This window comes from Salvia hispanica, chromosome 3, assembly GCF_023119035.1.
Source record: "Salvia hispanica cultivar TCC Black 2014 chromosome 3, UniMelb_Shisp_WGS_1.0, whole genome shotgun sequence".
In the NCBI taxonomy this organism is placed as follows: Eukaryota; Viridiplantae; Streptophyta; class Magnoliopsida; order Lamiales; family Lamiaceae; genus Salvia; species Salvia hispanica.
The window spans coordinates 23,092,861-23,207,019 of NC_062967.1; the positions used below are offsets into that span (position 1 = coordinate 23,092,861).

A 114,159-nucleotide genomic window follows, 5' to 3' on the forward strand; every position below is an offset into this window, starting at 1 on the left:
AACCGTGCTTTTTCAGACCTACCCCCTGCAACCCTACGAACCTATCGGCGAACGGCTATTTTTCCGGTTAACCGGCGGTTAACCGCCGGTTCCGGTTGCATATTTCTTGAACCGTAACCGAACCGTAAAAACTGTGTAACCGGATTTCGAACCGGAACCGTCGTCCGGTTCCGATTCCGGTTCCGAACCGCCGGTTAACCGGCGGTCCGGTTTGGTTTGGCCATGTCTAGTAAAAAGCCTTAGACTTGTTTATTATATTTCAATAATAAACCATCATATTATATTATTTATTCTCATAAATAGGTAAACAAGTGGACGTGGCGTTTCTCGTATACATGCACAAGCTGACTGTACAAAGGCATGTACGCTTGAAACATCTTTTAGTAAACAAACCCCAACAGTTTCATGGGTCCTCCAAGGCAATGTGTATCACTTTCCACCCTTCAGCTCAAATTCTTGGGGGTTTCTTACACGAGTCTTTATTCATTAAGAGGCAGTTCATTAGCACAAGGTACAATCTGGAATAAGCAAGTAAATTAAGACATTCATTACCAGCTCCGTCTATTAAGACTTTAATTAAGTAGCACAATACATAACTTAGAAAGCATGTACGTATTTCCAGAACTAAGATTTTCTCCCATGGGACTGAAAAGATTGGAAAAATAAATAATCAGTCATTCAATACTGAGACAAGAATTGCAAGCATGCCAAAATTAATATTCTACGTCCAGGTAAGGTAGAAGTTTCTCAGCTGTAGCAGGCTATCAGCACAAAAACTAGATAAAGGTTTAAACGGAACGAGATGACTGTCTAACACATGTGATAAGTCCAAACACTAATTTCAGACCTCAAGTTGTTCACTAAGTAGCCATTTCTATTCTCGATTCAATGTGTTGTTGATCTTGCTGGCGCCGAATTCAACCTTTTGATATACCAACAGATAAGCCCGACTAGTAGTCTAGTACCCATATCAATAAAACATATGAAACCTTAACATTCTAAAAGGAAACATGTTCTACTTCTACAAAAATGAAATAGAAAATTATTATGTGCAACGGTAATAAATGATAAACTGTAACACCTGATCTCATTTATGATCATCCAACAACCAACAATATAATATCAATAGTCATGAGAGTCACAAATCATAATTCAATTTTTTGTACATAATTACATTTACCTGCATTTTATAAAAGAAATTTTTATAGAATTTGAATTAGGATATGTGAATAACCTGTATCCACCAGAGGAAGACAAGTTCCTTCTTTCCAATGGCGGATCCAGGAATTAAAAATGGTGGGGTCGGACAAGAAAACTAATATAAGGAGTAATATTTAAATATATAAAATAGTAATAAAAATACATTGCAAATGAAATATCTCTATTTTATATAAAGCGCGATAATCGACTTCTACGAGTTTTCATGTTTTGAAGCTAACTTAAAGTTATTTTATTGAAAATAGCTATGGATATATCTTTTAGTCGTTGTTCGTGTTCAACATTAGTACTAGAAGAACATACGACGAAAGCGCAAAATCTTTATAAAAGAAATGTATCCATTAACCTAAATGAAAAGTAATTAAAATCAATGATCAAAAGAAAATTTATTAAAGCTAGATAAAAAAATTATCAGTTACTACTCTTACTAGATTAAAATAAAAGTAAAATCTAATAAAACATGATTAAAAAATAATCAATAAACTACTAAAATAAAACTAGAAAGTAATAAATCATGATTAAAAGATGATCATTAAACTAGAAACCGAGATTTCTTATTTATAAATAAAGTTTAAACACTTATATAAAGATAAAATTGTTAAAAGGAAAAGTATTAATTGTATTTTTTAATTAATAAAAAGCCTAAACCTAAGCCCAATACATAAAAAGAAGAAAAGCTGCGCTGCTTGAGTTCATCGGAAAAGCTGCGCTGCTTGAGGTTTGAGGATGAATCGTGGGGCGGAGTTCCGAATGCCGTGGGATCGGGGGCTGTTGGGAGGAGTCTTCCGGCGGTTCTCTGGGGACGGCGGTGGGGTCGGCTGACCCCGCGCGACCCCACCTGCATCCGCCGCTGCTTCTTTCAGACAAGAGTCAGGATCATGTGGACCAGATTTTGTAGTCTGCTTGAATAAAAATTAGTATGCATATTCTCCTTGTGTGCATTGTATTATAATATGAAGGAATTGCTTAAATTTCTTGCACAACTGCTTACCTGCATAATTAGATCAAACTCAGAAACAACTTTAGTAGTATAAGACTTTTTATTCTCACTCGCTATGGCAACCTACATATACAAGATATTAAGGGTTTTTTCCCAAGAGGTTTTTTCTTTTCCTGCATTTGTAGGTGGGATAAACTTTTTTTTTCAGAACAAAATTATGGTAAGAAATTAGATCATTAGAATCCCAAGTTCCCAACTACCTGTGCAAGATGATAATTAATTTGAAAGAAATGAACACTCTCGGAATTTGGATTGTTCAACCGTGCCAACAATTGTACTTGTCTAATTTAATCAGTTTCAAACTAGTTCATTCATGTTTCCTGCAATGTTTCTGTCTTAACCAATTATTTTTGGATCACTTGATATTCCATAACATACTATATAAACTTTTTCTGTAAATATTCCTGAAGTATGAACATTCAAAGCCTATAACTTATACAGTCTGTCACAATTCAATACTAGTTTATCATATAAGAAATTCTATCAAGTGGCATTTCATCTCTGAATATTCTGTCTTTATATAGAAAAATTGACATTCAATCTGAATCATGATGGAGAAAATAGCAGTAATTGAAAAGAGAAACTCAGAAAACTTGATCACAACCATGACAAACAAGAATAAACTAACTATCAATTAGTCAAATTTAATAAACCAAATTACAAGACGCATATCAGGCACAAACAAGAAGGAAACCATTACATGCCTTGACAACACGCTTTCAAATTCGTCTATAGAAACCAAGATTATAGTTAGTTCTGTCAAATCTAACAATTGGAGCAACAACTTTCTCACATCCAGGATCTAAAAATGCAAATCATGTTGCTTAGAGAATGAGTTTAACATGCATTTATCATGAGTGATTTGACAGAAGTACCAACTTGAGCAACCGATTTCCCCTATAAGGTTGAGTAGACAGACACAAGGAAATCCCTCAATTTTTGTGTACATGGACTTTTCAAGATCAGGAACTAACTCAAATATCGTTGAACCTATGCAAATATCGTTGCGATTTTAGATAAAAACTGTCAAAACAACCAAAAAAAAGAAAGAATGTTTGCCATAATGGTCAATCAGCACAGGAAGAAGTCGTCGCACTATAAAACATATGCAAGACATGATGCTAGATCAAAGATGATGTCACACTACAAACAACAGTTTATGAGAATACAATGATTTCTTGCAAGCTACAATCCTAGCTTCCCACATAGAACTATAATCAAATTGAAGTTTTCCCTAATTATCACGTTTTCTCACATTTATGCAACCCTTACATTGCATGATTATTCATTAGAAATTTATAATCACAAAACAACCAAAAACACAAACATTTAAGGAACCTCTTTGATAGCACTGCAACAAACATATAAGGAAAAAAAATATGAGTGTAACCATACACATTATTCGCTTAAATGAAGTAAAAACACAAGTATCTCACTTCAGAAAGTCGTGAGCTTCTCCTCCTGCCATGGTTGGTGCGATTGATGCTGTCGAGGGGGTATAAATAACAAATTTAAGAATCTTTTTTTTTTGGAGAGAAGGTGTGAAAAAATGTGCTCCTACCACCCCTTATTTATAGGACAAAATTTGGCCTACTGTATTCACTACCACACCCAAGCAAGTGGGTGGGTATTAATGGATGCAAATATGTGTCCACATCTGTAGTATCCCTAATCCAATTGTATCAAGTTTTATATTTTATTATATTATATTGTGTTTTATATTATAAAAATAGTAAATTAGTATTAAAATAACGATTCAACTAATTAGATGAAAATTTATATATGTTTACATATATGTATACAAGTATGCTTGTGTACGTGTAGTATGCTCCATTAAGGGTTCATAAAAGACAAGTGTAACGGCATACCTGTGGTGGTAGGAAAGCTGAATTCGCCGCCGTCAATCAGTGTCTTATGGTTATGTGTATGTGGTTGTAGATGTCGAACAATGGTAGGATGGAGGGTAAATCAGGCAAAAAGCTACAAATCAGGTAGTCGGACAAGTAGAGAAAAAATTATACCTGTTTTTGTCTCCGATAGTGGAATGCCTCAGTCGCCGAATCTAATCTTAAATCCAGCAAGATCCGGGATTTTTCTACCGGGTTCACCAAGAAAATCGAGATCTACCAAACGGAGGAGAAGAAGGAAGAAGAAGGCCTTTTATGGGCTTTTATTACTTTTTATGGGTTACCAATCACACCCTATGTATAGACGTTATAGCTTATCTATACTACTTAAAAGTGGCAGTTTGTTGAAATTGCCATAACACCCTTTTTGGAGGGAAAATAAAAGTTGACTGTGTAATTAATTAATTTTTTTCTTTCACAAATGTTGCCATTTTTTGTGAGTGGTTTATGATTGTACTATCTGGACTCTAATTGGACAAAAAATGGTCCAATCAAATGTAATCTTCTTGAAAAAGATTTAAAACACTTTTAAATACTTGCATTAGAATCTGGATTTTGTGGACTGATTTTATTTTATGATATAGTATAATAGGTGAGGTTCTGTTTGGAATCCGGCGACGGCTCCGACGACAGCAAGCGGGTGAGACGGCGAGAGAGATGCAGGAGATGAAGAGGAAGCGGCAGCGACGCTACTGTCCAGTGAGAGACAAAGGTAAAATCCTTAGAACACCAAATGACCAAAACATAAATTTTAAATTAGAACTCTTGAAAACATGAAATAAAATTACAGAAAAATACCTCACTCGGGCGACGCTGGCGTGAATGGAGACGACACGGTTGACGGTGAGTATAGGCGCTGAATGCAGTGGCGACAGTGACGTCAATGAGAGATGAGAAAAGTGAGGGCGGCTGCTGGCCGAGGGAGTCGCCGGAGCTCACCACAACTAGGCTTGCGTGTGAGGGCGGCTGAGCAGCGGCACGACGGGTGACGAAGGTAGCAAGGCTGAGGACGGCGACTGGGCGAGCTATGAAGTGCGGCGGGTAGGGCTGTCAAATCGGGTATCCGTGGATACCCGATCCGAAAATTTTGGATACCCGATCCCGAATTTCCCAATATCTAGTACCCAATACACGATCCAATTTTGATTTTGGATACCCAAATACCCGACTCGGGTATCCAGTCCCGATTTTAATTTCAATTTTGAGGAAAGCTGGGCAGTAGATGGCGGCGGCTGGGCAGTAAAAGAGAGCTCGTTGCGGCTAGCGCTGGGAGAGATGAGGGTCGGTGCTATGAGAGGAGACGGCGCCGGCAGTGGGCGCTGAAGATATCGATTTTCGCTTAGACTGTGTGCACAGAAAAGAATAAAAAGTTTCCTAGGTCCAGCAATCCACTAGATCACAAGGTCTAGGAATTCACTGGTCGTTGGAAAATCTCGGTCGTCGGACACACAGAGCACTTCTTCAAAAACCCTCAACCACTTATACTAAAACTTAGCACAGGGAAGTAGGGATCGATCCCACAGAGATGGATGCGTAATGAACATGCTCAAGGATTTGGAAATTATTTTTGGGTTGGCTGCTGCCACGCATTTTTTTGGGTTGAGGAAATTAAACTAAACTTGGAATTGAGATATGCTACGCTAACAGCTAGATCTAGGCAAAACATAAATCATGCACATAATTTGAAATCGAGAAAATAACTAGATCTAAGAAACTATTCTAAATTACCTAGACCTGGGAAATAAACTGACGGTGGGGACCATGATTGAAAAAGCGAGTACGGATGAAAAGCTGGGAAATCAACTAACTAAAGTACTAACTAACAGCGACATCATCTTCTTCAAATCAAATTTCACAAAAACTCAGAACAGGTGCAAGGCGTAATCGGAAAAACAGAGCAAACTGGAATTAAACAATTTAACGAAGAACAATTATGAACTAAACAGATCTACGGCTACTAGACGAAGTAAAACAGAAAGTAAGCAGAAAACTCAAAATCCATGCACAACTTGAATCCCCTGTTCAGATCCAACCTCGAATGCTAAATCCACTCCGGATCCAAGCATCCGACACAAACTCCAGCCAAAAACATTCCATAACTTCAGATTCAACAAACAACCTCCGATCAACAACAACACCGCAGATCTACAGCCAAATTCCCCAGATCAAGCACCAAAGTGACAAAAACAGAGATTAACATGCAACTTGCAGAAATAAACCTCAAACAAACAGGATCAACGTAGATCAACATGAGATAACACCAATATAACAGAAACTAAAGGAAATGCATAGATAATCAGTAACAGCAACGACCAAATCGACTTCCAAAAGTGAAGTTCGAACGAAATAAAGTGCAAAAGAACCGAAAGTGAATAGATTGTATCTTCGCCCTCACACGGACGGTGTTACGACGGACTTCCTCTGAAGATAAGACCCCTTAAAACCCTAAACTACCCCAGAACTCCCATTTCCCAAGTGTGTGTGTTGTGTGTGAGCTAAGAGCGAAAAAAATTGCATATGTTGTGTGTTGCATGCTCCTCTATTTATAGGCGTTGAAGCGGGGCCCAACGAGGTATAGATAGACTTTGTTGCCCTCAGCTATTGACTCCCTTATTCTAGCATCCTTTTCCTTCAATTATGCTCACTTTTCCTTCATTCCTTCGCTAGTCCGTTTCCTCCAGCATCTCCTGGATCTAGTGATTCTGTCACACACCTGGCTTAAAAACTGTGTTAGACCCAGTAAAATATAGTGCTTTTCACCATATAACCGATGCATGAAATTAGCCTTATCAGGCGCTGACGGTGGGAGGCACAAGCGAGAGAGTAGAAAAGGGGAGGGAGGCGTGTCTGCTGTAACTTAGTAACTACTATTAACCTAATTACTTAAACTTTAAAAATAGAACTAATATAATAGCAATGATTGAAGAAATTTTAATACAAAGCTTAAAGTTTGACTATTTCATATTTGAGTAAGAATATGCAAATTAGAATTAACACACTATTTATTTATTTATTTTTAAAATCGGGTATACCGATCAGATATCGGGTTACCCGATACCCGAAAATCCAAAATTCTCAATACCCGATCCCGATCCGAAACCCGAAAAATCGGGTTTCGGGTATCCAATTATCCAACTTTTTCGGGTTCAGATATCGGGTATCCAATACCTGATATCCATTTTGACAGGCTTAGCGGCGAGTGTTGAGGAAGCAAGTGGGCGGCGAATCATGGCGGTGGACGGCAAGGTGCCGACGAAGTGTTGATGCAAGGAGGCGGAAGGAGTTGGATACCGTTGAGGGAGAAAGAGAATGGAGGCGCATCATTTTGATTTAGGGTTTCATGGATTAGTAGTAATAGTCAGGGTTATACAAATTGGGCTCTAATTTTGGGCTTTTAATGTAGCATAGGTTGAGTAGTATTTAATTAATATTCTTTTTAATTAAATCTAGACTTTGTGTTAAACTATATAATTATTGCTATACTTTAAAGCTAGGTTCTGATTTAGGCTTTAAATTTATGTGCTTTGTATATATTTTTAAAATCAAATTAAATTTGTGTATTAATTCTTGAATATTTTTTATTACTCTTTTGAAATTATTTTTAGATTACTATTCAATCTCAATAATTTATAAATATACATATTTAAATTAGAACCTAGCTTTAATTTTGTTTCATTATGCATATTTTGATAATTAATGAGGAAATAAAAATAGTTAATTGTTTCTAAAGATTATCCGCAAAGATTCTATTTTTAATATTATCTTTAACACATTGTGTGCGTATGTCAAAGTGGTCCACTATTTCATGCTCAAATTCATGACAATTATATATGTCTTATCCCAAACTCATAGATATTATGTATTAATATTATTTTAATTATATTTATACGTATCTCATAGATATTATTAGCAAAAATAAATGACCTCCTTTAGTTTTAAATTTTTAATTGTATACTTCGTATAAATTTATGTGATAACAATTAATACACAAAAATAAAGATAATAAAGGAGGAAGAACACCCCATCCCCACTCTATTATCAAGCTGTACGAAGACACAGAAGAGAGAAACGATATTTGAATTATTTGTTATAGAAACTAATTTTTTATTAGGATAATATATTAATTGATTTTCATAATCCTAGCAATTTATTATTAGTAGTAATATTATTTGATTTATTTTTATTCAAGATAAGCGTTCTTATTGTCTTTCTTTCAATTCTTCAAAAAGAATAAATAATACTCTACAAAATTCATTTGCTTTATTAATTTATTACAACGAATATTGTGATATATGCAACATTCTAACAATTTTAGAAATTTGACTGTCAGGATAAATATAAAATGAATTGTATTTCATGTTTATTTGGATGGAGATAATACTTATCAATTATTCAAATTATTAAATTTTACTGTGCTTTAGTATTTGCTTGTTCATGTTAGCCTATTTCTAAAAGGCATGTTTTTAGTCATGGGCAAATTTATGTTGTATTTTCAAAAGACAAAATTGGTATATTCTATAGTGATGATGTTGATGTTACATTTGATTCTATTGTTATGTTGTTTACTAAAACGTTTTCTATAATGTATTTGAATTTTTCTATTTGATTTAAAGTACTTTAACTTTTTTCAAATTAAATATTGATTTATTCCAACAATTTGTTGTTGCACTTATACTATGGTTGAGACTGGTCGTCTATTGTTTGTTAGAGCCTAGCAGAAAAAATTACGTGCTAAAATGTATAGTGGTTTGACGGAGGTTGTACTGCTAGGTGAGACAGATGGTTCGATGCATGGTAAATGAATTATTCTGCCTTCCAGTTCTGTTGGTATTGCAAGATATATGATCAAGAATTACCAAAATGCGACGACAATTTGTAGATGGATTGGTTATCCAAATTTGTTTATTACATTTACATGTAATCTGAAGTGGCCAAAGATTGTTACTTCCTCCGTTTTTTAAAAATAACAACTATTATCATTTTGGGTCATTCCTTAAAATAGAAATTTTAGAATCTTTCTATTTTAGGACATGAGCCCCACATTTCACTAACTATACTTTCACTACTTTTTCTCTTTCTCTCTCTTACTTTAATAAATTTTCTTTTCTTCTCTCTCACTTTGCCAATTTTTCTCACTTACTTTACCGATTGTGCATTAAAACTCGTGCCATTTTAAATGTTTATATTTTTTTGATACGGAAGGAGTAGATTTCTTGGGGTTAAGGGACTAAAATCAGATGATTGTCAGCTGTAAGATTTTCAAATTATTTGATTTTACTTTTTGTTCTTTACTTATACGTATTTTTAATTTTTTTATTTTATTCTGTATCTGTTTTTTTTAAACTCTTTTTATCCCATACATTGCATGGATATTAACACTACTATTAATAAAAAGAAGAGTTTTTAATGAAATGACAAATGTGCTATCAAAGATCCCTGTAAAGAACAAAATTTATGATTTTGACTTGTCCAAAACATTGGTTTGTGATTTGCTCGATCATATCTGAGATTCAAAATTTTATAAAAAAATACCTCCAATTTGAATTGTCTGGAAATCCGAATCCAAACTATGAAATTCAATTTAATAAGAAATTCTTTAAATTACATAAAATCTATAAAATTCAAAAATCTAATGCCATAAATTCAAAAATTCAATACTAGAAATTTAAAAATTTAATTCTACCAAATATTATTAGATGCATTACCTCTAATCCAATTTAATACTAGAAATCTAGTAAAAATTAATGATCTCAAATATTTATAATTTATGTCATATTCTAATTGATGTTGGTGGGCATATAGATTTTTACAAATATGACCGAAATGAAATTTAGAGCCCATTGAGTTTTTAACATAAATCATAAAATCCCATTACGACAACTGAACGGATTCGGTAAACAGTATATACATATATACGATAAATTTAAAACAGATAGACCGCAATTCCCAATCTCCCTCATAATCTAGGGTTTATTCCTTCCACCAAAAATCCTAATTTCTCCCCAATTCTTCCGCCATGGCTCGGAACGAAGAGAAAGCGCAGTCCATGCTGAATCGTTTCATCACTATGAAAGAGGAGGAGAAGAGGCCGCCTAAGCAGCGCCGCCCTTACCTGGCATCGGAGTGCCGCGATCTGGCGGAGGCCGACAAGTGGCGCCAGCAAATCATGCGCGAAATCGGCCGGAAAGTCGCTGAGATCCAGAACGAAGGCCTTGGAGAGCACCGCATCAGGGACCTGAACGACGAGATCAACAAGCTCATCCGAGAGAAGGTGCATTGGGAGCGGCGCATCGTGGAGCTGGGAGGACATAATTACTCGAGGCACTCCGCCAAGATGACTGATTTGGATGGCAACATTGTCGACGTGCCCAACCCCAGCGGCAGGGGTCCCGGTTATAGGTACTTTGGCGCCGCCAAGAAGCTGCCTGGTGTTCGGGAGTTGTTCGAGAAGCCTCCTGAACTGAGGAAAAGGCGCACAAGGTAATTTGTTTATTGCAGATTCAATTAATATTGAAGTATTGTGAATAAAATTCCTGAATTTTGAACAGATGTAGATATCTCCAGTACTTTAAAGTTAATTCGTATCTTTGAGAGGGAAATTCTTAATGTATGCCAGTTGCTACTTTATGCACACACATTGTAGGATGTTGAGCAATAGAAGAAATATAGGCCTGGATTAGCAAATATAAGTGTTTAGTCTTTATTGATTCTAATTTTCTGAGAAATTGCATTGCTTCTCTGTTGAATAGCTATATTACCAATCCGTTGCCTTTGAATTATGAAAAAAGTTACTTCTGATTATAGGTTTAGATCCTCGAAAGACCTCCTCTATGGTTTTTGGATTTTGAAATGATGTAACCTCACAGAAAGCTCTTTTTATGAACTTCCTTACTTGTCATCACTCATCAGTTAGCGATCCAAGTTGGCTAAGCAAACTTATTTGGAAACACTTACATTGTTTTTCTTAATTAAATGTAAAGTTGCAGATTCCTTGTCACTAATGTTGACTTAGTTTATGTAGGAATGGGAAGTAGGAAAATGACAGTTTAAATGTCTTTGCAATCTGAGTTAAGAGATTGGTGGTATTTAGGCGATAATTGATGGTGATTATTAGGCTTGCACTATTATTGGACATGGCCAATGGAAAGTTTTACTTGCAACGCCGTATTGCTTTTCTCAAATTTGATCTACAATCACTCATTCACTGAATTACTTGTTTTGCTAAAAATCAACAGTATAAATGTCTTTGCAATCTCTACTGTTGTCTAACATACTCTTTTTTTGTAGGTATGATATATACAAAAGGATCGATGCAAGTTATTATGGTTATAGGGATGATGAGGATGGCATTTTAGAGAAACTTGAAGGACCAGCAGAGCAGAATATGAGGGCTGCAGCTGTGGCAGACTGGAAGGAGATGGAGAAGATAAAACAGGAAGCAAGGAGAGCTGTAAAGAGCGGTGAGGTGGTGGAAGTGGGTGTTGTGTCGAAAATCTTGTTTGAGGAGGAAGAGGATGTGGTCGAGGAAGAGAGAATGAAAGAGAGAGAGGAGAAGGAGAAGGAGAGAGAGTTTATTGCTCACGTGCCCCTGCCGGATGAGGAGGAGATAAAAAAGAAAGTACTAGAGAAGAAGAAGCTGGAAATGCTGAGCAAGTATACAAGCAGTGAGTTGCTAGAGGGGCTAAACGAAGCAAAGTCATTGCTTAATATCCAGAAGTAGATGGTATGTTCATCTGCCACCTAACTAGATTTCTCATGTACGTTCTGTTAATTGTTTAAATTAGAAACCAAAAAAGACCACCTACATTATAATACTATCAACTTCTGGTGTCTTGTGTGGTAGGCATATCAAGATAATGGTTAGAAAGATATATTTTGTGGATGATTTGAGATTGGTATTGCATCTTGTTGTTTGATAGGTATAAGATAAAAATGTTGATATCTAGTTATATGTATATGCTTGTCAAGTTTACCCTCTTCATTAAAATATACCTTTACAAATATAACCTTGAAAAAAGTTAAAAACAGTCAATCATCTCATATTCTTTGAGATCCTTTATTTTACATTGAGTTTGCATAATTAAAAAATAGAGAGTGCACCCAAAACAATGTTGTTCTCTCGTTCTGGTTTGATAACGGCAAGCTTTCTCAAAGCATTTCAGAAGAGACTATTCTGTCCCCACAGTAAACAAATCTCCCAATTCCAGAAGAAGCTCACAGAGAAACCTGGAATCTGGTGTGTTGAGCAAGATGCACTTAGTTGTCAGCGATTTTGCAATTTATACTTAGCCCAATTGAACAAATATAAAACCATGCTAACATAAAAACAGTTTTAACAGTTTTAATCACGCACCAAAATAATAAAACAAACTATAAAGTATGCATATAAATTATACTCCAGTAATTGAGTATGTAAATAGTACTACTACATAGTTTTAAAATAAGACTTGCAATATAAATAGCTCATTTTCTAAAGTTTTGATTTTTTGTGAGATAGCACAGGAGAAGTGCATGAACAAATTCATATACTAACCAAAAAGAAGGCAAAGGAGGAACTTGAGGCAGAACTGGACGAGAAAGTAAGACTTTTCAGCAGCTGGACTATATAAGGAGGACAGACATCTCTAGTGGCCGTTCTCGTTCACGCTCAAACTATTTTCCTTCATCCTTGTTCTCGTTCACCCCCTCCTTATTTATCGGTTCTGGATCTGCTACTGCATCCGAGAATCTAAAGTTAGAGGCTTTTGAGGGAGGGAATCGATTATGTTAGCATTTCAGTTTTGGTAAGATATGCAGAATCAGTTTTACTCAAGTCAAGTGCTATTGCCTTGTAAGCGGGTTTGGATCCCTGCTGTGCCTTCAGCCAAAACAGGGGATGCTATTTGATACACCATATTATTTTATTAAAAAGATATTAACATTATAATTAATGAATATATTATTATCTAATAGGGCTGGCTAAATGCATAGTAGGGATCAAAATCCCTTGTAAGCACATGTATTTTAACAACCAAAACTAACCATTGCCACTTAGACAAAACTGTTTTTAAAATTCATCACTAATTGGGAGCGGGGTTATTATTTATGTGTTGCTGTTACAAATAAACACATTTTATTAACAGACTCTAAATCATTCACTTTTGACCAACTTTTGGGTTTGGATACCGATTTCAAAATCATCTGATTAACTAATATTGACTTAAATATGGGAGCCTTATTAATTGAAAATTTGGCCTCATTAGCAAAATTAAACTTAATTAAAAGTTCAATAATTATTTTAAGCGCAAACCGAAATTTTATCAAAGTTTGTTAGTTGACAAGTAAATTTTATCTATCAATGTGAGCCTCAAAGGTTCCATTATTCCAGAGAGAAAATTGATAATGTTAAAATAGTGATGAAAAGTTTGCTAGTGCAGTTAAAGCCTCATAAAAGAAACTGCTATAATAAAAAAATTATTCAACCTAATATTGATGCATAAAATAAGGCAGGTCTCAAAGTGGTACATAGCATGGCACTGAAATGAAAGTTGTATTGCCTAGTCATTCTCTGCTTTCTTACATTAAAAACAATAGGACGTCAATCGATACATTATACGGAGTACTATTTAGTTAAATTTTTTTTTTTCAAAACTGAGCCGTCCTAGTTTTTTCTTAAGTTTTTTTTTAAAATACTGAGGTAAGGCCAAAATTGGTCGTAAACATATGATTATTTTATCTTTTTGGTCATAAACTTTATCTTTTAGATTTTTTGGTCATGCACATATAGAAATTTGATTATTTTGGTCCTGCATCAATAGTTCCGTTAATTTTTTAATAGTCAACACGTTTTGTCCAATTTTTACAAGATTAGAATCTTAATTATAATTATTAAGTCACTAATTATTCCCTAATTCACATTGCTCTCTTTCACTTATACATTCAATTCTCGCACACACAATTATATACAGAGAGAGAGAGAGAGCCAGAGCTGAAGGGTTGCGATGAGTTGTGAATTTCAGTTGAATTTCCGTTACTTGAATCATGTCCAACAATCCAGGCGAAACCCCCTCCGACGATTTCCTCGAGCAGATTTTAGGCTATCAGAACTACACTGCTGGAGCCGATGATACTTTGGTTGGAAATAAAGCTCCTTCTCCCGCGATGATGTGCAGCTCGGCTCGGGCGACGCCTCCTCTCATCTGGTTGGAGTCTCCGGGATGGGAGTCGGCCTCGGAGTTGAAATCGGCGGCGGTTACACCGTTGGAGGCGGCGGCGGCGGGTTTCCGTTGGGGCTGAGCTTGGAGCAGGGGAAGGGAGGGTACAACGACGCCTCGGGTAGCGGGAAGAGGTTCCACCTTGATGATTTTGTTGATTCCCGCGCTGCTGCCATCAAAGGGACTTAATAATCATAATTAAGATTCTAATCTGGTCAAAATTGGGCAAAGCATGTTGACTATTAAAAAATTAATGGAACTATTGACGGAGGACCAAAATGATCAAATTTCCATATGTGTAGGACCCAAAAATCCAAAAGATAAAGTTTAAGACCAAAAAGGTAAAATGACCATATGTTTAGGACTAATTTTGGCCTTAACTCTAAAATATTCAACTACTACTTTTTTCCTTTTTACTTTATTTCACCTAATAACACTTTCAAAAATTTCATGACACTCAAGAATGTGGCCATCTTGAATGGGACAGATGGAGTATCAAATTTAGTTGGTAGTCTTGAATTTTGAGATTTCTACGTCGATGCAATCTTTCCTAAAAAACACACAAACTATAGCGAGATATCCATATAAAAACATCACACTAATGGAGGAAATTTGTAAAATGCTGTCGCAAAATTTGTGACATTGTCACTGGATCACTCTAAAATTTGAGTTTTTTTTTTGGCTGAGTTGGGGAAAAATATACGCATAAAATAAATTTCCTGCGTTTAAGAATATTAATTACGAACATTTTATGGCTATTTTTACTTTTAACTTTTTACCCAACACTTCCATGCACTTTATGTCTTTTGTGTGTATAAATTATAGTACACCATATCACTACAAAAAACTTAGTTTTAAAGAAAAAAAAAATTGAGATATAATTACTTGCGTTGGAAAATTTTAAAAAATAACAACAATTTAGAACGCAAATGAAAACATTTCTAAATTAAGAAAAAATTAACTTAATATTTTGCCGTTTTAGTACGCTTCCATTAACGTCCTATAATTTTAATTGAGACACTAAGAGTGTCCACAATAGAGGCGGAACAGCCACGCCACAGCCACAAAAACTTGTCTGCTCAGTCAGCACAGCCACAAAAAACTCTTCCGCCACACCATCACAAAATAAATTAAGAAAAAAAAAACTACGTTTTTGACCGTCACGGCTGACAATACTGCAATAGGCTGCCGCGGAACCGCCGGGCGACCCCCTCCCCCCTCTGCCCCGTCCACGCCCAGGGGCGGGCGTAGAAATAAACATCGATAGGAGCTGAGATTTCTAATTTTTATTTCAATGTATATTTTTGGACAATTTACATCAAGGGCTTTAATAAAATAATTTACATTAAATACCAATAAATTTTTTGAAAAAATTAATAGAAAAATGTCTCCTCCATTTGGGTCCGCCCATGTCCACGCCGCGTTCTCGGCGCCCTTCCATCACCGCGACGGTCCTATTGTGTGGACACTCTATAACAGTAAGGACATTTTTTAATGTGTTGGTGGTACATAAATTATCAGTTAAAAAAGTTCTTTTAACATTATTTTTCGGTAGTGTGTGTTTGTGTCTGATATTATAATCAATAATCCTCAATGGATATGTACAACATCAGACAGAGACATGATAGTTAAATTTAGGAGACGTTAAATAAAGTAATATTGTGAACGAGAAGGAGATAAGGCAACTTGTAGTACTATATGATAAGCAAATTATAAGAATTTTTGCGAGTAATTAAACAGTCATGATTCTCTAATGGGAATCCGCAGATGCATAAACCACTAACTGTTATTGTTTAAGTATGCCAAAAAAGGAAGTAGAAAGAAACTGGTGGTTAAGGCACACATAAAACCAAATTGCACAGGAATATTTTACGCAATCCCATTAATTGTTTATGAAAGTGTTTTAGGTCGACTTAATTAATTACAACATTAGTTTTGTGTTATTCTTGAAGTGGGATATCATCATCTTCAATTAATCAGTGTGAATATAATGTGGATAACAGTTGTTTGTGTGTTTGTTCCTTCGTCGATTTCCATTAGGATAGTGTGTGGCTCAAAACTAATTACTGATTAATTTTTCCTCCAATAATTGCCTTTTTTTAAAATTTAATTTAATGTAACAGTTAAGCTCCTCTTGACTTGATTCAATTACTAATTAATTATCTGATCTACTGTAGTGGAGAATTGAGAGAATTAATTAAGTTGTGCCCTTTTCGATGTGTTTTGGCCGAGTATAAATATACCCCATCGTTGTTCCGATAATAGAGACATTTCATATTAACATGGTAATTAAAAAATAATGTTTAATATATTAAATAGAAATAATAAAATTAAAAATACAAAGATACTTTCGGAAGATAGAATAAAATAAGAGTGAGAAATCTAAATATCCCAAAAAGGAATCCAACCTTGTTAACACGGAGAAGGGAGTAATTTTAATGAGTTTTTTTTCCCTAATTAGCAGTGATTAGTGAGAGTGTATACTGAATTTTAATTATTTATCCTCCTAACTTTTCCTTCCATTTACCCTTATCAAAATAATGATAAAATAGTCATTCATGGAAAACTTGTGTTTATGCTTACGGTTTTCATTGACATTATGTACTTTAATTTTATTATTTAATAATTTGCTTGTAAATACATTGAAGCTGACCCACAATGATCATAATTTAGTTTATTTTGAGTAAACTAAAAAGAAGTTCGCTTTACATATATATTGATTACCTTATTTAAAGAAAGGTCGCTTATTCACTAATCCTTATCATAGACATAGATATTGGAATTTAAACAGTTGTAGCTACCTCAATTAAGTTGGTGGATGCATTTGCAATCGATATGAGTTGACCAAGTTGGTGGATCGATGCACTTGCCTCTAAAAACTAAGCACGTTTTGTATTCTAGATATATTCATGAATTAAGGACTAATATAGTATATTCAAATTTAAAACTAAGCTAGTTAAGGTCTAAATAAGTATACGAGATAATTTAGTATTGTATACTCTATTTGTCCATAAAATAATATCTATAATGGTCATTTCGGTCTATCTACATAATAATATTTATATTTGTTATTTTTTGCCATTTTGCTAGGTGACACTTTCTACTATCACATTTCAATTACATTGTATTATAAAACTAATAGAACTATATAAATATGAAATCTGCATTTCATTATCATTTTTCACATACTTTCTTTAGTAGTAGTATTTTTTTAAATCGAGGCAAAGTGAAATTTTAAATTGTAGACAGTAGAGAAGCATTAAATACTTATATGAAATTATGAATTCGAGGACCATAAATTTACTCAAAATACTATGGCACTATCGTTAAATTTCAATCATCGTCTATTTACACATAGAGATCTGATTCCCAAATAAAAAAAAGGATTTGAAAATATCATATAAAATCCGGCTCTTTATTCGTAAAAATAACACTCAGAAATACTTCACTCCAAAATCTTATACCTAATTTTCTAAATTAACAAGTAGAATCACTATACTGTTCTTCCCGTGTCACCAAAAAACAAGCTTAATAAAATGCAGTACAACTTTTAATAAAAAGTAGTAGTTGCTAATCGGAGAAAATGTCTAATACTAATGATAACTAATTTATTTTTACAGTCGAATAAAAATAAGCAATATCTACATGGCATAAAAATTATATAAATAAGTATGTGTGCAACAATGATTTAGGCTTGTACAAAATAATAGTAGTAACAAATAATATATTAAACTCACAAATAAAAACAAATTATTACTATAGAATATTAAGAAATTTAATCAAAATAAATTATTACTATAAATCACACATATTATAAATAAGTCATATATTAGAAAAAACAAATAAATTGACATATTATAAATACTACTTAATTTAATTTTTCCACTTGAAATGAGACGTGTTTCGAAATGTCTCACTCAAATTGAATCCAAAGTGACATACCACAAGGTCCAAACCAATATCATTTTGGTCTCAGATAACATATAATTTTATAATTAAACAAAAATGATAGTAGTATATTTTTATAACAAAAATACATGAATCAAAATTATACATAATTTTTTTTATCAATGAATCATCAAAGCGAAATCATTTTTATGTGTTTGACTTGACATTTCAACACTAATTTTATCATATCATCTATATATCATGATTATCATCATATGTGGCTAAACTTTTTCAAGTTATTTTGTCATATTATGTACATCTCATGATTATCATAATATGAGATTAACTTTTTCAAAATATTTCAGTGTGAGAAATTGATCACTAAATAGTTATACTAGTACTACTATATTTTTCCAATATTCAAAGTTATTGGTAAAACCTGATAGCCTCATTATATAAACATTTCAACACGTACATTCAGATTTTCAGTATAAATAAATGATGATACTACACTTTCTAAGCATATCAGTGGTTTTATGAATTCCTATAAATACATCCATCCATTCCTCCATTTCTCACCGACAACATGCAACAGTAGATTTTGATTAACTGTAACATTTCTCTTCCTTTTCCTCTAAATTGAAAATGGAGTCGTTTAAGAAGAAATCATTCAAAATCAGGCACAGTGAGGAAGAGGGTTCGAGCCATGGCCGGACGGAGGAATACATGGTAGAGGATATGAGAGAGCGAGTCCAGTCGTCACGCCGCGGCAGACTTGACTTGGACTTGGACCTGGACTTGGACTTGACTCGCCGGAGGTTCAACCTCATCAATGGCTTGAAAGACCTATCTCAAGGCTGGTTCATCCACCCAGATAACAGGTAACTCATTTCGTTATATAATATACGGTATAACAGTTTCGGTACGTTATACTATACGAGACAATGGGGTGTGGTTGTGTCGGAAATCCATTTGTTTGTCTGAGCTGGTTTACATGCCCCAATTATTATTTACTTGACTTTCACATTTTTGCCCGATGAATACAGCTAGATGCTTATTGATAAGTGCACTGACGTGTGGAGGATATGAATGAAAGATAAGCACATATTTTTCGGGATACGTATACTAATATTAAATCATTTATTTTAATATTGTATAGCTTTATTTTACTATTTTTATCTGATTTCTACTAATTGTCTTTGATTATTTTTGTGACGTGAACCGTATGTTTATTAACTCGTGTCCTTATATACAGTATTATATTGTATAAAAATAAAATCTAAATTTCACTAATTTTTCCAATTTTTTTCTTAAAATTCAAATAATTTTTTAAAACTTACCGGTGGACTATGATGAAATTAATGAATTACTAGTACTAAGTTACTCCCTCTATATATCCATCATTTAAAGAACAATTGTGCCATTTTGATTTGTTCACGAGTTATAGAACTATTTAATTTATTCTAATTTTAGTATGCGGACCATATATATTCTACCAATTTTTTACCCTCATAATTTATATCCTGCAGAACAAAGAAACGTTTCTTAATATTAAATTTGTACTAGGTGTAGTTTATTGTAGATGTATTTGGCTCATATTTAAAACGAGCTGATAGATAATATGTCTACGTTTGGTTATATTTAAATAATACTAGTATGGCCAAAGCCCTTTTTTTTTTTTTTATCGATATTTATAAATATTGTACGTAAGCAAATAAACTTCTAGCATGTCAAGTAACTGGAATTTTTTGTACACGTATCTGTACATATGGACCTCATACAGATCTTTTTAAGTACACAATTTGACCTCTAGAAATGATGCATCAACTACGATGTTCTATAAATATTCCGACCTCTAATAAATGTGAAAAATAGGTTGATCTTTCATTATTCTATATTTTTGATTCAAACATCGAATTAGGAAGTCCCGGAGTACTTTATCCGATAAAGAGAATTGGAAAATAGAACAATTTAATGTCATTTTTTTAATTATTAATTTTTCAAAGGTGGAGATTTATTTTAAAAACTGCAAAAGGTGGATATAGGAAATGGAGTACTTTTTAACCCGTATATAGGATTAGTGAATAGACTTTTTGTGGATTCCACATTTCATCATACATGTAACATGTGCATATAGCGTGTGGTAACAACGGCTTGCAGCGATTAAATATTGCCTCATTATATATTTATCCCACTTAACATAGTATGTTAATCTGGGTATCATATTCATCCTTCTTAACATAGTAAACTGAAAACTCCAAATCAAAAAAGAAAAGCAAATTGAAATTTTTTTTAGAACATGGAACTACAACTTCATTGCATTGATCAGCTTTACCATTATTCAAACAGGAAAATTACATCCGAAAAATTACATTTCTTCGGTGTTCATTTGCTATGTTGGGATCAAATCCAACGACGTTGTTGCCAAAAATGTGTTTTTCTTGAATTTGCAAGGATAAAAAATAAACTTGAAGAACAAGGTAGATATGGCATATTGGCCATCACTCCCATTTCATCGTTTATAGAGATCATAAATGTCTACAACTTTATCTTGTAACCCCTGTCGTTGGCCCTCCATCAAACGATCAAAAAAACAGTTAAGCAGAGTTACTCCAACTGATCAAACATTTCTTCACCACCGAAATATTGATTCATAAAGAAATCATGCAGGTGGTACAAGGCCTGGGAGAAATTTATACTAATATGGGCAATATACTCGTCATTCTTCACACCAATGGAGTTCGGGTTCTTCAGGGGACTACCGGAGAATCTCTTCATTTTGGACATTGTTGGCCAAGTGGCATTCCTCTTCGACATTATCTTGCAATTCTTTGTCGCTTACAGAGACAATCATTCCTACAAAATGATTTACAAGCGTAATCCAATCGCTCTAAGGTACTTATTATAATCTTTTTCCATTGTAGTTCTTATGCTTTCATGCATTGTGTGTTAATTTCTTTTGTTTGGTTTTCCACATGCAGATATATTAAATCTTATTTTTTTCCGGACCTGCTAGCTTGCATGCCTTGGGATATTATCTATAAGGTCTGCCTCTATCTTTTTGTGACATTTATGCGTGTCGTTACCTTCATAGTTGGATAACATGCATATAATATGTACGTCCGATAGGCTTGTGGAAGAAAAGAAGAGGTGAGGTATCTTCTTTGGATCAGGTTGATACGGGCTCGCAGACTTACAGATTTCTTCCAGAGGATGGAAAAAGACATCAGAATCAATTATCTCTTCACGAGAATAGTGAAACTAATCGCTGTTGAACTCTATTGCACGCATACAGCGGCTTGCATCTTCTACTACCTAGCTACTATGATACCTAAAGAAAAAGAAGGTTACACATGGATTGGGAGCTTGAAACTGGGTGACTATAGTTACTCACACTTCAGAGAGATAGATATATGGACGCGTTACACTACTTCAATGTATTTTGCCATTGTCACTATGGCTACTGTAGGTGAGTCCTTTTCACTTTGCACATAAGCATACCAAATGCTCTATCACAATATTTGGTTGCAAATTCAATTTTGCATGAGACTTCGTTATATTCAGCCATAATGAAGAAAATGTTAGGGGAACATGAACAAATTATTAGCCCGTGAGAACTTCAATAACGCTTCAGCTTTTGCTTTCTCCATGTTGACATTACTATATTGTCACTTTCTCATATAATAGGTTCGGAATCTATAGATTTGTTCAATTGATCATATTTGTCTCTCTCTTGTACAGGTTATGGAGATATACACGCCGTGAATCTGAGAGAAATGATATTCGTTATGATCTATGTTTCCTTTGATATGATTCTTGGTGCATATTTGATTGGTAATATGACAGCATTGATTGTGAAAGGATCAAAGACAGTAAGATATAGAGACAAAATGACTGATCTTACCAAATATATGAATAGAAACAGACTTGGAAAGGAATTACGTAATCAAATAAAAGGGCACTTGCGTTTGCAATATGAAAGCAGTTTCACTGATGCTTCTGTTCTACAAGATATCCCAATGTCTATTCGTGCCAAGGTAAGAATCTGCAAACTCTGTACAAAGTATGTATAGCCAGATCATATCACCTTATGTGAGTTGGAAAATTGCAGTGATGCTATTATACCATATGGTTAGAACTGTTATTGTGTGTATGCGCGCATGACTATGAATTTTGGTCATATTGCTGAACTTTTGCAATGTAGACTTGTAGAGTTCCGATTTGTATATTATTAAAGATTGATGATTTGAACTATCTGTTTTGCCTGTGAGCCTGCACTGTTTTGTAAAAATGCTCAATTGAATGGCAATATTGCCTACCCCTTAGTTCAACAAATGTGTTCAATTTCTCATCTTTTGAAGATCAATGCATTATAGTTGGACCCAATCACTTGTTGAAATATAATCCTTGGATGATGCTAGTGTATGTAGCTGTTTTGATCCTCTTTAAATTCTTAACACATATTGATTATGCAGTGGAAAGTTATGTCTTAGGTATGTGCATTTATTTATGCATATTAGTTTAAATTTGTTTCCTCTCTATTTTGGCTGATGTTTCTTATTGTTTAAAGTGTTATGTGTTACAACCATGATATATTTCAGTCCATTGTTTTTATCAAGTTATAACTAATGTGTTAGTTCAATGGATGGAAATGGTCTTTTCAGTGACAATAGTTTATTTCTTGCAGATATCTCAGACTTTGTATCAGTCATATGTAGAAAATATTCCCATTTTCAAAGGTTGCTCCCCAGAATTCAACAATCAAATTGTAAGTCAATCATGTGATCATCAAGTAATTTCATAATCGAATGCTCTATCAGATATACTATTCTCCTACTGCAGGTGGTCTACTTATATGACAACCTGTTCAGTTTTTGATAAACAATGATGTTCTTCATTGTTTTGATAAACGAATATGTTCTGATAACATAATGCAACGATTGTAATTAATGTAGTGTAGAGAGAAAACACTAGAGTTTGTAGTATACTCCATTTAGTAAATTTTCCTTAGCATGTATCCTTGTGACTCGCCTTAAATGATAAATATTCATCATCCACTCTTTGGTTTAGGCTACTAATTGTTTCTAAACATATCTCTTTCTCCAGGTAACTCGAGTCCATGAGGAATTTTTTCTTCCAGGAGAAGTCATAATGGAACAAGGGAGTGTTGTGGATCAACTCTATTTTGTTTGTCACGGTGTCTTGGTATGACATTCCAAGTCATATACTTTTATATTATGTTGCATAAGTTCCTCCGAAACATTCTCTAATGAGCTTTGATGCAAAATCTTTCTAGTTTACATCATATGGATGTATTTTAGCAAATATCCAGGGCTTATATCAAGAAATTCATGCAGCATAACTAGTTATGATTTTTAGGCTGATTTTCGTAAGATATCTTTATTTCCCTTTTAGGATATGAGATTGAACGAAAGGTGCCATATGTTGCAGGAGGAGGTTTTAATAGGGGCTGATGGATTAGAAGAAACCGTGTCACTTTTAGAGTCTAACAGCTCGTTTGGAGAGATTTCCATTCTTTGCAACATACCCCAGCCCTATACTGTACGCGTATGTGAGCTATGCAGACTCCTCCGTATTGATAAACAAGCTTTCTCTAGTATTCTCGAGATATGTTTTCATGATGGGCGGAAAGTCTTGACTAACTTGTTGGAGGTAATTAAACTGTAGAGTTATGCTTGTCTAGTACCATTATGCTTCCTTTCTTCGCAAAATAATCTAATCTTTGTCGTTCTAAAAATAATAAACTTATGATAGGGAAAAGAATCTAATATTCGACTGAAGCAATTGGAGTCGGATATTACATTTCATGTTGGTAAACAAGAGGCTGATCTTGCTTTGAGAGTGAATAGTGCAGCTTTTTACGGTGACTTGTATCAACTTAAAAGTGTAATCCGTTCTGGAGCAGATCCCAACAAAGAAGATTATGATGGAAGGACAGCCCTGGTACGGTTTAAACAATTACATGTTAATGTTTGGTAAAATTATGAATTAAATAACTTGGTAATTCATGTGCACTGCTTTCTTATTCTTCTCTTTCGATTATTTTTCTACATGCTTTCAAAATGGTTATACAATCACCCAGTGAAGCCAATATATAAGATTTTGTTCCTCTCTTTTCTAATCGTCTTGTTTCTATGAGGCATCAAAATATAATTATATAAGAAAAATATAGTTGGATGTGCATTTTTGTGGTCAAGTAATAGTGATGAAATGGTTTACTTTATGCTCAGCATCTTGCTGCATCAAAAGGATACGAAGATATCACTATGTTCCTGATACAAGAACATGTAGATATCAATGCTGAAGGTAAGCTTCAGAATAACTACACCAGGTTTATATTCAAATCACAATTCTGTCATATTACTTACTTTTGTTTTTCTAAACAGATAACTTCGGTAACACTCCCTTGCTCGAAGCCATTAAGAATGGGCACGACAAGGTTGCTTCATTACTTTCTAAAGAAGGGGCCATACTGAAAATCGACAATCCTGGTAGCTACTTGTGCTCAGTGGTTGCAAAAGGAGATTCAGATTTTATGAGAAGGTTGTTGTCCAATGGCATGGATCCCAACTCAAAAGACTATGATCATCGAACCCCTCTTCACGTAGCTGCCTCTCAAGGATTGTATCTAATGGGGAAGTTGCTTGTGGAAGCAGGAGCCAGTGTCTTGACAAAAGATAGGTATACACACTCTTGTTTCCTCTGTTAGTAAAATTAGCCAACTGCTGAAACATCTCACTTGTCTTCCAGATGGGGAAATAGCCCGATAGATGAAGGGAGAATTTGTGGAAACAAAAACATGATCAGACTCCTGGAAGAAGCGAGGACGACCCAATTATTGGATAGCCCCCGTTCCAACGAGGTCACAGGTAGTCATTTGTTATAGGTTAAGAATGTTGGTGAGAATGTGGAAAATTGATTGATTAATATGATTGTTACTATAGCAGAGCAAACACATGCAAAGAAGAAGTGCACTGTCTTTGCATTTCATCCATGGGATCCCAAAGAAGGAAGAAAACATGGGGTTGTGATGTGGGTTCCTCACACCATGGAAGAGCTAATAGAAGCGGTGTCTCACCAGCTGGGGATGCTTGATGCAGAAGCAAAATACATTGTATTATCAGAAGACGGAGGCCAAATTCTTGAGGCCGATATGATAACGGACGGACAGAAATTGTATCTCATCCACCAAAACCCTTGAAGATCGGGAAAAAACTAGAAAATATTGAAAATCTGTGTATTTACATGCAAATAATCCTAAAAGAAATTATCGTTTTCGAGAATCAATGAATGCATTTTGTACATCCTTTTGCTCGATGTTCTAATGAGACCATGTGACTTCTTCAAAAGAATAATTGACCACTCACTTAGATTAAATTTAATCTCCATGTTCTTTGACTACTGTTTACAAGTTTAGGCAGTCATAGACTCATGATCGAGTAAGTGTGTTAGTAATATGTCTTTTTAAGGTTTGAAGCTTAAAATTATGTTAAATGTGGATTTTACATGTTATAAAGCCAAGAGCATCTCCGGTGACGCCCTTTCCACTAGGACTTCCCACAAAAAGTTCCTGCCACGTCATCACTAGGACTTCTCATTCCACTGCCACATCACTAGGACTTCCCCTGCACTAGGACTTCCCACTAGAACTTCCCACAATAAAATTAAATTCACAATTATTCAATTTACGGAATTAAAATTTACGGAATTAAAATGTCGACACGGAATACAGAAAAATTCGAATACTTCATTAAAAAAATAGTACATAATACTTAAAAAAAAACATAATTAAGTTAAAAATTACATAATCATAAAAAGTAGAGAAATGCAACCCTCGGCTCTCACTCCTCCTCGTCGCCCGTGCCGCTGCCGCCTCCGACGTCCCCGCCCCCAATCTTGACGCCATAATCATTAATGGGTGGCATTCCTAAATCGCGCCGACATGCGTCAATCACATCTTTGCACATCCTTTTGTACACAGGATCGTGCGTGCTAAACCACCTATGCATGTTCTGACTCAGGGTCTTCGTTAGCTGCGCGGGGGCGAAACGGTCTAGTTCATCTGGGGCCTCCGATTCAACCTCGAAGGACCCGCTGCGGCTGCCGCTTCCTCTCGCCATCCGCTGCGCAGCCTTTTGCCCCATCGGGCGACGACGACCGCGAGAGTCTGATCGTGGTAGCGGAGACACTTCCTCGGCTTCGGGGAGCTCGTGCGAACCAACATGCTGCTGTACTCACCGGAAGAGTTGATCTTCGTCCGCTTCCATCCCGATCGACACCCGCACAAAATTTTTGCGAATCCCTGACCACGAGAAAGGCCTCCCATTGGTCAAACTCTTTGAACTTCAATTCTTTGTCGGGGTACTGGGACAGGGACCGGTTCTTCACATCATCCTCGGACATGCCGCTGGTTGCCATGCGCAGTTGTTTTGGTAGAGGGCGGCAAAACGACCGAGCTTAGGCCTCAACCGATCCCACTGTTTCCGGCATTGCTCGGAAGTGCGAGGCTTCGCCCCAGCCGGTTTGAGTGTTAGGTAGGCCTCACTAATGCGATGCCACAATCGATCAATATACTGGTTCGCCCCGACATAGGGATCCTCGACTATACCGACCCAGGCCTTCGCAAGCGCGGCGTTTTTCCACACGGTCCAGATCGACCTCTTCTCATCCTCGTCCTCTGCCCCCGTTTGCGAGGAAGAGCTCGGGGCTTTCCAGTTGCCCTTGCCCCTTACCCCTGCCCCTGGCCTTGCCCTTGCCTTTGCCCATGCCCCTTGCAGCAGGCTCCGCCTCATCGGGAGTCTCAAGGATCGGCGATAGCCCCAACTCCTGCCCCAACTCTTCAAAAGAGAAAGTCTCGATGCCGGCGTACTGAGTCTCCGGAACAGTACTAGGGGAATCATCGGCCAACAAATCTATATATGAGCGATAGACAGATTCCCTAGGCGTCCTCGGGCTTCTGTACTGCATCGACCCACCCATCCCCGCCATATTTGGCGTCATACTCCCCATCCCCGCCATATTTGGCGGCATACTCCCCATCCCCGCTGCCCCGGGCATCATCCCACCCACTCCCGCCATATTTGGCGGCATACCGCCCATCCCCGCTACCCCGGGCATCATCCCACCCATCTGACTTATCCAATTGTACATATTGTAGAACATTTGGGGAGTAATCCCCGCCATTTGGGGATTCATCCCCCTATTTGGGGATTCATCCCCGCATTAAAGTTTCCCCCCGTTCCGGCGGGAAACGTGGGTGTGTTTCCTCCGCTCGTGGTGGAGGAGTTCCTATTGTACTCCATTTATAGTAGAAATGAAATTTGTAGATTTTGGTGTGAATGAAATGAAGTTCAACGAGCCGTATTTATAGAGTGTTTTTTATAAAAAAAATAAAAAATAAAAAATAATTAAAACTCGGACGTCCGACCCACGCCACAGTGGCGGACGTCCGGTCGGACATGGGGCGGATATCCGAGCCCATCCGACGGGCGCACGGGAAGGGCATGTCCTACCTTTTTCCTCACTACGACGGACGTCGCGGACGTCCGCCATTGGAGATGCTCTAACTAAAGTATATGACTAAAAGTGTCTGGTATGTGGTATTGGCCACTCCTTGTAATTAAATTCATAGAGTTTTCATTCTAGACCAAGAACTAATATATTGATCAGTTGAATATGTCGAAGTATTTAGGTAAACAGTTCGTTGAAGTGGGAAGTAAAAATTAAACCGAAGTAGAGTAGAATAATGTTATGAGCTATATGAGATTATATAAAAATGGTGTAAAAAAATTTCTCCGATCATACTTCAAACTCAAACCAATTTTTGCATTTTTTTTTATGAAACAATATCAAATATGAGAGTGTGTTATAGCTACCGCAAAAATTTGAGTTTGATATAGATGAATGGGATAAAATTACTTTTTGTTGAGACATACTTAAAAGTGGATTTAAGTTTCATGTAAATAGCTGGAGATGACGTAAATGGTAAACAACTTTTTTTGGAAATACAGATAATGTGTGATGAAGTTAAGGATTATGTATGAATATTTACAAATTATTTGAAGTTAACCCTTTTTGAAAAATAAATAATAGGAGTATATACATCAGACTTGAGAATAAGAGTATGGAGGCTCGTATATTAATTAAATCATGAGGTTTAATTAATTGCATCGATTTATTATAACTTAAATTTCCTTTGAATTAATTATTCCAGAAGTAATAATAAATTCTGTGAATTACTAAAGAAGAAAAGAGCCTGGTTGTTGACTACGTGGATTGTTCTTGAACCAAAACTCCATAACTATGCTTAAATTAAAGGGTAACTGCTTTTAAAGTCACCAACTTTACATGAATTCTGATTTTTTCCACGAATTTTAAAAAGTTCGTGTAATGTCACGAACTTTATAGTCGGTTGCCATTTTCCCATGTCAGGTTTTCCGGTCTGATTCAAACTGTTCGTTTCATATTAAGACAATGTCCAAATTCTTTTATCTTACTATCGTTATCTTCGTCTTTGAAATAGCTTCACGTAGGTACCTTGTACGCCTCAATCGGAACTCGGATGAAGAAGTTATGGCAGATTGTGTGCAGATTGTGAAGCTATTTTTCTACTATGTTACTGTCTATACTTCTTATTCTGAGTGTGAAGAGATGCTGCGGCGCTTGTAGTGGAGAGAAGAAATCTCATTGGGCTGAGAAAATAATCAAATTGGGCTCACAAGATTGGGCTTGGAAATGTTTTAAATTCTTTTGAGTTAATTGTTCAGCCCAAAGGACTGTAATTGATTTTTAAATTCTGAGGCCCAACATATATTATAACATATTTTAAATCCTTAAATTTGTCTTTTGTATTTTCTTGGGTATCCACAGTACTGGACGTAAAATCCGCTTCAAAATCTGCCACAACTCATTCTTTTCCTGTCACGTTAACATTTTTCCAAAATAATGCCCACCTCAAAATCCACCACAACTAATTTCATAATTTTTTATATTTTGTTATTTTAATATAATTATATATTGATGTTATATTAAAATATTTAATCATCAATATATTATTAAAACTAATACTTTTAATAAGGATGAATTAGTCACCAGAAGACATTAAAAAGAGACGTAAAGGACCCCGAAGGATCAAGCTCATCGGATTTGCCATCATCGCTTATTTGTGATGTAAATGGGTATCCACAAAGCACAATTTGTGAAGGACCTCTACGATAAAGTCCAACAGAATATTTTCACCACAAATATATACTCATTTAGTAAATCTTTGCATGTTGTTATAGCTTCAATAAAATTTCAACAAATAGAACTATAGTGTTAAATGGAATTTTAACAACCTCTTTTGGATATAGAACATATTTTTTGTAAATATACTAAACGATGCATGTGAATCTATCTTATACTCACTACGTCTGCCATTAAGAGTCCCGGTCACTTTTGTGCACTCGTTTTATAAAAATGATACTACCTCCGTCCTTCAAAATTTGTCCCACTTTGATCCGACACGGGTTTTAAGAAATGTTATGGAAAATGAGTTGAAAAAGTTAGTGGATTGTGGGTCCTACTTTTATATATTAGTTTTATAATAAAATGTGAGTAGGAATGAGTTAGTGGAATATGAGGTCCACAACCAAAAATGGTAAAAGTGAAATGAGACAAATTTTAGGGGACGGACGGAAATAGAAAAATGAGACAAATTTTCAGGGATGGAGGTAGTAATAAATAGTTAAAGTGAAGAAATGATAAAGTAAGAGAGAGAACAATGTTGAGAAGAGTCTTTCTTAATATTATTCTCTCACTTACTTTATCATTTCTCCACTTTAACTATTTATTATCATTTTTATAAAATGAGTGCACAAAAATGACCAAAACTTCTAACGGCGGACGAATGAGTAACAAATATACTAATCAATCTCATAACTTGTTTTGTGCAGAAACATTAGGTGAACAATCAAAATAACTAAATACATGTATGGGTTTGGAGAATTTGGAGAATAAGATTTGGAGAACACCGTGCATTCATGACAATCAAATAAGATTTATATAAGGAAAAAACAAAGGTCAAAAGTATTATGACCTCTCGTATAATCTATTAACAACATCTCCAATTATTTACACCAAAATCAAACTCATTTTAGTGTAAATGTTAACATCAAATAGTGATTTTTAACTCCAAAAAAATTTACCCTAAACTCAAATTTAAAAGAATATTTCCTATATACTTGCATTTTATAGTAAGTATAGTTTGAAAAAAAATGGTTTAAATTTATTTTAATGGATACCCAAAAATAAGTAATACTAATATTTTACTTAAAAAACCCAAAACGAAATAACCTTTACATAATATTATTGGAGCTCTTTGTCTACTCTATTTGAAATTTATAAAACCATTAGAAATGATGTACGTTCTTAAAAGCTACACAATAATCAATAACACTTTTGAAATCTCCAACACAAAACATTTCATTTGACATTCATCGATTCAAATCCTAATATTTATGTATTAAAAGATTCTATTAAAAATGTAGAAGAATTATACTCCCGTCTAACAAAAATAAAGACATTTTCCTTTGTCCGTCTCGTAGAAATATCTCATTTCTATTCATGGAAAGTTCTCCTCGATGTAAAACGTCTATGTACTCCTATTTGTAATTCGGACTTCACAAACGGACTATAGGAAATTAACTATGGTAAACGAACTATTTTCATTCACTACTTGGAACGTACTTAAAACATATAGGTCGATCACAACGCGTGATAAAAGAGACTAGGCGCGAAGTAAAAATACCGATCGGTCGGTTTTTCAAAAGACATGGGAAATAAAAAGGGAGGCCATTACAAAATTGGGACACAATTTACTAATTTGTAAAGGACCAACATCTTTGGCCCAAGTCCAACCCACATGAATCTTTGGCCTTATAACTCAATATAAAATGGGATTAAAAAGAAGATTTTACCCAACTCAATCACAATTTCTGTGATCACTTTCACCAGTGGAGGAACGGAAATTTCAGTTCTTCATAGATTTGAAGTTCTACTATTTCTTTTCTAGTCGAGTCATTACCTTGATTTATCATGCTTTTTGCAATGGTCATAATATTATTATTATTATTATTATTATTATTATTATTATTATTATTATTATTATTATTATATAAAGCAAAATATCTTTTACTCCATACATTTATAGTTTGTAATCAAAACAAATTCCATTAAAGTTGGAAGGAAAAAGTGAATCATCTAAGACTCTAGCTTTATATATCTATATCTATATAGTGACTTTCTTGTAGGGATGTCAATCGGGCCGACCCATCGGGTTTCGGGCCAACCCTACTCGGGTTGCGGGTCAATCGGGTCCGGGCTTGCCGGGTTGTGATTTCTTTCGGGTTGTAAAAGTTCGGCCCTAACCCTAAAAGCTCGGGTTTCGGGCTAGCCCGACGGGTTAATCGGGTTGCTACCGATAAGGTTAAGGCTCGAACAATCCAATAAATCATGATGAAAATTAGTTATATTTATAAAATATAAAATATTTAATTATGATAAATTTGGTATATATGCTTAAACTCAATCATAAAATACTAATATTTGTGATATTTCGTGAAATTTTAATACATGTTAAAAATTTTAATATTCTTTTAGTGAGATTAATTTATATAACAATTATTATATTAATAAAAATTCAATACATAATTTATATATTTACCATAAAATTGAAAGTTATCTTTTTTTAGTTATCTATGTCATAAAATTAGTCAACGAAGTGTCGAATTATGAGTAAAAAAATGAAAAATGAAAATTTTACCGGGTTACCGGGCCAGCCCATCGGGTTTTCGGGTCTGGCCCTAACGAGTTGCGGGTTAATCGGGTGCGGGCTTATCGGGTTTTATTTTTATCGTCCGACCCTAACCCTACAAATTTAGCGGGCTATTCGGGCCAGCCCACGGGTTGCGGGCTACATTGACATCCCTACTTTCTCGTATAAAATGTTTATCGAAGAAATGTTTTTGATTTATACTGTTTGTCTTTCTCTTGTACAGGTTTTGGAGATATACACCCAGTCAATCCGAAATAGATTATTTCACTGTCATTTGTATATTTGTTAACCTTATTTTTGATATTATTTGGCTGGTAACATTTCAACATTGATCATGAAAAAATCAAAGGCATGAAAAAAATAGTCGATCTTGACAATTTCACGAAAACTAATTACATGGTGAAATAGATCAACACTTTCGTTTGCAATATGAAAGGGACTACACTGATATCGCTCTTCTAAAAGATATCCCAGCCTCTGTTCATGCCAAGGTAAGAATATGGAAATTGGTATATTCAGCCCACTTGATATGACCTTTTGTTGAGAACTTGGAGATATCCATTTTTTATTTTAGACATATACTCATTAATAATTTCTTTGTTCATTGGATGGAAATTGCCTTTTCAATGACAATCATGCTGAACATTGTATCATTGATGGTTGTTATAGTAATGGTTGTTATGTTGATTTATTTTTTTGTTTGACATGAGATTGATCGATAGGTGTCATATCTTGCAGGAGTCTAAAATACTGATAGGAGGAGATAAGGTCACATCTTATGTAATGCCAAACAACTCATTTGGTGAGATTGTAATTTTTTTGCAACATTCCCCGGTCTTGTACTGTATGCGTAAATGAAGTGTAGACTCATGTGCATCGATAAACAGTCGTTCTGCAATATTCTTGAGATCAATGTGCGTGATCGGTTGGAAGTCTTGACAAAGTTGTTGGAAGTAATTAAACTATATAATTATGCATTGTTGGCTTGTGTTTCTTTCTCTTAGCATAAATGAAATATTAACATTTCTTCTAACCATAATATACTTATGATAGAGAAATATATCTGATGATCTAATGCAACATTTGGAGTACCATATAGATAGACAAAAGACTAATATTGTTATGAGATTAAACATTGCATTCTTTAAGGAGGTGTGTATCAACTTAAAATAATTATCAAAGTCTTGAAAAAGAATCAAGATGGAAGCACAACCTGGTATTGTTTAAACAATTACCTATTAATATTTGGTACTGTTAGGCATTCATTTTATGTTTCGTTATATTGTAGTAGTACTTAAATACATTGGTAATTCACGTGTGTACTTCTTTTTTATGCTGTTCTGGTTCGCATTCAATTCAAGTTTCATTCTTTTAAATTGTGTTTTTCTTAACAGATAACCTTGAAGTCACCCCTTGTCGGAAGCCATCAAGAATGGAGACGCTGCCAAAAAGAAGTGCTACGTGTTTAGATATGATCGTCTTTGCTCAGACTATATGAAACGATATGGTACAACGGTATAGTGTACCGAAGTTCAGTACAGTATACCGAAATATCGATATGGTAATGGTACTGATATTGTCCATACCGTAAGTTCGGTATACTTAAACTTTCGACATGGTAACAATATTAAATTCTTTCATACCGATATTTTTGGTATAATATATACCATATCGACCCAACCCTCCTAGATGTACTTGTAAGTCAAATAGACTTGGATACCCATCCAAATAATGTGAATATTTAAACTTTACAGTTTATATTTATTATACAATATATTCCGTGTGAAAGATATATAACGGAAACAAACAACAAATGACTATTTTTACTTTATGTTCAAACTAAACACAAATCTTCAATGTTTTTTTATAACACATTTATCTATTCATCTTTAACATACTCAGTCTACGTGTAATATGAAATGTTACGGCATAATGATGCAATAGAGCTTGAATTCGCATTTGATCTGGTTTTTAAGGTCTTCCCAATAAAAAAAAAATTATCATATTGGAGAATTTATCAAATGTAATTTGTACAGTCTTTTTGCTATGATGTTTTCGATGGAGACCATATAACTGTTTCTATTAAAATAATTGACAACTAGAAACTTACAAACTGAAATGTAATCTCCATGTTCTTACATCACGAGTGAAATTACAATTTAGATTATAAAACTATATTAGGTCATCTCCAATTATTTACATCAAACTCAAATCCATTTTTAGAGTATATGTCACACCAAAAAGTAGTTTTACTTCAACCATTTACACCATCTTTAAGTTTACACCATTTTTGAGTATTTCTTTAACAAAATTTTGGAGTAAACACCATATTTAGTGTTATTCCATTGAAAAACCCAAAAATGAGTTTGAATTTAGTGTATGGTTGGAGAAATTATCTACACCAAAAATGAGTTTTAGTGTACGGTTGGAGATGATCTTACTACTAAAATATTTTATGAATTATTCTTTTATTATTAGTTGATTTCTCCATGTTCTTTCACCACGAGTGAAATTACAATTTAGATTATAAAAATATATTACTAAAATATCATATAAATTATTCTTTCATTATTAATTGATTTTAGAATGAAACATTTCTAATATTGGTTAATTTAATTGTCCCTGCTTAGATAAATAAGACATATCTAGTGGCAGAGCACATGTGGTTGTGGACTTGTCGGGGCTATGACCTCCCAACATTTTGAACATTTACTATATACTCTCCCTGCTCCATTAAAAATAAAATATTTTTCTCTTTTTAGATTATCACATATAAAATAAAACGTTTACTAAAATAAAAACAACACTATCTCTATTTTTTCATCTTATTTTACTCTCACTTTAGTAATTCATAACATAACACTACAAAAAATCTCGTGCCGATTTTTAAATATTTCATATTTAGTGACAGAGGGAGTACTTTTTCCCTTTAAATATAAATAACTTTTTTGGTAGAGAATCCTATGTAGGTTTTTAAGTAAAAAGAGAGAAAAGTAAAGATGATATTGTTTTCATTAAAAAAAAATATACTACTCCATCCGTCCCAACTAAGTTGAATCATTTATTTTTTGACGATAAAACAGAAAATTCAATTACTCTTACTTTATTCCACCACATACTTTATTCTCTCTTTATCTTTCCTACTTTATTCCCCTCTCCTACTTTTCAACATAATATCTTAATCTCTGTGACAAAAGTTTTGACTTAATTTAGTTGGGACGAAAAGAGTATTATTGATGCAAAATGAACGGTGAAACGTATGCGAATGATTAACTGATAGATAAAGAACTCAAACTAATTGAGAACTTCGGAGTATAAAAACTCAATATCAAATTATTATTCAAAGTTTGTCTTTCAAGTTCAACAATGAGGCCTTTATATAGGCAAAAGAAATCCTAAACTTATGGAAAAAAAATAACTAAAAGATAATAAGCAAAAATAACTATAACCAAAAAAGGAACACCTAATTTGGTAGAAGGAAAAACAAATCCTCCTAATATTTTTTTCATCTACTAATTCTATTAACTAGGAAATAAATAAAACCAAATATATACTTCTCTTAGTCTCCAAGACTTATCTTTTATAACTGCATCAATTATTTTCTGTGTTTGAGTATCAACTGGACCATTTTTATATTCTTCTATGTACAACATCTATTTTGGATTTTTACTTTATTTTGGAAGTGAGCTAATAATCTCTCCGTATTATTATTTAGCTTATTTTATGATTAATTGTTATAGTTGTTAGGAGTTGATAAATAACCATAACTTGAATGATGACGAGATCACCAATGCTATAACGGAAATCGGCAAGAAGCCCAAATTCGCAGGAGTAGCTAAAATTCGTGATCTGGATGAATTAGCTAAAGAAGGTATGAAAAAATTTGTTGTCTTTAGAAGTACACTCACCAAAAATTAATTTGAAGAAACTCCCACCAGATCTGAAGTATGTTTATTTAGGGGACGAAGAATCATTTTCCGTGATCATCAACAATGAACCGACCAAGGAACAGGATGAAAATTAATTGGAAGTCTTAGCTGGTACGGAGGGAGTATATCCCAGACACTATAATGGTTCAAGAAAACATAAAGTATGACTCTTGGGTGGTGTTCGGTTTGCTAAATAAAATAATACCAAGATACAATCTAAGATTGAGTTGAGAGATTATTTTAGTCATAGGGGTCAGCTATGGCTAATTATCCTGTGATTATCCATCTAGGATTGAATTGTGGGATTGAATTTCATGAACCAAATACTCTACAAATTTAATCAGTGATACAATCTTGCAAACCGAACACCGTGGTGTATTGATATTACGTTATAGGCCTTGCCTTCACTAGGGGGATAAGGAAGAAAAAAAGATAACATATATATTCTTTTTTGTGTTGAAGTTTCTTATTTATGCAGATAATTAATGGCATGACGAATTCCTTGCTTTCAAGTTATCAACATATTAGTGATTATTAACCAATTTCTCATTTTCTTTTCAGATCCGGTTACTGGCGATTTGTTAGGAGATTGCTTAGGCTCTGTATTTTTTTTAAGAAAATGAATTTGCGCTTCTTGACCGTGACTTATATCATAAGAACTTTTATTCGATCATGTTCTTCTTCGGGGATGGTAGTGTAATTCTTTGGCAAAACAATTACATATTTCATGTAATCATTTCTGCATCATCTACTAATGCCATGTAATATTTATTCCAAATCCTAAACCTCTTGACTTTGTTGGGCTATATGACTTTATTTAGTGGTTAAAAGAAAAAGAAGAAAAACTAGAAAATTGTATCCCTATATTTTGTTTTCCTATTTTTTCTAATTAGAATCTACCCTTAACCAATTATTCACCCTCCATTTAACGACACAATTTGACTCGATACAATTATTAAGAAATTACTCGACTTTATAAAAAAAATTAGTGAAAAAGGTTGGTGAAAGGCGTGTCTCATTTTTATATGAATTAATTTTATAGTGGAATGTGAGGGTGTTGAGTTAGTACAGTATAAGGTCTACCTATTAAAAATGAATAAAAAGAAGTAAATATATCTTTAAATGGCGGATAACTTGAAATGACAAAAGGTATGGCGGATCAATCATATCATATCTACGATTATGCTTTCATAGATTCGATGCGTATTACAAACTAGTAATTTACAAAACTTGATATTATATGCTTTTTTTTCCTTTGTACTTTATTATGTTTAATTTATTATCGATTAATTTTCATTATGGCTATTGTTATGATTTGATGTTATAATTGAAAATATTGTTGTATATAGGCTGTAGTAGAACCCCAAAATAAATCTGGAAGAAACTCAAAAGAATTACCGACGTCGTTTTCTGACGGAGATGACATAAGAAAATTACAGTCGTCAGTAAAAATTAGTGACCTTGAAATTACCGATGTAAAATTTTCGTCGGTAATTCATTAGTAACACTTGTTCACCAGTGGAAGAATAGAAATTACCAACAAATGCTTAAATCAGTATTAATTTCTCTTGATTGCTGTATATATCTCAATCGAAATAAAAAAAAAGGGATTAGAAACACAAAGAGGCGATGTTGTTGATCAAATTAATTAGGCCTATTGACATAGTTGAATCCGAAAGATGAGTCAAAACACTCAACCTTTTTCCTATACACATTCATAGACTTCAACAAGTCCGTTGCCTTCTCCTTTGTTTTGTCAGCACACCCAAGTTGCAGCAGCAGCAACAGCTTCTGAAACCCCCCAACTCCGACCGCCTCCACCAGCCCACCTTCCCCATCCCCTCCCAAACACACCTTCCACAGACTCGCAACGCAAAGCTCGGACGCCACATCCGACACGCGCAGAATCTTCTTCACCAGTATAGGAACCGTCAGCGCGCTTCTTCGCGCGCTCTCCTTCCCTTCCCCGGTCCTGCACATCTCATCCAAGACGGCCAGCGCCTTCTCGCAGACGCTCTTACTTCCATCCACGAGTATTTCAAGCACCAAATCGACCAGCCCTAATCTCACAAACCGCACTGTCACCTTTTCCTGTGACAGCATCATTATGTGGCAAATAATGACTAGACACGCTTGTGTCGCTCCAGGGAAAATCGGTACTTTCATCGCTTGGAACAGCGTCTCCTCAATGCCTTGGATCTCTAGTAATCTATGGACGTCTTCTCTGGAGCTAATCACGAGTTCTCTCATCACCAAAATGGCGTCTCTCCTCGAAGAAAGATCGTCGCCCTTTAAGAACCTCGCCATGCAATGTAGAGAGGTGGCGGATTTCAGATCCGAAACGCCTCCTTCTCCGAGCGGGAAGCTCCATGTCAATGCTGACATGGTCTCCCTCAGCAGATTTAAATTCTCGTGTTTCTCGGTTGAAAAACGAGCGAACGCCTCAGCCAGAGCAGCCCCAATCCCGTTCTTCACGAGGCACCGCCTGTTTCGGTCGCTTTCCTTGGCTAAGTTATTTATTTTTGTAAGCAATTCTTGGCACTTGATATCGTGGCGGCCTCCAGAGGCCGCCACGATTCTCGAGCAAATGTCGGAGACCTCGTAGGAGGTGATGGGAATCCTAGGAGTTGGGATCCTCTCCACTCCGTGAGATTTGTTGTCAATGCACCAATCCTGGATCATTTTTCTCAATGCGTGATTTGGGATTTGATCCGAGTTTCTCAAGACTTGGTTTGTCACGGGGCACGTGGTGTTCCCCGTGTCGAGCCACCTGTCGATGGACTCCCGGTCATATGTTACGCCCGTGGCCAAAGACACCGGGTCCTTCATCAGCTCTAGAGAAATGGGGCATCGGAAATGAGTCGGAATGGCGAGATCACTACCTGAGTTTATCTCTTCCGGTTTGCCGCCTTTTCGCCTCCGCCTCCACAACGAGCTCATGACCACAAACTATATAAACTTTCTAGTGAAATTTAACCAATTTGATGATTTTTTTTTTTTTTATTTGGGGAGAATTTGCTATCATCTAAGCTTCACGTTCTAAGAAAGTAATGCGTGTGTATGTATATATATGTTGTGGGGAAGGGACTAGTAGTGGTCAAAGGTATTGTAAAAATGTTTGAATTAGGGGAAAAGAGAGTTAGGAATTAGGGGAGATTTCAAAATTCGTGGGATTGGCGGAATGTTTAGGGTTGTAGTATTTGAATTGAATGTTTGACTGTTGAATATAAGAAAATGCATGTAAGTCGTTTTTGTTTCATAATCATAATAAAGGGGAAAAGAGAAAATATGTTTAAGAGTTGGCTAAGATTTGAATTGTTGACTAGGTCAGGGTTGTGGACCACACTTTTCTATTTTCTGGTGGAAAAGAGGACTTTAAAAGTTAAATTTATTTAGCTTGACATTTTCAACTATTAAAACGAAAATGTGAATAATTAGAAAAGAGGATGAATACATATTTTAATTAGAATTATTTCTCCCTGGGAAGGACACAAGCCATATAATTGTAGTATGAGTACATTTTAAATATAATTAAGTAATTCTAACAACTTAATTATTGTTACAATCCGACTATTATGCCCGCTAAATTGTAACCAAAGTAGCAAACCATTTCGCTGGTAAAAGTAGTAAGCATCCTGCGTATTTGACCGTTGACCACTAAAGTTGCTTTTCATGTTAAAAATACTCTCTCCTTCGCATAATAGATAGCATATTTGCGAGATGACACGTGATTTTAAGAGATATTGTTTTGTGTGTTAGGTGGAGAGAGAAAATAGTACTACCTCCGTCCCCCAAAATTTGTCACACTTTGACCCGGCACGAATTTTAAGAAATGTAATGGAAAGTGAGTTGAAAAAGTTAGTGGATTGTGGGTCCTACTTTTATAATAAAATGTGAGTAAGAATGAGTTACTCGAATATGAGGTCCACTACCAAAAATGATAAAAGTGAAATGGGACAAATTTTGGGGGAAGGACGGAAATGGAAAAATAGTATAAATTTTTAGGGACGGAGGTAGTATATTTATATCAATGTGATAAGGAGTTTTTTCCGAAAAAGAAAATGTGACATCTTTTATGGGACAAACTAAAAATAAAGCATGATATCTATTATGTGACGGACGTGGTACATGTACGTAAAAGGGTCTCTAGTAAAGACTCTTTACATTATTATTTTTTACATAAGATCACACAACATTTAAACGGTTTGAATGTATAATGCATCTCCAATTAATTAGAGTTCATTCATTATTGATTAATTTTAATTCAGAATTATAAACCTCATTCCGTCCGTACATAAGTCATATCTTTTTAATTTTCAAAGAAAAAATAGTGACTTTTCATTTTTATATTTTTCTCTCTAGTGAGCCACAACTAATTGCTACTCCATTTTTTTTTTCAATTTTGATTCATCAATAAAAGCTAGTCTCCTACTATTTTGGGTAAGTTTTTCTAATGAATATAGTTTATTACCCATTAACATTAATCCAATAACTTTTCTTTCTACTTTCTCTGTCTACTAAAATGAGTGGTTGAAGTATTATTGGTGAAAAGTGAGACCCACCTCATTAGAAAGAGAAATTTACTACTATATAAATAGAGACTAATATTGTAGGATGGTCCAAAATGAAAAAAAAAAAAACTATTAATTCATGGACAGAGGTAATATCTCTTTTTCTACTTTACCAACTTTGTATTAACACTCGTACAGTCTAGTATAAGACTATTGGTTGTGGACTAGGTGAGTATTGGAGTGTATGACTACAAGAAACTTAACTTATAAGGACACAAAATTAGAAATGCAATTACTTATTGTTCGAAAATTTTAAAAATGCCAAGAATTGAGGGTACAAAGAAAAATCTCCCTTAAATTGTTTATACTATTGTTTACTGCGCCTTAACCAGTAGCAGATCCAGGATTTATAAATGGTGGGGCCGAAATATATATTACTAGCTTGGTTCAGGGCGGAAATGACTATTTCTTTCAATTCAGGGTGACGTCGGGACAAACGGAGAGGGGCGGACATGGCAATTTTACGTCCGCCGGTGGCCTTAACCTTTTGTCTTTCTTGCATCTCTTAATTTATTTTGGAATACACAACATACGTACGTGACTATATACATACACCTCCACTACGAAAATAAACAATCTCATTTTGTTTAGGAATCGAGCTGAACAAATATTTATCTAGGAGTATTGTATAAATTTTTTTATTTATATCAAATTTTGATTAAAAATTTTTTATTTAAACATTAATTGTTCTTGAAAAAAATTCGAACTTGATCCGAAAATTAAAGGGATGAGGTCCCACACTCGTGTCCAAATCTATATTCAGTCGCATATTCCTCCATTAAGTAACTTATAGTTAATCGCTGATTCAATTTCTCTCTCTTCATTTGTGCTTGTGTAAATTTGGTTTACTAACACATGATTTGTTAGCTGAGTATATGACAGCCCAGAAATGAAGATATTGGGTCAATTTAAAATGTAAGAAATCTATAGTAGTACTTCATATCAAAGAAATGTATAGATTTGTGCATCAATTTATATATGTTGAACACCATAAATAAATTAAATGTGGTGGCCATGGTATGTGTCCAAATAATTTCTGTTGCGTTAAAGTTCGGTTGTATTTAATTTTATAATCTCGGGTATTGATATGTGTTGCTAGATTAAATACAATGGTTGTGGCTCTATCTGGATGAGCCTATATCAAGTTATCAACACACATAAAACTAAACTATTTATGTACTTATGGCTAAATATAACTCTCTTGGATGATTCAAAAAATTATATCTTTGACTAACTATAGGATCTTCGATAAGTTGCTCAAGTTGCTGAAATTATTTCTCATAAAAGTCTTTCCTAATTCATTCTGCATATGTCCGTACATGTTGTGTATTTGTTATAAAGAAATATATGTGTATGGTAATCGAAGAGAACACGAAAATGGTGTACTATTAAAAAACAAAAAGGGAGAATCCCAGAAAATGCAACCCTGATTTTCTTTATGGAAATGTGATCCGCCGACGGAAGAGGACAAAATCCACTGTGAAAGTACTGAAATTCAAAATTATTATATATAGGTCAGGATTTGCAATTAACAATATTATATATATGTTGATAACCTGAAATGTTGTTATCATCTCTCATACAAAATGCAACCACACACTCTCTTCTGTCTGTTGGATTTTTGAGCTCAATATTTTGGATATTTGTTTCCCTTAGTTTCCTCGAAAACATTTCAAATTCATTCAGATGTCAAGATTAATCTCATGTGCTACAAATGATGAAGAAGCCCCAAGAGAAACAAGGATCATATATATTCACACTACAAATGATGGGATAGAAACTCTTCAAGGTTGTTTCTCATGAATGTAAGTACACCTTAACTAATCATTCTTCTTTATTGGTTAAGGCCTCTTTGATTTAAGAACCATTTTAAGTTGAAGGGATATCCTATGTTTCAATTTCTGTTGCCCTCTCTTAAATGATTTTCTTCATTCATTTTATATTCGCTTCTTTTTTGTAATTGAATTTTTGAAATTGTGGTGGAACACTAGAACTCTTAACATACATATGAGTGATCCAAATGAGGAAAGGAGTGTTATTTTACATATCATCTTATATTCAAACTAAGTTCAATCTCTATGTAACAAATTGATCTTATTTAAAGTGACTAATTAAACTCGTCTTCTTTAAACCAACATATATATATTGGAGACCAAATCCTTGCAGTATTAAACATATAGTGAAAAAGACAATTAAACCTTTAATTTGTCGTTTGCCGTATAATTTGAACACAAACCTTAGCCAGCAAACTTAAACCTTTAATAGTACTATATTTTTTTAAATTATTCAAAGAATTATGTTTGTTTAATGGTGATAAATGATAAATAAGAAAACGACTGCTCACTCAATCAGATTGTATCGGCGGACAGAAGAAGACAGGGAGTGAGCATCACCACAAAACGTCAACAATTATATATAAAAGCAACTCTATGCGGAAAATTAATACCTCCATTATAATTCATTGAATGGTATTGAAAAAGGAAGAAATATTGTGACCACAACACCAAAAGTCAAGTCAATGCTAAAGAACAAAATATCCAATTCCGTATAAATTTTACTACCACTCAATCGCTCATCATAAATCAAAATTTTCAAAAAAGCTAAAATTACAATCTCTTTCACACAATTAATGAATAATGTGAAACATGTGGGAACATTCTACACACTCAAGAATAATTTATTCAAATTGGAAATGGAAAGTTTAATTATTTTAAAAAATCATCAAAGTACTATACTTTATATTGTTAAATAAGCTGCTAAATTGGATTTAAAAAGTTTAAACTTTCCGAAATCACAAAACATCATAAATAAACGGTTAACTGGTAAATCTCTACACATTATTCTGATGTTTAGGGTTAGCTCACTTGTTCCTATTTTACCGTTTTGAAAAACCCTCACTTTTTTTACAAACAGAGATACACACAATTTTCACTTTTACTAAAACAAGACAGAAAAGAGAGAGATAGTAATTGTCAAAGTTATAGGATAATGCCAGAAGTGTACAAGCTGTCCTAGAATCTAGCTTCCCAATCACTAAAAAAAATTAAGCTCATAAATTCAAGGCTTCAAACCCCTCTTTTTTCTTCACCCACCATTACTATTAGTCTGTGCTACCATTCATATATTCTCCACCCAAAAATTAAAGAAGAAGATCAAGGTCTCATGTCATTTGACTTCTCTACATCATCTTCCAACCACGAAAAGGGAGATGGCTCTAAAACGGAGAAGAGATACATTGGAGTAAGAAAGAGGCCATGGGGGAAATACGCAGCCGAAATTAGGGATTCGACAAGGCATGGCGCGAGAGTTTGGCTGGGAACATTCAATACTGCAGAAGAGGCTGCTCTAGCCTATGATCAAGCTGCATTTGCGACGAGAGGCGCCTCGGTCCCACTCAACTTTCCCGTGGAGAGAGTGACGGAATCTCTCGAGAAGATCAAGTATCGCTGCGAGGAGGGCTCGTCTCCTGCAAAAGCGCTGAAGGAGTCTCACAAGCTGATGAACGCAATGACGAAGCAAACTAGTTCGAGTAAGAAGCGTGTTGGAGAAGATGATGTTGTGATTCTTCATGACTTGGGATCTGATTTGTTGGATCAGCTCTTGTCTGAGTATTCAACTACTGATTGAACATAAACACTATTGAATTCTTGTAAGTAAATCTTGATCCTTTTACCTCTTTCTGTTTTTTTTTTTTTTTTTTGGAATATTTTCTGTGCTGCTGCTCTTGTGTTGTTCTTGATTTTGGGTTCTAAAAAACCCTTTATCTCTATCTAATAATCTCCTAGTTTATTAATTCAAAATATGAGTTGGAGTTGAATGAAAGTTCAATTCGAATTTGATACAAATTTCATTTAGACTCAAATTTGTGTAATTGCATTTGCTTGTCCTCCTCTTTGTCTCCATTTTACCCCCTTTAATTTTGCTTTTGGGAGCAAAACCTTATTTAGGTAGGAGATTAAGCATCTATGGCTTGAATAATATGTAACCACTTAAGGAAATCATGTGAAATGCTACTGTTGCTGTAGGAGCTCAGAAACTCAATTTGGTGTTGAAGATTTTGAAGATCTATTCTCAATCAATATATAAGGTTTTGCTGATGTTGACTATACATATTCCACATACATACTAGTACACTAATAGTGTATTAGATGGAATAGTATAATCTTTGTTATTTAGGTTCAATTATGTTTGGATTTGTCAATAAATGTAAGCTCAAATACACAAAGAACTGCATTAACTTGTTATGAATGGCTAAACATGATTTCCCTAAACAGTTCTTATGACATAGAAGTTAGAAAAGAAGATGCACCTTGTTAGTATGAATATCATCTATGAATTGTGTTAAGTTCTAACTGAATATACATCTCATTATCCACCGTACTAAAAGAGGTGTGGCTTTGATACCACTTATAACGACCCCGCTCCACGACACAAACTAAAGTATGCTTAATCTTCAAATACTTATGAGATGGATGCCTAAAAAGAAGATGCACCTTGTACGAGTAGCATCTATTAAATCTGTTAGCTCTTGTCGAAAATGTGTTCTCATGCCTGCATATTCTCATATTTAATCTCTCTCTCTTTTTGGTGTGCTTTGGTTCATTCATGTCTCCGTCCGCTTTAGAAGTAGGAGCCACTGATTGTGTGTGCACCGATGTTCACTTCCTAGGAACTGCTCCTTGTCCATAGAAAATGATCTTAATAACATTAATATTTTATGTTATGCTGCCTCAATGTGCTTTTGCTTGCATACATTGCCGAGCAGCCTCAGTTGCAACTGTGGTTAACACTATGAATGTTTTAACGAGTTTGGATTTAGTTTATTGTATTCGTTGTGCGTATGTGTGTACATACAATATATGTGTTACTTTAACTATTTTGGTTGTGTGTAACACATAATAGTAGATTTTAAACAGTCCTTCCATTTTTTGTTGAAAGCGAGGGTTGAAAAGAGAGAATGAATATGTTTTAAGAAATTACAACATGTACATATAAAGTGTTGGAAATTATGAACTACAGTACCTTTTGACTAATTTTATTGTGGCCGAGAATGAAATGACGTAAAATAAATCTACATATTTCATGCCTTTGAATTGTTTTCACTGTCACAAATTTTGATCTTTCGGTTGCTCTAACCAGTAACCACCATAGCCTTGACAACTAGCTAGTCTTGATCATGGCTCGTATCCTTTGATTGGTTATATATTGCCACACATGGACACACAAAAAGCACGAGAACAAAGCTCAGTTCTCTCCCTCTCATTAATCTTCTAATTACCAGCATAAAACTCAGTTCTAATTTGCTTGTTAAGTTTCAATAATACCAAGTTATGTCAATTTCAGTACATCAAGAACTTATCATTTCATGTAATTCACAAGCTGTTTTATCTTTCTTTTGTATGCATTTCCAAAATTATATGGTGCACATATGACACATTGAAATCATTCAGAGCATCCGCAGCGGTACTCTTATGCAAGAGCACCTGCCGTGCCGCTGGCAGGGCGAAGCTCTGCTCGCCGCTGTGCTCTTGCAAGTGGCACGGCCCTGCTCTTAGCTAAGAGCACCGCCGTGCTAACGGCAAGAGCACGAGCAGCCTACGTGGTATGCTCTGATTGGCCGTTGGTTTATCTTTTTTTTTTTGTTTTTTAATTCAAAAAAATTTAAAAAATTCAGATTTAATAAAAAAAATATTTTCCCACTTCCCAATAAAATATATCCATTTTTTCCACACTTTTAATTTATTTTTTCATTATTTTTATCCCAAAGTTCACACTTTCATCTATAAATACCTTCATTTCAACACAAAAAATCATACTATATCAAACAACTCTCCCAACCTCAATTTTTAGGATTTTAATTATATAATTTTAATTTTTAGGATTTTAATTATGTAATTTTTAAATTTTAGGATTTTAATTATGTAATTTTTAATTTTTTAGTAATTTGTAATGGTATTTCGTGTATTTTTAATACATTTTCTTTATTGTGGAAATGTTTTTATTTAAATTGAATAATAGAATGGTGAGACCCTTGAGCATGCTCTTGCGGAAGAGCATGAATGTGGGTGTTATGCTCTTGCCTAAGAGGAGGGAGTAAAAGTGGGTCTGAGCCCACGTCCGTGCTCTTGCCAAAGAGCACGGATGAGGATGCTCAACCTCTTTTTCTATGAAAATTTACTGGACCACCTTTTTGAACTTAGTACTGTACTTGATATATGTTAAAAGTTAGAATAAAAATCAATGATACAACATATTAGCAAGAACACGGATGGGGATGCTCAACCTCTTTTTCTATGAAAATTTACTGGACCACCTTTTTGAACTTAGTAATGTACTTGATATATGTTAAAAGTTAGAATAAAAATCAATGATACAACATATTGAATTTGAATTTTGTATTAGGGCTAAATCATAAATTATAGACAATAAAGTCAAAGTTCAAAATTACTTACAGAAATAGTTAAGGTTTCAGCCTTAACAAGAAACAAAATTTATAAATATTCAAATGCTACTATAATTGATTTTGCAATCTACAATCTTTGAATGACACGGAGATATTAACTTCGAAGATCCTCACCATATTTAAAAAATAATCCCTATTTGCCCCAAATGTAATAATTTACATTACAAATATTTCAGATTTATGTTGAGCTGAAAAAAAACTTGAGCCTCGATCGTCATGAAACACCTATATATTACCCTAAAATATTTTTTGAAAAAACATGATAAAAACCTATGGCAATTTGCCTCATCTTTATCCCCAAAACATGACGGTCCTTTTAACTGTTGCATCTTTTATCATTTAAAGGAGAACGTATGAAAGAAATGCATGATGATTTAAAGAATTTAGACACTAAATTTGAAGGAGTGGTGGAATTTACAAAATAATTTCTTTAACGAATATAACAATTTTGTTCCACAATAATACACATCGGTTGTTAAATTGTTAATAGTTGGAGAGAGATTTAAAAATAAATTGATTTTGAACATAAATTAAGACAGAAAAGTTTAACACAAAATAAGAGAAATTTAAAAGAGTGCTGAAAAATAAAGAAGGAAATTCTGTAAGGTAAAATTTTGATACAGCAGTTTTCACTCGTACACAGGTTAAAAACAGGAGAGGTGCATCTACAACCGATAGACCAAAGACTTCTCTTTATCAGATTGAACTCACTATAGTATATTACTAGTAGTTGTTAAAATTTGGGGGTACAGTAGTATCCCAAAACTGTATCCGCCACTGCATCCGTTTACCAAAAATAGTGTTTGTATTGGACGACATGACGAGTTTTAACTTAAAATTAGTATAGTAACACAGAGATAGAGAGAAAAAGTGGTTGAAATGAAACTCGCCTAATTAGAAAGAGAAATTTACGATAAATAGATGAGACTAACTTTGTTGGACGATCCAAAATAAAAAAAAAATACTATTAATTCATAGATAGATGTAGTATCTCTTTTCCTAATTAACCAATATTGTATTAATACTCGTGCCGTCTACTATAAGACTATTGGTTGTTGACTAAGAGCACTAACAATAGGGGCGCCGATTGGCGACCCCAGCAGTGTTTATTGGGGTTCGTGGATCGGCGCTCGGCGGGCGTCGCTGATCTTCGAATGGCGCACGATCGGCGGTCCGATCGACGCCTATTGCACGCTGATCGACTGCCAATCGGCGTGATTTTAATTTTTTTTTTAATTTAACCCTATATACACCTCATTTCACTTCATTTTATTCACACCTCTCATTCTCTCGACTACAATTTTCACTCTCTAGTAACAGAATGAATCACGGTACCCTAAACCCTAAACTCTAAACCTAAACACTGACGAATCACAATATCCAAGCACGAAGAACCCAATTCCCCAGCGGCGGGTTTCAGTTTGGAGGCAACAACGTGATAGGATCTGGTTATCCTATCAGCAAAAGAGCACACGTTCGAGTGGAATGTTGGGATGAAAATAATAGTTTGAGAATTTGTGAGTTGGTCGAAAAACAGAGCAAGAAGGAGAAAAATTTTTATTCTTATTCCTCAATGACTCGATCTAAGGGAATTCTATAATTTATAGAATTCCCCCTGCTTGATTCGGACTTACGACTTGGGAAAGAATCAAGAAGAAAACCCAAGAATATTTGACTCTATAAAATAATGATATTTGTAAAGGAAATATCCAAAAATAAAAAATGCAGCAAATCTAATTAATAAGGAATAAAATCTTGGAAGTGGGCTGGACGTTTCCTGCTCCTTGACGAGCTTCGAACTCGTGATTGATTCCCCGTTCTCTGGGCTGCACTTGCTGGCTGATTGCTTACTTCGGTGCGCACGGTTGGACCTTCCTGGCTAAGGTCGAGATCTCTATCAACTCCCCCCTCCAAAGCAACCACCTTGTCCTCAAGGTGCAAATGGGGAAACTCTCGAGCAATCAAAGCTGCTGGTTCCCATGATGGCATCGAGTCCGCATCTGAAGCCCAATGTATTAGCCATTGTTCTTGTGGAACGCCCCCAACTAGAACTGTGCGAGAAGATGAAGCACAGACTGGATCATCCAAGGGGCGGCCCCTGTCATTTGCCGAAGGAAGCACTGAAACCTGGGGCAGATTGGCAGATTCCACAAATGGTTTTAAGAGAGACACATGAAACACATCGTGGATCCGACTAGACATTGGCAATTGTAGTCTATAGGCGACTTTGCCAATCCTCTCAACGATCTGAAAAGGGCCATAGTAACGTTGTCCCAATTTAGCAGCCAATGGTTTCCCAACCGAATGTTGACGATAAGGTTGGAGGCGAAGCCAAACCTTGTCGCCTACCATGAACTCCACGTATTTCTGATGCCGGTTTGCTTGGGTTGTCATGTTTGCCTGGGCTCTCCTAATTCGGGTCTTGAGTGCACTCAAAAATTCCTCCCGCTCCTTAAGCAAATCAAACACCTCCCTGTTATGAGAGGGTCGAGAATAAGTATCGAACAAGTTCGGGGGCTCGCGGCCATAAAGTGCCTCAAAAGGAGAAACACCAATGCTCACGTTGACAGAGCAATTAAGGGCTAGTTCTGCCCAAGGTAGCATCTGAGACCATCGAGTCGAACAATCAAAGGTATACGCTCGCAGATATTGTTCCAACGTCCTATTGGTTACCTCAGATTGGCCGTCAGTTTGCGGATGATACGTTGTAGTGAATTGCAACTTCGTACCACTTAGCGTCATTAATTCCTCCCAAAAGTCACTCATGAAAATAGAATCTCTATTGAAAAGAAGTTTCTTCGGAAAACCATGTAATTTAACCACTGTGTCAATGAATAAACGAGCCACACGAGGAACATGAAACCCCACCTTGAGTGCTCCAAAGTGAGCATACTTAGATAAACGGTCCACCACCACCATGACTATTGTAAAGCCTTGCGAAGGCGGCAACCCAACAATAAAATCCATAGATGCTGCCTCCCACACCATATCCGGAATTGGTAGGGGTTGGATTAACCCATTTGGCTTATCACGAACGTATTTCATCGCTTGACAAGTGACGCATGCCGCTACAAAATTTCGGACGTCGCGCCGCATATCCACCCAATAAAAAGAAACATCGACGCGAGCAAACGTGCGTTTTTCGCCCGGATGCCCCGCCGTAGGAGATTCGTGGCATTCTGACAGAATATCTCTTAGCACAGTTGACTCACGCCCCAAATACAATCTGCGCTTGAAATAGAGCAATCCATCCTGTACCGAAACATGAGCAGGGACTCGCCTGTCCGTAACTGCGCGGTGGAGCTGGATCAATTCAGGCAGCGATACATTTTCGGACCTGATCGTATCGAGAATCGCAGTTGCTGGGCGTGTGAACAAGGCCAACAAGGTCGCTTCGGACGGTCGCGGCTCCTCTGCCTGCCTCGACAACACATCTGCAACTTTGTTGGAAGCTTCTGTCTTATACTCGATGATGAACTTAAATCCCATTAATTTCCACAGATAGAATTGCTGATCTGGAGTTTGGACTATTTGTGACAACAAGTCTTTGAGGCTGTGTTGATCGCTGCGGATGATAAATTTGCGACCGAGAAGATACTGCCGCCATTTTTGGACCGCCTCAACAATTGCGTAGAGTTCTTTGTGGTATGTAGAGGTAAGTCGGCGTTTCGGACCCAATTTTTTGCTAAAATACGCGAGGGGGTGGCCCTCTTGCAGCAAGACGGCGCCAATCCCGACATCGGACGCGTCTGTTTCAACTACAAATGGTACCTCAAAATTTGGAAGCCGGAGCACCGGGGTGGCGCACATAGCAGCTTTCAGCGCCTCGAAACTTTGGGTCGCGCTGGCCGTCCAGACGAAGGCATCTTTTTTCAGCAACTCAGTCAAGGGCGACGCGATGATGGAGTAATTCTGGACGAAACGGCGATAGTAACCTGTGAGCCCCAGAAAGCCACTTAGATGTTTGATCATCGTTGGTACAGGCCAATTAGTCATCGCCTGAATCTTTGTCGGGTCTGCTTTTAACTGTCCTCCGGTAATTATGTGTCCTAGATAATCGATAGTTGTAACGCCGAAGGAGCACTTAGATTGCTTAACAAAGAACACATTGTCGCGTAGGATCCCAAGGACTTGGCGCAGATGCACCAAATGGTCAACGATGCTATCGCTGTAAACCAAAATATCGTCAAAGAAAACGATCACGAATCGTCTCAAGAATGGCTGAAAAATATTATTCATTGCCGCCTGGAAGGTGGAAGGAGCATTTGTCAATCCGAACGGCATGACCAGAAATTCAAAGTGACCGTCGTGGGTTCGAAAAGCTGTTTTGTGGATGTCATCCGCATGCATGTAGATTTGGTGATACCCCGAACGAAGATCTAATTTCAAAAAAATCCAAGCAGTGTGGAGTTCATCAAAAAGTTCATCTGCTGTCGGAATTGGGAAATTATCTGGTCCTGCATACAAATAGGAGTTTCCAAGCAAGCGAAATTGCATTTAAGATGTGCACCGTCACCAACAAAAACACAAAAGGGCGAAATCGGGTGGAGGGAAAGACTTAGCTTTTCGGTGACAGGGGGGCTTGATGAAGTTATGACTACTGTCGCCGTCGATCAGTATCGACACCGTATCGTTGATCTTCCCCTTCATTCGCAAGGATCTTGGTTTAATTTTAGGGCATAGAACATGCACACTCGAGACTGCCCCGGTAATGACCATGGTCGATGCATCGTTCTCTGGATCAGTCTCAATGATCTCATCGTTCTCCAAATCGTCTTCATCATCGGCACCCATGAGAGCGTAGAACTTGGTGCTACAGACGTGTGAACGAGAATATGGCTCTGGGCACCACCAGCAGAGGCCCTTCCGTGTACGCTCCGCTCGTTCCGCGGCTGAAATACGAACCACCGGGTAGTCCCGCGGCTGCTGGCCCTCACGGTTGACCTTTTGGTCTGGGTGATCGCTGCGTGGCACGCCTGTTGTGGGGGTCGCATTCCGAGAGAGTCGATTTGACCAATTCGGTCTGGGCGAATACGTCGGTGACGCTGCTATCTGACACGCAGCCAATTGTTGAGCCAAAGCAAATGCATCCTGGAGCGTAGCGGGCCTTCTGGCCAGGAGTTCTTGCTTGGTCGGGGGTTTAAGCCCTGCGATAAATAGTGATGTCAGCGTGGAGTCTCCCACATTAGTCACCTTTTGGAGCATGGATTCAAATTCAGTTTGATAGGCTTCCACTTTAGAGGTTTGTTTCAAAGTCGCGAGGCGGCCAACATAGTCTTCATAGTGATCGGGATCAAACCTCTTCTTGACCGCTAGCAGAAACACATCCCACGATTTGGTATCGGCGTTGTCCTCCCAATATGTTAACCATTCCTCCGCCGCATCATCGAATAAAAAGGAGGTTAGATAGAGCCGTTCCTGGAGTGGAGTAAAACTATGATTATAATACTTCTGGATCTTGCGAATCCATTTAACAACGTGCTCGCCGTTGAATCGTGGTGGACGAGAAGCCAATTTGGGGTGAGTATCTGGATTAAAATCAATCGGCTTCATTGTCACAGAAGGGGGCAGTGCCCAGCCGCGAGTAGAGAGGGTATGTGCTGCTGGTTCCGGCGGTTGCTGGTTTTCGGCGGCGTTGGCAAGTCTGGTCAAGGACTCGTTGATATTCTTGTTCACCGTTGTCTGCTGGCGAGCAAGGAATTCCTGCTCGTTCTTATGGGTCATCATCTTTTTTTCGTACTTTGCTTGACGGAGCTGCATGTCAAACAACATTTGTCCAATCTCCTGGGTGGTATACTCATGTCTGTTATGGACTTCATCGCCGTCATCACTGTCCGTCGACATGGTAGGGATAGAGGAAGAGTAATCAATGAACGCACCAGATGATAGGATCTGGTTATCCTATCAACAAAAAAGCACATGTTCGAGTGGAATGTTGGGATGAAAACAATAGTTTGAGAGTTTGTGAGTTGGTCGAAAAACAGAGCAAGAAGGAGAAAAAGATTTTATTCTTATTCCTCAATGACTCGATCTCAGGGAATTCTATAATCCCTGCTTGATTCAGACTTACGACTTGGGAAAGAAATAAGAAGAAAACCCAAGAAGATTTGACTCTATAAAATAATAATATTTGTAAAGGAAATATCCAAAAATAAAAGATGCAGCAAATCTAATTAACAAGGAATAAAATCTTGGAAGTGGGCTGGACGTGTCCTGCTCCTTGACGAGCTTCGAACTCGTGATTGATTCCCCTTTCCCTGGGCTGCACTTGCTGGCTGGTTGCTTACTTCGGTGCGCACGGTTGGACCTTCCTGGCTAAGGTCGAGATCCCTATCACAACGGTTCCCAATTCGGCGGCGGCAGCAACAGTAGCGGCTCAGGGTTCCTCAGCGAAGTGTGTGACTACAAAAGAACTTAACCTTACATGGACACAAAATTAGAGATGTAATTACTTGTGTTCGGAGATTTTGAAAATGCCAAAATTAAGGACACAGAAAAATCTCCCTTAAATTGATGAAAATATTGTTTACTTCCCCTTAACTTTTTTTTTTTTTTTGTCTCTTAATTTTAGTTGGAACCTCAAATATGGAGAGTTTTTTAAAATGTTGGTGATGTTTTCAGAAATACAAATTATCATGAAACATTTTTTTGGAGTTTGTTCTATAATTTATTAGGATGCATTAAACAACATACGTATGTACTGGGGAGTGATCAATTGCTAACTCATCATTTAATTGCTAACTACAACTAATTTAAGGCCATAGGATTTTAGAAAACGTGTGGTCTACAATTTGCCACGTGTAATTTTCGTTTTTATTAATAAAATAAAAAAAGATAAAAAAAATACACCAAATTAGGGTTTTAGATGAAAATGTCAATATAGTGTTTTGAAAATATCAACACAATGCTTGGAGAATGTCAACACAATGCTTTAAGAATGTTAACCCATTGCTTATATTGACATTCTACATGTATTATATTGGCATATTTTATATAGTATGTTGACATTTCTGCTTTACGAAAAAATTGAAAAAAATTCGAATTATTTTTCAAATTTTGACGTCGGAACATATGCATGTATGATATCGTTGGAATCCTTATAAAATTATCTTTAATTTGATATATGTTATATGAATTTAACGTTTTGAGATTTCTTTTAAAAGTTAGTTATAACTAAACATGTAGTTAATTGACATTAATACCCCTATTGATATTTTATGGAATTAATCCTATGACTTTATTGACGTTTTTTGTTGATCGTATTGACATTTCGTGGTTGATGATCTATGTCATTAATTTGAATATCTAATGGTTATTATTTAGTTGTAGTTAGCAATTAGGTATTGAGTTAACAATATAACACTCCCTCGTATGTACTTCCACTATAAAAATTGTGACATAAATGGACCAATTAACTCTTGCGCTTGGGATTTATTCGTTTGGGCTAATTAAAGGTGGCCCAAAGAGAATGGCCTATTATTTATCTGGGATACCCAGATGGTTGCCGCGTGACACTCCACGAGAATCATGAATGATATCCGTTGGGTCTAGGATGTGTTTGTTGGGTGTGATAAACTCAACCCTTCACTCCTTTTCGTCTATTATTCACTACATACTTCTCTCTTTCATATAAAGGAAATGAATAATTAATTTCTTGTTAATTTACCTCAGTGGTAATGGTGACTCAAATCTCCTATTTTTAGTAGAATATGAAATGTATTAAGACCATCCCCAAATACTACATCAAACTCAAACCCAATTTTGAATATACGTCACACCAAAAAATAGTTTTACTCAAACCATTTACACCAAATTTAAAATTTACACCATTTTTGAGTTTTTGTCTCACAAATTTTTTTCAGTAACACCATATTTGGTGTTGGTTTACACAACACATGAATTGTTAGTGTTAATTTCATAAAATTGGGATTGCTTTCCTCATACATCCCAGAAACGAAGATATATTGTGTCAATTTAAATTGTAAGAAATTATAGTTTATATCAAAGAAAAGCATAGAATTGTGCATCAATTTATGTTGCATCAAATGTGGCCATGGTCATTGAAAAAGAGGCATATGCCCAAACGACGGAGAGATTAATTTCTGTTGCGTTAAATTTCGGTTGTATTTCATTTTATAATCTCGGTGTATTGATATGTTGCTCGATTAAATACAATGGTTGTACGTGGCTCTATCAACACCTACATAAAACAAAACTTTTTTTGTACTTAATTATGGCTAAATATAACTTTGGTTGATTAAAATAATTCGACGACAAAAATTGATATCCTTGATCGCCTATAGGATTTTCGGTAAGTTGCTGAAATTATTTCTCATATAAGAATTATTTGTATATGTCCGTACGCATTGTGTATTTGCTATAAAGAATTATTTGTATATGGTAATCAAAGAGAACACGAAAATGGTATACTATTAAAAAACGAATGGGAGAATCCTAGAAATGTAGAAAACTATTACTCCTATATTCTAGTATTAAATTATGCAACCGTGATTTTCTTTATAGAAATGTGATCCGCCGACGGAAGAGGACAAAATCCACTGTGAAATTCAAAAGTATTATTTATTGCTGAGGATTTGCAATTTACTAGTTACTAATATTATATATGATGATGATAACCTGAAATGTTGCACCATCTCTCATACAAAATATAGCCACACACTCTCTTCTGTCTGTTCGATTTTTGAGCTCAATATTTGGACATTTCTTCGTAAACATTTCAAATATATTCAGATGTCAAATGATGAAGAAGCCCCAAGAGAAACAAGGACAATATATATATGTGATACACTTATAAGTATTGAAGGGATATCTTATGTTTCAATTTCTGTTTGCCCTCTCCTAACTGATAAGACTATGATGGTATGACCTCCAACATTTATTGGAGACCAACACCCTTGTTTTAGTAAAGTTATTATACATTCAATTTGTTTAGTTTTTATTTTGGTGACTCTGTGAGACTGGAGGGGCCATGAGTGCGATGGCTAACTAGATAAGTTCAATTTGTGGCTGTCGTATATAATTTGAACACAAACCTTAACCATCGTACTTTTTTTTTTTTTTTAAATTAACTCCTATGAGGAGGAAATTACAATTGAGGTCAAGAGGGCTCGAACTCGTCGTCTCATACATTGATGTCTAAGCTCCTTGCCGCTAGGACAAAGGCTCTGGACACCTTAACCATCGTACTTAAACCTTTAGTATTTGTTTTTATTTTCTCTTCACTAAATTTAACTTTAAATTTCTTTTCTCTCTCCATTCTATATAAATTTGCATAGTGTTCATGATATTAATTAGGAAGATGGTAAAATTGTGTGTGTGCATAGGAATTCCACCCCACGTATGGTGATATTTTAGATAGGGGAAGTGGCCGTAGATAGATTTCTTAAAGAAATGAGATTACATGAATTTCATTATCGTAATGAACCTTAATTAGTTCGAGTTGTTTCAGGGTCACTAGATGCTAAAATGACGGGATAATTTTGTAGTACTATATTATTTCCCAACAAATTTTATATGTAAGTATTAAATAAGTACTAGTAGATAATCTAATAGGGTATTATTAATTTACTATTTATTTATATAAAAAATTGTACATGCCCGTTTAATAGTGATAAGTGTTACCCAAGAAAACGACTGCTCATTCAATCAGATTGTATCGGCGGGCAGAAGAAGACAGAGAGTGAGCATCACCACAAAACGTCAAACAATTATACTATATAAAACCATCTATAACCCGAGGGGTGGTCGGTAGCATGAGACTCGTCCATCTTTAACCAAAAGGTCAGTGGATTGATCCCTATCTTTGTGTGTGGAGCATCCTTAAATCATTGAGTCAGTTGTCCCACCCATTGAGTTCCCTACAAATCATAGAAGAAATAGTCATTGGATCCGCGGTGGATACTCTTGATAATTACCAAAAAAAAATAAAAAAAAAATAGGCCTATCTCTATGTGGAAAATGAAAATTAATGCGCTCATATGTATGGTATATTGAATGGTATTGAAAAAGGAAGAAATATTGTGACCACAACCCCAGAAGTCAAGTCAATGCTAGAGAACAAAATATTTAAATCCATACAAATTTTACTACCATTTCATAAATTTTCATCATAACTTCCAAAATTGTAAAATTACGTATCTCTTTCACACAATTAATAAATTGATACTTGTATAACAAAATTATTCTACATATTCAAGACTTATGTCCACGGTTTATTCAACGGGGATTGGTTTAGAAATGGAGAGTTTAATTAATTTAAATAAACATCAAAGTTCTGATTTGTAGGGTTTGCCTATTTTAGCTTATTGAGAAAACCTCACTTGTTGTTTACTAAAACAAGACAGAATATGGAGAGGAAGGAATTGTCAAACTTTTAGGATAAAGCCAGAAGTGTATAAGCTGTCCTAGAATCTAGCTTCCCACTCTTTAAAGAAACTAATCTCATTAATTCAAGGCTTCAAATTAAACCCCTCTTTTTTCTTCACCCACCATTATTATTAGTCTGTGCTATTATTCATACACTCTCCATCCAAAGCTAAAGAAGAAGGAGAAGATCAAGGTCTCATGTCATTTGACTTCTCTACATCATCTTCCAACCACCAAAAGGGAGATTGCTCTAAGCCGGAGAAGAGATACATTGGAGTAAGAAAGAGGCCGTGGGGGAAATACGCCGCGGAAATTAGGGATTCGACAAGGCATGGCGCGAGAGTTTGGCTGGGAACATTCAATACTGCAGAAGAGGCTGCTCTAGCCTATGATCAAGCTGCATTTGCGACGAGAGGCGCCTCGGTCCCACTCAACTTTCCCGTGGAGAGAGTGACGGAATCTCTTGAGAAGATCAAGTATCGACGCGAGGAGGGCTCGTCTCCTGCAAAAGCCCTGAAGGAGTCTCACAAGCTGATGAGCGCAACCACGAAGCAAACTAGTTCGAGTAAGAAGCGTGTTGGAGAAGAGGATGTTGTGATTCTACATGACTTAGGATCTGATTTGTTGGATCAGCTCTTGTCTGAGCATTCAACTACTGATTGAACATAAACACTATTAAGTCTTGTAAGTAAATCTTGATCCTTTTACCTCTTTCTGTTTTTTTGGGGGGGGGGAATATTTTCTGTGCTGCTGCCCTTGTGTTGTTCTTGATTTTGGGTTCTATTAAACCCTTTATCTCTATCTAATAATCTCCTAGTTTATTAATTCAAAATATGAGTTGGAGTTGAATGAAAGTTCAATTCGAATTTGATACAAATTTCATCTGGACTCAAATTTGTGTAATTGCATTTGCTTGTCCCCCACTTTGTCTCCATTTTACCCCCTTTTTATTTTGCTTTGGGAGCAAAACCTTATTTAGGAAGGAGATTAAGCATATATGGCTTGAATAATATATAACCACTTAAGGAAATCATGTGAAATGCTACTGTTGCTGTAGGAGCTCAGAAACTCGATTTGGTGTTGAAGATTTTGAAGATCTATTCTTAATCAATATACAAACTTTTGCTGAGGTTGACTATACATATTCCACATATAAACTCAGTCCATTGATCAGAATTAATCTCGTCTCATAAAAACAGCTTAGTAGTACACTAATAGTATATTAGATGAAATAGTATTATCTTTGTTAGTTAAGTTCAATTCTGTTTGGATTTTTCAATAAAATGTAAGCTCAAATACACAACGAACTGCATTAACTTGTTATGAATGGCTAAACATGATTTCCCTAAACAGTTCTTATGATATAGACGTTATAAAAGAAGATGCACCTTGTTAGTATGAATATTATCTATGAATTGTGTTAAGTTCTAACTGAATATACATCTCATTATCCACCGTACTAAAAGAGGTGTGGCTTTGATACCACTTATAATGACCCCGCTCCACGACCAATGATAGTTCCTCAGACCAACACAGGTCTTTCTAGAGTGTTTTATCTCCACTCACACGCTCCCTAAGAAGTTTCTTAGGGGGTCACCCATCTTAAAACTACACAAACTAAGTATGCTTAATCTTCAAGTTCTTATGAGATGGATGCCTAAAAATAAGATGCATATTGTACGAGTAGCATCTATTAAATCTGTTAGCTCTTGTCGAAAATGCATTCTCATGCCTGCTCTCTTTCTTTTTGGTGTGCTTGTGTTCATTCATGTCTCCGTCCGCTTTATTAGTAGGAGCCGCTGATTGTGTGTGCACCGATGTTCACTTCCTAGGGACTGCTCCTTGTCCATATATGTGCCACTATATGTGAGTATGAATGGTAGAAAATGATCTAATAACATTAATATTTTATGTTGTGCTGCCTCAATGTGCTTTTGCTTGCATACATGCCGAGCAGCCTCAGTAGCAACTGTGGTTGGATTTAGTTTATTGTATTCGTTGTGTGTATTTGTGTACATACAATATATGTGTTACTTTACCTATTTTGGTTGTGTGTAAAACATAATAGTAGATTTTAAACAGTCCTTCCATTTTCGGTTGAAAGCGAGGGTTGAAAAGAGAGAATTAATATGAATGAATTAAGTGTTGGAAATTTGTATGTAGTATGTACTACCTTTTGACTAATTTCATTGTGGCCGAGAATGAAATGATGTAAAATAAATCTACATAATTCATGCGAATAATTGTACTTATATATCATTTTCTTAAATTCAATTTCTGGTTAAGAGAAAATTAATGTACTGTACTAAAGTTATGTGTTATACATGCCTTTGAATTGTTTTCACTGTCACGAATTTTGATCTTTCGGTTGCTCTAACCACCATAGCCTTGACGACTAGCTAGTCTTGATCATGGCTCGTATCCTTCGATTGGCTATATATTGCCACACATGGACACACAAAAAGCAAGAGAACAAAGCTCAGTTTTTTCCCTCTCATTTAATCTTCTAATTACCAGCATAAAGCTCAGTTCTAATTTTCTTGTTCAGTTTCAATAATACCAAGCTATGTCAATTTTAGTACATCAAGAACTTATCATTTCATGTAAATCACAAGCTGTTTTATCTTTCTTTTGTACGCATTTCCAAAATTATATGGTGCACACATTGAAATCATTCAACCTCTTTTGTCTATGAAAATATACTGGACCACTTTTTTGAACTTAGTATTGTACTTGATAAATGTTAAAAATTAGAATTAAAATCAATGAAACAACAGTATTGAATTTGAATTTGAATTTGTATTAGGGATAAATCATAAATCATAGACAATAAAGTCAAAGTTCAAAATTACTTACAAAAATAGTTAAGGGTTCAGCCTTAACAAGAAATTTTTTTTTATAAATATTCAAATGCTACTATATATTGATTCTGCAAGCTACAATCTTTGAATGATATGAACTTTCATACATTACTAACTTCGAAGATTCTCACCATATTTAAAAAATAATCATTATTTGCCCCAAATGTCATAATTTACATTACAAATTAATATTTCAGATTTATGTTGAGCTGAAATGAAACTTGAGACTCGTCATGAAACACCTATATAGTACCCTAAAATATTAAAAAACCGACGATAAAAACCTATGGCAATTTGCCTCATCTTTATCCGATCCCCAAAATTCTTATACTACTATACATATCCATATTTGACATGGGTTTGTTATGTTAGCTAGTATAAGATCAGTGCACACTAAAATTTTAGTTTCAAAACGATGGACCAAAATTATTGCAACATTTCGAAGATGAATTTATCAAGTTCCGGATTGCAATGGAAATACCTCTTTTAATGGAAAACTGTTAGTACTATTAAATCGGGCAATTGTAATTTTCACTGTTGCGCCGACAGATGAAGACAAAACCCCACTGTGAAAGAGGGAATAGATATTATAATTAATTTCCTCTACTTTTAAATAATTGAAAACCCATCTTCGAACAAAAACATTTCCTTACATTTATTTCTCAATCCAGATGTCAAACTCACCCCACACGCTTGAAATGACGATGAAGCCCTTCGAGAGAGAACGACCACACTCCAAAACAACAAATATCCCATTCTCATGTATATACGTGAGCTTTTAACTAATCTGTTTTTGTCCTTCGTTTAGTCACTTGTTTATATATGTTTAAACACATAATTGAACATTTCACTTTTATCTCTTTCTAATTCCATCCTATTTTTAATAGTTATTCATCTTGCATAAAATTGGTTACTAAATACTACTCCCTCCGTCCCACATAATTCGTCCCAGTTTCTCATTTCGGTTTGTCCCACATAATTTGTCCCACTTCACTTTTACCATATTTGGTAGTGTACCTCATGTTCCACTAACTCATTTCTACTCACATTTTATTATAAAACTAAATAAAAGTAGGACTCACATTACACTAACTTTTTCAACTCACTTTTAATTATATTTCTTAAAACCCGTACCCGGTCAAAGTGGTACGGAGGGAGTAACCTTTAATCCCCTAGTTATATGTGATGGTTGGCACATCAAATTTCTTGTTGACTTGTTTTTTTTCTTCATATTCTATTACCACCAATTGATGCAATTCCATCGACGCCAAAAAAACGCTTGGAATAACTTAAACTCGAAATGGGCTTGCGAAATAGGCTGATGAGTCAAACTCATTGCCTTAGCCAAGATGTAATATGGATTTTGTCATATTGACTTCGTTTAAGGGTTCAAATTGCCATATAATTTTATAGGGATTTTTCTTAGTTTACATAATTTCATTTTATTTCATTTCAAGTGCTTAGGGTTTCAAAATCTCATACTCCCTTCGGCCCATAAAAATATAGGCAGATGATATGGCATGGGAATAATAAAATTGGTAAAGTAAGAAAGAGAGGAGAAGGGTCGTTGAAATTAGTGTTAGTGGATAGTGGGACCCACATTATTATTAGTGTTTTGATAGTACTGGTATATGTTGTAAATAACTTGGGTGTATCAAAAAAAAAATTGGATAGTCGAAAATAAAAAAGTGCACATATTTTTATGTGACGGAGGAGTATAAATGATTTCTTTCATTATTTTGCAGGCAATTTTTATCACTTTTAATAAATTTAAATTTAAGAAACTAAGATTTCTCTTAAACTTTTATAGTTTAGTCATTCTTGTGACACGTTTTGCAAATAGTTGGTATCACGGTCCACGTTTATTATCAATGTCGAACTTGGACGTGGTGGCAGTCGTGGTAGGGAACGAGGAGAGTATCTTCTAAACGAAGGCATTCATAGACAACGAGGAGAGTAATAGTAGTAGTTCCTTGTAATTACTCCATGTACATACGATTGGACAACGTTTGGCCACATGGAATAGTAGTTCTTGAAGATCATTGAACTTCAATAATACAGCATTGACTTAAGAACCCAATCAAAAAGCACCCATTTTAATATCGATCGACGTCAATCAGTCAATAGAAATTGTTAATATTTGTAGAGAAAACTGTTGTACGTAATATACTCTGAAATGATAACTCCACGAGACCACGACTGACATAAACATTGTATCAATATTATTGAGATATTATTAGGAGATGCTGATGCCAAACCCTATATTCGGGAAAGATAATTTATACAAGTACTTGTTTCGTAAGAGATGACGTGTGGCATGATGATGCATATTTGATAATTGTAGGAAGCTTAATTCAAGAATGGTGCTCAGCCGACGGATAAAGACAAAAGAGAGGGCCAATGCACGCCTACAAATTTAATTTTTGTCAGATAAAATAATAAATACTCGTCTGTGTAATTGGATTGACCGAGACACTTCTATAACTGAAAATTGAACATTTATTTTAACTTTAAGTAATTGGTTCCATATCAAAGTGACTTTCTTTTCAACATGAAATTTAAAAAATTAATATTTATTAAATTAAATGATGAAAGTATAAATATATAAAAGAATAAAATAGAGAGATAATGAAAGTCAAATAAGAAAATTGATCATTTGTGTAAAACAATCAAAAAAGGAAAATCAAATCACTTGTATAAAGAGTAATATTTAGGGGTCGATTGATGCATCACACCTTATAATCATACCTACATCAATTTCGATACGACATACCTAAAATACCGTTTTACATAAAATACCACCACAATCTTACCGAAAATAGTACTTTTGTACAAAATATTCAAATCAATAAAATTTAAAATTAATAAAACTCAACAATTAAAATCAATAAAAGTCTTAGTTTGCTATTTTTTCCGACATCTATATTCATAGTCAATGGTGTTGGGCCTGTTTTAGTTATATGGAATATATTTTTGTGGAGTTATCTTTTATTTGATTGTTTGTTGTAGAAAGATTTTCGAACTTGCGTGAAGTTTTGTTAGCATTAATTCATAGTTGTGCTTGTCAAACTTGCTTACTTAGTTAAGGTTTATTTTAAAGCTTTGTTTAGTGTTCTTATAGTGTTGTTATATATTGATCGAAATTTTGGAAAGGAAAATTATAAAAAAATATTTTTAGTTCAGCCTTTAACTTGTTCTTTTTGTTTGCATATAATTTCTAGTATATATATGACTCTTCTTGTTCTTTTTAGTTCTTATATTTCTCGGTTAAAGTCAAAATAGTCGATTTTTGTAGGGACTTTAGTTGTATTTCTAGCTTTAATTTTACACGTTTGAATATGGTTCTAGTTGTTTTCGGTTTTTGGTACTCCTTCATTACCAGTGTTCTTAGATTTCCATTTCAGCTTCATTGAGAGTTTGTTTTTCTGCCTTTTTTTTATATATTTGGTATTTCCGAAGCAAATTTGTTTAGGTGTTTTACTTGATAATTTTCTAACATGTTTTGATATTATATAGTGAAATATGTATGGCTTAGTCTGAACTAAACGTGAAACCACGTCATTTAAACGTCATAATTCTTAAATTTGACGTTGAATAAAATGTATCTAATAGGATAAAATATTCCTCATACATGTGTCAGATTTGAAGAATAACTCGCCATAGTAAAATGTTACTACTATACTAATCTTAAATTTTTTATTTTTAAGATCACTTCCAAAGTTTACGATTTTAATAAATATTTAGTTTATTGCAAAATGATCTTTCGTATATTAATTATTCTAGTATAGAAAATTCAGCTACTACATTTTGCAATCAAGTTTTTTGGGTGACACTAAACAGCTTATTTTAGCCTGGAACACTGACATTTTGAATTTTTCAATCTCATAATTGTCCTTAAAAGAATAAAGAATATAACCAAAACTAACTATGCATAGATAAAGCCAAGAAATACAAGTTGTCCAAGAATCTAAATGAAGTCTAACCTCCATCTTTATCTTTCACCCCACCATTTAAAACTTCACACAATTTTCTAGTTTTGAGCTGAATAATGAGATGGAGTCATATTCACATTTCAAAGAACAAAATCTCATATCATTTAAAATCTCACCATCGCAAGAAGCTGAGCCCTCCAACATCAACAATGATAATGTAGAAAAGCGATACATTGGAGTAAGAAAGAGGCCATGGGGCAAATTTGCAGCAGAAATTAGGGATTCCACACGGCATGGAACGAGGGTTTGGCTCGGCACATTCAACACTGCGGAAGAGGCTGCTTTAGCTTATGACCAAGCTGCATTCGCGACGCGAGGCGCCTTAGTTCCACTTAATTTTCCCATAGAGAGAGTGGTGGAATCTCTTGAGAAGATCAAGTTCAGCTGCGAGGAGGGCTCGTCGCCTGCGAAAGCCCTAAAAGAGTCGCACAAGACGACAAAGCAAAGATGCAGTGGAAAGAAACAAGTTGGAGAAGCAGAGTATAGAGTTGTGCTTCATGATTTGGGATCTGATTTGTTGGATCAACTCTTGTCTCAGAGTTGTAATACTAGTTTATCGCCATCAAATGAATACTGATTTTCTTGTGAGTAAATTTATCTTTATCTTTTATTGCTGTGTATTGATTTGCAGTATTCAGTTATTTAAGCCCTATCTTCTGTAAAATGAATAAAGGCATAGTTGCAATTTGATCTTGGAGATGTTTTTGAAGAGTAATATTGGTGTTCTCATTATATATATTTGATATTTTATGCAATATATGCCGACTTTTTTATAGGGGACAACGTATATAACAATGTGTAACAGTCCACATTCCCCTCCATCTCATAAGTAAAAATTTATACATATATGCTTAACCTTCAAAACATAACCATCGAGATCACCATTGTGTAACGTAGTTCCAGCTGCTTGTGTTTATGCACTATGTGTCAAATACATGGCATAATCTTTGTTAATTGGCTGGCCCAGTTGATCTTTGATCTCGGTCCACTCTGCTTAAAGCCCGAACTTACATCATTTGCACCGGTGGCTGCCACACATCGCTCCATGCGGATAACGCCCCGTGACTGTTGGATGGAGAGTGGGAGATGAAGACTCACCCTTATACATCCACTCTCTCCGTCTCTCTCTCTCTCTCACTCTCACTTTCTGTTTTTTTCTCTTTGTGAATATGCTTTCCATTCTATGTAGGTGGACTCTCTTTCTATCTTCGTTTTCTAAGTGATACTTTCCTTTTCGAGTGATTCGTTTGATTCGATGTGTGAGTAATTGACCTTGGAATTTCTTAGTAAAGGTTAAATTCTAGGTTTACTCGCGAGTGTCAGCGCCTAATCAGAACCTTAGTTCTCAAAGTCGATATATAGTAAGATCTGTGAGAGGTTGTGAGTTTCAGAGTTTTTCTTATGAATTTTCCTTCATGGTGTTGTAGTGACTATGTGATTGTGGTAGTTGGTGCAATCCAGGGTTTCAGTGTCTTTCACCTCTTTTCTCGAGATCTTTAGTAAAAGGTGTTTTCGCATGCGGTCTATGTCTGTGCGACATTGAGCCTCCAAATCTCTTATTATCTGAGTTCTACATGTGTTCATCTTCAAAGTTTTCTTGTGCTCATACTATACTAACTTGTGTGTTGCTGTACAAGGGTGTGAAGTACACGGAGTTGGTTTAAGTCTAAGTAGATCTAATAGTTATAGTGTTGTTATATCATGTTTTGTTGTAAGTAATCTGTTATGTGAGAGATAGATCATCTCTAATTATGTGATCAGAAAAAAGGTCTTGGTAATTAGTGGGCCTTGGTGGTGTGATCTCGTATCAATTTCGTTGGATTCTTTCATTATAGTTTACCACGCAAGACCTTAATATATTGGATGTTTTCTTCATCAATTACTCTTTAATTAGTTAGCTCACTGCATGTTAAAAATCTATTAATTCTTGTCGTACATCTACTTAATAATGATCATGTCTCATCTATATAAGTGTGAATAATCCTCTCATTTTATGAGGCTTTTTATAAGGGTGAGTGACTCATTTCTAATATGGTATCAGAAAGAACCCAAGTAGATAATGGATCTCTTTATCTCTTGTCTTGTCTACCTCATGTGTGAAAGTTTGATATTCATTATAGCCCACATGTGTGAGGGTGTTAAAAATCTCTTAAATTTTGTCTCACATCGACTTGATGATTATCCGGTCTCATCTATATAAAGTGTGGATAACCCTCCCCCTTATGAGACCTTTTAAGGGGATAAGTGGTATATTTCTAATATGATATCAGAACGGACCCAAGTCAATTATGAATCTTTTTTACTCTTAGATCTTATCTTGTCTGCTTTACATGTAGAAGTTCGATGTTGGCCCATACATGCGGAAGTGTTTTAAAAATCTCTTAAATTTTGTTCCACATTGATTTGCTAATGATCATGTCTTTATATAAGTGTGGATTTCCTCTCGCGTAAGACCTCTGAGAAGTGAAAGGCTTATTTCTCATACTACATAATACAAACTTTTGTTAAAAAATGAGATACAAAATAACGTGTGTAATACAATCCAAAAGAAGAACAAAAAAAAGGTACAAATAACTGAAATGAATTACAAAACGAAAACTGTAACCGTAAATGTGAATAAATCAAGTCAAAGAGTCATTTTCCCGCAAGACGAGATACGTCTCGGTAGTGCTTTCAGATTGAAGTGTCGTTACCAAATATAAAAAGTCTATGTCTTGTTCATTACAACACCGTAGATAGAATAAGCTTCGACGAACAGGATGAAGGTGATGATAGAGTTTCGACAGAAGACTATGCGTAGATGGAGAGCTTATGATGTAGAGAATGCTTTGGAGATTGTGTTGGTGTGTAGAATGTATGGAGTGACTACCTATTTATAGGTGTAGTTCACTACATTGAAGGTTGTTGGTCAACACATACTTTAAGTCAATGATGATGGTTGGATTGTAACCGCTAAGGTTACATGCCGTTACGGAAGCTGAAGGCTGATCCTGGACGGGGCGTAACTTGACACTCCTCACATTTGGGTTCAATCACAACGTGGACATTGTTACGTGAAAGTCACATTTGCTTCGTCGCATCATGTTGGCGACGCAACTCGCTGACTTGGACTGGTAAGGTGGTCTAAAAGATTAGGCTGGGGCTCGGACGAATCCCAACAACCAGGCCTAAGCAACAGCTTGAAGACCAATTGTCAATATTTAAGTGCACGACACGCGAGTACGGTGCCCAAAAAGCAAAGGGCACGGCCGCGGCACGCGCGTGTTAGTTTTATCGCCCATCTTAGCCCACTGTAATTATATATGTAATAATTTGGCCTGTTAAATATTCTCTACGTCCCATAATAGGTGTCACACTTTCATTTTTAGTTTGTAATCACATTTCATATTTTTTGGAAAAAATTCTCTCTCCATTAATATGAATATACTATTTTCTCTCCTCACTTAACACACAAAACAACATATCCTAAAATCTCGTGTCATTACCCGTGTGTCATCTTTTATGGGACGGAGGGAGTACATGTTCAATTAGGCTCTCCCACCAATGTGGGATAATTAACACTTGTTAATTAATCCTTTGGTTTTTTTCATTGCTTTTTCTGTAGCCCCGTTTCTATAACTAACTTTAATTCATTACTTTTCACTCACTAGGAATCGACTTATTAAAAATAAATATGTCATGATCATCTACTCCGAACGTAGATCGATCCTATATCATTTAATTTCACAAATGAAAGGTTCCGCCATGTCAACGACGCGGTCAATACCCTTTAACTGGACACGATTCCAACAACTACTTTAATAAAACTGATATGCACAAAGCTGAAAAATAATTATGAGGTGTTTCAATTTGCTCTTTAATTAAAAGTTCGAAAAAGTCTCTTAAGAGGCGAATTTATGTATAGTTACAAAATATGGCTAAGACCAAGAAATATCTTAACACTAATGAGACAAAATGGAATATATTTACGATTTAATAAATATTTATCTATGAATGATGATAAAATGAAGATAATTGCCAATAATGATCCACTTCGGAATCAGTCTTGTATTTCACTATTTGCAATCGATTGTAAATAGGAAATAAAATTAAAGTATATGAATAGAGAATAGTTAATGCCTTCTATTTCTGAATTTTATATTTTGTCAAGTTGACTCCATACAATAAATAGTCACCCACCAGCACACAGACAAATAAGCGTAGTACAATTCAGATCAATGCCAACCACAACCAGATGGAGATGTTGGCCCCGCCTGATTATCACGCTGGCCGCCGTCTCGATCTGGTGGCAAAAAGCAGAATCTCAGCCGCAGATTAATCTGCTAAACAAGGGATGCAGCCAGTATAATGCAACCAATGCAGCCGATTTTTTCGACAACCTTAACGCAACCTTCAGCAACCTCAGAGCTCAGCTCTCGGGCGGCGGAGGCAGGCTGTTTGCGACGGCGGAGCAGGCCAGGTCTTCGGACCCGGCCTACGCCATGGCTCAGTGCAGAAACTACATGACGGAAAGGGATTGCCTGGCCTGCTATGACGCCGCCGTCGCGCAGATTCGGAACTGCTCCGCCGCCAATGGCGCTCGGGTTATCTACGATGGCTGTTTCCTCAGGTGATTATTCTTATCTTTTTCCAAACATTTATGAACGTTTTTTCTTATGTGGAATTCAGTGTTGATTTGGGAAGGAAGAAGTGATTTTGCATATCTTTTTGTTATTTGGTTATCAATTACTATCATGTGTATATGATCTGAATAGTTATGTACATATCCTTTGATTCGAACAAATCAGGCTGATTGAAATTTGAAAAGATTAAGAAAAGATATTGAGAATATTTATTTTGTTATCAATTAAATGTGTTCAATACATAGTTTTAGGACATTAAAAGAAGGAAAATTTATGTATAACAATCATATAGAATTCCATATTCTAGGATGTCTATTTTCTTGATATGCGCCCAGATTAATCATGGAGTTTTTCGAATCAAAAAAATATCTACTATCTATCGTATTATATATGCTATACGTTCGACCTAGTAAAGATGAGTAAGCTAATCAAATATAGATTAGGTGACTTTGATATTCCACCCTTCAAGTATAGCATATTAATGGTCGATTTAAGTCATATGAATGGTTTAATAGTATGACATGTAACAAATCATTCTCGAAAATAAAACATACATAGCTCAGGGAATTAGTTTAAATTAATAAAAGGAAAAAAGTATTATAATATTTTTTAGGTTCATGTGTTTTAGAAATTAAAATGAAATATGTAATTTCTTAATACAACTTGGCAGATTAGTGGATTTGTTGGCAAGTCATTTGGTTTCATTTTCATATGAATTTAAAATGTTTACTAAATTAATGGGAGATGACCTACGTTCCGAATATTCCATATGAAAAGGCTCTATCTGAATTATTTTCCAATACATTTTGGTTAAGTGCCAACACCTACAGAGGAAATAATAAATAATACAGTATCCCTACGTTAGAAAACAATAAAATTAAATAAATAGATAAAATATCATACAAAGTCGTAGGATCGTAATACTTCAGGCCGGCACATGGTCATAATCACAAATTTAGAATGTTTGTGTGAATTTCCTTCATTTCTCTGTACTTACTTTATTGAATTAAATAGTCTCATTTTCATACTTGTTTCTTGTTTTCTCTCTTCCATTTCATTCTCTCTTAATATAGTCCCTTATAATTTAATTTTGTATAATACGACGCTGTTTCGGCCTCTATAATGTGGCGGGATTGTGATTATATAAGTAAATCAGATGATCCTAATTAGTTGCAAAATCATTAATTTAATAATTCAATAGTTTGATAATTGGAAGACAGAATTTTAAGTGTACACAGAAACTAGAATTTGGCGAAAAATTAGCCCTCTAGGAATAATAGTATGTAAATGGAAAGTTCGTCTATTTTGACTATTTACTATTGAGTAGCTTGGTTGTTTCCACCTGACTATAAGGTATGAGAGCAACAACTTCTACGATCAAACAACCCTTCCCGGAAACGTCCAAATCTGCGGCAACCGGTCGGCGCCAGAGGCTGCCGTTTTCAGAGCAACAGGAGAGGCATTGCTAGAGGATCTTACACTAGCAACACCTAAAATGAATCCCTTTTATGCAGCAAGCAAGAGGTCCATCGCCAACTTAACTGTTTATGCCGTCGCGCAGTGTGCTCAAACCATCACCCAAGATGGCTGCAGAGATTGCCTAACCGTTGCATACAGAAACGTACAGGCCTGCTTGCCTGATGCAGATGGAAGGGCTGTTGATGCTGCTTGCTTTTTAAGATATTCCGACGCTCCATTTTTCGCTGATAATCAGACGACAAACATTGCGCCCTTTCTAGGATCAAAAGGTAGTTATTACCCCCTCTGTTCCTTGTTAATAGAGGCATTTCTTAATCTGATGCGTTGTGTATTTAGGGAATTCAAACAAGAAGAAGGCGATTATTGGCGGCGCGGTAGGAGGTGGTGGTCTTGTTCTTATCTTGGCTGCCTTCTTTTTATGGTACAAGTTTGCAAGGAAGCCAGAAACTTCCCCAAGAAGTGAGTGCGAATTAGAAAATATGCAAGCAATATATAAGTGCAAATAATGCGAGGTCTTTTGTCGAGTGTCGCAAAAGCAAAACTGTGAGGGCTTTGCGCAAAGCGAACAATATCATACTGATAATGAAATGCAGGTGACATTTTGGGGGCAACGCAACTGCAAGGTCCGAACAGATACAGCTACAAGGATTTGAAAGCGGCAACCAGTAATTTCAGTAAGGAAAATAAGCTCGGGGAAGGCGGTTTTGGAGATGTATACAAGGTAGAAATAAATATGCATATGAGATACGCGATTTTGTGGTTTTGTCGTTGAAACGAAGATGTTGGAACTCATGAGCAGGCGACGTTGAAAAATGGGAACGTTGTAGCAGTGAAGAAACTCAACATAAACTATAGCAGAGCAAAGGCAGATTTCGAGAGTGAAGTAAGGCTTATAAGCAATGTCCATCACCGCAATCTTGTCCGTCTACTAGGATGCTGCAGCAAGGGATCTGATCTTCTTCTCGTCTACGAGTACATGGAGAATGGAAGCCTCGACAGATTCTTATACGGTATGTTTATATACTATAGTTATCGCATTTCTCCAATACGCGCTTAATTGTAGTATCATGTAAACATGAGTGATTGTGCATTAGGCGATAAACGAGGATGTCTGAAATGGAAGCAGCGATTCGACATATTATTTGGCACAGCGAGAGGCCTTGCCTATCTGCACGAGCAGTACCACGTAACCATCATACATCGCGATGTGAAGCCTGGCAACATTCTACTCGACAAAGAGTTTCAAGCCAAAATAGCTGATTTCGGGCTGGCAAGGCTTCTCCCAGAGGATCAGAGCCATGTTAGCACCAAATTTGCTGGCACATTGTAAGCCATGTTAACATTTACAAATGTTGTTTTTCATTGTTACTGAATGGTCAAATTCAGGGGATATACAGCGCCAGAATACGCGGTCCACGGCCATTTATCAGAGAAAGTTGACACCTACAGCTTCGGAGTTGTGATCCTGGAAATGATCAGCGGTAGAAGAAGCAGCGACATGGATGTGGAGGCTGAGACTGGATACCTTCTAGAAGAGGTAAACCAACTCCTAAGCCTAAGCTGTATATAACTGTTGTCCAATCACAATTAGTTTGAGGTCTTTCGGGAGTGACTGCCATAATAGTAAACGCCGTCAATATTTGTGGTTGCAGGCGTGGAGGCTGTACGAGGGCGGGATGCATGAGAAGCTAGCGGACGAGACTTTGGAGGCAGATGACTATAAAGTTGAGGAATTGAAGAAAATGGTGGAAATTGGTTTGATGTGCACGCAGTCGCCAGCGTCTTCAAGGCCAAGCATGTCAGAGATTGTGGCGATGCTTCTAAGCGACGGATCGTTGGAGGGGAAAGTTCCGAACAGGGCAAGTTGGAGCTACGGGAACAGGGTTGGTCTTGGTGGTGAGACGAGTACATCGCGAACAACGGGATCGACTGCCACGAATGCTACTAACTCCTTCACACACTTCACAGGGCGCTAGCAAAATTGTTCAAGGATCATTCTTTGCGGATGTTTTACTTATTTTTAATAGCAAAAGAGTGTTATGATTTCTTTGTTTCCTCAATTTATGTAAAGAATGAACTGAACTTTGTTATTTGCTACTGAACTTTGATAGTATTGTGTTTTTTTCACTTTTCCGATGTTTTAGACTAAAATGCCCCTCGTGCCATGGAGGGTATTTTGGTACATTTTCACATTCCAAATAAGTAACATATCAAATACCTTATTAATCTGTGTTGAGTATTTTTTTTAATTCAAGAACTAAACATTTTTCATAAAAAATGGATTTAACACACCAAATATTATGCGCACGTTCTGATACAACACATTAATACCCTATTGAGAGTTTATAATCATAATAAGAATTTATTTATGATGGGGTATAAAAAATCTACCAGAGGGCACCTCAAATCACTTATAGAAAAATCATGAAATTCAAGAAAAGATAAAAAAAAATAAAAAAAATAAAAAAATAAAAAAAACAGATAGGGCATTAAGGTATTTTTCAGTGAATTCATAATTTTCATATGTACTTGGTTGTTTGTATTACGATTTTTTTTTTAATATTGTTGTTTACTTTTAGAGTTGTTTTTTAGTAACCAAACTTGGCCCACGTTGGATGGACCAAGACACACTACTTTGAGGCTTGTAACTGATTGGGTCTATTAAGCAAGTAAAGAATGTTCGCATCATAAATATTCTCTGCCCTTATTATTTTATTTCTACCAAACACCAATCAAAATATCTGCCAAATTGAAGTACTACATAATAATTTCCATAGTCCAGCCAAAACTGATCATCATAAACTTTATTGAGCAGCTCCCTTCACATTTTATTGATTCACCAAACATGAACCACACACTTCTTAATGCCAAAAATTTTGCTATCTATCACATTTAAAATTTTGCCCCACTAGCTAAGTGTGAGAGAATAAGAATAAAAGTCTGCAAACTTGGTACAGTTGATTAATTTCAAATTTGTTTTATTGGTATTTAATGGAGTCAAAATTAAATTAGGTGGATAGTGCATCCATGGATTTATATTGAATTCAACTGCCAATTGGCAAGCTGCCATAAATTGGGTGGGCCCAGCAATTTTGGTGGGTTTGGGGAACATCATTTCAATATAATTTAATCCGGCACAAGTTATTAGTAGGATGATAAAGAATCCAAGGCCTATCTTGAAACAGGCCAACCAGCTTAGATCTTTTTTGAAACGGGCCAACTAGTCTCGACCTAACATCAAACGGGCCTAACAACTTTAAACAAACTTTTCTGAAAATTATAAGAGCCAACTAAAGAAATAAAATTTGGGAAAAATTCAGTAATCAGCTCAAGATAAATTTGTTTTCATAAATCATAATGCTTTATGAAAATGCGGATGGATTAAAAATAAGCGTTTAAAAAAAACACTAAAAAAATAAAGTAATAGCTAAGGGAATTTTGTATGCACTTAAGCACCTAAATTTGTGTGTGCGAATATATCATCAACGGTTCAAAAAGTGTCTTCTTTGTTGGTGTCTCAATTAAAATTAGTGGATGCAAAAGTCCTAGAAAAACAAAAAATTATGCATCCTAATTTGTACTCCCTCCATCCGCGAATAAGAATCTCATTTTTCCATTTTAGTTCGTCTGCTAATAGGAGTACCAGTTCACTTTTACCATAAATGGTAATAGGATCTCACCTTCCACTAACTCATTTCACTCACATTTCAATTAGTAAAACTTATATATACAAGTGAGACTCATTATTCCACTAACTTCCCCCCTCTCACTTTTCTTAACATTTCTTAAAATCCGTACCGCCAAGACTCCTAATGGCGGACGGAGGGAATATAGTTATTTGTCAAAAAATTTCAATGTAAGTAATTTGTATCTCTATTTTTGTGTCATCAAAGATAAGTTTTTTTAGTGAAATCAATCTTTGAACATAGGGAGTGTGGTCAAGTGGTGTGAAAAACGTCGATCATTAATCAAATGGTTAGGGATCGAATTCTGCCTATAAATCAGCACAACAAATAGTCACTGGGCACGACGAAAAATAAAAATCAATCCGTGAATAATTGTACAATAGGTTTGACGGTTGTCATATGTAAGAAATTTCTGAAACGGTGTATATATGTAAAAGAAAAGGAGAGAAATATAATTAAAATGGACATAAGAATGTATGAAGAAGGTATGGGAGTAAAGGAGACAGCAAATGGGCGCGCTTTAAATGCGGAGTAGACAATACGGGGAGCGACTTTCATTAACCTCATTGTCAGTTTCAACTACGCCAAACATGTGAAACCTCTTTCACTCTATACATACACTTCCTTCATATATCTATCTATCCACAAATCACAAACAATTCACCATTTTGTGCTTATTTTTCTTGATATCACCATTTTGTAACATATATTCACTCTAGATGAAACTGAAACATTTCGTGCATTATTTACACATATATGTGCCAAAAAAAATTATGACATAGTAAATGTGAGTAAATAATGGAAGTATTATTTATATGTATCAATTGGTCACTAAATTTGATCATTTTTATAAGAAATTATGTTTAATATTGGGATGGGTCCCACCGAGAATGAATAATACGAGTACTAACATAAACATATATGGTGCAGTTTCCATCTCTACCTAGGGCAGAGGGATTGGCAATAAATACAACTGCAAAGAAACCACAATTCTATTCTCTCAATAATCATTCTGCCATGATGCCTTGTAATAGACCCCTAGCACCTATACATACCCCCTCCCACACATGGCAATGGGGGTCTCAGTTTCTAACTTTTGTCCTTACAAAAAGTAATAAAGGGAAGAGAGAGCTTTGCTACAAAAAGCTCTTTTATCTCTTTCTCTCTCCTTTATGACTTTTAATTTTTTCTCTCTCCTTCAATCATAAAGCAATCGATTACAAAATGATTTACCATCTCTCTCTCTCTTCTGTTTCTGTCCCTTTACCATTTATTACTCTCTTTTCGAGGAATGGGCCATCTGGGGACTGTATCTCATGTCAACTTCTCATCGTACAACTTTCTTAATTTTTTTTAATTAATCCTAATTATTCACTCTTTTTTTTCCTTACTACTTTGGGTTTTTTTCACTTAATTTATTTCTATGATAATATATACTTTAATTAATCATAGCATGCAAAAATTCCTACTTGAAAGCATACAATTATCAAATTTGAAAGATGTTTATTAGTACTAGCTACTACAATTTTGATATTACTAAATATGAAAATAAATGCGTCATATCACATGGAAAAATTATTAAAATTATGGAATAGCAGTAAGCCTATATATGATATACCCCACCGTTTCCTTCCCATAAGTAAAAACAAGATGTTAGCTATCCTAATATTGCTGATACTTAATTGCGACCAATTAATAGAGGCGCGGTATCCTTGAATTTTTGTTTGAAATAAATAGTCGATTAGATTCAATAGACTTTAAAATGAATAATTTCGTTATTGGTATATCACCTACATGCGTATTGATAGATGTGTTTATGTCACCAAATTCCCATAACCATCTTCTATTGTTGTAAGTATTTGGCATTAATAGCTTGTGAAACAAACTACTCCATTTGATGCAGTCACAGAAGACAAGTCTTGGAGACTAAGAAAAGTATATTTTTGGTTTTATTTATTTCCTAGTTAATAGAATTAGGAGATGGAAAAAATATTAGTTATTTTTGCTTATTATCTTTTTAGTTATTTTCTTTTCATAAGTTTATGATTTCTTAGTTATTTTCTTTCCATAAGTTTAGGATTTTCTTTTGCCTATATAAAGGCTTCATTGTTGATCTTAAAAGACAGACTTTGAATATATAATTTTACATTGAGTTTTTATACTATTAAGTTCTCAATTAGTTGAGTTCTTTTTATCTATCAGTTAATCATTCTCATAATTTCTACGTCATTTTGCATCACCATTATCCCTACATATAAGAGTACGGTTAATCGGTGTGCGTGTGTTGGCTAAGCGGAAAAGTGGTTGATGCCTGCGGCTTTTAAAATTCATCTTCATTTGCCAATTAAAAAAAAAACACAGTTAATCAAGTGTACATGTGTTGGCTCAATTGAGAACCACATTAAAATGAAAATTTTAGAACCAATCAATTTGCATGATACATGAAATTGGTGTAGATTTAATAGCATGAATTAATAATTAGGTTTGAATTAATGATTTTCAATGGTACTATTTTGTTACACTAAAAATAATAAATTATCATAAATTTCAATAATAACATGTTGTAATAATAAATTTTGAAAATAATATGAATCGAAAAAATCAAATATAAATACTTCTGATAAAATAAAATATAACGAAAATAAAAATATATGCGTGTGTTTTAGAAGAAATGATTTGTTGTTATACCAATAATTAATGTTTATTTAAAGTAGGAATATGGTAAACGGTAATATTGCTAAATCAATCAAAATTAAATGCCCCTTTTGATCATCAAATTTTGACCTTCAGATCGTAATTTTTGGTAAATGATCGGCGGGATCTAAGGTATGTAGCTTTTAACGATAACCCTAACCTATGAGTGTAGGGTATTTAAGAACTTTGACTATAACTATTTCCTATTCAAGCTAGCCAAGTTTTTTCTTCGTATTAAATGAACATCACCTATACGTTAAACATTCTAATTCGTTTTAAATTTTTATTTGAAATTAGGATTCATTTTGGGGTGGGGGAGTGGGGATTAAATGAAGGGTGTGGTAGTTGGGATGGAGATGGATGATGTGAGTGGTGTTAATTATAATGTGGGCATGGAAATGCAAAATATTACATATTCTATTTGGGAGAATAAATGAATAAATATATTCAATCGTCAAAATGGATGATTCATTTTACACTGCCTTTTGTTCCTTTCCTTTAAATTCCTTTCATTTGGCCCTACACTGCAACTCTCTTAGTCCATCTGTTTACCCTTCTCCGACATATACACATTTATATGTAGTATAATAAAATCAAATATGAAGATTTAAAAAAAAATTAGACATCAATTTTAGCATCATTATAAATATATTGTCAATAACTAGAGGGGTAAATTTGACCACATAAATTAATTAAGCTTAAAAAGTTGGGATTGTTGACAAGATTTAAGTGACAATTAACTGCGCACTATTCTCTCTATTATTCTCCACAGTGTCTCTTGACTGAATCTTTTCCACTATTGTATATCACTCCCTAAAACAACAATTTGAAACGAAGCACGAATGGGTTTAAATTGTAACCTAATTAAAATTTAATACGAACCTCGTGATTTTCCACAATTCGACCAATATATAATTCAATAATTGTTGATATTAGTATCTCCCTTTCAATATTCAAATTTACATATAACAAAAAAAACTATTAATATTCAAGTTTAGCAGATGAAATGAAATCACGAGAATTGCGCACTAATCATATATTATGTTATTGGTTTTACGTTGGGTATGATGTGGTGAATATTTAATTAATTGGATAAACTGATGTGTTTTTAATGGGTTATGATGATTAATCTTAAATTATACTATGAAGATGTTGTTTCATCAGTAATACTTACTCCCGAAAAATGGTGGCTGGGGAAATTTTTATTGTAATTAATAGAAAAAAAAAAGACTAAGATAGTTTATCTTTAGCTTAAGAGCGATTTCTTATTAGGGGTGGGTAGGTAAGGTATACCTTACCGAAACCACCATACCGTATACCTTACCGTAAATACGGTATGCGAAAAAGTCATACCTTTACCTTACCAAAGTTTTTGGTATACCGAACTTCGGTATACCTTATATTCGGTATGACAAATTTCCATACCGATACCGTACCTCATTTTCGGTATACCGTACCGAAGTTCGGTATACCTTACTTTTGCGGTATACCTGACTTTCAACATCAATTAAAATAGAAAATTAGAGTTTTTAAAATATTATTTATAATTTATAATTTTAAAAATAAATTAAATATAATTTATTCATAATTATATTTATATTTCACAATAGATTTATAATTTAAAAATATATAAAATATATTTTATATACAATTGTGTTTATATTATTGTGGCATATACCTTAATTTACGGTATATACCTTAGTTTACGGTATATACCGAATTTCGGTATGCAGCGGTATACCGCGGTATTTGAAAATTCATATCGTTACCTTACCGCAATCTTTCGGTAAGGTATCATACCATACCGAAAGTCACGGTATACCAAAACAACGGTATTTTCGATATTTTTTCGGTACGATAAGACCGGTTTTTCGGTATTTCGGTATTTTTCCCCAGCCCTATTTCTTATACGTCCATTTTCAACGCATGTAATTGTGTGTATTTTTATGTCTTCAAACGATACTCCATATTAAGTTTTTTTTAGTCACTGATTAACTATTTTAGACATAAAAATGGTGTGTTGGTCAGTAGAGTTGCCAAATTGACTGAATCGGCTGAAGCCTACCATGGGATGGCAACGCCCACCACCAAAGTGCGCTGGACTAAGTTGGGTTGTTATTCAAAAGACACGTACTAAGTCGGATATAGTTTAAGTATTTCAAAACTCCTACTCTTGCTTTCCAATATTGTTTGCTTAGATTGCTTTTATGACAATTCAATTTATTTTCAGTGCAAACTATGTTTGGTAGACTAGAATGCAATTTGTAACATACCTAGTGCGTATTTTTCTTATGTAACAGGCTCCATGAATTTTGAGCTCTATCGGGGTCAGAGTTGGTAATCTTTCAAAAATGTTGAATTTCTTGAGCACTTTCTCAACATAAATTTGATTATGACAAGACAATTAAATCATATTTTCTTATATTTGCATTCCAACAATCCCATCAACTAGCCACATGTCTTGTATATCAAAGTTTCATTTTAACATATTTTTTATTTCGTTATTACTCGGTTATTGCTCTTCATGATTAAGTTGTCGTTAATACAAAGACATATTATAACATACTATTTGTTATTAATGTTCATGACGTGAATAAATTTATCACATTCGTTAATTTAAACTCATTTGATAACTTCACATTCTAATTTAAAGTGATACTATTAACCAATTAACATATCTTTCTCTCTTGTCCAATTTTATACTTCAATTATTCAATATAGTACTACAGTATATAATTGGAAACCCAATTTACCATATGCACTTGGTACCGCTGGAAGTTAAATAATATAGTAATAAATTATAAATATCATTCGCTCCAAATATAACATTTATTGAGAATAATTCTACTGTGTTTATAGTCATATTTGGACGATGAAGGGGGAAATTGGTTAATAAATTTTATCGAGTGTAAATAACTTTGGCTTCTATTCTTCTACGGCATTTATATTTATATATAGTATAAAGTATAAACCACTATTCAAACGTGAGCCGACGATATTAATGTGGTATCAACAACTTACTGTTCCATCTTACAATTATCCCACCTAAAGTAGTTGCTGGTTGCTGAAGGAGTACTATTGCAATAAATAAATTTTGGTCGGAAATACTAAACTACTGTCACAATGTTATAATTATTGTGGGTCTCCAATAATTCTTGAGATACATTTGTGTCCGCATATACTTTTTAGGTACATAAATATTCCGCTTGTTAAAATTGTAATTCAACTACAATTAACGTGTATGTGTCTTTTCAAGAAGACTATTTTATTCTCATTGTTATAAAAACCCAACCAATATATACGATTTAGCGTCCAATTCTTTATGATATTATGCCCTTTATTTTATGAAATATAGTCATGTTAATTAGTTGGTGGGGACTAGGTAGATAACAAGAATAGCACCCAACATTTACAGACTTACAGTGACTTTTTTAGGCATATCACCAACAGAATACTAAATTTCAATCAAATTAATCATAAACAAATGAATTAAATAATAGAATGAAATTTACATAGCTAATATATTTTAAAGTATTGCATCCAAACTAACTAACTAACATGAGTCATATTTTTTTTAGATAGTCTCAAGTAAGTTGAATTATTTTATTATTTAATAAAAATTTAAATATTTAATTAGTCTCTTTTTTTTTTCACCTACTTTTCTCTTTTTTATCTTTTTTACTACCGTCTCTTTACTTTATTTCTCTCTTCTATTTTATTTTGTTTTCTTTTAATCTACTCAACAAAATTTCTTAATATTCATGACCAAAAGTTAGCCCCAACTTAGTTGAGAAGGAAAAAGTATTTAATTACATAAATATATAAAACTTAATTATTTGAAATTAATGACAAAATTAACTTTTGGAATTAAAAAAAATAGAAACTTTAAAACGGAGCTCCGTGAAACAAAAAATAAATAACAAATATAAAAATGGGATATTGGCATCTAATATCACGAAACTTTCAAAAAGTTAGGTTTTTCCCACGAACTTTAAAATTGGCAAATAATATCACGAACTTTACACCGTGTTTGTTTTTCCCCGCGAATGAAAAAATTCCCACAAATAATATTATGATACAGATTTTTTTTCGTAATTTCTCGATAACAATTTTGAAAGCTTCAAGTTTTTCAATATTTGAAGATAGTTTTTCTTGAAGCACACCCTCCAAAATTATTCTTCAATCTATTAAAATAACATGAATTTTTTCATTCGTGGGAAAAAACAAACTCGGGATAAAGTTCATGATATTATTTGTCAATTTTAAAGTTCGTGGGAAAAGCCCAATTTTTTAAAAGTTTTATAATATTAAATGTCAATATCCCTATAAAACATGTTACTAAAAACAAAAATAGAAACTTTCAATCTCCTTGAAGTTATAAGAGACCAGACTAGCTGCCATCGGCCCAAATGGACAAAATGAGGATTAGGGTGATAATTATATATGGATTGTTATCAATTGAGATTTTTTATGCTAATTGAGAAATGAGATGCAATATCAGCCACTTATTTTTATTAAATGAGTGGTGCAGATTTTTTCACATGGAAAATATCTTTAGATTAAATAATTATGAAAGGGCAGAATGGTAATATCATGGTACATTTTATGCAATAAATATTTTTTTTATTTTATTATTTTTTTTTAATTTTTTTTAAAAAAATTTTAATTTTTTATTTTATTTTTCAACTATATATACAATTCATGTAAACTACACATATATAATGTCAACTATGTGTACAATCCATGTCAACCACACACACAATTCATGTCAACTATGTGTATAATCCATGTCAACTACATATACAATTCATGTTAACTACACAATATAATGTCAACTACATGTACAATTCATGTCAAATAGTATTTATTGAATAAAGTTGTTGACATTTGATGTGTAGTTGACATAAATTGTATATGTAGTTGACAAAAAAATGATTTTTTTTTTAAAAAAAAAAGAAAATTTAAAGAAAATTAAAAAAAAAATTTAAAAAATAAAAAAATTAATAAAATTATAATTATGCCCCCGTGTTGACATAAACTACATGTTGTTGACATTTCACAAATATTCTGGATGAGTGGCTGAGATTGCATCTCAATTCTCAATTAGGTTCATAAATCTCAACCTAACAAGACCCTACATTCGATTATATGGAAGAAATATTTTTACGTCTCTTGCACTTTTCTATTTTGATTCGTCTATTTTGAGTAATAACTAAGGTATAAAATTAATATATTAAAGTTAAAATGTTTCCTTATTAATAATCTCTCACTATACTTAAAAATATTAATTTAATTATATTACAAATTCAATTTTAAATTTACGGCTTAAAATAAAAAGTACAAGTAACTTGAAAGGGGGAGTGTTATTTTTGCTAATAATAAGAATATTTTGGTCACTATAAATTAAAACAGAGAGAATTGAACAATCACGTGTACAAATTTTATTAGCTTTAATTTATACACTTACTCTCCCCTAAAAATTAAGTAACTCACTGAACTAAAATTATTTTTATAAAAAATATATCAAACTAAAGGTAATTTATCAACAATCTAATAAAATTTTAATTGTATAACACTTCCTTCGTCTCATTTTAGCAGTCCAAGTTAAGTTGGTGTGAGTTTTAAGAAATATTATGAAAAATTGGTGCAAAGAAAATGAAATGTGAGTCTCATATTTATATAGTACTAGTTTTATAATAAAAATGTGAGTGAAATGAAGTTAGTGGAATGTGAAATGTATTACGGAGTACCATTTATAAAAGATTTTAACTAGGACTCCTGATGTGGGATGAACTAAAATGGGAAATCGAGATTGTTATAGTAAGATGGAGGGAGTATTATATCAAAGGGTGAAAAATGATATTCCCTCCGTCCCAAGGTAGTTGAGTCGTATTTCCTTTTTGTTTATCCTAAGTTAGTTGAGTCATTTCCTTTTTTGATAAAAACTTTATCCCTCTTCTTATTTTTGTCTCTCCATTTTGACCTTTAACAAATCAATTTTCTTAAATCTCATGTCCAAAAAATGCACCAACTATCTTGAAACGAAGGAAATATTATTTTTATGTGATAGCATTACCATATCATTTTATAAACAAAATATATCACTTTAATGCATCAAAAATGTCAGTTCAATCCCTCAAAGATCATTTAATATTCAAAACAACAATGAAACACGTCAACAACACCATATTATTATATAAATGCAGAATATATAATTTTTATACAATGAAAATATCTTTTCTAATCCATCAAAATATCATTTCACGTTCAAAACATAAAACAAACACATCAGCAATACTATATCACTTTATAAAAGTAATATACTCCATTCGTCCTGAAAAAATAGACTAGTTTTACCATTTAGGGCATCTCCTAAAATTACACCAAGTCTAAATATGGAAAGTTTTTTTAAATGTGGACTCCGCAATTCACTAACACTAGTTCCACTATTTTTCCCTCTTTCTCTTACTTTTTTCATCCATTTCTTACTTTATAAATGCACATTAAAACCTGTGGCGTTTATAAGTTTGTTTATTTTTTAGAACGGAGAGAGTATCATTTTTCTGCACCAAAAATATTGTTTAGAATCCCTCAAAATATCATTTTATATTCCAAACAACACAACTACTCCATATCATTTTCATTCGTAATACTCCCTCCATCCCACAAAAGATGTCACACTTGGGAGATGATACGAGATTTTAGAAGGTTTTAATTTGTGTTTTAGGTTGGAAGAGAAACTATAATCTTTATATTGATGTGGTAGAGATTTTTGTCGAAAATAATAATTTGACATTTTTAGTGGGACAAACGAAAACAGAAACTGTGACATCTTTTATAGGACACATGGAGTATATCATTTTCAACTCTGTAAAAATATTTATCACCGTTCAAATTATCAATTCTGATTTAAATAACAACCAAACAACACTCAACTTTTCATAATTTAATGATGTTTTTGGTTGTTGTTTTGAATATGAAATGATATTTTGAGGGATTAGAAATGGTATTTTTGTTGTATATATTTTATTAATAAAATAATAAAATTAGTGTTAGTGGATGGTGGGGTCCATATACTAAAATAGAAAGTTTCTATTTTTAGAAAATGGAAAAAAATGAAAGAGTTTCTATTTTTAGGAAATAGCCGTAGTATATTTTTTGTAAAAAATAATTTGAAATAAAAATTTATGTGAAATTTAAAAAATATAAATTAATTTAGAATGGAGAAATTGATTTCCCTATAAAAATATAAAGGAATAAACATAGATGATATCTTGTATTCAAATGTTAATATTGTCCTTTTCATTTAAAATTAATGGCAAAAAAAGGGATTAATTGTAGCCATTCGATCTCGAGATTATGTAGTCAAGATTAAGTTATTAAGTTATTGTGCAAAACGTGGATTATCATATGATACATCCTACTTGTATACTTTCTCTGTCTCAAGTTACTTGAGTCGTATTCCATTTTGGGTTGTCCCAAGTTACTTGATTCATTTCTCTTTTCGGCCAAAAACAAAACATATAATCACACTTACTTTATTCTTTGTTTTACTTTATCCTTCCTCCTAACTCTTTCTTTATTTTCTCTTCTATTTTATTTAACTCACTAAACATAACTTTTTTAAATCACGTGCCGAAAAGAAACACCTCTAAGTAACATGAGACGAAAGAAGTATATAATACTGAAATTAATGGGTGGGTGGGGGAACCATGAGCTCTCCGACCCTTACATGGCTTCACCACTGCGTGAAAACTGCTAGTTGAAGTGCTAAGGTTTGTAGGCAGTGGCAGATTTAGGGGAAGGGGTGGAAAAGAATGGCCGCTCCCTTCCGACTCTTAAGAGAGTCAAAATATTTCCTACAGTCAAGCTTAATAATAACATAATTATCCCATGTGAATATATAATTATTTTCAACACATGTCATATCAAATTCAAAAGCCTGACGATTAAATTATTAGATTTTAACTAATATTCAATCCTTTGAAATCTCACGTTGTTTTTTTATTTTATAATTGCAATGTTTTTTAAATTTACCTAAGATTGCAAATACATATAAACATTATGCTGTTTTCAACGATATAAATTAATCTTTTTAGAAAAAATACACGAGCTTTAGGGCATCGACAAACACAAGGGGTGTGTCTCATCTTGGGAGGGACGGGATGGAATAGGGACGCGTTGCAAGTGTCTCGTCCCCACGTGTGTCCCTTGGCCAAGTGACGGAGCAAGGGATGTCCCTCCATTCACGGGCCTCTTTTCGGCCAATGGAAGTCACCGTGAAGCCCATTCACGGGCCTACGAGTGGGATTTGTTTCTCCCGATCTTAAAATTATATATTTATAAATAGGTATTTAATTATAAAAATTCATTTTTAAAATAAAAAAATACAAAATGTAAACCTAATTCCATATTGTTTTATGATTATTATATATATTTTTATTTATTGGATTCTTATTTTTTCTTTTTTTGGGCTTTTCCTTTTTCTAAAAACATGGTTATATTATTGTTGTTATATGGATTTAATTTAGTGGTATTTAGATTTAAGATCTAATGTAAACTTCATTTAAATCTTAGTTTAAAAATTTTAATCAAAATTAAATTTTATGTGAATATTTTATTTTTAATGAATCTCGTATTTTAAATAAATTTAGCTTAAAATATCTCCTACAATATCTAGGATTTTTCTTTTAGAATATATTTCTATGTGAAATATGTTTCCTACTGTGATTAGAATCGGGGTTCTCTATTGTGCCTATAAATAGAGGTGCTCCCTCATTGTATTAATTATCTTGAAAATTATATAGTGAAATCTCTGACTTGGTATGGGCCCCAAACGCAGATATACATTACATCGTATCGAACTGGGTAAACAATTTCTTGTGTTCATCTCGTTTATATTTGTGATTGTTTGTGTTTATTACCTAACACAAAAGTAGTTAAAGGTAAGAGTACCAATTAGGTGGGGTACGAACGGAAAATGGAAATTAATGTCAATTAATAGGGGAGTGAGGGAGTATTAGTTTTAAAATAAAATATAAGTAAGATAAGTTAGTGGAATGCACGGTTAATTACTAAAAACAGTTACTAAAAAGTAAATCTTGAAACATTTAATCGTTGAAGTACGAAAAAAAGAAAACTTAGAGAAACAAATGCCCTTATGAGTTTACAAAATATAAATTCAACATCAACAACTATCACGTCGTCTAACTATTATCAAACCCAAAGTAGTTGCTTGTTGCTGAAAGATTACCATTGAATTAAATAATTTATGAATCAATAATGCTAAATCCTAAATCATGCTCGTAGTAATTTTACATTTATTATATGTAACATGTCTGACGATGTGGAAGATACATATTTATGTCTGCATAATAACTTTGGTCGGGTTCATAAAGTTCCAGAATATACAGAATGTTAGTCTTGTAACATGAAACGAATGCTAACTCCTAAAAAAATTGTGAGGTGATATAATAGTGTAACCACAACAATGTAGGCAAAGTATTTATTTCACTTTGGTTGACAAGTGCAGCTGAGAATAAATATAACATTATTCACAATATGCATTGAAAATTAACTCTATCTCTGTATATCTTTTGTCATAACAAGCAACTGTATATGAACATTGTACAAACGGTAATATAAAAGTAATATAGTTTGTATAGAAATTTCACCTTGTTTTAAAAATACAAACGGTAATATAATGATCCCTCCCTCCTTCCCTATTACTTACACTCCATAATCTTTTTTGTCTTTATCAAAATATCTTGTTTCCATTAAAAGTAGTCTATTTTTTTAATTTACTAATCTAAACTTTTTTTAACTCTTTATCATTTATTGTTTATAAAAATAAATAGGGGCATATTAGTAATATTTATTGTATAATTTTGTCTCACAATAATTTATCTTAATCTTTGTGAAAGTTCTATATATATTTACGATGGAGCTATTCTTATCAATCAGAAAAATGCGAGTGGGACTCCTTTCAAATTAGGAAAACATAAAAATACACGAATCTTGTCACATTTTGGGATTTTATCGATTTCTTTTTTAAGGACAAAATGATCCTCTTATCCTCACATACATCCTCAATAATCATCGTATGCCACATAATAATTGAAGGCAATGTAGTTTTCTAAGTTTGTTGTTTTATATATCCAAAATATGTGGGCATCGATTATCGTGCTACATGAGAACATGTATATATGAAAGGAAATTCCCCCATGCAGAAGAAATTGGGAGAGAGAGAAAGTGAAAGGACATAAGATGATGAAAATCACTTTACACAAAGTGGGCACCTTTGCTTTTTAGCAACTATACAAATATTGCTTTCATACATTTGATTCAAATGGAAGAAATAAATACATAAAATTGGTTGTGTACCAAGGGGGTTGCTAACACAACTTGTCATCAACATTTTCAATTTAGTGCCAATAAACTAACGATATTCTTAAATCCCTTTACATCTTTAAAAGAGATAGATAATCAACATTCTTTGTTCTATTCTGATAATTATGCCATAACTAATTAAATGCAATCAATTCATTTCCGTTATAGGGTTTTATTTTTATGAAATTTTCTATTAGACATTTCAAATCTCTCATAGGATTTCTTATCTTCACGTAACCACCTACTAAAGTATATTTTGTTAATTAATGTGTAGACTACATCTGATAACAAATCACACTATTCTTAAATCACAATCTCATATATTCACATTAGAAATTCTTTGAAACTCGTGAAAAGACAAGAAATAATCTTTTCAGAAAACAATACAAATAAGAAAAATCAACGAAAGAACCCCACAAGACAAAAAAAAAGGAAGAGAGAGGGAGGGGAAAAAAGAAGAAGAAGTAGTCATTCTTGGATTTAGGGAATCAATTAAAGAAGATTTTGCTCTTCACAAATCAATGTAAGTTGTACATTTGCCATAAATGTTAGTACGTAGGGTGCATGGAAATTTAAATAGGAGCACAAGTAGGGTCAAACGATAAAGCTATACAATTATATACTAAGAGGGGAACAGCTGGGAGAGACATTAAATGTTGGGATGGACCCATTCAGAATGTTATTTATATAAATTATTAAATTAAATAAGGTTCCCTAAAATTAAGTAATATTGTTATTAGATATGAGTGTGATTATTATATTAGTGATTCAACGAAAGAGTCTAAAGATGGCCAGAATCATAGGAGACTTTCAGTGCCCAATATATTCCCTCAGTTTGTTCATACTTGACCTACATATCGAATGGAACCATTTCATTCAATCATACCTGTCTTTTCCTTTTCTTTTCTTTTTATTTCTTTTTTTGTGATATGATATAATAAAATTATCCTTGTGATTTAGACAATGTTTTTGGGGACCATCAAGAATAGATTCACGTAGTTATTCAATTCATAATAGTGCTACAAACTTTGGATAAAATGAGATATATTTTTTAATTTAGTACTTGATTTTAGTATCACAAATTTAGGTACATGTATGAATTTCCCACGACATCAATTTCAGTTTATTTAAACGACATAATTGTATGTTTTAAGAATAAAAATTTAAAACTATACTCCTTATTCCGTGTTCCATCTCACCCTTCTTTTTAACCAAAGTTTTAAAAACCGGACCGGACCGGCCGGTTCGACCGGTTGAACCGCGAACCGGTGCGTAGTCCGGTCCGGTTTGCACTATAAAACCAGTAGCACATCAAACCGCCATGAACCGCCGGAACCGGCCGGTCGGACCGGTCTGGCCGGGAACCAACATCTCTACCACTCCACCACATGTACTTGAATGAAATATTATGAGCATTAATTATTGTTATACATTAAACCTATAATTTTTTGTCCACACAAATTAATAATTTGTGTTTAATTTTATACTTTTAAATAATTACTATTAGTTGTGATATGATTAATATTAACTATCCATCACTAAATCTTACTTTTATTTGTATAATGTATATAAATAATGGATTTTATCTAAGATTTAACATTGTAGTATATATATTATTAACATAGTTTATTACTCCATATTTACTAAATAATACTCCAAACTTATTAATAATTCATGTTTAATTTATGTATTAACTAATAATACTAATATAGTATATATTTATCCAAATTAACTAAAAATTCATGTTTATTTTTATATATTGTCTATAATATTATTTCACCACATAAATATTTTTAAATTAATATAAATTTTATTTATTTATATATGAAAAATATTGTACTTTTTTAGTTATTCTAATTAATAATTTATGTATTTAGTTATTATTTAAATTTTATCATTCACTTATTTTAAATGCTCTTCATATTTAATTTATATACAAAGTTTAATAGTATATGTTTTTGTTATATATTACTAATTATAATTTATCACTCATTAAATTTAATATACTTTGTATGGATATATTTAATTATATATATTTGCAAGGTAAAACGGTTCGACCAGTGATTGAACCGGTCGGACCGGTTGAACCGTGAACCAGTAGCCTCACCGGTTCACCGGCCGATCCGATTTTTAAAACATTGTCTTTAACAGTACTATATTTATGATTAAAAAAAAATCGTTTAATTAGTTAACATTTAAAATCCGACCTGTAATCTTAGCTCAACTACATTACCATTTTGGTTCATATAGATAATTCGCGTGCCATGACGGTTTAAATTTGGCCAATAATGACTGCATCGGATTAGGCTGAAATTTTGCAAAAATTCATATGCTGCTACCTGTCCTACTCAAGATTGTCCATATTCTTGAGTGTCACGGGATTTTAGGAGGAGTTGTTAGATAGAGTAAGTAGAGAAAAAGGTAGTTAAATATTTTAATGTGGAGAGATGAGCGAAAGATTTATTTTCAAATATAAAAAGTCGACATCTTAAGTGAGACAAACTAAAAAGGAAATATGTACATCTTGAATGAAACGAAGAGAATAATATTTAAGATAAAATTATATTTCATAAGAAATGGAGTACTATCATATTATGGGCATTCATAGTTTTTACAGCTATTATCCCTTTTATTAAAATTAGGATATAGATATTATATATGTATTAAAATATTAAATTAGAGAATTAAAGCGATTGTAGGTCATGTGAAAAATCTTGATCTCACGTGACATCCGTGAATCTAGCTTTTAGCACAAGCTTAATTTAATCAGGTTATAACCCTACATTGGTTGGCTGTCCTGACTTTATTTCATTTCTTTCAAATCATTAACCCTCTCTTTGTTTGTTAGAAAAATATGGTAAAATATACGTGGAAAATATATATTCTTATTTACTTATTCAGACATAATTCTCAACTTTATTGACCATAGCATCATTACTTCAATAATTGTTATAGAAAAGTTGAAAAGCACAAGGAATTAGGTGCACGTGGAATAGCCAATGTCAGACGAAAGTATCTGACTTATTTTTCTCTGCAATAAAATATTAAAAACTTGCCTTATTTTCCTCTAATTTGTTTTGTCCATTAACTACTTCGTTTCAGTAATTCATTTTCATTTTCTTTCGTGTCACAATAATAATAGCTAGTCACAACATATAGTAATAATTACTAGGATGATTATAAAATAATGATAATATAATATTAGTGCGAAAAGGCTAATTTGATTAGCACTTTACAATAGAAAAACAGTTTCGATAGCTAGACTGATAAATTTTTCTTCTAGAGCGTAATTTTTTACAAAAAAAACAAAGTGATATCTGCTTTACTTCTTTTTTTTTATCATCTTGTTGTATAGTAAGTAGTAACAATAGAATTAAGAACTCCTGTGAATTATTGAATCACGAAATTAATACTCTAATTCTTATCTCTCGATCATATATAAGTACATTTGTACAAGCTTATTGAAGGGTTATTCCACGGTGATGTGTATTTAATTTTCTATTCATTTCTCTATAAAAAACAAGCCTATCAAATTTCTTTGATTATTACTATCATATATAAGTATACAAATATTTTTAAATGTAGTGAATAATAAAATATTTAATATATATCATATTAAAAATATTTAAGTTAGTGAATGGTTAATAATTAAATATATGAAATAATTATCATTAAAATTTATTAATGATTTTATACATGAATCAAATAAGTAGAACCTAAATTTACAATTTTACGAGTAGACATCAATTCTATTGTGAGTTTCGAGTTTGTTATAAATTTGTATGAAGTTAAAATTAATTTTTGCATATGATTTTAAGTTGATAAAAAACTAGATACAAAATTCGTATAGTTAGTGAAAATTATGAAATAAGGTTCCTTACCATATAAGAATTGATAGTTGATGTAGACAAAAAAAAATTGATGTTTCTTTATAAGAATAATTAATATTCAAAATATATCTGAAAATATATCATCACACAATAGCTCATAACTTATATATCAGTAAAATGATCAAATTCTATTATGCACCAAAGTAAACTAATTGTAGAGTCCAAAAACCAGTTCAATCGTTGCGCGGTTCACATATTGTAATTTGGTTATTGTTTCTTTTAATTGGCTTATGAATTTTCATTTACAAACATTTCAACGGTTAATACAATATATGTAACCTAAAAAATAAAAAATAAAACCGAAGTGTTAATCGAGCTGTATTTACTATACCAACCTAATCTTGTGAAAATTTCAACAATGGCTCCCAACTTCCTTAATGGAGAACAGCCAATCAATTGTATAATTTATTCTTTTACAGTTCAACAAACTTTTTTATCATAAACTTTTCACTGTTATTGAATAGAAGGATGAAAATTCAAAAAACTGTTCCAGATATTTTAATAATCGGAATGAATGAGGATATTGGTGCATTCATTATTTCTCATTCAATTCGAGTATTCTTATCTACCATGGCGTAAATGCGAAGTTTTTTTCACCATTAATTAGAAATTCTCTCTTCCAATTGGTGGAAACATAATGTTGGATTTATTAAAAAATTAAGGGTGACTATATATGTGTTGGCTTTAATCTCCTACTAAATCAATAGGATGGGCTCACAATAGAATCTTTTACCTTTTTATATACTCCCTCCGTCCCGCTTTTGGAGTCCCGATTGAGTCGGGTACATGTTTTAAGAAAAAAGTGTTTGAGTGTGTAATAAATAAATATTGTAGTGGATGTTGGGACCCACTTTTAATTTAGTGTCCAATAAATAAATGTTATAGTGGATGTTGAGACCCACTTTTAACACTTTTAACACTTTGTAGGCATTTTTTATTAATTTATCTCAACCGGGACTCCTAAAGCGGGACGGAGGGAGTATTATTTAAAACGAGCGCTATCTTATTTAAAATTTTATTTATGAATTACGGTAAAACTTTTAGATGTATTATTACTATTGAGTAGTGATAAAATGCAAAATTATATATTGTACAAACTTCAAACTATGATCTACACCGTTAGAAAATGTCAACATATGATTAAAATACATCAACAGAAAATGTCAATACAGTTTCAACACAACATCAACCGTTGACATTGTGTTGAAATTTTCTATTGATATAATTTTGTCATCTGTTAACATTTTCTAACGGTTCAGATCATAGTTTGAAGTTTGTTCAATATTTAGAGTTTGCATTTGGCTACATCCCTAATACTATTAAATTAATCTCTTTAAATGTATATTGATAGAAATGATAGTGTTTGGATTGTTAAGAGTTTTAATTTTTAGAAACACTTGATAGTTGAAACCTTTAATCGAATATTTGTTTATGGGACTATTCAAGAGAACATGACAACTTTTGATCGAGAGAATAAGATATAAAGAATTTGAGATGAAAACGATAGAATTAAGAACCATAATCTGAAAAATATATTCAATGTTTTTTTTAATACTCGATTATTGTGATGCGAGCAAGAGAGTATGATCAAATAGATATATCACATTCTCATCAATGCACTGTCACATTACAAGAGACCCTCAAGTCCCAAAAGATCCCATATCATTTTCCAATAACATGGTTGAATACGAATTTCACATATGAAGGTCTTTTGGTTGGAATATGAAGTTCACTCCATATTTAAAATACAATTTTATTAATAAGTTTGATATGGGTATATAAATTTGAAGTTCACTCTATAATATATGGAATCTAATTCATCAATAAAATTATAGTATTATCTCTGTAGCAGATAATACAAGTTTTAATGTAAAATTGCTAAATTATATAAGTGAGAGATGTGGAGAAAAAGTAATTGAAGTACTGATAGTGTAAAATATGACTAACCTTATTAGAGAGAAATACTAGTTTTGGATATCAAACTTTATGCACGAGAATGTCTAATCCGTTAATTAAGATTTACAAGATAGTGAAAATGAATTTTAATAAAGTAAGAATGAAATCAAGATTATGATGATTATCGATTAGTATACTGAATGAACCCAAAAGCGAATGAAAAACTTGGGCAAGGATCCCTTGCTGTGCATAGCAGGGGCTGTGCCACAATATGCACATACAACAAATTATTTTATAATAAAATAAATTATATTTTAATATTATAATTTAAAATTAAACTAATGGAATGGGTGTAACACCATCCCTGGCCTGCTATGCTATCAGCTACAGAAAGGGATCCAAATCCGAAAAACTTACCATCTTCCAAACGAGATTTGGTTAAAATAATTGCCCCTATCATTTGTTTCTATACATGATCATGGCCCATCTAATGAAAGTATGATCAAAGGTTTATGAAATGGAAAACGAAAAAAATTGGGTAAAATTTCTGATCCCAATTGATGTCATGGATTATTGATAGTAGTACGAATGAATTTAAAATCAATCCCTAGAAAAATGCACTTCGCACATTTTAGATTCCTAAAGTTGAAAAGTATTATATTCTCTAGAAAAAATAACTAATCACATTTAGCATATTTTGTTTTCCGATTTCACCTCTCAACCATCAAGCACTAGTTACAACATAAAAAAATGTTAAAGAACATTTTTAATTCAATCAAGGACGCTAATTTTTTATATTTTTAAATATACCACCTAAAGCTTCAAAGGCGTCCTTATTGTTGGTGTCCCAACTAAAATTAGAGGACGCAAAAGGAAGCGTCCTAAAAAAACAAAAGATTAAATTAATTTGTCCTTATTTAAGAACACTTTCTTTTGTGTCTTAAATTATTTTTATTTTTAAAATTTTTGTAACACTAGTGACTGCGTCTCAATTTTTAAGTCTCGAAAAGTAAGTTTTTTGTAGTGAAGGGTATTATTGGAAGAAAATAGGTCAAATAGTGAAAAATGGCCTAAATTGTGATTGTGTTTTTTCTAAATATTTGTGGTGATACTTTTCAATTTTAGGGATCTAAATTTGAAGCTCACTATTTGAAATACAATTCTATTGATGAGTTTGATCTAATAAATTTGAATGGAGAAATAAATTTGAAGTTCACTCCATAATATATTGTACCGAATCGCGAAGGGAAATCATAGAAAAACTTTGGATACCAACTTTTGCACGAAAATGTCTAAAATCTGTTAAATAAGATTCATAAGATAGCAAAAAGCGAATTTAAATAAAGAAGAAAAATGAATTTAAGATGCTGACGATTATCTATTAAATACCGGTTGAATACAAGCGAATAAAACACAAACCATCTACCAAACGAGATTTAGTTAAAATTTATGACCCCAACTGGATCGAAACGAATAGATTTTGTCCAGATTTTGAAAATTTAAATATAATTCAAAAAAATATGGATATTGGCATTATATAGTACATATATTATCCATGAACAACATTCTCATAAGGTCTACATTTTCAACAATTTTTTTTGTTTTATTATTTGGTTTAATTTGAATACCATAATATTTATCATTGAAGTATTAATTTTAAAATTATAATAAAAAATAGAGCTTGATCTATTCTTTTATTTTATATTTAAAGTTGCAAAGAAAAAATAAATTGACATTTAATTATATACTATGATTTATAAATTAATGACATCAAATAATAAATATTCTTTCAATATTATTAAAATGAAAATAAATAAATATAATTTTATTATAGACCAAATGGAATAATATAAATATATATACTATATAGCTTGCATTTTCTCTCATAAATAATATTTTGTATCATAAACATAAACCATTATATTGTACATATACCTTTCAGTCCTTAATTGACTAAAAAATATCCTTAGACGTTTTTTTTGGCGCAGCGGTACGTCCGCACAGAAGTAACATATAAAATAAAGTTAATTGAATGAATTTGATCATTCGTAAGAGCATCTTCGGTGGCGCCCTTCCCACTAGGACTTCCCACAAAAACTTCTTGTCACGTCATCACTAGGACTTCCCATTCTACTGCCACATCACTAGGACTTCCCTACACTATGGCTTCCCACTAGGACTTCCCACAATAAAATTAAATTCACAATTATTCAATTTACAGAATTAAAATTTACAGAATTAAAATGTCGACACGGAATACGGAAAAATTCGAATACTTCATTAAAAAAAAATTACATAATATTTAAAAAATATTAGAGAGAGAAACTTGTGGTGTGAATGAAATGAAGTTCAACAAGCCCTATTTATAGAGTTTAAAAAAAAATTAATTTTTTGTCGGACATCCGACCCCACGCCACAGTGGCGGACGTCCGCCCGTTCGTCGGTCGGATATCCGAGCCCATCTGACGGGCGCACGGGACGTCCGTGTCCTACCATTTTCCTCACTACGGCAGACATCCGGTCGGACTTCCGCGACGTCCGCCGTTGGAGATGCTCTGAAACAACTTAAATTTTTTATTCAGTATCATGAGAAAGGAAAATTACAAGTTGTATTAGTTTACAAATTGAAGTATTAGTCCAAAATTCTTAATTTGATGATTGATATACTTAAAATATTTGACACGAGATTACTTTTATTATCAAAAGTGACAATATTGCTAATTAACACTAATTATATGATACGAATTTTTTGTACCATTAACCAGTCAAGTCGATTAATGCTTAATTTCACCATAAATACATAGATGATGGGTCTATTAATTGTCATTTACAAGTGCATCCTATCTATAGATATATGGATTATGGAAATGAACCTATACATAAAGCATTTGTTTGATAGAAAATATAACTCATCTATGTCTGAAATTGTAAGAGAATTACATCCCAATACGGAGAGATAAAATAGCCCCAACAACAAAATTAGAATAACATTATTATTCCCTTCGATTCAGCCTAGGGTTTTGAAAAAATTAAAGAAGCCAAACCATTTGGGGGATTGAGTATATGAGGGTTTCATACATGTGGAGGAAGACATAATAACACCCAAGATGCTAGACAAAGTTGTTGAAAGATTAGAAGGGAATATTTGGGAGTATGAAAAGGGAATTAGAAGGTAATGTGGGTTTTAATTTTTATTGAAGAACATGCTAATGTTAATGCACAACTCATACATAAATATCAAATATATACATATATGCACACACACACACTACCAAACAAACCCTCCTTTGTGGATCTCACTCAAGTCAATCACTCTACTTTCACTCTATCTGCATATGTTTGTGTGCACATTTAATATCCCCCAATAAAAAATTTAAAAAACAGACAAGATTCTCCAATTTTTATTAATATAATTCTGTTCTGTAGATTATTCTATAGTAACATATTATAATGATATCGTAACATTAGAGCAGAATATAAGGTAAGAAATTTGGATGACTACGCTGTGCCTTGTTATTATATAAATTCTACAGAATATTTCGAAAATATATTTATATCGTGAAATATACTAGTACTACTTACTATATAATGAAAGAGTAAAATGAGACATGGCATGACAATTCAAATAACAACAAAAATATGGACTTCGTAATTAATGATTTAAATATGTCTCATACACCCTCAATAAAGTTGAATTATTAGAAATACAATAAAGTATAATTACACCCGTTTCAAAATTGTCAATAAAATTGCAATTATAGATGGCATATACTCCATATCATACTAATTACAATAATGAACCCAAAGCTGAATAAGTGTTCACACAAAGTTACAACAAGACATACCCAAAATAAATGAGGCCGAAACGTAGAAATATTAATTATAGCCAAAGAAGAATACAAAACTATTTATACAAAAAGGTTTTGTCATGATTAGTTCAAGATAATACACGTAGTAATTAGTTAAGTAGAGTAGTAATTAACTGGTCAATTAAAAAAGTCAAGGATGAGTGTTGAAATGTTTTTCTTGAAAGAAAAAAAGTTAATGATATAGGGAAACACAATTTGAATTGTCTGAAATGAAAAGTTAGAGAGAGAGAAGCGAAGAGGGTGGGGGGAAAAGAATCACAGAAGAGGGTTAACTTTCTGTTTCAAGAATTTTAACCCGTCGACTACGGGGAAGGAAATCAAAAAGTGGGCACTATATTTTTCAATTAGGAATTACAATATTCTGGAAAAGTAATTTATAAAATTGTTTTGACTAGAGAGAAATTGGCTAGTTCTGTTGTCATTTTCCAAGATATACTGTCGAGGAATTAAACCATACACCAAATCCCTTCACCACACATCCACCTTTTCCTCCTTTCCCCTTTGCAATTTCCCTTCTCCTCTCTTTCTTTCTGCACCATCTCCATTTTCAAGAACACACTACCTTTTCAAGCATATTTACAACCAGTCTTTTCACAACTTTCCAAAGAATTCAATCCTAAAAAAAAGATTTGGACCTCTTTATTCCCTCTCCCCTTTCTCTTTTATGCTCCTTCTTCCTTTCCCTTGCTCAAGATCTTGATTTGGACGAGTGAGTGAAGACACAGAAAGAAAACCCTTCCTCGAGAACAAAAAAAAAAAGATGCCCTTGTTGGAGGGTCGCTCAAATTCAGCACTTCCTGATCTCTCTCTCAACATCAGCCCACCAAACTGCGAAATCAACTCTAAAAGCTCCTTCACGGAGCTCTCGCTGGGCGGGTTTGGTCACCCGCCCAGCGACGAGCTCCAGAAGGGCGAATACAAATCACAAAACCCTTTTTCAGCCGCGGAATCGGACGAGCTAAGACCGATCAAGGGCATCCCGGTCTATCCGAACCGCCCCTTCCCGTTCCTCGGCCACGACAACAAGGATCCCAAGATGCGCTACTACCAAATGCCTTACCCCTCTCCGCCGCCGCCTTATTTCGTCGCCGATCACCACCACATGCCAATGCTGAATCTCGGCCCCTCCCCGCCGCCGCCCTACCGCGGCGGCGCGTATCTCTACGGCGTCGGCCCTTCCTCGCACGAAGCCCCTCCTTCTTCTCATCATGGAATCATGAGATCGTCGCGGTTCCTCCCCAAATTCCCGGCGAAACGGAGCATGAGAGCGCCGAGAATGAGATGGACAAGCACCCTCCACAGCCGCTTCGTTCATGCAGTGGAGCTCCTCGGCGGCCATGAAAGTAATTCTTCACAATTCGGTTAGAGTATTAATTAATTAATTAATTAAAATGTTTGTTTAATTTTGGAAATTTGAGATTAGGGGCGACGCCGAAGTCGGTGTTGGAGCTGATGGATGTGAAGGATCTCACGCTGGCGCATGTGAAGAGCCATTTACAGGTATGGATAAATTTATGTGTTTGAATTGAATAGAAAAGGAGTGAAATTCGAAGCCAGAAAATTAGCTGTTTGTGTTTATCTTTTTGTGTGGACTCCGTTTATTTCTCCGGCACAGTAGCCGATGAATGGTTGCAGACTGAAATGCAATAAAGAAGTATTGGGGCTGACAACAAAGAGAGAGAGAATGGAAAAGAGACAAACCCAAAAGTCATCATTTTTCAATAATATGGCTGATTACTACTTTATCAAACATCAACCTCGTGATTAATGATGATTTTTCAGACATGGCTCAGAACAAAGTCTTACACTAGTATTACTTCCAGTAGCACTAGGTTTATTTATGATCTTTACATTTCAACACTAGCTACTACTACCTCTAGTAACATTTCCCCCCCTTCATTCTCCCCCAATTATTAATTTAATCCTAATCGTAGTATATAATGCATGCCTAGGACTTGATACATTTGGAATATTGACTTTTGATTAATTTGTTTATGCTATTTCATTAAACTTGTAGATGTATCGAACTATCAAGACCACAGACAAGCCTGCGGCTTCCTCAGGTATGTTTATGTTATGTTATGTTATTTGGAATTGGCATTTTTACATTAGTTTTGACCTTAATTTTTACATCCTGGGAAAATGTGGTGCAAGTAAAAATGTTGGAATTGACTTGTTGTGTTTTGTTTTTTTGTTGAAGGTCAATCAGATGGGTCCGGTGAAGATGATCTGTCAACCGTGGCGAGCGGGGGGGACCGGTCAGGCATAAGGCAGTTCTTGGATCAGAGGGGGGGCGGACCTTCCGGTGGAACTATGCAACAAGAATATGACCTAAACTACCCCTCCACCACTCCTACATTGTGGAGCAATTCTTCAAGGTAAACAAAAACACACACTAAGTATGTATATATGTATGGATATAATAAGAATGCCCACGTACTAAAGAAGATTATGAAATCATGTGAGTATAGTAGTAATAATTAATAAATTCCTTTTCCTTTTTGCATGGTACCTGAACTTCAGAAGTGCATTCTCACGTCCACAATTTCAAAAGCTTTTTTCTAAGAATAAAAAGGGTTCTTGTGGCAGCTTTTGCTTTTGTTTCTTTTTCTTTTTTTAATCTTTTCTTTTGGAAGATTTTCATCTGAGGTTGGATAATGGGCTACTTAGATAAAGTTAATGGAAAAAAGCCAAATTGAGATAAGTGAGAAAGCAACCACTTCCCACATATGCCTTTTCTTTTTCTCCAGGAATAATTTGTTTCTCTTGAATTAGTTTATTAGCGTAATATTCAATTCTTTCAAAGGAACAAAAAACCCTTACTCTTAATTATTCCTTTTCAAAAGGAATTACTTTTCATACATGACCAAAAAATCATGAGTATCTTCTTGACTTAAGTGCTCTCCTTTTCTTAAAGTAGTATAGGTTGGTTTATTTAAGCCTATTTTGATACTATGTGTTTATATGTCTATTCTCTGTCATTTCTTTTGTGCCAAATTATTACTCCTTTTACCAAATAAACCTAGTCTTGTCGAAATCATTAAAACATATGACTATAGAACTCAAATGCAAATGCTTTTCTTCCCCTTTGGCTATTAAAAATGGATGAATAAGACAATGCTTAAATGTCTATGCATCTTTTATAAGAGCTACAATTTGTGTGTGAGCTGCTGTTTTCTGATTTGGGATTATTTTGGACGTTTTCTTGTGTGACAAAATAGTGATGTTGGGAGCTTTTGCAACCTTCTTAATAGTCACAAATCAAACAACAATCATCATCATTTGTTTAACCTTTTTGACTTCTCATTTATACTTTGGTGAATTTGTAGAAAAATAGCATGTGTGCAAAAAATAACAAATATTATATATAGCTGATATTCATAAATAAGTATATTTTGTAACTTTTTCTTATTTCTTTAGTACATGCAAAGCATCTTTAAATTCCAAGATTTTGAATTGTTTTATACTTTTAGTTCCATATTGTTGATTTTCTCATTTCTGAAATTTCAATTGTTTGAATTTGTATAAGTAGTAACCGAGAGGGGTGGTTGCAAAGCAACGGTGCTGATTCACATAGCCTTGTTGGATCGTTGTCCTTCCCGTGATTGTCGTCTTAGCTAAGAGGTAAAGAGACTTTATTTCGAACAAATAATATGTATATAATCATCGTATGTATGAAGCTTAGAACTAATGTGCATTTTTCCATGAAATGACAGGAAAAAATGTGTGCAAAGAGGTAATTGGATTAAAAGATGAATCTGAGCTTCTTCGGTATGGAAATGGGAGCTGTACTGCAGCTAGAGAAAGAGAAAGCATGAGCAAATACAAACATTTCCATTTGAAATTTTGAATTATTGATGGAGGTTCTTCTCTTTGTTGATGGAAAATGAAGGCATGAACATATCTATATCTATATGTATACATACATATTTATATTTATATGTCCATAAAGAGACGTTCCCAATCAAGAAGATGGGCGTGAAGCAGCTGGGAGTATTTTATATTAATTAGTTTTGACATGTTCCTTCTCTTTATTTCTTCGTTTTAGTTTGATTTGGCTACTAATGATTTGCTAATGTAACAATTTAACTTATATTCTGCCATCATATGTTGTAAATGTAACATTGCGATTGCTCGTTTCTCTCATGTTAAAGAGCGTAAAGATGTTAGAGACACTCTAGGATATTTTATTAAAGCCCATAATCTTCAGCCTTTCAAAGCAACTATCAGTATCTCAAGTTACCCTTGATACAAATGAGTAGATTGTTTTGTGTCAATAAAGCACCGATCAATATCTCGGAGAATCGACCGTCAATTCATTAACAAGATGAAGACTGAATGAGGAATTATCGAACTATCATTTATTCGATATGAAATGAAGATCAGTTGGCACACGTCCTAACAAATTAAAGGCACTAAATTCTAAGATTTTCAATGAAGTTCTTGTCAAGTTAATTTTGATGGGTAGTGTCGAATAAAGAATGATAATCGCAAAGAAAAAGAAAGAACAACTTCCTCCGTCCCAACTAAGTTGGGTCGTATTTGTTTTTGGGATGTCTGAACTAAGGAGTCATTTCTTTTATTGACAAAAAACAAAACATCTAATCGCTCTTACTTTATTCCCTCTTCTACTTTACTCTCTCTTATCTCTCGTACTTTTTTCCTCTCTCCTATTTATTTTATCTACATTTATCAATTAACACAATTTGTTAATCTCTGTGCTCTTAGTTGGGATGAAAGGAGTACATCATAAGAAAATGTAGAATTGTACTTCCTCCGTCTCCAATTCGTGTCACGATTTGACTTGGCCCTTGTTTAAGAAATTTAAAGAAAAGAATGGACTGAAAAAGTTAGTGATACGTGTGTATTAATTTTATACATTAGGGTGGCGTTCGGTTGCCATGACTAATTATTATGAGACTATCCATCTAGGATTAAGTTGTGGGATTATTTTAATTGGAGGGGGGAGGCTATGACTAATAATCATGAGACTATCCATCTAGAATTAAGTTGTGGGGGTCAATCTTATGAACCAAACATGATACATATTTAATCATGAGATTTAGTCTTTCCCACTGACATACTTGGATTTTACATGGTTTTAGAGGGTGGTTTTGTATGAATTTAATCATATTTTGTCTATTATTGGGCATGTTTATATCCACTTCTCTATTATGTTGGTATGTTGACCATTTTGTTAAAAATGTGTAGAAAAAGGTACAAAATATGTGGATGTGCAGCCTTGGTTTGAGACAATATTAACTGGAGATTTTGAAGTCCAATCAGCCCCTAATGCATATCATTCTCTACGTCTTCGAAAGAGCTTCGCGTGGGTATCTCGCACGCCTCAACCGGAGTTCGGTAGAAGAAGTTATGGCCGTTATAAGAACACTGCGCGTTCCAGAAAATATCACGCGGCCGGGTGAATTAACCACCCGGCCGGGTACGGTGCTTCGTTGCGAAAAGAGTAAGAAATTGGTCAAAAATGACCATCCGGCCGGGTGAATTTTACTCTTTATAATTCCACCTGGCCGGGTACGCTATTTTGGCGTATTCTTATGCCAAAAACGCGATTTTTGATGGGGGATTAAAAGGAAGAAAGCCTAGGGTTCACAGATTCTACATTCTACCGCCTCCAACACATTCCACACTTTCCCAAGAACCCTTTGAAGAGAGATTTGAAGATTGAAGACTACAAATCGAGAGATTGGAGTCTCTAATCCATAGAATCGTTCCACAGGAGTATCTATTTGCTTTCTTTTATGTATTGAATCCATTGTATTGGTTTTTATGATGAACATGAGTAGCTAAAATTTATTGTGGAGTTTTGGTGAAGACTATAATGGGTGTTTGTGATTAATTCAAGGACTTCTTTTGATTGCTTAACTCTTGTGATTTCTTTGTTCATTCTTGTGCCCTTTTCAATTCAATTGTTTAGCTACCAATTGGGTTTGTTTACCTTTATAGTTGTAATCGAGAGATACCTATCTAGGTTTGATAAAAAGTGAACATCACTTTGATAATCTACACTCGAGAGAGGGGAACCTTAGTGAGGGCTTGGGTCTTTTGTTCTATGGAGTTAATCTAAACATATAAGAAGGAGACTTCAATATTAAGAGTTAATCAACGGGGTGAGTACACTTGCGAGAGGGCTCAACCTAGACTAGTGACTTTCCTAGTAATCCTAGAGACTAAAATGGGTAATCGAAGTTGTTGAATCAATCACAAGACAATTCCATTGTAGTTGGATCCAAAACTCTACTTTCCTCTTTGTGGTATCTTTTCACTTGTGTTTATTTCCTCTTGTCACTTTTAATTTATTTTTTATTATTATATGCTTATAGTAGTGTTAGAACAAAACCATTTCTCTTGGATTGTCTAGATAGTAATCGAAATTTGTTTGTGGTACTTGAGTTGATACAATCTTGTCTCTGTGGGATATGATACTCTTGCTTGCTAATTGCTGCACTAGCCCCGTACACTTGCGGGTATTATTTGTGTTAAAATAAGTTGAGCCACCAACCGAACACCCCCTAGTAGTATTATATTAAAATGTGATGGAATATGAGTTTTACTATGAAAAATAATAATATAAATGAAGTGAGATAATTAATAAGGGACTAATTTCAAGAAAGGAACGAAGGAACGAAGGGAGTTATCGAAACTTTTGCAGGATAGATTTAAATATCCCCTACATACTTTGTAATACTCTCTATATTAGAGAGAGATGCTGTGACATGAGAAAAATAGATACAGAACTCAATTCCATTCTGCCATTCTATTTCTACATTTATATTCATTTGTTAACATGAGACTCGTTGTGGTTCTATTACTGGGCCTCGACCCAATAACAAGCGTGAATGATTTACTCCACATCAATGCTTTTAAGATTTTAAGTTTGGACACAAATTTAGATGTCGGCACAAGCCAACTAAGATAATATATAGATTCAACTCGACTTAAAATGGTAATTTCGTTTATACTACTCCCTCCTAGCCCTCATTTTTGGTCCAGTATGTGTTGGAAACAAGTTTTAAGAAATGTAAATAAAAATGGGTTAAAAAGTTAGTGAAATATGAATCCTACTTTTATATATTAATTTTATAATAAAATATGAGTGAAATGAATTAGTAAAATATGAAGTCCACCTAACATTTATGGTATAAAATGTAAGTAGATAATAAATAAGGAACGGACAAAAATGTACTGAAAATGGGGCCGGAGGGAGTATGGACTATTTATTGCAATTTTGTTCCTCTTTTCCCTTTAAACATATGCGTCAATTTGTGGGCTAAAATATTAGTTTTATAAAGCCAAGTGGCCCACTATGATTGCGGCCCACTCAGCCCAATAGAGAAAAAATGAGTCAAATTCTCCGAATTTTCACAAATTTGGCGGAAGAGGAAGAAATGGCGTTAGGGCTAATATTGGGGATTGGAAGGGCATTCAGGAAGAAGCGAGCTTCGTCGCTGGGTATTCTGACTTCGAAGAGGAGCCCTAAAGGCTATTACAAGGGCAAAAATTGCAAGCCCACCGGTTTCCACACTCGAAAAGGTTCTGTTTGTCACCTTCCACTTTTGTAAAATTACCCCTTGAGATTGATATTGGCACCTTTACCTGCGTTTGCTTCTCTTGCCTCTGTATGTCTCTAGCTAATGATACTGTTTGGTTGGACTTGGGTGTGTGCATTTGCATATATAAACATTTTTATGTGTGCAAATGGATCATGTTGTTGCTTTTGAAGGGGGAAAGGGCCTAGTTTTGCTACAAATGCTATGTTTGTTGATACAATTGTGTTTTTTTTGGACAGAATGGTAATCTATTTCTGCTTCTTACTGAAGGACAACAGCTTCTTAGTTTGAGAATATTCCTAGTGTGTTACTGCTACACTAATTTGGATATTAATTTGATCATGGAATGGTGTGTTCTTAAGTAAGGTTGAGATGTAAAGCTAAAGACACTAAGTCACTATTATGTCCAGGTGGTTATGTGGTAGTTCCTGAAAAGTTGCCCAACTATGTCGTGCCAGATTTGACCGGATTCAAGGTAAATAAGCAATTTATTTCCAAGATATAAAATTGCTCGTTTGCAACTGAGCGTGCATGCTATTCCTCTATGGCTCTCTATATCTGCTGAAAGAACTAAACTTTAAAGTATTATGAATTTCAGCAGTTAGCACCCTCCCTTTTCATCTGAAGCAACAACTCCGCGCATTCCATAGGTTCATTCACTGAATAGAGGATTTTGTTTCTGGATATTTACGGTTGATGCAAATTAATCTAGGTGATTGTGAAGCACTGAAGTTTAGACAAATTCATCCGGTGATTAGTTGTGAAAGTGTGCATTTATTCTTTTTCAGGAAACATGGAATGTACGACCTTTAGGGCGCACATTAGGAAGCTATAAACTATAGAGTATAGACAGTCCACATAGGAATGAGTTCTCTAAGTTGTTTTGGAAGGTGTCAATGTGTAAATTGGTGCATCCAATACACTTGGAGCCCGAATCTCCTATAACTCTCACATGCTATTGTCCTTACAGCTTTCACATGAAAGGATACTAATAAGTTACATAAAAATGTATTGCTTAATTAATTTTTTGAAAAATTATAACCTAAGTTTCTCAGTAAATCCCTCTAGAGGTCTAGCTTTCCTTAATTAAAGGTTGTTTTTCAAACATCCCTTACTATTAAAAAACACTACATGAATATTTGGGTTTCTTTACATAAAATTCAACTAGTTTGATAAACTATATCCAGCATTTGGAAATTGGAACTGATGACTGTAGTTTCCCAATAAGTGGTGCCAAAAAGATTGCTGTAAATTTGTATGGAGTATGCATCGATTGTACTTAAATCTGTAGTTTCTTGAACAGTGATGATTAAGGTAAAATTAAAAAGGTCACCAAACAATTAGTTGGTGATATTGGGGGAAAAAAAAAAAATTGCATTTGCTAAAAGAAGGTATAATGTCTGTGCACAATAATTGGTTATGTAATATTGTATATGCTTCATTAGAGAATAGTAGGCTTGTGGTGGAGAAGAAAGAGGCTAGGCTCCCTTGTCTTTAAGCGGCATCTCTATCTTTAAACTCTGTATTCACAAGATCAATAGTGTTCACACATGCCTTTATGATTCAATTGTTACTGACTTACTACTGATATCAACTATTGATTCTTGCTTATTTTGATCATTCAAATGCTCCTCTACTTTTTCAGCTAAAGCCATACGTATCTCAATGCGCTATACAAGGTTCCGAATCAGCTAAATGAATGTGCTCGGTAGAGACGTCATAAGCATGTTTGGTGAGAATATCTGTTTCTATTCTCTTTGAGATGTTGCAGCTCATTCTAATATGTTTTAAAAATAAGTTAATGAGACAATGATTTCCTTTTCCTGAAGAATTCACACTAGTCTGATTTGAACTGGTTGTAGTAATATTTTGACTTTGAAATGGAGTAGTATTCATGAATTAGTTTTAATTGGAATTTTATTATTAGGATGCAATTATTGGGTGAATATTAATAGTATGGTATGGAAGGTTCATGTGTATTTCTCTCTTTTTCTCGTTCAAGTTTTCTGTTATTAGTTCATTAATTAAATTAAATCCAGTACAATGGCAAGGTCTTATTTACTCGATTGCCCTCATGAACTTCTATAGAAGAACTCAACTTATAAATTCTAAACCAAAATAGTTGTCTAATTGTAAAACTAATTCGTATATTACTTTAAATTATCACAATTCACAATTCTCACTCAACAAGTGGTTTGATCTGATTTTATCACTGATGAAGATTTGTCTAGGAATGTTGATGCTTACAATGACTCATTGATTGGCGGTTCATGATTGGACGAGAGTTAAATGGCATCGCATTGCAGCTACCGGAACTACGTCGTTTTTGCTGAAATTAGCAAGCTATGTGACTATAGGAGATTGAGAGTACTAATATTGATTGAAGTCTTTTTCGGTTGCAAAATTGTAATCAAATCAATAGTTGTGTTATTACCATGCAGATTGTTAGTTGATACGCAAAATTAAATTTTCGTAAAATTTAAGAATTGATGAACAAGTAACACAATTGAAAATAGCATTTTTTAGCTTACTAATAAATTGTAGTGGTCTTTTAAAATAGTCAGTTGACCTGTCTTAACTTGCAAACTACGTTTTGAATATGGTGTAGTAGATTCGTTTTTGACGTATTCTATTTTCTATGTATGACTATAGGGATTAGAGGAATTGACAAAGTCTTAGTACAAGGGAAAAACGTTTCAAACACGTGAGTTTGTTTTTTTTTTTTGGCATAAACTTTGTTTAATTGAACGGTAGATGTCGGTGCTCGTGCTGCCACGTCCCGACGTGCTATTGGTCCACGTTTGGTTATCAAATGAGTTGTTTTAAGGCTTTATTGTCAAAACTCAAACCATTGTCGGTGCTTTTGTCTCCTTAAAGAGAAGATGGATCACTTTGTCTACTCCAAACATTAGATATATTTAAATCGGATTATTTCAATATGATGATATTGATTATGACATATTTTAACGATATTTGCAATTGGTTTAGAATATCAATCCAAGTTCGGAGAAAATTAAAAATTGATGCGATTGTCATAAAAACAAACGTGAATATAGATTAAGTATTATTTTTGCAATTTGAAGTAACTGGCAATTTTAGCTCTTACAAAAAAATGCTACATATTAACTTGACGTGATTGTCAAAATTATAAACGTGAATAGTCGGTTAAACGTACTACTTAAAATGAATATATTAAAGGATGTTAAGTGAGCACAAACTTTTCGGTACGTGGTTTAAGGAAATGGGATTTTGTTAGTAAAGTGAAAAGTGAATAAAGTAAGAGAATTAATAAAGTAGAGAGAAAAAGTAAGAGAGGGGATACCAAAAAAGAAAATGGTTCACTTATCTTGGGACGTCCCAAAAAGGAATGTGAGACGCTTATTTTGGAACGTAATGAGTATTATTTTTGCAATTTGAAGTAACTCGGAAATTTAGTACTACTAAGTACTACTCCCTTCGTTCCATGTTACTTGCACCGTTGAAAATGAATATATTAAAGGATGTTATTATTTTTGCAATTTGAAGTAACTCGGAAATTTAATACTACTAATGATGAAAACAATAGTTAATGGGACGAGTAGAGTATAATATACCGTTATATATATCATACTACGAAATATTTTTTGGAAAAATTCATGGAATATGTAATTAAATTCTTTAATAGGCACTAATATAATAAGATCAAACTCAACAAGTCAACAGTTATCTCTTTTCTGTAATAAACTGAAAGCCAATTATAAAAAATAATAAAACCTAAAAGTTACTATGACACATTATGGATTTAATGAAATGTATTTATGCAGTCCATTTTGAATTTAATTTTAATAAATCTATTAGAAGAATAAATTGATTAAATTTTAACTTTATGAGAATAAGTTAAATAAAATATACAAAATTTAAATCTAAAAACAAAAAATACAAAGCGGTGCGGCGACTTCCACATCGGGCCCACAAAGAATAAATACTTTGAAATTTACGCAGACAATATGTACACCTTGCCCACCCTACAAGTACATGCTACTATATTAATCATTTTTCTAATTTCTAAATAATGTTATTTTTTTCTCAATAAAATAGTTGGTATGTGCATATATTAATTCAATGAAAGATTATAAGATGTCAAGCTTTTCGTTCTCCCACCGTTATTCAATGCTTGTTACTTGATTAATACCTCGTCCATCCAAAAAAAATATGCATTTTGAGATAGGCATAATTTTTTAATATAAAATTAATAAAGTAAGAGAAAGATAAAAAAAAAAAATAATTAAAGTATTGTTAATGAAGAGTGGATCTCATCTTATCAAAGAGAAAAAATTTTCCAAAATTAGAAAGTGCATATTCTTCTAGGCCGAACTAAAAAAAAGAAATATTTTTATGGGACGGAGGGAGTACTACGTAATACAACGAGAAAGGAACGTGAGAATATTAACATTTCAGTTGTGTAACGGATGAGTCGGTATATTTTATATGCAAGTTTATTCAATACTTTTTTCTTTTTTAGTTGTGGAAATAGGAGAATTTGATTTTTATACTATAGTTCTTTTGTTATATACTCCAACCCTTCCCAAAGAATATGCACTTTGAGCTCGGCACGAGTTTTAATGCAAATTTAGTAAAATAAGATAGAAGTAGAGAGAAAAAGTAAATAAAGTACTCCCTCCGTCCCATAGTAGATGTCACACTTTCCTTTTTAGTTTGTCTCACAAAAGATGTCATGTCATCTTCTTTGGGGCGGAGGGAGTATTGTTAGTGGAAAATGGATCACATCTCAATAGTGAGAAGAGAGTTTATAAAATAGAAAATGTATATTCGGGTGGGATGGAGTAAAAATAAAATAGTACATATTCTTGTGGGACAGGGAGAGTAAGATTTTTCCCAAATTAGAATGAACAATTATTAAAATTAATTATCAAGTCCTTTAAATTAAGCATATATCTACAAGAATGTCACAAGTCAATTTATCTTCACGAAAATTAGACACAAACATCCACGAAATTGCAGTTTGAGTCAACTTTTATTGGGTTCGTGTTCTCATCAGGTTGATCTATTAAGAACCTAATAATTTCAAGTTGAGTTCAAATTACTTTAAATTCGGTTCAGGTAACTTGCTAAAAATATTTCTAATACTTTAATAATAAAAACTATACTTTAATTTTATTCTCTATATTTATGTAAATTGGGTTTAAATCAGTTTTCTCATGTAATTTTTTTAATAAATCAAGTTTAATCGTATAAATCAGTTGTAATCATGTAATATAAGATTTTAATCATGCAAAAAAGGGGTGTGTCGTTTTTCATGTTATTATCGTGTCGAGTGAATATATCGTGTTCGAGTTAACCATAACAGATCAAATTCACATTATGTTTTATTGGGTTGAATCGTTATAAGATTGACCCCATAACGATCCAATCCATATGATTTTGCATCCAGGTGTACAACTAAGCAAGATATACGAAAGTACACCAATTGCAAATTCAGGTCATACTATAATTTTTAAAATATCAAAGAGGAATTTCCTTATTAATTAAAAATATCAACTGAAAATATCATTTTGTACCAATTCAACACAAACTTTGTAAATTTCACACAATCCAAGCGTGCAATTCAGTCTATATTTCCGTAAGCCGACTTTTCAAGTCTGAACAAAAAAGCCTATTTTTGAACAAATAAATTAAAAAACCTCTCTGAAACATCGTGGAAATATCCATGCAAACACAACTCTCCCCCAATATATATACAAAGCAAAGCAAAACAAAACATTTATCCACACACAAAAACATGGAATCTTCTATGAGAAGACCTAAGTTCCACAAAGCCTACGGCAGGACCAAAGCCAATGCGCCTTGCAAGAGACACCCCAAACACATACAATCTCCAGGGGTTTGCTCGCGCTGCCTCAACGAAAAGCTCTTCCGATTAGCCAATGGCCGCGCCAAGAGACCTGCGATTTACTCGGCCTCCTCCTTGTCTTCCTCCTCGTCCTCGTATATTTCATCCCTGTCGTCTTCGGATGAGTCTTCGTATTCCTCTCCTGTGTTGAGCTACGCCCCCTCGAGGATTTTGAAGAAGGAAACGCTAAAGAAGAGCCGATCAACGTCGCAGGGATGGAGAGAAGAGGAGGATCGAAGCGTTGGGATTTTGAAACGGGGGTTTTGGTCAAGTCCAAGAGAAGGAGATGACGGCCGTGGTCCATTGCTTGAGAACTTGGAGGGTTGTCGGTAATCCGCTAGTAAACACTGGCATAAATAATCTGCTGAAAATTCCGCCAATAATGTGAGCATTTTTTGTAATGGAAACCAAAATCATAAAAAGGTTAATTATATAATGAAATCAATTTTCATTGCTAATGCAATCAACTTTTCCTTCAATACAAATGTTCCCTAACTCCCAAATGTTTTAAGTAACCAACTCTACCTCAACAATATATCATTGATAGAGTATATTACTATGATAATAGTAGTAGTTGGTTAGTTGCCATAGAATATTATGTTCTCAACAAAAAACCTACGAGGGTACTAAATTAAAGACTTCGCTTGTAAAAGTAAGATAACCCAAATCGAAAACAAATTCCACGCTAGCTAGATGTTATTAATAGAAAATCAATGTTAAATATTCAACTCCAATAACGTAAACAATGACCCAAAAATTACTTTCAATTTTGGAAGCTAGGTTATTGATTAGGTCAATATATTGACCTGTTTATTCAAGAATAGTTATTATGTTATGTGAAAGTGAAATGATTGTTAGTCAAAAGCGGAATCGCGTGGTACACAATTCACACCATTAGACCATATTAATTTGTTTTTAAAAAATTTACTCTTCATTTTCTTCATTGAAAAGTTATTGAATGATACTACTATAAATCTTTTAAAATCTGCTATATGAATTAAAGGTCTTAAACGACATTCCTCGTAATTTCTTTCGAATAAAAATCATGATTTTGTTAATTGGAACTCGGAAAAAGTATCCAATTGAAGCAGACATGCGTGAATCTCTTTCAAATAGGGTAATTATATGGTTTATTTTAGTCAACAAAAGTTCAATCTGTTCTTTATTGGGGAAGTTATCATTTTTTTTTTTGGGTATGAGATGCAATTCTTTTCTTAAAAGCCAAATAAAATATCGTTAAATTATTTCGACGTGCTCTTCATGTCTCATTTGTATGCGTTCCTATAATAAACCAAATATTGCGTATATAAGTTGTTAACACGACAAGAATTCATAGGTAACAATCAGGTTAATTGAATCCCAGTACAGTTGAAGTAATCAGGTAATTACAAATAATTAAATCAAACTATTCATCCCTCCTAAGTAAGTATTTTTATTTACAAAGTATAGTCAACTCGCACGTCAATATATAGATATATAGAGAGAGAGTAGCAAGGTCAACAATTTGATGGTTGCTAGAATCATTAAACCATTATAGATAAATAGTAGTCGAAGAAATCAAGTTGGCATTTACTTATTCTGATTTCACTTTATGATGTCATGAGAGCTTTTTTTGAGAAGAATTTCATCTCATCTAATTTATAACATGAATCTAGAATATAGTTATTCATAAAATGTTAAATTTTAATTTGATTTATTTTTATAGTAAATGATAGTAGCCTTTTTTTTTATCTCCACATAATTTGAATAATTATATATATATATATAGGTTTGTGTTAAAATGACAACCCCTCTTAAAATGACAACGTGACAACGCTTATACAGCAATATTATAAACGTTACACACAATATCCAACACGTTAGACTGCAATTTATAGATTCTTTGTCTAACGTGTTGGATATAGATTGCTGTCTAACGTGTTGGATATTCTTGTTCAAGAAAAATTGCTGTTTAAAGACCACAAAATTGTTGCCCGTCTTTTTTGTTTTTTTGTTTTTTTGTTTTTTTGCCACGTGGCAGCTTATTATTCGTCCACGTGTACAAATGATTGGCTAGAAATGGTGGTATGGTGTTATTTTAAGGGGTGGTGGCACCCTCACATGCCCCTATATATATATATAGGTTCTTGTTAGGTTGAGATTTTTGGGTCTAATTGAGAATTGAGATGCAACCACAACCACTCATTCGCGCGATGTCAACAGCCTGTAGTTTATGTCAACAGGGGGTATTTTTGTCATTTCAGTTCTAAAATGTTTAAACTATATTCTAAATACTCTGTAAAACTCTCGAACGGTTTCTCAAAGTTCTCTCCCAAGTTTCTGTCGCGATTCATCGCGATTCTAAATACAATTTTGCATCTTCTCTCCTCTTCGTCGCGATTCATCTCCTAATCTTAGATTTCGGTCAGTTTTCTACATCAATTAATTTCGAAAAATGAGGATCGAAGAAATAGTTGAAGCTGAAGCGGCGATTGCATCCAGAAAAAGGCATTCCAAATCGGCGGTCGTTGAAGCGACTTCTTCAGGTTAAGAAATTGATTCAAATCTTAAGTATATTGCTTCGATTTTAGTGTATTACAACACATCTGGATTCGTTTTCTTATGAAATCAATTTCTGCTGATTTTTTTTTGTTGATTAGCGATGGTAGAATCGGAAGAGATGGAAAGGAACAATGCTTCTGGAAAAAACGGAAGAGGACAAGCATCACCTTCCAGTTAAGGATTTGTTTAAATTTTTAAGATTATTGACATTTTAAATTTATCGCTATTGACGTAGCTATAATAATATACTATTGACATAGTGTACGATTGTTTGAATGATTGTTGACATAATTTGTAATACCCGCATCTTTTTTTTTTCTTTCCTTCGTTTTGTTTTAGAACGAACTAAGGATGTGTAGTTTTTCGTTCATGAAAAGTTATTGGAACTCGAGCCCTTGTTATGAGGTTTAATTCTTTTTTTTAGTTCAAGTAATAGCTAAATAATCAAATGAACTAAAAGTATTGGAAATACACTGTAGGATATCAAAAATTTTCGAGTAGCTTTACTTATACAATAAAAGAACAACTAACCATCAAACACTTCAAAACATAGAACAAGACTTTTGTTTAGTGAACAACAATTTATAGGATAAGTTACACGGATTAAGTCCCCAAAGAAAGATAAACATGGAAGGGAAAATATCTAAAATGTGGTGTGCATCTGGGCCTTTTCTTCAGGCCCGACTTAGGGCCCGTTTCGGGCGGCCCGTCGGCCCAATCGGTGAATCCGGGCCTGCTCGAAGTGCTGCCGGATGGGAGCCGAGATTTCCTCTCACCTGCAAGATAAAAACGAGCCTTAATGACCATGAGATAAGAGCAATTAATAGAACACTTAGGAAGGGATAGAAAACAAACCTTCTTTTCCCTTGAAGACCAAGAACTTGCCAAAAAAAGGGGGATTCCAGCCTGCACACCCTTCATAATGCAGCCCTTGGCACCACATCCCCTGCCTCTCTACAAATCAGACAAACCCCAATTAATAACTAGTACTAGGTACCCATAAAGATGCAAGTTTTGCAGCCATGAAGGAGAGACAAGGAGATCACTAAAAGTGAGATTTCTGCAGCATAGCAACAAACGATACAGCAGCCATTTAAGGCTCAAGAGTACCCCACAATCTGCCTATAAATCCCCCTCCACACCACACACCAACTCCTTTCACCCACACTTCAATTTTCAGCAAGATAGAGAGTGAAGAGTGGCACATAGCCGAGATTAACAACAAAGACAGCCACTCCTTCAACCTTTCCAGAGGTAATACACCTCCACCCCTTTTTCTCCCAATCAAATTTTCATGTCATCATATAGAGGCACCACAATTTAAGAACCACAACCAATATAACACAAGCACACCCTCTGCCCTTATTAGAACATCATGCTAGCTCAAGAA

At 34.0% G+C, this 114,159-nt stretch overlaps 10 protein-coding genes and 1 long non-coding RNA gene across 17 annotated transcripts; 9 read left to right on the forward strand and 2 right to left on the reverse strand.

Annotated features, from left to right (window-relative positions):
• Positions 1-10,047: 10,047 nt before the first annotated feature.
• LOC125215497 (pre-mRNA-splicing factor ISY1 homolog) lies at positions 10,048-12,937 on the forward strand. 3 transcript variants are annotated; one of them, XM_048116927.1, is made up of 3 exons: positions 10,048-10,605; positions 11,413-11,848; positions 12,623-12,937. In XM_048116927.1, exons 1-2 carry the CDS (start codon positions 10,142-10,144, stop codon positions 11,843-11,845), a joined length of 897 nt encoding a protein of 298 aa, XP_047972884.1. In that variant the 5' UTR covers positions 10,048-10,141; the 3' UTR covers positions 11,846-11,848; positions 12,623-12,937. The 3 variants fall into 3 exon arrangements, with proteins under 3 accessions (XP_047972884.1, XP_047972885.1, XP_047972883.1); XM_048116928.1 differs by having other exon boundaries at positions 12,628-12,937; XM_048116926.1 differs by lacking the exon at positions 12,623-12,937 and having other exon boundaries at positions 11,413-12,010.
• A 5,790-nt stretch (positions 12,938-18,727) lies between these two features.
• LOC125216441 (potassium channel SKOR-like) lies at positions 18,728-25,531 on the forward strand. 2 transcript variants are annotated; one of them, XM_048118151.1, is made up of 13 exons: positions 18,728-19,087; positions 20,877-21,101; positions 21,188-21,251; positions 21,336-21,675; positions 21,948-22,243; positions 22,894-22,974; positions 23,313-23,411; positions 23,658-23,879; positions 23,982-24,170; positions 24,458-24,533; positions 24,614-24,908; positions 24,978-25,096; positions 25,172-25,531. In XM_048118151.1, exons 1-13 carry the CDS (start codon positions 18,852-18,854, stop codon positions 25,426-25,428), a joined length of 2,499 nt encoding a protein of 832 aa, XP_047974108.1. In that variant the 5' UTR covers positions 18,728-18,851; the 3' UTR covers positions 25,429-25,531. The 2 variants fall into 2 exon arrangements, with proteins under 2 accessions (XP_047974108.1, XP_047974109.1); XM_048118152.1 differs by having other exon boundaries at positions 18,729-19,087; positions 25,175-25,531.
• Positions 25,532-37,600: 12,069 nt separating this feature from the next.
• Positions 37,601-38,982, reverse strand: LOC125212714 (U-box domain-containing protein 20). The gene has a single exon (XM_048112950.1). The coding sequence runs from the start codon at positions 38,907-38,909 to the stop codon at positions 37,614-37,616; it is 1,296 nt and encodes a 431-aa protein (XP_047968907.1). The 5' UTR covers positions 38,910-38,982; the 3' UTR covers positions 37,601-37,613.
• A 3,120-nt stretch (positions 38,983-42,102) lies between these two features.
• LOC125212715 (ethylene-responsive transcription factor 1B-like) lies at positions 42,103-45,091 on the forward strand. Of its 2 annotated transcripts, XM_048112952.1 has the most exons (3): positions 42,103-42,345; positions 43,745-44,189; positions 44,488-45,091. In XM_048112952.1, the coding sequence occupies exons 1-2, from the start codon at positions 42,340-42,342 to the stop codon at positions 44,165-44,167; spliced, it is 429 nt and encodes a 142-aa protein (XP_047968909.1). In that variant the 5' UTR covers positions 42,103-42,339; the 3' UTR covers positions 44,168-44,189; positions 44,488-45,091. The 2 variants fall into 2 exon arrangements, with proteins under 2 accessions (XP_047968909.1, XP_047968908.1); XM_048112951.1 differs by lacking the exon at positions 44,488-45,091 and having other exon boundaries at positions 42,893-44,212.
• Positions 45,092-57,425: 12,334 nt separating this feature from the next.
• LOC125216698 (ethylene-responsive transcription factor 1B-like) lies at positions 57,426-58,214 on the forward strand. The gene has a single exon (XM_048118458.1). The coding sequence runs from the start codon at positions 57,588-57,590 to the stop codon at positions 58,050-58,052; it is 465 nt and encodes a 154-aa protein (XP_047974415.1). The 5' UTR covers positions 57,426-57,587; the 3' UTR covers positions 58,053-58,214.
• A 6,050-nt stretch (positions 58,215-64,264) lies between these two features.
• LOC125216820 (ethylene-responsive transcription factor 1B-like) lies at positions 64,265-64,949 on the forward strand. The gene has a single exon (XM_048118595.1). It carries the CDS (start codon positions 64,304-64,306, stop codon positions 64,817-64,819), a length of 516 nt encoding a protein of 171 aa, XP_047974552.1. The 5' UTR covers positions 64,265-64,303; the 3' UTR covers positions 64,820-64,949.
• A 3,467-nt stretch (positions 64,950-68,416) lies between these two features.
• LOC125210591 (cysteine-rich receptor-like protein kinase 43) lies at positions 68,417-72,470 on the forward strand. Its single transcript, XM_048110127.1, has 8 exons — positions 68,417-68,851; positions 70,218-70,612; positions 70,680-70,802; positions 70,937-71,064; positions 71,143-71,353; positions 71,438-71,669; positions 71,730-71,880; positions 71,996-72,470. Exons 1-8 carry the CDS (start codon positions 68,460-68,462, stop codon positions 72,317-72,319), a joined length of 1,956 nt encoding a protein of 651 aa, XP_047966084.1. The 5' UTR covers positions 68,417-68,459; the 3' UTR covers positions 72,320-72,470.
• Positions 72,471-97,140: 24,670 nt separating this feature from the next.
• On the forward strand, positions 97,141-100,942 carry LOC125216373 (transcription repressor KAN1-like). The gene is made up of 6 exons (XM_048118064.1): positions 97,141-98,110; positions 98,191-98,267; positions 98,785-98,830; positions 98,968-99,145; positions 100,300-100,391; positions 100,484-100,942. Exons 1-5 carry the CDS (start codon positions 97,528-97,530, stop codon positions 100,370-100,372), a joined length of 957 nt encoding a protein of 318 aa, XP_047974021.1. The 5' UTR covers positions 97,141-97,527; the 3' UTR covers positions 100,373-100,391; positions 100,484-100,942.
• Positions 100,943-104,142: 3,200 nt separating this feature from the next.
• Positions 104,143-106,791, forward strand: LOC125212397 (39S ribosomal protein L41-A, mitochondrial-like). Of its 3 annotated transcripts, none has more exons than XM_048112561.1 (4): positions 104,143-104,321; positions 104,749-104,813; positions 105,984-106,070; positions 106,560-106,791. In XM_048112561.1, the coding sequence occupies exons 1-3, from the start codon at positions 104,177-104,179 to the stop codon at positions 106,035-106,037; spliced, it is 264 nt and encodes an 87-aa protein (XP_047968518.1). In that variant the 5' UTR covers positions 104,143-104,176; the 3' UTR covers positions 106,038-106,070; positions 106,560-106,791. The 3 variants fall into 3 exon arrangements, with proteins under 3 accessions (XP_047968518.1, XP_047968519.1, XP_047968517.1); XM_048112562.1 differs by having other exon boundaries at positions 106,570-106,791; XM_048112560.1 differs by lacking the exon at positions 106,560-106,791 and having other exon boundaries at positions 105,984-106,317.
• Positions 106,792-110,116: 3,325 nt separating this feature from the next.
• LOC125209626 lies at positions 110,117-110,561 on the forward strand. The gene has a single exon (XM_048109216.1). The coding sequence runs from the start codon at positions 110,118-110,120 to the stop codon at positions 110,559-110,561; it is 444 nt and encodes a 147-aa protein (XP_047965173.1). The 5' UTR covers position 110,117.
• A 2,689-nt stretch (positions 110,562-113,250) lies between these two features.
• Positions 113,251-114,153, reverse strand: LOC125211895. Its single transcript, XR_007174579.1, has 2 exons — positions 113,625-114,153; positions 113,251-113,545 (listed from the first exon to the last, which is right to left on the reverse strand). It is a non-coding gene; the product is annotated as an uncharacterized LOC125211895 (long non-coding RNA).
• Between the last annotated feature and the right edge of the window lie 6 nt (positions 114,154-114,159).

Coding starts and splice junctions, on each gene's coding strand:
- LOC125215497 (XM_048116927.1), top strand. CDS start 10,142: ATGGCTCGGAACGAAGAGAAAGCGCAGTCCATGCTGAATCGTTTCATC. Junction 10,606..11,412: donor CTGAGGAAAAGGCGCACAAG/GTAATTTGTTTA, acceptor CTTTTTTTGTAG/GTATGATATATACAAAAGGA.
- LOC125216441 (XM_048118151.1), top strand. CDS start 18,852: ATGGAGTCGTTTAAGAAGAAATCATTCAAAATCAGGCACAGTGAGGAA. Junction 21,252..21,335: donor CTTGGGATATTATCTATAAG/GTCTGCCTCTAT, acceptor TACGTCCGATAG/GCTTGTGGAAGAAAAGAAGA. Junction 24,909..24,977: donor AGTGTCTTGACAAAAGATAG/GTATACACACTC, acceptor CTTGTCTTCCAG/ATGGGGAAATAGCCCGATAG.
- LOC125212714 (XM_048112950.1), bottom strand. CDS start 38,909: ATGAGCTCGTTGTGGAGGCGGAGGCGAAAAGGCGGCAAACCGGAAGAG.
- LOC125212715 (XM_048112951.1), top strand. CDS start 43,703: ATGTCATTTGACTTCTCTACATCATCTTCCAACCACGAAAAGGGAGAT.
- LOC125216698 (XM_048118458.1), top strand. CDS start 57,588: ATGTCATTTGACTTCTCTACATCATCTTCCAACCACCAAAAGGGAGAT.
- LOC125216820 (XM_048118595.1), top strand. CDS start 64,304: ATGGAGTCATATTCACATTTCAAAGAACAAAATCTCATATCATTTAAA.
- LOC125210591 (XM_048110127.1), top strand. CDS start 68,460: ATGCCAACCACAACCAGATGGAGATGTTGGCCCCGCCTGATTATCACG. Junction 68,852..70,217: donor TACGATGGCTGTTTCCTCAG/GTGATTATTCTT, acceptor CCTGACTATAAG/GTATGAGAGCAACAACTTCT. Junction 71,354..71,437: donor CCTCGACAGATTCTTATACG/GTATGTTTATAT, acceptor ATTGTGCATTAG/GCGATAAACGAGGATGTCTG.
- LOC125216373 (XM_048118064.1), top strand. CDS start 97,528: ATGCCCTTGTTGGAGGGTCGCTCAAATTCAGCACTTCCTGATCTCTCT. Junction 98,268..98,784: donor ATGTGAAGAGCCATTTACAG/GTATGGATAAAT, acceptor TTAAACTTGTAG/ATGTATCGAACTATCAAGAC. Junction 99,146..100,299: donor TTGTGGAGCAATTCTTCAAG/GTAAACAAAAAC, acceptor TTGTATAAGTAG/TAACCGAGAGGGGTGGTTGC.
- LOC125212397 (XM_048112561.1), top strand. CDS start 104,177: ATGGCGTTAGGGCTAATATTGGGGATTGGAAGGGCATTCAGGAAGAAG. Junction 104,322..104,748: donor CGGTTTCCACACTCGAAAAG/GTTCTGTTTGTC, acceptor TATTATGTCCAG/GTGGTTATGTGGTAGTTCCT. Junction 104,814..105,983: donor CAGATTTGACCGGATTCAAG/GTAAATAAGCAA, acceptor CTACTTTTTCAG/CTAAAGCCATACGTATCTCA.
- LOC125209626 (XM_048109216.1), top strand. CDS start 110,118: ATGGAATCTTCTATGAGAAGACCTAAGTTCCACAAAGCCTACGGCAGG.